At 38.7% G+C, this 121,896-nt stretch overlaps 4 protein-coding genes across 5 annotated transcripts in view; all 4 read right to left on the bottom strand.

Moving 5' to 3' along the window:
- Nucleotides 1-6,610: 6,610 nt before the first annotated feature.
- Nucleotides 6,611-7,546, bottom strand: LOC129774104 (probable cyclin-dependent serine/threonine-protein kinase DDB_G0292550). The gene has a single exon (XM_055777803.1). The coding sequence runs from the start codon at nucleotides 7,544-7,546 to the stop codon at nucleotides 6,611-6,613; it is 936 nt and encodes a 311-aa protein (XP_055633778.1).
- A 4,676-nt stretch (nucleotides 7,547-12,222) lies between these two features.
- LOC129777425 (WSCD family member AAEL009094) lies at nucleotides 12,223-104,184 on the bottom strand. 2 transcript variants are annotated; one of them, XM_055783680.1, is made up of 7 exons: nucleotides 103,808-104,184; nucleotides 91,779-91,901; nucleotides 22,979-23,599; nucleotides 22,838-22,917; nucleotides 13,531-13,702; nucleotides 13,306-13,475; nucleotides 12,223-13,243 (listed from the first exon to the last, which is right to left on the bottom strand). In XM_055783680.1, the coding sequence occupies exons 3-7, from the start codon at nucleotides 23,577-23,579 to the stop codon at nucleotides 13,088-13,090; spliced, it is 1,179 nt and encodes a 392-aa protein (XP_055639655.1). In that variant the 5' UTR covers nucleotides 23,580-23,599; nucleotides 91,779-91,901; nucleotides 103,808-104,184; the 3' UTR covers nucleotides 12,223-13,087. The 2 variants fall into 2 exon arrangements, with proteins under 2 accessions (XP_055639655.1, XP_055639656.1); XM_055783681.1 differs by lacking the exon at nucleotides 91,779-91,901.
- LOC129777424 (uncharacterized) lies at nucleotides 96,455-98,905 on the bottom strand. The gene is made up of 2 exons (XM_055783679.1): nucleotides 98,637-98,905; nucleotides 96,455-98,469 (listed from the first exon to the last, which is right to left on the bottom strand). Exon 2 carries the CDS (start codon nucleotides 98,456-98,458, stop codon nucleotides 96,902-96,904), a length of 1,557 nt encoding a protein of 518 aa, XP_055639654.1. The 5' UTR covers nucleotides 98,459-98,469; nucleotides 98,637-98,905; the 3' UTR covers nucleotides 96,455-96,901.
- Nucleotides 104,185-117,683: 13,499 nt separating the features above from the next.
- Nucleotides 117,684-121,896, bottom strand: part of LOC129778500 (uncharacterized) — a 13,327-nt gene continuing 9,114 nt past the window's right edge. The window contains exons 4-7 of the mRNA XM_055785426.1: nucleotides 121,523-121,896; nucleotides 118,686-118,854; nucleotides 118,355-118,623; nucleotides 117,684-118,287 (exon numbers count right to left, since the gene is read on the bottom strand). Of these exons, the coding sequence (XP_055641401.1) occupies nucleotides 118,112-118,287; nucleotides 118,355-118,623; nucleotides 118,686-118,854; nucleotides 121,523-121,896 (988 nt within the window). The 3' untranslated portion in view covers nucleotides 117,684-118,111. The remainder of the gene's footprint in view (nucleotides 118,288-118,354; nucleotides 118,624-118,685; nucleotides 118,855-121,522) is intronic.

The raw sequence follows: 121,896 nt of genomic DNA, 5'->3' as shown, positions 1-121,896 counted from the left end.
GAGATGTGTTGGCTCGGTTAGACCTCGATTACATGTCCCTAATATATGTTTTCCTTAAAACTATCGATCTTCGTGTGTGATTGTCCGTACACCCTTATCCTCTCCTTTTTTTTCCTTCGCGAGCGACTGTTTCCCTTCTGACTAACTATAGAATAAGCTGAAATGTATATACATAATAGATATAATAATAGATTTAAGAATTGAGTATGATGAGCGTGAGTGTGAATGCGAGTGTGAACATTGTACAATATCCTTATATCCCCTCCTTTTCCAAAAGAAACTATGTCACCCTTCTAATCTCGAGTCGACCGCGAGTAATCGGTTTCCTACTTTATTAACCCTAGATTTAAGGAAACATGTTGATATATACTAATAAAAGTATAGCTAAGAGTTCGGCTCCTTTAAACCTATGTAACTGAGCCTGTAAAAATAAATGACTTAAATAAAAAAAAAACGTTTTTATCATAGAAGAACACCCGAATGCAGTCACAGCACCTAGGTTGTGAATTCACCTAGGAAAAAATTTTGCTAGTTTTAAATTCTATCATTAAACACAACTTTTCAAAAAATAGCGGGGGACAAACGACACAGCATAGGCTGTAAATCAACCGAGAAAAAAAAACACTAATAGACCCTGAAAAAATGATCGGTTGAGGGTCTCCGATATCACGAACACCAGGACTAAAAATCACAATCTCTTGAGGAAAATTACAAAGTACATCAGACTTGGTCAATAAGTCACTGATAAACATTATAGGGAAATATCAAGAAAATGTCTGTAAAAAGATTCTCACTACGCTCACTGGGCGTCCTAACCAAGCTAGTCCCTACGTGAAAAGTTTTTCACTAACCGAAAAAAATGTACTTTCAGTGGAGACCCCCAGGTAGTGGTGGGGGACAAGTGAGCAGGATTCTGGAAAAGCAGCTGAAATGCCAGAGGCAGTGGCCACCATCAGCAACGGGCACCGCTAACAGCCAAGCCACCAATGGTTGTCACAGCCAGAGATGCCAACCTTCCTGATTTATCAGGATTTCCAGACTTTTTGATACGTTTTCTGATATCCTGACAAACTCTCAATTTTGCCTGATTTTTCCTGAATGATCCTGATTTATCCTGATTTTGTACTGTTTACTTTATTAGAATGAATATCATCCGTAATAAATATACGAAGTTTTCTTGGTTGCAAATGAGAATTGTCATAATAGCCTACATAAAAAAGCTCTCCAGTCCGCACTTGTTCAATCTTTTTTTGTTTATTATTTATATACAATAGAACTCGGATTATCCGCTGGTAAGACTACCGCGGATAACACAACAAAGGATCAAAAATGAGGTACAAACATATGTTTCAGCATGAAAACTATGTGTAATCAATACAGAAATCATTAAAATATCCATCTATAAGGTCGTGTACACCAGTGGTCAAGTAATGTAAAAGTTATGACCAAAAAAAAGAGCATGAGCCTACCAATTCCAGACAATTTCCGGGAAGGCCTATATATCTAATATGAAACTCGCTGTCGCGAATAATCCGCAGCGCAGATCATCCACTCGCGGATAATCGGGGTTTTACTATATTCCTAAGCGATTCGCTTTATCGATGATACCCTGTCGACATTTATTAACCCCTTCGCGTACGATTTAATTTTCAAAAGAGCGAACCAAATGCAAACGCTCCGATGGGTCACGCATCGAGTAATTCCTCTACTCTGCTGCGCATCTTAGCACCTTGTGATATGCAAGTGCACCACGAGAGAGACTCGATGTTGTACATTTTGGCACAGTCATCTCACATCGAGTGAGACTCGATGTTATACGTGAAGGGGTTAAAGCTTGATATTGGCCGGGAAGAAAGATACTCTGTCTGATTAGCACGCCCGAGGGGAGTTTTAATCGTTATATTTTGAATGAAAATAATTTCTTGTTGTTTTTTCAATACTTAAAACACGTAGTCCTAATTCTTATTTGCAACTTTGTCTATACATTTCCTGATATTTCCACAAAAACTCATCATCATTAGTGTAAACGTGAAGAAGGATCTTACGCCATTCAGTGGCGTCGACTTTCGGATTTGGTAAATTAATAAACACAAACGCTATTCGTACAAGCGTCGCCTCTCTACTGTATTCTGTCAACTGACATCTGTGTTCAAAGAAAAGACTCTCGGGGCTTAAATACTAGTTTACAAAAATAGGCTTAAACTCTACACAGAATATTTACAAATTATGCTGGGCGGAGCATCGCGCCAGCAGTTAGAGTGGGCTGTGATGGCCTTGGTCAGACGCGTTCTTCAGAGAGAGAGGGAAAGCACTTCTTTGTGGGTCAAAGTAAATAGGAAAAGAAAGTGCTGAAACATGTGTGCCGGATGCGCGCCACATGTTTGGTTAAATTTCTGCTGCTAGCTAAACTCGCAGCGGGGCGGAAGGAAGACAAACTCGCCGCTGCCCTTGGTGCGCGTCGAGTTATACAATCATAAATAGTAAACGAACCCTTGGGCCAGATTGCTGGCTCGGGTATCGTATCACATTTTATGTTTATATCGCCCAGCGCCCTCGGGGGTGGTTTATTGCCTTAGAGGCCTTGAATATTGATGAGTTGGGTTTAAGCGTGATCATATTACACCTTTCCCCTTTCGGAGAATGACGTAACATTGAGAAGTCATTCAAGTTAAATTAGGTGGAAAGATTCGTCTGACCTTACAATTTTAGTGTTTATTCAATGTTTGTGATATGTACATTTTTCGTGTATTCAGGTAAAAATTAAGTTTGTTTATAAAGATTATCCTTATAATATGATTATACGGATTGTCTTCGTTGGGTGTTCTATTTGCTTATAAATATATTTATTTTTAATATTTGTTTAATATATACATTTTACATTTGATAATAACTGTCGGAAGGATTAACTGCTAACTAGGTATCCCTTTCCCCTTAGGGTGGGGTTGCTCATATGGTATTATTCTGTTTTTATGTACAGTCTGGACTTTATTGGTTTGATCATCTCTTATTGTTACGTTAGGGTGTTTAATGTCAATTATTATATATGGTCCTACGTATACTTTGTCTAATTTGGATCTGTTTTCGTTTGATAGAAATACTAGATCATTAATGGCTACTTTTGATGGTCTAGCCATGGTTTTCTGTGTCTCATTTCTGGCTTTTCTTACCTTATCAATTATTTCCCTAGCGGTATTTGATGCTATTTGTAGTTTATATTTAAGTTCTTTGTAATATAAATCCATGTTGTAAATTGGTTCTACATATGTGCTTGTTGTGAGGTTTTGTGGTAATTTAGCATTCGTTCCAAAAACTAACTCGAATGGAGTGTATGAGAAATCTGTGTGTGGTGTTGTGTTGTAGCAGAATGTGTAGTAAGGCAACCATTCATCCCAGTCACTCTGTGCTTGGTTGACGAATTGCCTTACGTACTCGTTAAGACAACGATGGTTCCTTTCCAGGCTTCCTATTGATTGAGGGTGATATGGAGTGGAAAAATTTTGTTTAAGCTTCAGTAATGAAGCTATGTTTTCGAATAACTCGTTCTTATATTCAGTTCCTTGGTCTGTTTGGATGAGTTTTGGAATTCCATAGACCAGAATTAAGTTTTCTATGAAGGCTTTGGCTATGGTGGATGCTTGTTTGTCTATTGTGGGTTTAATAATGATGTATTTTGTTAAGTTGCATTGAATGGTCAGTGCGTATCGGTTTCCATTATTGGATCTGTTAAATGGTCCAATTGTGTCAATCGATACGCAGTCGAATGCTTTTTGGGGTGTTTTAATTTCGACGAAATTTTCGTTTGTTCGTATTGTGTGTTTATTTTGCTGGCATTTTATGCACTTCTTGATGTAGCTACTGATATCTTTTTTCATGCCACTCCAAGAATAGAGTCTGCTTAACTTTTTGTATAGTCTGGTGACTCCTGTATGTCCACCAGTGGGTGTATCGTGATTGTTTTTTATAATTTCGAACCTTTCGTTTTGGCTTTCTATCACACGCTTGGGTGTGTAGAGCACTATTTGCAAGTCTTTGAGCGTGTCATTACAAATCTTCTTAAAGGTTTGCACGCTGCATATTTGGAAAATTACGCTTGATAACGCTAGAGCTATCATGCTAATTTTCAAGTTTTTGGCCATATTTTCAACTTTCTTTACTAGTTTTCCCAGGGATTCTTTTGTGTTGCTTGCATTTTCAATTATTGTCGACGACTTTTCTTTGGTTCTTTTTTTATTCATTATTGCGCATTTCAAATTTTTGTTTCCGCTAGCGTTTGTTTCTTTATTCATTTCTAATGCGCGTCCGCATAGAAGTTTAGGTAGGTTTTGCCACTCTCGGGGTTCAATAGCCTCGTACGCTCTGAGCTGATCAGACTCAGTATCGTCGGGGTTTGAATTATTGTCTGTAATTTCTGTGTCGTTATTCGTTTCGTTTAGTTTTCTAGTCATTGCTCTGGTTTGTATACCCAGGACTTTTATAGTTTTAAGTGCCTCGGAATTAGTTGCTATTCGTGATAGCGCATCTGCAGTCACATTTAGCTTACCTTGAACGTATTTTACATCAAAATGGAATTCTTCAAGATCCAACCTCATTCTTGTGAGTTTTGATGAGGGATCTTTCATTGAAAATAAATATACTAACGGTCTGTGATCCGTTTTTACTGTGAATTTCCTCCCGTAGAGGTATGGTCTAAAGTACGTAATTGCCCAGTGAATTGCTGTCAATTCCTGTTCAATTGTCGATTTATTGGCTTCACCTTTTGTGAAGGCTTTGCTTGCGTATGCAATGGGTAGTTCTATACCGTCGTTTTCTTGGGCTAAGACGGCGCCGCATGCTATTTTTGAAGCATCGGTTATTAGGGTGAATTCTTGTGTGAAATCGGGGAATTTGAGAACTTTTGGTGAGATAAGTTCGTTTTTCAATTTATTGAATGCATTTTGGCATTCGGGAGACCAATCAAATTTTGCGTTTTTTCTGAGCAATTTGTTTAATGGGTACGCTATTTCTGCGAAATTTTGTATGAACCTCCGGTAATAGTTGCAAAAGGCAACAAAACGCCTCACTTCATCTGCTGATGATGGTGTGGGGTAGTTTGTTACCGCTGAAAACTTTGATTGGTCGGGCTGTATACCTGCCGCTGAAATGTTGTGACCTAGATATGTTACGTCTGGTCTGAAGAAGGAGCATTTTTTGGGATTTAATTTTAAGTTGTAGTTTTGTAATTGTTTGAAAACGTTTTCCAAGTTAATAAGGTGATGGTTTATTGAGCAGCCGACGACGATGATGTCGTCGATGTAAAGGAATGCACATTCAGGTGGGAGTCCGCTAAGTGCTATGGACATCATTCTCTGAAAGCTATTTGGTGATATATTTAGACCGAATGGTAACCTATTGAATTCGTAGTGGCCGTTAGAGGTCGAAAATGCTGTGTACTTTTTTGATTTTTCGTCAAGTTCGATTTGGTGGAAACCTGACATTAAATCTAGGGTTGTAAAATATTTGGCTCTGCCCAAATGATCGAGGATTTCGTCGATTCTTGGTAGGGGGAATTTATCTGGGGTTATCTTTTTATTTAGTTGTCGAAAGTCAACCACTAATCGCCATTTTTTATCTTGAGTATTTGATTTCTTTGGGACTAAGAGGATGGGAGAATTGTATGGTGAGGTGGAATTTTGGATTATTTTGTTATTTAGCATGTGGCTGATTTGGTTATTTATTTCTGAAATTTGTGCTTCCGGGGTTCGATAATTCTTTATGTAAACGGGTGTCTTGTCTTGAAGGTGAATGGTTTGCTTGTAGAAGTTGTTGGTTGTCAATATGTCGTCTTCTAGTGCAAAAATGTCGTTGTATTTAGTGCATAATTCTGTTAATTTCTCCTGGGCATGTTGGGGTGTATGATTCAAATTGAGTTCCTTAATCAGTTTCTCGTGTCTACCTTTTGGGTTTTCTCCTAATTCCGTTGTAATGTGATTTATGGTGTATTCTTTAAGGGGGATAGTGGTGGGGGCAAAGGTTTTTGGGATTGATGTTGGTGTGGTATTTGTGTTAATTATTGTAATGAATTGTGAGTTTGGGTTTATTATTGTGTTTGCGCAAAAAATGCCTGGTTTGATTTCTTGTGCGATCACAAGGGCATCATCGTTTAGGTTGAGTGACGGGAAGTGTTTTATAATTTGGCATCTAGGGGGAATAATGTAATTGTTTTCCCAGCTATCTTGAATCGGAATTTCAATTTTGGTGTTTTCATAGTTGAAGGTCATTAGCCATGTTTTGAGGCATAGGTTACATTCATATTTGGTGAGGAAATCCCTGCCTAAAATGCCATCTGCAATTATAGGAAACTTGTTGTTGACGATTTGAAATTGGTGTGGAATTTGGATATCGTCAAAAATGATATTTGTATTTGTGCTCGCTATGGATTCGGTCTTTCCCTCCGTAACTCCATTAATAATGCATCTATTTCCGGGGTGTATTAATTGTTTTCCGTTAATTTTTTCTTCTTTTACTATTGAGATGTCAGCGCCTGTATCAATTATTAATATACATGGTTTGCTTGACATTTGTAAGTATAGTGTAACGAACATTGAACAATTCACATCGCATTTAAAAATATTTAATGTTGGTTTCCGTAATGTTTGTTTTCCTCCAATGTCAATGCCGGTTCGGACTGGAGGGCATCCGTCGGTTGTGACTCGTTTCCCGTTAGGCGGATGTATTGCTGAGGGCGGTTAAAATTTGTATTCCGCCTATTGTTGTTGTTGTTATTTCGCTGTGGGTTTATGTTTGAGAATTGGTCTCGAACTTGGTTTTGCTGGCCAAAACGGTTATAGTTATTACGCGGTTGGTTTTGGAAATTATTTTGGTTGAAATTGTTGCGGTTGAAATTGTTTTGGTTTCTACCGCGGTTATGGAAGTCGTTTGGCCTGCGCCTGTAATTATTATAATGTGTGTCAACGTTGTTGTTGAAACGGTTGGCGTTTCTGTTGGTTTGCGAGTATGCAAATACTGATGCGCTCGCATTATTTAAGTTTTCCTCCAACGCTTTAGTCATCGCGTCGGAGTATGAATTGAAATTCCCTGCTCTTATGATGAGCGAGGTTTTTTCGTTTTTTAACCCTCCGGCTAAATGTTTGACGCCTTCTTTGTTTGCCATAGATTTGGCAACTTGGGGCGGAATTTCTTTAGCGGTGTACGCTGTTTCCAAACTGAACACCAATTTTTCTAAATCCAGGCAAAATTGTTCGATTCCACCGTTTTGTTTCAAGTTAGCCATTTTAGCTAGAACTTGTTCCGGTGGGCTGGTCGTTATTTTAGCTTTTAAAATTTTGCTTATCTCGCTCACCGATGTCGGTGTTTCAGTGAATGCATTTCTCGCCCGTCCCTCTAGTTTGGTTAGTATGACGTTAATTATGGTTGCTTTGTTTTCCGGTGTTTCAAATGTTTTCACCAAGTTTAAAGCGTCAGCGAAGGCTTTCAGTTTGTCTATGTTTCCGTCGAATTGCGGAACTATAGACGATGTAGTCTTGATTATTTCGAGTATGCTAGCCATTTTCGGTTTTCTTTGTAACCTGAGGCAAAATAGGACGGCTAGCGCAATTTCCTTGAGTGTTCTTGGTCTACCCTTTTCGATTGACGCCTTAATTGCGTTCAAAAGTTGGTCCGCCTTTTCGGTTATTTTTATGATTTCTGAGCCGTGGGTTGTGTCTAGTAACGTAGACGACAATTTTTTAATCTGTTTCACGAGCGCTTCCGCTTCCGTGAGGCGTTTGGCTAAAGTACTTTTCCTTAGTTTTCTGACCAGTTCCTGTTGTATAGTCAGGTGTATATGTTTTAGTTTTTGTATATTCAATTGGATGAGCTTTGTTACTTCGTCCATTCAAGGAGACAAGGAAAAATGGTTATCGGTAAAGAATTTATTATGCTGAGGCTGCGTTCGAACGCATGTTTTAAAATTTTCGAATTCTTTTAGACGGTGTCGACTACGGCTGCGTGAGCTTTTGCCGCTTGCATAGCATGTGCATTCATGCATGCCTTATATGCTTTGTATATTTTCGAAATTAGTAGTATGGATGTGAGGGCAAGTGTGACGCAGATAATCGCTCCTTGAGCTTCGTGCATTACACTGTGGTTCTCTAGGTGATTTAAAATTTGGATTTGAGCGTCGCCCGTGTTACTAACGGGTTTGGTATTAAATAACCCCATGTTCAACGGTACATATGTAAAACCAATTTTGTGGGTATTGTAATTGCTTTTTTTTTTTTTTTTTTTTTATTCCTACTACCTATTCCTACTGCCGCGTGGGTATTACGATAAAAAGTATTTTGTGCCTCGACTATAAATTTATTACATGATATCCGTATATAAAAGGATTAGACTAACTCGAGTCTGACTTACGCCACGTTTTCTCCGCAAGTGTCCTCTTCTCGGGGGTGGGGGGGGCGTGGGTGCCTCTGCGTCCGTCAGATCTCAGGGGTGTCCAGTTGGATCCAAATCGATGTTCATCATTTTTTTTTTTGAAATACTGCTTGGCTTGTAACTGCTATTTATTCTGTTCCACTACTTCACTGTCCGCTGTACGATTGTGGTTCCACTTATGTTTTATGCTCGTACACTGGTCATTCGTCCTTCACTTCAACGTGGTTACAACCACTTTACACTAACGGTTTTTCGTGGGGTTCAATTTCTTCGCCTTCTTGGCGATTTTCACCGAATTTTTCTTTATTCAAATTACCCGCACTCACACTGCACCCGGGACGGTTCAAAAGTTCGTTTAACTTCTTTTTTTTTTTTTTTTTTTTTTTTTTTTTTTTTTTTGTAGAGAATTTTTCAGTAATAACCAGTCGGGTCCAAGGTCCGCATTTTAGGCTGACTTCAACACGCGATCACGGAATCGGTTCACTGATCGTAGAACTTGGTTAACTGATCGTGGAGCGCGGCTATTGGTTTCTGTAACGATAGCGATAACTGGCCATTTGCCACTTTGCCATCACGCGGGCCATTTGCACTTTTTCACTAGTTCCGAAGTGACTCGGTGTCACTGGTCGCCATGTAAACGTGAAGAAGGATCTTACGCCATTCAGTGGCGTCGACTTTCGGATTTGGTAAATTAATAAACACAAACGCTATTCGTACAAGCGTCGCCTCTCTACTGTATTCTGTCAACTGACATCTGTGTTCAAAGAAAAGACTCTCGGGGCTTAAATACTAGTTTACAAAAATAGGCTTAAACTCTACACAGAATATTTACAAATTATGCTGGGCGGAGCATCGCGCCAGCAGTTAGAGTGGGCTGTGATGGCCTTGGTCAGACGCGTTCTTCAGAGAGAGAGGGAAAGCACTTCTTTGTGGGTCAAAGTAAATAGGAAAAGAAAGTGCTGAAACATGTGTGCCGGATGCGCGCCACATGTTTGGTTAAATTTCTGCTGCTAGCTAAACTCGCAGCGGGGCGGAAGGAAGACAAACTCGCCGCTGCCCTTGGTGCGCGTCGAGTTATACAATCATAAATAGTAAACGAACCCTTGGGCCAGATTGCTGGCTCGGGTATCGTATCACATTTTATGTTTATATCGCCCAGCGCCCTCGGGGGTGGTTTATTGCCTTAGAGGCCTTGAATATTGATGAGTTGGGTTTAAGCGTGATCATATTACATTAGCATAATCTCTTGAAATTTATCTCGAAGCTGAACTTGTTCGTTATTCTCGAAGCTCCAGGATAAAATGTTTGAACTGTGTGAAAGATGGCGAAAGATCGTGGAACAAAACTGTGTACATAAACTTGAATAGACATATGTGCCTATAGGAATCATGCGATTGTGTTTCCAAAAATCGGTTCAAACTTTTCGGACAACACAATATGCGCTATCCTGATTTCTCCTGATTTTTATTTTCACTTTCCCTGATTTTTTGAGATAATAGTTGGAAACCCTGGTCACAGCGGTTGAAAAGTTACAAGCGGATGTCTTTCTTCTTCTCTCCTCCTCTCCAAGTGTAGACCGATGAAAATGAGGCCAGGAAAAGCGTCTATTTTCCGCAGGTGACGCCAACAGCGAAGCCACATCTAAGGGCGATGAGATGATTAACAACACCGGAAAAATAGAATATTCTATATAGGTGGCAACTTTGGTCCATAGGCGTCCACTTGCATTGGTGTAAGCGTATCCTCGAACTTGGGAAAAAAAATGGAAATTCGCCGTCGCCACCCATCTACCGTATTCTTAAGATTTGGCCCCGTGCGACTTTTTTTTGTTTCCAAACTTGAAAAAGTCACTCGTCGGCCAGAAATTTGAGTCGAATGAGTATTTTTCAGATGGATTAAAGAAGTTGGAGCATCACTGGGTCAAGTGTATCGTGCTAAAAGGAGACTATGCTGAGAAATAAATCGCCACTTTTCCAAAATTTTTGTTTATTTAGGCTGAGTACTTGTCGAACTGCCCTCGTACAAATACTGCATTGTATGAAAAGTAGCGCAAAACCGGTTTGTGTTGAAAATATTGAATTACTGTGTGTGTGTCATTTGGCTCAAACCAAATCAAAATAAAAGATGCTCGATAGTTTGATTTTCTATCGTGCTGAAATATTCTTATCAAAATATGAACGACAAATGATCTGCTAACAAAATTTTTTTCACATGAATGAAAAAAGTCACAGGAGGGTTGTGTCCGAGAAACGACCGCATAGTTGATGTAGGATTCCGTTAGGCTATCTGTTTATTTTGGATATATTTGAAGAATTACATCGTTGAACTCTTTGATAATGATTTGGTGGCTCTGAAAAGGGCCGTTTTGTTTGGTTGTTGGCTATTGTTTGTTCACTCCACCAGTATTTACCGAGTGATGATGACAGAAGGATGGTAAACAGTCGTGGCGTATCAGATAAAAGCTACCGAAGTGGAACGATCCTAGACGATCCTAGACGAGATGCTTCATGTGTTATGTATGGATGAACTAAAGAAAAAAAAAATAACCAATGTAATATAAAATAATTACCAATACCGAATTCAATTATCAATTTTTCTCATCAGTAAAAACATGTTACTTTAATATATAGAAAACATATCTGAAATGGAAAAGGTAATTTTCTTTTATAATTTTCACTTTCTGAGTGTTTATTCAACCCAATGAGAATTTTAATTGGACTGACAACAACCAATACTATATGCATATAAGAAATCACTTTTTCTAATATTTTTTTACTTTTCCAATTTTCCTTGGGTGAAAATGAACACATTAAAGTTCCCAATTTAAATTTTATTTGCTAGAGTTAATCGTATTAATCACCTTACTTGCAATGCTCCCGACTTGCATGTATTTGCAATGCCGATTTCCCCCGGGCACCTTGGTTTTGATATCTCTGTTAGGGAACACATTTCGGTAGGAACAAGAGTACCCCCAACTTTCATGTATTTGCAATGTCGATTTCCCCCAGGTTGCTCGGTTTTGATACCTCTATTAGGGAACACATTTCGGTGGGAGCAAAAGTTCCAGCTACTTTCATGTATTTGCAATGCCGGTTTCCCCCAGGCAGCTTGGTTTTGATGTCTCTGTTAGGGACCCGCCGCATGTGTCGTCAATTTCGACCAATCAGAAGTGGGTATTTCCGTTAGGATAGGGGTTGAGATTTTTCAGTTGTTCAATTTTTCAATTTCGAGTAAGTTTCATGACATATATTATTTGATTCAATGTAAAAAATTGTTATGGAGTACCGAAACCGATTGACGCAAAAATTTCATCAATCCATCATGAAATGACTGAGCAATAAGCGTTTCAAATTGGACAATTTTCATGATGTGCTCGATTTTCGATTTCCAATTTGTACCCCAATATGTTCCCGAAAGACGTAATCCTACGTCAAAATTAAACCTTCGTGCCGTGACGCGCGATGCTCGGTGTTTTGTTCACTAGTTAGTACAATTCGGTGCTCTCTCTCTCTCTCTCTCTCTCTCTCTCTTTCTCTCTCTCACGATCTATTCATATATTCGCTCCTGGTACGATATGATAGGAGATACTTTTACACTCTAGGATTCTCTCTTGACATGATGGCATACGGGATACTGGGAAATACAGGTGAAGATTGACTCTACAGGATTCATAAATTTAATCAAACTGTTTTATTTGGTAACGAGAATCTGAGAAGTCATTTTTTCCAGAAACAATTGTCGTATTGAAAAAGGAGAACAAGGCTGACTTGCGACCATAGGAATGGATATCCGTTATTATATGTGTTTTCGGGATCATCGAATTGAAACTTTTGATAAGCAACAAACACGTTTTATTTCCTCGCTTTGATAAAAACAAAATGTAAGAATAAATAAATTCAAAAAGGACGCTGAGCGCGATGTGTGATCCGTAAAACAAAATTCCACTGTAATGTTGTGAATTTAGTGTAATGATTACACTTCATTACAATACACAGCTATTTATTGCCACTCGTGTTTGTGCTTGCTGTAGTAACAAACATCTGCTTGACGGTTATGTAAACATTTTAAAAACAATTTCACTACTTTTGTATGCTCGTGTACAGTATTTGTCGCAAAAAACTTCTACACTCCTAAGTTTGAGTAACTGTTCACATATTTTCTAAAAGTCTTACAAGTTCCACAAACTGTCTATACACTACTATATAGATATCTGGTTGATGCGGCTATCTCTGGCAATTTATTGTTTCTTGTAGTTGTTGATTTGCTGACTAGACGAGATTCTTACGACTCGTAAGACTTGCAGTCTGTTAGTTCATACGGACTAATTAATACCTACGAATTACGTGTCATAAATTACATAAATATTACTATGGATGACTTACATAATTATCGTGTTTACGCGAGTACTTCTGGGTAATATCAATCATATTTGTTTTCATGCTTTTTACTAAAAAAAAGCTAATATTTATTCATAATGTTTTGTTCGAATTTTGGAAGCATTGGAAACTCTTATCGAAAAGAAATCTAAAACAATGGGAGACTTTCGAATGTTTCGCACTAGCAAACTATGAAGCGAAGACCAAAATTAATGACTAGATCGGTTGCCGAATTTGAATTTGTTTTGTTTTGAACCTGATTTTTTATCATTCCAACCATACGGTACGACTAGCTTTGTTTAGTTGGACACGAAACGTCCAAGGGCAGCGTACACCTCGGCACGCTTCTCGTCGATCATCGCATGCATTGCGGGACTGTACGGATCAAACTGCAGGATTCGTTTCTTTCTCCTATAAATTCCTTCCTTTCTCATCAACGCACAAGCAAGCATCTCCTTAAAGTAGATGAGTTCATAGTTTGTATTATGTTGATCAAAAAACACTGTTGAAAACATACCTCATTGATGGGAAATCTAAGAAATTTCAGAATACTGCGAAGAGTTCCCTCGACGTTTTCCACCAGGTCGTCGTAGAAAACCAACTTAACTTCTCCGGTGAAATTTTTCGCCCAGGATAGATTGGTCTGTTCCCAGGCCCACAGTTTATTTTTGACGAATTGTGTCCAATCTGAAAAAAAAGACATTGAAATCTGAGGTAATCGGGCAATGCTTGGCCAATCTACATCTTCCTTTGGTACGTCGGTAACGATCTGGGGAAGCAAAGCCTACATGTCCTCCGCTTTGACGATTAAATTCAGCTAGTATAGCCTTCTCGGGATCCCTGATCAGGAGGATGGCTTTCGCAAAGGGAGCCCATGCATTTGGACCCCATTCGTGCGATTTTACCACGAGGACCTGAAACGGAGGACGGGAGATAGTTTGGTTTATTTGAATGCAAAGTATTGTAGGGATTCTCTATTCCTGAATTTGTAATTTTATAATACACTGTAATACACTTTTGACTTGTTTTTGAGTTTCCGTAGATACGTGGATAATTTGAATGGAACGCGCAAAAATAAAAAAAATACCAGTTGTGCCCAATTGCAAACATGAAATCATCGAGAAACTTTATGACCGGGCGCAAGTCCTAGTCAATGAATACTGTTGATAGAGTAGACTCATACTCTGTAAAACGAAAAGTTTCTCACAAGGAAAGGCGCCTAGTGCCAGGGTACCTTTCACAGTAGCCCTTCCTGTGTTAATGCATAACTCTAGCACGGTGGACTGGCTATTCAAAAAAAACTGAAAACATTCAAACGAGGAGCGGAAATAGCGAGCGAAAACAAAACATTCATTGTTCTAGTTGAAAAAATTAAATCAGACACCTTTCAGCTACTAGCATAATCTCAATGAGCTTTAAGACCGCAGGACATGACGCAGTGGAAGCAAATCATATTAGATTGGGAAAAACGAAATCCATTCTCCTCGGTAAATGGCTAGTGATCGATATCTCGCGCTGTACAGGGTCTTTCAGACCACGCAACAAATTTTAATAACTTCTACAAAAGTGAAACGATTTTTATTTAAAAAAAAAAGAAAATAAAGCTTATTTCAGGACATTTTTGATGTGACCACCTCCTTTTTCGATAACGTGTTTTAAACGGTGAACAAAATTCTTCATGCACAACTCTAACATTACGACTTCAATGCTGTTGAAAATCCGAGTTATTTCTTCTTTAAGGTGAAGGTGGAAGGAAGCCAGTGTAGTAGTATAGGTGAAACCATGTGTAAAAATGGGGTAATAGTGTTTGTGAGAGAAGAGCAAAACAGTTTATTTTGATGTTGGAACTTAACTATGTGGCGCTTCACTGACACGAGTCTTAGAATACATTTGAAAAAAATAACAATTTAATACTGAAGTAAAATGTATGAACGATGTGTTCCGATGAACAATTGCAAATATAAATATGTATAGAAGGTATGATGTAAAATTCTGATCATACGCGAGCGTAACATGAGCAAATTTATAACACATGCGAATTGGGGCTCTTTTGGTATTAACAAGTTCTTCCGCACAGTAACTCGATGTTGATAGTTCCTTAATATTTTCCTTCGTTGATCGTATTTTTTGTCACATATTCACGTTGGAGAGCTTTCACCATTTTTTCTTCGTTGGCCGAGGCATTTTGATTGAATGTAATACTTTTCCGTTTACTTTTTTCAACAGCAGAGGCAACCGTGGCAGTGTTCCGAGTTCTGCAATACAATTTTCTTAACCAATGTTAAAGTTGCTAGAACTTACATTACAGACTCATTAAACGTAAAAATAATAATTGTATTGATATCAACACAATTTTATTTTATTGATTTTCATGACATGAAACGCTATGACTCATGAATAACATTTTGTTGAGTGTTTTTTATAGCTGTTCCGATGATGTTGTCTGGCATTAGTGTCGAAAAAATAACGATGTTTTCACCAATACAAACAAAACCATGGCGGAAAATTGAAAAATGAAAATTTAACTTTCAGAGCACTAGCTCGAGTTTTCCGACGTTTTTCATTATACATTGCGACGGCAGATGAAAAATCAATGTCTTGTGAGTAATCGATTAGAGTTTGGTTGATCTTACTTGCTGGGAAGAGTGCGAAAACGATCATTTTCTATACACTGTTTCGCAAAATTATTGATTTTCGGGCGAGGGGTAAGGGAGGGAGAATAAAGGAACAAAGGCCATTGTGGCAGCCATTTGTGGCTTCCTTTCACCTTCACCTCAAGTTCCTCCAATATTGTGGCTTATTAACATAGTAACAATGCTTCACGTACCCCCAGAGGAAGTAATCGACGACGAGAAATGTTGAAATTCTTATCTTAAGAGAATACAGTTTCATTAAGGCTTTGGTTGCTCGAGTAATTCAATTTCACTAATTATACATGTTCTTGTAAATTGACACTAAAAACCATCCGATCAGACAGAACGAGTAGCCGAATATTATCGTTCCGAAGTGGGGAATGCAGTGTTAGCATCGACGGAGCGATTTTTTTTTTAATAAGGAGCTATTCGATTTTTTTTGCATGAGACCCTGTATAAGTACAATCGACTACGCTAAGTGGCATTATAAAGATAGGATTTGGTGTAGGCACATTATTCAAGTCACAGTTTCGCTCCAGCTAGAAGATGCTGATATCACACACCGCGGTTTTGCTCGATACAAAAAAAGAATGGAAGAATGGGGGATAGATAACGCACACAGTGGTGCAATTTTGTTCGGTGGAGGCACTGGGTTCAGGGTTGCCACAAATATAGAAAAAAAACTGGAAGATTGTTCTTAAAAAAATTGAAAGATAACTGGATCCTGTAAAACCGTTTTATTTTAAGAAGATCGGCCTTGATTTATCTAAAATTATTTTTTTACATATTCCAATGCTTGAGAAATAGAAATTGCTTCGAAGCATCGTGTAGTGATTATATGTTGTTCATAAAATAGCGAAATGAGCTATTTAGGGGCTGTCCACATACCACTTGGATACAAAAAGCACGATATTGAACTCCCCCCTCCCCCTCCGTAGACAAACGTGGTCCACGTGGACATTCTTTGAATTAAATTTTGAATTAAAAAGTACCAAGTAATTACCTCGATTGCACCCTTATTCCATTTCAAATTTGTTTCATGTTAGATGTTGTTTCTTAAGGCGCCATTCCCAATTTCGTAACGCTAAAAATCCGGATTTTAGAACCACCTTCCTCCCCCCCCCCCCTACGTAACGCAATTTCCTATTTCCTAATACCCAGTAAGTAACGCAACCTCGGCCCCCTTGTCGCGTTACGTAATTTGTGCACGACGCCTTATTAATGAAAGAAAACGAATTTGGGGAAATGAATTTTGGGAAGAACTTTCTCAGAAAGGACTGTTTCAAATGACTTTTCAATCACATGCCGTAGCTTGGCCGAATACGTTTTTTTAATTGATTGAGAACTAAGGATGACCTTCGAATTATAAACTTGTTGCAATTCGTGCGAAATTTGCTGCTAATTTTATAAATGAGTGATAGTTTTCTATTTAGTTCTATAGTTATGAAACACTGGTGTTTTCGTTTTTCGAATGTTTTGCTCGTGAACAAAACAATAAAGTTAAAATTGCCAATCTTATAAACGAAAATGGTTATTATACCTTACCCTATATACATCATTTCAAGCAAGCTCTTACATATCTCTGGATATCTCTAGTGGTTCTAACGTTATGACACGTAATGTAGTAAAATTAAAAAAAAAATTGCTCAAATTTCACTACCTCACGGAAGTGTACATCGTATGTCTGCTCTCCGTCTTCAAACCTTTTTAACTGTGCGTATGCTTCGTATGGTGGCTCTCAGTCACCATAGAAATGAACTAAAATAAAAATAATCAAGACTTGTTGAGGGACTTATTTTGAAAGTTTTTTAATATGAAAACAGCACATTAAAACACACTATTCAGTAGATACATATATAGAGTTCACAAAGAATTGAATAAAACTTGTTTATCTTTATAATATTACAAATTATGTATCACTGCTCTTTCAAGTAAAAATAATTTCGACCAGTACTACAACAATGTCAAAACTGACGCAAATGTCGATCGCCTACACCAAAAAGCTACCGGAATCTATTTTGCTGATTTTCTGGGGCGTTTGTGATTCCGATACAGCTTAATCTTGCATCATGGCAACGTGTCGACCCATTTCTCCCTTATTGTGAGTGAGTATAATTTGGTAGTTTATCAATAAGCTCTTGATCAACCTAATAAATCTTCACAAACTGCTGCATGATTCGTTCTCTGACATCAAACCGTTAGATAATTTACTTTTGAGACAATTTCATTTTAAGCATTTTCAACACCTACGAATTGTGCCATTGTGTCCACATTGAAAAGTATTTGAAAAAAATATTATGTAGCTCAAACATTTTATTGTTTGATACGCGCGAACAAAAATGATTCTTGTAAATGGGAAACAGAATTCATTGATTTTAAAAATTTAGATGTGATTTTATTTTCCTAAATATTTGTGTCACGTGTCCACGTAGACATTAACTATATCCCTACCCTCCTCACCGTGGACAAGCATGGACATTTTCATAACACCTCCAGACTTATGACCTTCTGAACTTTAGAATGATTTGGAGGACCTATAACATCTGATGTGATAAACACAAAGTCCGCGAAACACGCGGGCTCTATGAACCATTTTGGGTAAAAACTCTTGCTATGAACATTGCACTAGTCGTGGTTGAAATGGTAGATCAGCTTGTCTGAGCTCCACAATGTTTTTAAGGACCTAGAACAGTGTTGACTCAACCTTTTTTCAGAGGGGCCACAAACAAGTCATGGCATCGCGGACCGCAAAAAAAAAAAAAAATAAACGGTGGTGTCCACGCCACGACCACATTGTTGAATGTGAGCGTTTCGCAAAACAAGAAAACACCAATTCGAGGAGATTTTCCAATTTACTCTCAGGATTAACTTGCAAAGTAAATTATATTTCCATAGCTCCAAAATATGACTTTCCAAAGAACACTCAGAACTGTCTCAGAAAATCCGAACCGAATAGGGTTAGGAGTGTCCACAGCAATCGCTGCGGAACAAAATGTCTCTTTCAGTTTTCCACCGAAGAACGCGACTGAAAAATACCTTCATCACATCCGGCTTGAAATGCGCTGTACTTTGATGCCTCTTTTAAACCATGAATAATGCTCGAACTCACCTAAATTAATTGATTGTTCGTAAAAAGTTACAAAGAAGTCATTCACGATTTATCAGCCATTCTATTAGCGATCTTATGGCAGCGATAGCTAGGCTCTCCGAATAGTCTTTTTCAAGTCCGAGTGTTCAGTTTGGTTTTCTAAGTTAGTCTTTTGGAGCTAGACACAAATAAACTAAGAAAGCCTGATAGTCTGAGAAAGCTTCTTTAATTCAAAACATCATCATAATCACACCAATAAATCCGAATACGCTCCTGAGTTCTCAGAAGTTCTCTTCCAGCAAAAAGTTATAAAAATCAGTTCGCTTTTGATTGCTTATTTTATTATTTTAGAATGCATCGAAACAACTTTTTAGCCGAATGTTTCGGTGGCCCTGAGCCTTCTCATCGATGGGTTTCCGTGGCAGTTTAAGATGTGTGATTCATGATTCATTCTTGTTTTCGAGGAATATTCGCGAGATTTGTGTCCTCATTGCCAATGCACGTAGCGTAATTAGTATACATCGTGAATTTTTTTCTCGTGATAGAGATGGTATGGCCCGGGACGATTACATATGTGTTCTCCCACCACCGTTATCTATTTGATAAAAAAAATCAAGAACTCCTACTTGTGATTCAATCATACACAACCACATAACGGTTTGAAAACTAACGCGGTAAGTCCTATTCAATATTTCTCTTCTGCTTTGCTTCTGCTTGTCGTTGCAAGCTCTACACTATGCTTGCTACGCACATATTCTGAGAATGAATTCTGAAGTGAAAAATGATGCACGTCCGTTCAACACGGTAGCAAAATAGAAACTGAGGTTGGCCAGGGATAGCACAATATTTATGGTACTTTCATAGAAAACGGGCGGCATGCATCAACCGTAGACCAATTTTGACTTCTATTGACTTTCAAGCATATTTATAGATTTTTGTGATTTCACCAACATTTATAGATTTTTGTGATTTCAATAGTATGCTTTCAATGTAGTCTTTGAGTTATGAAAAAAAGTTTTTGGATCAATAATTACTCATACACTTTTTAAAGTGATTGTCATACCACTTCGTTCAGCCTACAAAAAGGTATAATCGCTCAAATTCTTGCATCCCAAACATAATGCTCTCGTTTTCGAAATTATAAACTTACACCCCAGTACAAATGCAGATATTGTATGGTGCAAAAATACAGAAGTGCTCTCCGCAAGACGGCATGGAAATTGGCGTTGTGCTTTCACCGAATGAAAGCACACCACTGTGTGCGATATTTATCTTCCATTACTCCTATGTATCGCGCAAAACAGCTGTGTCTGGTGTCAGCACTGAGAAATGCTGCTGTCTGCTAGCTGGAGCGATACGGTGACTTGAATAGTATTCGCATGGTTTGAATTATAGAGACCTTAAAATTTCATAGATTTTTCACCAATTTGAAAACCCGCTGCTAAACTCACGGCTTTGACGAAGGGGATTTGGAAAGCCTTGCTGATGTCTGGAAGCTAGCTGGATAGCCGATGAATCGTAAATGTTGTTAATCGCGACTAGTTTGTTTATAGTCAATAAATTGAAAACAACGGAGCTTAAATTGCAATATTTTCTCTATCCTCAATGTCTGTAAAACGAACTGTGTGAACTTCCTATTTGTATCTCATGAAAACGTGATCTGTTTTTTTATTTGGCATCGTTACTAAAAGACGTATTCCTACAAAAAAACAGATAATTATTTCTCAGGTTTTGATTATTGTTACACATACAATATTGTTTAAAATAGAGTAACACCAGATGGGCTAACCAGAAGACCTCGCCGGGCCGCACGTTGGTTATAGCTGACCTAGAGCATCTGTCATTTATATAAATTCAAAGACAGTGTAGCACGTTGCTGCACATTAAAAAAGTTAGCACCCCTTTAGCGGATCGATCGAACGATAAATGTCAAAACACAAAATTGGTCAAGGGATAGGAAGGGTGAGGAAGGGGTAATATATATACATTGTGAATATATTTTTACATGGATGAAATGGAGTACACATAACACATAAAAAAACTTGATAATATTTCTAAAAACTGGAAAATTTAACTGTTTGACTGGATCCAGAAAAAAAACTCGAAGAATCCAGTTTGAACTGGAACACGCTGACCGCGTCGATTTGCCGTCTGAAAGAGAGTGCATCTGTATTTTTGCACCCCATCTTTTATGCACCTGTATTGGGTGTAAGTTTTAAATTCCGAAAACGAGAACGTTACGTTTGTGGTGCAAGGATTTGAACATTAATGCTTTTTCGTCGACTGAAGGAAATATCATCGAAATCACTTCATTCGAAAGATAAAATGTGTATGAGTGATATATGCTACTTATTGACTCAATGTTTCCGTAGCTTAAAAGCTTTTATTTACGTTTCCATAGCTCAAAAAGTGCTTTGAAAGTAAACTATTGAAATCACAAAAAAATATAAATATGGGTACATAATTTAAAGTCCAAGTCCAATTTAAGATTGGTCAGTGCTTGATGTATGTCGTCGGCTGGCTGTGAAAGCACTTTAAATATTGTGGTTGCGCTGGTCTACATCAGTTTCTATTTCGCTACCGCGATGAATGGACGTGTAAAATTGTTCATCTCAAAATATGCGCGAAGTAAGTATAGTGCAGAGCTTGCACTGATGGGCAGCCCATCGATCCTTTTTAGGATCACCGAAATATTCGACTAAAGAATGATTTTAAAAAATTCTATACATTCTAAAATTATACCCGAATTAAAATACAGCCGGAAGGGAGCTGGAATTGATTGATGTATTGATGATGATGTTTTGAATTATAGAGGCTTCCTCAGACTCTCAAACGTTTTCAGTTCATTCACCTTTAGCCTTAAAAAAGGCTAATTTGGAAAACTAAACTAAACACTCGTTCTATTTGGGATCTACTGTGTAAGATCATGCAGTTTTTTCAATGAAAAAACGGTGTAATTGATTACAAATTCAGATTTTCAATTTTTTCTTTGTAAGTCTATATAGAAAAACATTTTAGAAATATTGGTTCGATTTTTGCATAACCTAAGGCGCGTATCCCTAACCTGTCCTGTCCCACAAAATTATTGCCCTTCTAACCTCGAGTAATCGGTCGTATCCTACTAAACATAGCATTAAGTAGAAATTTTGTATAAACAAATCTTGAATTAGCATCTCCGTAAAGCTTATGCGATTGAGCCTTACAAATAAATGAATTGAAAAAAAAAGTCTAATGGTGGCCGTTCACTGTTTGCCCGGAGGTCAAATATTTGATATTTTTTGACAGATAAGGTTTGATTTGATATTTGTACAAACACTATTTTGTTTGCCACCCTTCAATTTTCAACAGTAGTAAACAATATCAAACACCGAACATGGAAAAAAATCAACTGAAATATTCAAGGTAACCTAACCATGTACCGACAGGTTCGAAGAACAGACTGAAAAAATATTTTAGGCATCCAATAATTGAATATTTGCTTGTCGTGTTTTGTGTAGAAAATATTTGATCAGTACACGTTGACCAAATTTTATCTGTCAAAAAGAGTCAAATATTTGGCTTTGGTCAAACAGTGTATGAGCACCCTAAGGCGCATTAAAGTGATTTTACAAGGCAGCGGGAAACTGTGTTTTTGGAGTTAACGGGTAGTGTCAACTATATTGCCACCCATCTTTTCAATTGTTTCAATAGTTGAATTTTTATTAAAGGTAAATATGTGTAAATATGTAAATATGTAAGGATAATGTTCTCTGAAGTTGAAATCGATCCCTTGCCTAATTTCCACGGCCTTATAAATAGTTAATGAATGGGGACTTCAAATTCTGGACTGGTCAGCTTGTTTACCGGATCAAAACCCTGTCGAAAACTTAGGAGGAGTGATCGTACGAATAGTAGTTGCAGCTTACAAGCAGTATGAGAGATTTGAAGTACTTAAACCAGCAGTATCCTCTGCGTAGAACGAGATGCAAACTACAACATGGCACAGCTTGGTCGAAACCACCTCGGATAGGTTATTTGAACCGCGTGAAAACTACGACTACGAATTAGAAACTTATTGTAATTAATGTAAAATTAGCGTAGATTTTGTAAAGAAGTAAGAGTTTTTCCATCTGGTTCTACAGTTTTTTGTTTTTGAATGTTTCGCGTCTGAACACAACAATGAAGTTCAAATGGCCAGTCTTACAAACGAAGATAGTACACTGTATACTTCAATTGAACTTCTTATATCTCTGGAAAATCAGAAGAGATTCTATAGCTATGACACGCAGTGTATAACTAAGACTTCTGTCGAATACAGTCTACGAATCAAAGAGAAAATAGAAACTCACCGATGAATTGGCTATATTTTCCGCAGGAAAACCACTTTTGAGTAGGCCGTAATCTTTGTACACGCTGCCAGTATATATCCCTAAAAATGAATAACAATTACAATATTTTGCAGACTCCGTCGATCACTTGGAGAATAATACCCGTCGATTGCTGCAACAAATACCGCAGCCACGTGTTTCCACTACCAGGGAAGGATACCAGTGCTGTTAGCTCCCGATTGGAAGACTTCTGAGCCGGCGAGTGTTTATCACTTGCTACCATATCACTAACTGCTATCTTACTATTAAATTTGTTGTTACTATTAGGCCATTGCGACGAAAACGACGAATGCTCAGCTCCGGTCGCTGTTCGTTTGTTGTTGCGACTGACATCGTTGTGCCGTTGCTGCTGCTGCTGCTGCTGTTGTTGCTCGTGAACGATCCGGGACTCGTCCAGTTTGAAGTTACGAGTTTGGACCTTTTTTACAAAATGTCCAGGGAAGGTTTGTAGCAATTTGATGGGCTTCGGATCCGGCCTGGGGCTGTCCATGTAGCGCAGCTCGCTACACCATTGCAGTGGTGGTTTTTTGCCCAGCAGTCCCAGGTCCCGTGTGCGCAGGGTTTCAAACTCGCCATAACCTCTGGCGTGGTTACGCTTCTGCTGTGGATTCTGCAAACTGACGAACGATAGGAATAGTATACCGGCGATGTACACCAGGATGGTACCGGCCAACCCGAAGAGTCGCCAACCTCGTAGGGCCATAGCAGAGCATTTTATTAGAGCTGAAATGAAATTAGAAGAATTAAAATATGAATTATTAATGTTCGTCTGGAGAGTGTTCTGTTCAACCCGAAATGCACGCACTCGATATTTCTGTTCTCCATTAATCTCATAAACGTCTAGTTTATGTTACGAGCAAAACATCCTCATGCGGACAGTGAAGATTTATGCTGCTAATAAAAATGAAATTGGCTACGAGAGAAAATATAATATCGTATAATCAATAGGGGCACTCAGATCTTGATTTCCATATAGATCTTTGAGCTCCGATTTCCGACGCTCTGAGGTTGGGTATTAATCAGATGACAAACAGTTGTTATACACTCTAAGCTATTCGATACAGATTCGATTCGAATCATTCAAGCGTAGATAAGAGCTCACCATATGAAAAAGCCATAGCACAAGAGCAACAATGGTGCATTAAATCGGAAAAAATAATGTATGAGCCATTCATTAGAGTAAACCCAGTAGGTGCATCTGCTGTCGAACTGTGTTGGAATTCAATATTTAGAATTCCCAAAACCTCTAGTCAAACATTGTCGACATTGTATATCAATACTTAATAAAAGTGGTGTTCATTTCGATACTCAATCTTCATTATCTATAAGTGGAGCACAAATGAAACACTCCTCCAATTATTCGTGATTCATTATGAATAGAATAGATTAGTTGGATCTATATATTCATCAATCTAATTACTAGCCTCTCGTCCTTGGTAATCGATATCCCCCAAACTACTCGACATTACCTAAGAAACTACAACTATGAGCATAATGTGCCGTCTCAATTTACATAATAAACACTAGGAAACGCCAGAAATGTGTTCGCATAAAACGCAAACATTAACTCCAATTATACTATCGCGACCATAAATCAGTGGCACAATTCGACGGAAGCGACGATACTAAGTAATCATTCAGCATTCTGGCATGTGCTGCACCCACCCACGCATGCACGGGTGGGCAGTGTTTAACTGTTCCGTCAATTTTATTGGTCATATTTTACTGCAGAAGAAACGTTTTCTGAATCCATCCATTTGGGGGGCGGCCCACCGATCAGTTCATTGGAACGGATGGAGGGGGACATTCCGGGAGAGTGACATATTTTGAGTGCGGATAAATTCTTTCGGGCGAGATTTATTGCAACCTAAAACAGTCTGAAAGAAAATTAGGGAAATGTACTACTTCGAACTTGTTTGTATACATTTCTTCAATTACAAACAATAATTTGAAGGTTTATGAAAATTGCTGAATGTTTTCATTTTATTTTATTCTCATTATACCGTTTATAATATTAAAAACATATGGTGAGAAATGTAGATTTTTAATTAAATTGAGATATTAATTGAAGAATTTGAAATTCTGTTAGATGGTCCCACATTCGTTTGTGATTTTAAGTAGGTTCCGTTTCTATGAAATAACGTAAACGTTTGCAAGTATTTTCGCTATAAATGAGTTTCGATGATTGCATATCAATCGAATCGGAAATTTTCTCAGATTTAGGTTATGTGCTGTATTTTACGAATCTCTAGTCCGAATATGCTATAAAATGACGAAACTTGCGAGAGTTCCAGCATAAGGGCTTCGCTTCCCTTCGAGCTGTGGACGCGAGTGAATAACGCATTCGGTGTTGCCTGTGGAATTGCAAACATTGATTTATCTGGATTTATTCAAACTACAGTAGAGCCCCGGTAAATCGCGAAATTGGGTGGCAAGATATTCAAAAAATTGAACATGAAAAAATCCATACACTGCATGCTCGAATAAAAATAAAAAAGGGGATAGAGTAGGATTGGGCGATCTCGGAACGATTCTTAGAAGATCGATCTTTTCCATTCCGATTTCCGATTTTTTGGATCGATCTTTTCGATTTTTTGGATCGATAAAATCGAGAAAATCGATTTTTTTGCTTTCGATCTTTTCGATCTGTTTGTAAATTTTTTTCAGTATACATCGATTTTTTATCTCACCAAATGTCACCTAACATTTTTTTGAACATAATATCAACATTTGGAGTGCTTCTTCTACGATTTACTTCTGTTCAAATGCTGACAGAGACGGAATTAGTGGCAGCTACTGAGGGGATAAACTGTGATTTTTTGATTGCGCATAGGATCACTGAACCTGATGTTGACATCAATTACAGGCGAAAGATTGTTTTCTGGATCTGGCGCCAAAATCAAGAATCTGCTTCGACTAAATGACAGATGTTTGGCACGATTGGCTCTTATTGTCAGCTGATTTTTGGGCGGTTGTTGAATTTCTAATTATGCTTTTCAATTTATTTATTTCATAAAACGACTACCTGACAGCACAAAAAGAATGCCCTGTGGCTATGGCCTTCATGCTGAGAAACAAAACAAAATGCTTTTGATATTCAAATAAAAATATGAAATTTATATTCCCTGTTTAACGAAAAGACGACATTCATATAGAACAAGCATATTCGAAAAAAAACTTTTAATTTTTCAAAAATCGATTCGGTAAAGATCGATTCTTTAGTACCGATTTAATCAGTGGATCGATCCCTAAGCCGTTTGGAAAATCGATTCGATAAGATCGATCTTTCTATAAAGATCGCCCAATCCTAGGACAGACCACTCGAGAGGTAAAACTTTTGAAATTTCCGAAGTCCCGTGTGAAAACTGTGTGAAAGAAAAGAGTCTGCCACTAACTGAAAAATTCCGGGAAGGCCGATGGGAACTCGATCCGCAGTTAATCCGTCAGTATCTTTCAATGTGAGCATTATAGGTCCTATTGTTTTTTCCTTGTTGTTTCCGCTTGAGTTTAAATTGGTTCATTTAAGAATCAAAATTTGAATTTTTGGGGGAACTCGCGTTTGCGTATAATCGTTAATTGGTGCTTTACTGTCAAAGGTAGGCATGGAAGATCGAGACATTTATGAAAGACTAGCTGACCCGGCAAACTTCGTCCCGCCCAAAATTAATTTTTCGTTCTCATATCCACTTTTTTTTTACTAAGCGCACGTTCATGGGTCCAATCGCAGAACTGTTCATTGATTGATCTTCTAATCTACCCTTCAAAAATTATTTTTTACTTTAAAATTCCTAGTAACTCTATCAAAACTCGACATTATATTTCATTAATTTTCAGACACAATTCTCGTGCAAGACTTCTCATCCACTTACAAATAACATGTTTCTCCGTTACATGGAATAAATGTTTGTTACAGAAAATATAATAGAATGAAGACAGCCCCAAATCGGACAATTCCTTTCTCGAGTTTTGCTCTTATCAACACATTCGGCGATCCATTTTTATTTATATAGACAGAAGACGATATAGGAGTGCGTTTTATCACATTAAAATCCATTTCTACTTTTGGACGATTATCAATTTCGTTACTGCAAACATCAAATGGACTAACAACGCTTGTCAATATGTAAGTGTAGAACACATGCGAATTGGATTTTTCGAATTTTCCCATTTTCCTTCAGAGTTTTCCGAAAATTTTTCAATTGTCATGTTTGGTTGAAATATGTGCATTATTTTTATGGGACCCCCTCTCCTTTCCAAAGAAGGAAGGGGTGTCATATCATCATAAAAAACATTTCTCGTGCCTAAAAACTCTCACATCCCAAATTTGGCTCCATTTGCTTGATTTGCTTGATTAGTTCTCGAGTTATGCAGAAGTTTGTGTTTCATTTGTATGGCAGCCCCCATGCTTCAATTTGCTTGATTAGTTCTTGAGTTATGCAGAAATTTGTGTTTCATTTGTATGGGAGCCCCCTTTAGAGAGGGGCAGGAGTGTCTAACTACCATAGAAACGTTTATCGATCCCTAAAACCTCTATATGCTAAGTTTGATTCCATATGTCTGATTAGTTCTCGAGAGGGGAAAGACAATGACATAAAACATAGACATAAAAACATTTATTGCTCCCTAAAACCTCCATATGCCTAATTTGGTTTCATTTGCTTGATTAATTCTCGAGTAATGTAGAAATTTGTGTTTCATTTGTATGGCAGCTCCCCCTTAGAGAGGGGTTGGAATGTCTAACCATCGTAAAAACATTTATTGCACCCTAGAACCTCCACATGCTGTTTTCATGTTAAGTGCTAGAAAAGGTGAGAGTGCACTTTTAAATGGGTGAGAAAAAATATCTTTTATGCAGCTTTTTTCATTAAAATTAGCATTTAAGTAGTGTTCGGAATTTGAATCAAATTTCCACGCATGATTCAAATTCCGAAGACTTCATTTTTTAATGAAAATTTACTGAATTTTAATGTTAAAAATAAGTGAATAATCAAACCCTTGACATTCTTTGGTTTCTAGGCTTCATGTGAACATCATTTACAGGTATCGATACTGCTTGTAATTTATAATACTTGGCATTTGCAAAAAAAATGACTGTCAAAACCAGTGATAAAATGTATGCGTTAGTAAATTCTGTAAAAAGCAAGCATCGTGATTTTTTCAGTTTTGGCAGTTGTTTCAACTATTTTGTTTGTTGTCTTCATGTTAAGTGCTAGAAAAGGTGAGAATCTACTATAAATTGATGAAAAAAATATTTTTCATGCAGAAATTTTCATTAAAAATAGCATTTTAGTAGTGCTCGGAATTTGAATCATGTTTCGACGCACGACGCATTTGTGACAAACGGTACATGGTTTTCTTGTAAGCTGAGGTTTTCCACATCAGATATCCAAAAATCAGAGATGTAGTTTTTATCGTTTTTGAGTTATGGTTTTTCAAAGTTATTGAAAGCACGAAGACACGAGTCGAACGGATTGTTGTAACCATAATTGGTCCTGTGACGGGGAAGTGCCAAAAACGAGGAGCTCCGGAAACGACGCGGTGGAACGTAGAATGGAATTTGTTCCAGAAGTTCAGAGCAGTCAATGTAGCCTCGTAGCATGTCAAAGACGAATAAGCGCTGCATGTAAACCCGTCTGCTGGATAGGGTACCCAGGTCGATCAGCTGGCAACGGTCGGAGTATGGAGGAAGGTTAACAGGGTCATTCCATGGAAGATGACGTAGTGCAAACCGTATGAACTTCCTCTGTATGCGTTCAATGGTGATTATCTGCGATGTGTGATACGGGCACCAAACCCAACAAGCCGGCTAGCGATCACAACTCGTATAGGCCGATTGCAATGTTATCCTGTAATCGTAAATTGTTAGAGAAAATGATTCTACTTCGTTTGGACAAGTGGGTCGAAACGAACAATTTGCTGTCAAATACGCAGTTTGGCTTCCGCCGAGGTAAAGGGACAAACGATTGTCTCGCGCTGCTATCTTCTGAAATCCAAATCGCATTTGCTCGCAAAGAACAAATGGCTTCCGTTTTTCTCGATATCAAAGGGGCATTTGATTCAGTTTCCATGGAAATTCTCTCAGAGAAGCTTCATAATCGTGGACTTTCACCAATTCTGAATAATTTCCTGTACAATTTACTGTCAGAAAAGCACATGTTTTCCAATCATGGCAGCTTGAAATCTTCTCGATACAGTTTTATGGGCCTACCGCAAGGCTCCTGCCTAAGCCCCCTCTTGTACAGTTTTTACGTCAATGATATGGATGATTGTCTAGCTAGAGACTGCATGCTGAGACAACTTGCAGACGATGGAGTTATTTCCATCACGGGTACTAATCCCGTCGTTCTGCAAAAGTCGTTGCAAGATACCCTGAACAATCTGTTCACGTGGGCCCTCAAGCTGGGTATCGAATTCTCTACGGAGAAAACTGAAATGGTCGTTTTTTCTAGGAAGCACGAACCCGCACGAATTCCAGCTTCACCTATCCGGCAAAACGATCCAACACTCTATGTTTTTCAAATACCTGGGTATATATTTTGATTCTAAGTGTACCTGGGGAAGACACATTGCGTATTTGAGACAGAAATACCAGCAAAGAATCAATTTTCTCCAAACAATTACCGGAACATGGTGGGGTGCCCATCCAGGAAACCTCATTCAGTTGTACAAAACAACGATATTATCAGTGTTAGAATATGGCAGTTTTTGCTTCCGATCAGCTGCCAGGATTCATATTCTCAAGCTGGAGAGGATACAATATCGTTGCTTGCGTATAGCCATGGGGTGTTTGCATTCGACACATACGATGAGTCTCGAAGTTTTGGCAGGAGTACCCCCGCTTACTCTTCGGTTCACAGAATTATCCTACAGATTTCTCATCCGTTGCAAGATCATGAATCCATTGGTGATTGATAACTTCGAAAATCTACTACAACTGACTCCTCAGTCAAGTTTTATGTATTTATACCATGAGTACCTTACCCACGACGTGCCCCCTTTACCAGGCATCTCCAACCAAGTTTGCTTCCCTTACTTCTGCAATTCCTCTGTCATTTTTGATCTGTCCATGCGACAAAAAATCCATGGAATCCCAGATCACCTACGCTCCGATTCTATTCCGCCAATATTTTCGGCATAATATGGGAAAGTTGGATCTGATGAAAGTTGATAAACGCTCATCTTATTTCCTAACAAGAATAAGACAACTATTGAGTGTTTTGGTCGAAAAATTATTCAAGATTACCTTAGCATGGGTTCCCTCTCATTGCTCGATTCCGGGGAATGAGAAAGCGGACTCGCTAGCTAAGGTGGGCGCTTCAGAAGGCACACTTTTTGAAAGGCAAATTGCTTATAATGAATTTTTCCACATTCCTCGTCAGTATACGCTCGTAAGTTGGCAGCGCATGTGGAGTGATGATGAGTTCGGTCGTTGGTTACACACGATTATCCCTAAGGTCTCGACGAGTGCATGGTTCAAGGGATTGAATGTAGGTCGTGATTCCATCCTCCTATCCGATCGATAAACTTTTACTTAGTCGCGGCAATACATACACACACTCTTTACAGATGTACGGGCCGAAGGTTGTGCAGTCCACTGATCATTCAACAAGAGCCAAAGGTTGTACCGCTCATGACAACTCTACACGAGCTGATGATTGCGCCGGCTAGTGACCATTCTATCCTGGATTCCTCGAGTCGAGAAAGACGCACCACGCTAGATATGGGGTACATACTAGGGGGGCGTTGCTGATTAATGGTCAGCTGCATCCCAGTAGGAAGTATCCCGTGTCGGGCACACGTACAGAGCATCGAAGACTGCAACATACCAATTATGAGAACACTTGTAATACTAACCTCGAGCCAACCTCGAGTAATCGGTTACATATTACTAACATAGTTGTAAGACAAAAATTGTCAAAATATTGGACTCCCGGCCCCGTCAGGCTAACGCCACATGTGCCTTAATAAAATATATATTTTGGGAAAAAAAAAGTATTAAAATAAAAGGAGGGTGATGATTGTCCACAGGTAAAATTGGAATAATATTGGGCGATTATGAAGCAGGCCCTCCGGAAGAACCCAAAAGTTGTCAAATCGGAGGCGGACTTTAAGAGAAAATGGATTTCTGTTCAAAAAAAAAAAAAACTACAACCTGACGTTGTACAGAACCTTATGGACGGGGTAAAGAGGAAGGTGCGAGCATACGGGCTTGGGCTCGAAGTATGAATAAAAAGAAAATGCCAAAAGTTGTTTAATAGTTTTTATTTTACTGTCTAAAATTTTCAAAAGGATCGGTCTACTGGGCGAATTTCTACAGCTTTTTTTCCGTGATGCAATTTGATGTGACACACCCTTTATATTTTGTCCAATAACCTACCGTAACCAAAACATTTTAACTTTGAAAAATCATTACTCGAAAACGAAAAAAGATCACATCTTTGATTTTTCGATATTTTATGTAAAAAAAAACCTCAGCTTTCAAGAAAAAATATGAAAAATACAGCGACCTTGGTCCTAAAACTATGTTAACTATAAAAAACAAATACAATCAATAATTACGAAAATAAAATCCATTTTTTACGAGTGTAACATTTTTCCAAGAAAGACTAGCTAATCGGCTTTAATTTAATATATTGATCATATGATTCGGTAGTTCAAAAGTTATGATTTTTAAATAAAATTGCATTTTCGCTGTTCGGAATTTGAGACAAAAGTGTTCGGAATATGAGTCAGTGACAAAAATGGTGTTCGGTATTTGAGACAAATGTGATTAAATATATTTTTAGTTTTTTACCATTAATATGTATTTGTAGTTTTTTAGTGCTCCCGTTGCCGAGTGATTAGCGTCTCATCTTATCATGCCGGGGGTTCGAGTTCGATTCCCGTTCTGGCCGGGAGATTTTTCGTCAAAGAAATTTCTTCCGACTTCTGCGATCACGCGTATTCTGTAGTTTGCCACTACAGCATACATTCAAGGTGTGTTATCCGGCATAGAAATCTCAACTAAGTACTAGTAATGAAAATGACGCAAGTAATACCTTCGTTGAGACGGCAAAAGTTCCACTGGGAACGTTAGTGCCATCCAAGATGTATTTGTAGATCAATTTTCTGGTAGTCAAATGAAAAAGAAGGCTCTATTGTATCCGAAAATCAACTTAATTTCGCGAACAAGTTCCATTTTGAGTAATGAAACCCCGTTTGATGGCCATCAAAGATAAAGAGTTCGGAATTTGAGACGAAACAACGGTGCATTAAAGCTCATGATGGACCTGTGTGGAGTATTGGCCTGATTTGGGAAACCAAAACAGTGGAGAAGTACTGCAGTGGTATCGAGACAACGAGGTGGATTTCTTCAAAAAGGACATGAATTCACCTGACCGTCCCTAATTCCGTCCAATCGAGAAATATTGTGCAATTGTCAAACTGAAGTTAAGGATGAATGGAAAGGTGACTAGTGTTGCGATAGAGATGATTGAACGACGGAACAAAATGGCCGCTCAGGTTAGCCAACCGTGTCTGAAATATAATAATTGGTATTCGAAGAATTATTCGAGATTTCATCAGAACCAAATGGGAATAGTTTTTTCGCTTTTTTTTCTTCAAAGTGTAATAAAAGACCTTTATTTTGACCAAACTATTATTTCATTATCATTTTTCTTACTTTTTCTTCCAAAAATCTGTACCATCGAAAATATTCGTTGTAGAGAAAAAAATAATTTATTAGCTCAATACTCAATTATTTACCACAAATTTACACCTTTACATTTCATTCGTCATTCGTGTGTTTGATTATGCTTATACGTAGTTTTTCTGGATCTAGATTGCATACTATCATTAATTAAAAGTTTCAAGTTGCCGCACCAAGCGATACTGCGGCGTAAAAGTAATCATGTACCTTAATATAGCTATGTTCAAATGTAAGAAATTTCACCCGCGGAAAAAATCTGTACCAATCTGTACTTTTTGACGAAAACCTTTACACTGTACCGTACAGAATCTGTACCAAAAATTTCGAAAAAATCCGTACCTTTCCAGATAAATCTGTACGTGTGGCAACACTGGTTCCGAGATAGATCCGTTTATGGTCCAGATATGAAATGCTTAAGCTTTAGTTCAAGGTTAAAACTTGGCGAAAAATCTATGAATTCAGTTTCCGAGTATATATTTAATACTCATTTTGGCCGCATAACAGTTCGGTTGAATAGTTTATAAGGTAACACAGTAAAACTATTTTTGTTCGAAAGATGGTGCTTTGTGATAGTCGAGTAGATTTTTGCAAGAGGCGCCATCTAGACGTCAACCTTATCGTAATTTTTCAGCCGAACTGTTACCCGAGAACATTCCGACCAGTTTAAAATGTTAAGGCCTGTAGTCGAATCAGTGCTGAAATCAGCATGTCGACACGCATAATAAAAAAATTTATTCCGAGAAGCTATCGTCGTGTGAATTGTTCCGGGGAAGGTTATTATTGATAAAGTACGGTACGCCAGAATAAAATTCGGAAAGAAAGTTGTTTTTTTGATCGCATTTGTTCATTGATTTAGGCTCATTAGCATTTTAGTTGTAACAGAGCTGTATTTTTAATCGTATACATGTTATATGTTTGATTTTTGAATTTTGTGATTTTTCTAATAAAATTCGTAAAATTTTGGCGAGTTTTTTTTAACTCATCAATTGTTTGATGAGCCTTGCAAAGTATACAACCCGAAGCTACTCAAATTCAAGAATTTTTCTTCTCCATTTTGAAAGATCGGTTGCAGCTCGCGTAATATGACCAATTCACGTTTCTACACCCAAACTAGCGTTGGCAGAAAACATTTCATCTTCGGCTGGAGGGTCAAATGCGCAAATAATGAGCTGTTTGAAAAGCTCCTTTTATATATGTTTTGTATAGCAGACATCCCTTTCTTTTCTCTTTTTCATTTCGCAAACTGTGACAATCATTTTACCATTACACTTGTGTGGCTTAGGAGCATATGTTATAAATCGAAACTGCAAAACGAGTAATCAGCATCACTAGTTCTCATCAAAAGCGTGTTGTCCTCCTAAGTTCGAATTGTGGTCTATAAACCCTTAAATAGGCCTTTTTTGTTTTGATTTCTCAACAAAATCTGAAGTCGTCCATTTGAACTCGACATGGTTGGAGCGTTGTTGAAAATTGAGAAAGGTACTTCATGAAAGCTGAACCGTCACTCTCCATTCGATAACGGATATCTTCACTCCTAACAACAAAATTTCTCCCATCCAAAACGAGAAAACCCAAGAATGATTCTTTTACATGAACATTTCCATTTTGAAATTTCTCACTAAAAATACCACCAATCACTGAACAAAACCGAATGAACTTTGAAGTGTAAAGCCTCCATGGAATGAAAAAAGAAGCATCACGTTCATTCAAAATTTTGAAAGATTTTTTTCGAAACAATATAACTATTATGGTCGTGGGTGTCACCCCTTTGAGGGTTACACCAGGGGCGGAACACACCACTCCACCTCTCCCCCCCCTACACTACGCCGCTGCATATGAGTATGAGTATTTCTTCTGTTCTTCAATTGGTCAGTTAGACCACCGGACAGCGGAGACAGTTGATATGATCATTGTTGTGTTATTGATACTACAATAGCCTGATTGTTTTTGCAGAGCACTAAGATGGTCAATTGGGGACTCTGAGTTTTGAACTCACGATCGATCACTTAGTAAGCGAAGGCACAACCAATGTGGCTACGAAGACCCCTTAGAAAGTTCTTGATATGACAGGAATGATGTGGCCCATGGTTGCTCAGAAAGGAAAATTTAAAGTTATCGGAACCACAAAACTGCAACCGGTCGAAAGATACTGAGCAATAATCAAAAAATATTTCAAGAAGGCTGGAATAAAGGGTGTGTCACATCAAATTGCATCACGAAAAAACGCTGTAGAAATTTAATTTTTATTAATTATATCTTCAGCTTTCGCTTATAATCAGATAAGAGTGTATAGATCACGTTGGCCATGATTCACTGTCAATTTTTCGTAAATTTGGAAAAATGTCGTCGAACGAAAAAGAGCGTCGTGAATTAATCCTGTGCACTCATTTCGAGAATCCGGAGTTGTCACATCGGGACATCGGTAAGATGCTGGGAATCGTCCAATCCACGGTCAGCAGAGTACTAAAACGATACTTCGAGAACCTAACCATCGACCGGAAGGTGAAGAACGGCAAAAATGGATGCTCCGTCAGTGAAAAAGATCACAAGCGCGTAGTTAAGCAGTTTAGACGTGATCCGAGAAGTTCGGTCCGGGATGTCGCCAATAAGCTGAATTTGTCAAGTTCATTCGTCCAGCGGACCAAGCAGCGGGAGGGCCTGCGTACATACAAGGTTCAGAAGGCTCCTAACCGCGACGAAAGGCAAAACATGGTGGGGAAGACGCGAGCCCGGAAGCTGTACACCGAAATGCTGACGAAGCCGCATTGCCTGGTAATGGACGACGAAACCTACGTCAAAGCGGACTTTCGTCAGCTGCCGGGCCTGTTGTTCTTCTCCGCAGAGGACGAATTCAGCGTTCCGGAGGAGATTCGCAAGCAGAAACTATCCAAGTTTGCCAAAAAGTACATGGTGTGGCAAGCGATCTGCTCTTGCGGAAAGCGGAGCGCCCCCTTCGTGATGACCGGCACGGTAAACGGGCAGGTTTACCTTAAGGAGTGCCTACAGAAGCGCTTACTACCACTATTGAAGCAGCACGAGGGCCCGACCATCTTCTGGCCGGATCTCGCTTCGTGCCACTATTCAAAGGACGTGTTGGAGTGGTACGAAGCCAACGGGGTCACCTTCGTGCCAAAGGAAATGAACTTTGGGCGATTATGAAGCAGGCCCTCCGGAAGAACCCAAAAGTTGTCAAATCGGAGGCGGACTTCAAGAGAAAATGGATTTCTGTTCAAAAAAAACTACAACCTGACGTTGTACAGAACCTTATGGACGGGGTAAAGAGGAAGGTGCGAGCATACGGGCTTGGGCTCGAAGTATGAATAAAAAAAATGCCAAAAGTTGTTTAATAGTTTTCATTTTACTGTCTAAAATTTTCAAAAGGATCGGTCTACTGGGCGAATTTCTACAGCGTTTTTTCCGTGATGCAATTTGATGTGACACACCCTTTAGAAGCTTTTTCCATTGAAAAGTTCAAGAAAATATGATGTACATGGGCGCGAAAAGTGATGAAAGATGTGCATAACCTAATGTTCGGAAATAAACGGTTATCAATCTCTATCTATATATATATATATATATATATATATATATATATAAATGGAGTGATGTCTGTCTGTCTGTCTGATTCTTATAGACTCGGAAACTACTGAACCGATCGACATGAAAATTGGTATGTAGGGGTTTTTGGGGCCGAGGAAGGTTTTCGTGATATTTTGAGACCCCTCCCCCCTCTCTAAGGGGGGGCTGTCATACAAATGAAACACAAATTTCTGCATTACTCGAGAATTAATCAAGCAAATGAAACCAAATTTGGCATGTGGAGGTTTTAGGATGCAATAAATGTTTCTATGGTGATAAGATACTCCTTCCCCCTCTCTTAGAGGGGGCTGCCATACAAATGAAACACAATTTTTTGCATTACTCGGAAATTAATCAATCAAACGAAACCAAAGTTGGCATGTGAAAGTTTTAGGGTGCAATAAATGTTTCTATGATGGTTAGACAGTCCTTCCCCCACTCAAAGGGGGGGCTGCCATACAAATGAAACACAAATTTCTGCATTACTCGAGAATTAATCAAGCAAATGAAACCAAATTTGGCATGTGGAGGTTTTAGGATGCAATAAATGTTTCTATGGTGTTAAGATACTCCTTCCCCCTCTCTTAGAGGGGGCTGCCGTACAAATTAAACACAAATTTTTGCATTACCCGAGAATTAATCAAGCAAATTAAACCAAATTAGGCATATGGAAACTTTAGGGTGCAATGAATGTTTCTATGGTGGTTAGATACCCCTCCCCCCTCTCTTAGGGGTGGCTGCTATACAAATAAAACACAAATTTCTGCATTACTCGAGAATCAATCAAGTAAATGGGCGGGACGAAGTTTGCCGGGTTAGCTAGTCAAAAATAAATGTTCATCCGTCTTCCTTGGCTTCTAGATCCTGGAAGATGTTCGAGTGTGGATGATCCCAGCTCTTCCATGCGTCGAACAACATTTTCTTGCCGTTGAAAAAGATTTTCATTGGTTTTCAATTGGAAGATCTCTCTAAAATAACACAGTAAGAAAAACAGCTATCATTGTTCATCAAAAGGTAAGTTTTGGGGTAATGCATCTGGATGGGGAGAGAATTTGAATATGAGCATTAATGTATTTTAAAGAAACCAGAAAACACACAACTGTTCTTCAGAAACTCTGTGGCAAGAAATGATAAAAGAGAGTTTAATGCGATGTCATATTCTTAAAAGGTCTGAGCAATATAATAAATGTATTGAAATTATTTTTCCGAAAATACAAATCTGGAAAGCGAATGAAAGTTGACAGCATTGACAGATTGCGACAATATTTTCTTGTTTTGTCAGTTTTTGCCCGCAGAGCGGTCATTGTTGGCTTACGAGAAACATGCACATTCTTTCGATTTCCACCACTGGATTTACTACTGTCTCGGACATTTGTTAGGCTAGCATTTGTTTATGCAGGGATTTATTGCGCCAACAAATGTTTCGGTTAGGCCAGAATACTGAACAGTTTCCTTGGCCTTGGTGGAAGAAAAAAGAAACACTCATTATGCTTCACTGTGTATTCCGTTATGCGTGGAAGAAATAAATCAAAGTGCTTTCTCGGAATAAATACATATTTTTGCATGCATCACATCGTGTAAAAATAGCCCGACATTAAATTCAACCTGCACGTGTATCGAAAATTTATTCAAATAAATATATTTTTTCAGCAATCGTTAACACAGGCACTTGTGAGAATGTATGTTGCAACTGTGACTCGCGAAGGATACAGAAATTTATGTAATAGGTACTAAGCTTTCGGTGGACACGTTAAAAAGGAAATAACCAAGTGTACTATACGATGCCATGAGATACGTTAAGCGAAAGAATAACATTCGTATTCAACGAGGTCCTTTCGCTGAGAAGCACTCATACTTTCCTGTGGATAAAGTACCAACGGATGGGTTAGAATAAATCGGCGGTGTAAGATGGTATCTTGAACCAATCTGGGCTGTGCACTCCTCTCTCCGCGATGCCATTTTTTGTTGCCATCGACGTCAAGGAAGTGGACGCAGTTCTATGGGATCGTGTCGGAGGAAGAAAGTGATGCAATATTATGACTCCACCTGGCAGGCAGATTTGTGGAGACGAATGGTAAGTGTTCGAAGAAGCTTCAAGGCTTCTTGTTTCAAGTACTTAGTTGCGATTTCGTTTCAAAATTATACTTCTTTATTGAATTGGAAAACAAACAGTTGAATTAACTCGAGGGGAAATGATTGATGAGAGCAGTTCCAGTGCAACATACAAACAATAGCCTACCCTATGTAACAAACTGCCATCAGTACGAATGGTTATACATAATTTCTTTAGGCTCGAATAATTAATTTCACCATCTCATAGCACCGGAAATGCTTGCATACATGCTGGAGAATATTTACAAAGCTCACGCTCATTTATTATTCACACATTACAATGAGAAAATATTGCAAACAGCTCAGCAGTTAATCGACACACCCTCACCGGATGAATGAGGGGATGACGTTTGGTGTGAAGAATAAAACATACTCACATATGTTCACAACCGACAATTTTTCGCACATAACATGTTGCATAATACTCGAAGCTCCATTAGCTGGTCCATCCCGTTCACTATTCATTCCAATCTCCTGACTTGTTTGCCAGATAAGCTGCAAATGGAACTGCCACTTTTTCGATCCTTACACACCGTGGACTATTATACTGAAACAATTCTTCCGGATGAATGTGATAGTCTTTGTGGTGCCTCGGTCCATGCCATTCGGGACGGGACTGAATGAGGGTAGTTGTTTCGATCCCTTCTTTTAACCTGACAGGCAGAGACGGGGTGCGGACGGAAATTGTAAATATGTAAACATCTCTTTCGATGTTTGCATATTTGCATTTCCAATTACCACCGTCGAACGATATCGTCCCATTTTCCGACGAACGTATGTTCGGCACCAGCCGCTGCTAGGATATATCGATAATTTGTGGTATTTGATCAATCTGTACTATAACTGGTGAGTTGCGTACACGCCAAATTACATTGTATCGTCAAATTGAATTCCGGACCCGAGTTGGTTGTATCGTGGTGAATACCAGACTCATTGCGGTAAAGTGAAATAGAATGCCCCCTCGGTAAAAGCACAACTTTTTTCTTGAACTGTCATTTTAAGCAAATTAATTTGTAGAAATTTTCTCTAATGAACTTTTTTCCAGAACATGTTGTTGGTTCCCTGCCTTATTGACAGAGCGTTTCATCGCATATGTTATTTGATGTCCGTATTGCGAATTTTGAACTTCCCTGGGTTACGTATATTAGATTTTCTATTTTTATGGCTCTTTGCTTGCCGTGTTTTGGTTCGTCTTCGATAATTGAGCTTTGATTTCCACCTCATAACCATAAACCCATGATTCGTCACCTGTTATGATCCTCCGGAGCGATTTGGACAGTGACCAACAACTCCTTTGCAATGTTGTGAAATTGCTTAGGAATTTTCAATTTTACCCCACGAAATATCGCAAAAAAAAATTTCAGAGAAAACGGATCAAATGTGGGTACTATTCCACGCCTCGAACCGCACTCAGAAGCGGCTGCAGGAACATTTGCTGTTCTGGGTTAAATATATATGGTATCTTTGTTCTTAATCCAATGGATCACTCCGAGCCACGTCACAAAAGCTAAAGCTTAGTTTAGACACTACTCAAGTACCGAAAGCCACAAACAAACATTGAGCCGTACCATGAGATGAATATAACCGGACTATACTAATCTAAACTGACCAGACGCCCCGCGTTACGTGGGACTGTCCCGCATTTCAACAAAATGTCCCGCGTAAGATTACGTCCCGCGAAAAGTCCCGCATCTGGCAAAAGAAACGAAAATGTCTCGCGATATCAATATATTTCAATATTACAATTTGATCATGTTGATTTTATTAAATGGATGAATCTCAGAAAAAAACTTTTATTTGGCAGACTGTTCAAGAGAGCTTCCAATTTTTCCAAAGACTAATACGTTGAGCTGGTTTCATCGCACCGACAGTGGACTTTTTGTCTAGAGAGTGTCAAATGGAAACGACAGCAACAAAATTAGAAAATTATTTTTATAAAAGTCCCCTATTGATCCGCAGGGACCAACGCGAGTCAGACGAAAAAATCATCTTTGATCCCCGAGCTCGGTCAGGACTTAACGTGTTAAATAAGCCGGAAGAACTAGTGTATACGGAACAGGAAGAGGCAGGGTTGTTTGATGAAGTATCGTAAATGAAGCGCTTGGCGGCCTTACCATGGCCTCAACCATGGCCGACGAAAAGATGCATGTCGGCGTGTTCTTTTACATTTTCGTTGCTTTGGTGGTCGACTGTCTCTCCATTTTGGCCATTCGCCTAAAAGTTTTATATCGGTCGCGGTTGGGAGATGTTGGGAAGGTTGGCGGTCTTCGCGACAATGTTCAACTCCAGCCGATCCATCTTCCAGTGATCTTTTGGCATAATGGGCTGATCGCAGGTTCGGCATAAAGACCACACCACCTTCGCAACTTCCGGCAAGCACTTCGTACTGTATATCTCTCAGTTCACCATATGACTCGATAAAAGAGCGGCTTGGACATTCCCTTCTCGTTTGTCAGAGAATGACCTTCTTCGAGAACTTGATGCGGGTGATATATTCGTGGCCATCGCTTACCTTGGGAACGTAAAGTATCCGGTTCTCTGCCATTTGTTGGATTCTAGCATCAAGTTATGAGCACGAAAAGAAGTTTTCCACCAGTGAAAAAGAAGTTTTTCACTTCTTTCACCGGAAAGAAGTTTTTCGAGAGTTCCGATCGGGCAGTCGTCGGATGCAGATGCATTTTAGTTCGCTCCGTGTTTGTTTTTTTTTCTTCGTCGTACAACATGCTCAAACGTGTTTCGGTTTCATCCACCGTGTCAGAATTTGTCAAATGTCGGTTGATTTTTGCGAGTGTCTTCGAAAAGTGTTTGTTCAGAAAGGCTGAAAGTGTATTTTTTCCGTTTATTCGTCCAATTGCCCAATTTATCGAACCGGCTTAGACTTTTTCGCGTGTTTTCTCTCCATCTGGTTTAGTGCGAAGTGTTTGTGTGTGTGTATATGTCGTAGTGCATTTATCACCGCGGAAGAAACTGCAGGCGTTATGCCACATCGTGAGCTAAGTGCTTCTCTTAATTCTTTTTATTTTTTTCATTAATATTTGGATGCGATATAAGGTGCAAGTACATTTGGTGAGGAGGTGATTCCATAAGTGTCGCGTACAGTGGGACCTCTATTTTTGTGTTATGAATTCCCCGCCCCGTTGCAATTCTGTGTAGCCATTCACTACTCGCAATTGCATAAGATTCGTGCAGCCGCATTTTCGCCGCATGTTGGGGAGTTTTAGCTTGTTTTTCCCATTGTAATTATTTAATTCCTTTCAGTAGAATAGTGATTCTAAAAGTAGTGGAGGATTTAACAACGGCTTTCTCATGCTAGTAACGAGTGCCAGGAAGTCTTCTTCATCAGCTGTAACATGAACCAACATGTTTTTGCACTTTATTGGAACGATTGAGATTGCTATGGAGTGGTACGGAGAGGGAGCGGATTTTCAGATGTGCACCTTTTTCATTTGATTAGGTGGTGTTGGTGCGCAGTTGTTCAGCGTTTTTGCTTTTTTCACTTGTCCTCAGTGTTTGTGCAAGTTTTCTTTTTTCTATTTCTGGAGTTCATCGCTGGTATTTTTTTCTTTTCAATGTATGTTTTGTTTTCTTTCGTTTAGGGATGTTTCAATCCATCGTTGTTTATCTGATGTATTGTGCGGATAATAGGAGGCTTGATAGCGAGCGTCACTTCGCGTTGGGGACTAGATGATTTGTCTTCTTCTTCAATGGCACTAACCTTCCTAGAGGAACTTTGCCGTCTCAACGTAGTATTACTTGCGTCATTTTTATTAGTACTTAGTTGAGATTTCTATGCCAAATAACACGCCTTGAATGCATTCTGAGTGGCAAGCTCTAGAATACGCGTGATTACAGTGCAAGTCGGAGGAAATTTCTTTGACGAAAAATTCCCCCGACCAGAACGGGAATCGAACCCGAACACCCGACATGTTAGTTATGACGCTAACCACTCGGCCAAGGGAGCACACTAGATGATTTGTATGCAATGTTAAATACACTTCGTCTCGTTTTCACCGAAGGGTGGCGTTCATAGTCAGGCCCATGGTTTAATTATGTTAGAGATTTTTAATCTCAGATTTTAATAATTTGAGTCAGAAGACTCTAATTTTAGTTTTCGTTTGAAGTAAGTTAGCTAGTTGAAAGAATTTAGAATTTTATAAATTGAGTTTATCAACTCAGATTATAGGTTCTTTATTCGTTTAGTTCTCTTGGTTACCTTCTCAGGTTTCCGAAACATAACTCCCCGCCATCGTTATTAGAGTTCGATACGCGGGATGAAAAACTAAATATATTACCCGTCCTATTGTTGCCACAGAAATTCTCTCGGTTATCTTTTCAGGTTTCCCAAAGAGACGCTTCGCCGTCGCGATTGAAAAAAATACGATAAAATAACAAATTATATAGCCAGTCCAATCATATTAAGAGGTTTTCCTATTTAAGATCGAAGACGAATGAATCACTAGATTTGAAGTCTCCGTAAACAAAGGAAAAGAAGAAGAAGAATTTTTAGGATACTTAAAGATAATCTTCGCCGCGTGTTATGACTTATATGATCTCCAGAATTTTGTTTCGTCGAGTGGTCGATAGTTCGCCTATACATAATCACATCACTTACCGCAGTGAATCCTGATTTTCCTTAACCATTCCCACTAACAACTATCCCTTCCATGATAAACGCTAGGGAACCACGCTATAGAGGCGACCCTTCTGGCCTTCGGGCGCGAATATCATACTAACATTCCTTCCCTTCCCCTGGTGACTGTAAGGACGTGGCCGGCGTCGTTATTGACCATTTAAAGCTCGAATCACCGAAAATTGCACAACGAGAATGATTTGCTAGTCCCAAGTGTCATTCTGTGTGTTCTTTGTGCAATTTGGTTGGTTCAGGTCAATCACGGAGAGCAACTACGAATTGTACAGTCTACCCAAGCTCAAGCTCTTTCACCGGAAAGAAGTTTTTCACCAGTATCTCAGGCTACTCCTTCTGGGTGATTGCCTGCTGCTCAGATACGGCCGGTCTCGTCTGACGTTTCCGCATAAAAGTGTCCATTTTGGCCAGATTCTTCGGTTGCTTCGATCTCCCTGCTTAAGGAGCGGTAGGGAGAGGATGTTGTAAATACCAGATTGGCTACATCTGGCGGGCACAAAGTGCCTCAGAATGTCCAACTCCTTCGCTGTGGGGTGGAGCTGGCAGTATGAAAAAATCATCAAGTTACTTGACAGTGCTGCTGCTGCGAACCAACAGTCTTGAATCATTTTGTTGTAGCCGTAATAAACGTAAGGTTTAAGGAAAGTTTGTTCCATTGAATTATCATTGAATTATATTTTTTCTAGTTTTTTTTCATCGCCATCCGAAACATAACACTAAAATCGATGAAAAATGGATTGGAATTTTCGAGCATTCCACTTATTAATTGGAAGAAAATTGTAGAATTTGAATCGTGCTTGCCAGACTTAAATGCTCTGACTGAGTGAGTGATTTTCTCGGTTAAAAATAGAGGGCGATATATATGTACATATTTTTTCTGGAAAGCTAACGTTTTTTTACATAATATATCCGAAAACCAATCTTTTCGCATTTGTGACATTTTTCTAGCTTATTGTCATTTTCTAGCTTATTGGTTTCAATTTAATGTCGATCATCTGAAAAACCGTTTCCGTTTCCGTTTTCTTTTCCGTTTCCGTTTCAGAAATGATTGAAATTCGTGCCTCTACACTAGAATACGACCATCACGTCATTACGACCATTGGAAGCTGCAAATTTTTCTTATCCGTCAGGCAAAAGCACTTCTCATCGAGTTCATATATCGTCGAGGAATACAAATTACTTTTGAAAACAGCCAAGTCTTGTAAATAACCCGCATATAGTAGTTGATCCCGATTGAGTAGCTCAACCATTTTCCGGCCCGGTTTTGCTCGGTTTGGCGGGTCATTGTCATCAACAAAAATCACTCTTTGTTGCCTTCCTGATGTTCCTATCGTTTTTGGATTAGATCGCGATTTAATTCGATCAATTGTTTTCGGTAACGTTCACTTTTAACAGTTTCACCGGTATTCGGCGTCTTCAAACAATTTCGGTTGTTTTCCACGTTCTTCACACCAAAAATTTTTGATTTACCCATAACATAACTCGCCGTAAGCTTCCATCAACATTCTTTGCTATTAATTTGTGAAATCCGTTTTCATATTTATACATCTGGTACATCTGGGGTGGCATTTTACATTTCGAAACAAGTGATTTTTGTTCGTTTCGACCACTTTTGCCATTACAAATCTCGAAGCGAGCTCGAAACGAGCGAAATTAATAAGGCACTAGTAGAGTTTCGAGCAAAGTTTGACATTACGTAACATTGTGTTCGAGCATTTCCAACTCGAAACGAGAACAAATGTTTCGACAAGAAATGGTTGATCGTCGTATGGGAAAATGATAGTAAAACGTTGATTTTAATGCTAAACCTTACATCAAAGAAAACTTCTATTGCATTTCCTTCGGTTTTGACGCTTATTTGTACAAGTATGTGAGCATAAATACAATACTTTTAATTCAGCACTGTGGAATCACAAAGAAATACAATAAGCAACACACTTGCAGTACATTTGTTCATTTTCCGTAGGCCTTAGAATGGGTATATGAGTACCATCAATACACCGGGTATCTTGAATTTTTCGAAGAAAGAACGATGTTGTATCCAACTCGATCCATTTTTCGCAGAAGCTTCTTCATTTCATTGAAAACTTATCAATAGTAGATAAAGTATAAAGAAAACAGAGAAAAATTGAGTAAATTGCGCTGTAAAAATTGGTATAAAAAGTGATGTTCCCGAGAGTTCCCGAGTTCGAATAGTAGTTTGCCGTATACTCTAAGCCCTGACGAAAAAAATGACGTTGAGTATTGATGTACAGATGCGCACATTTTTGAATAATTTAATGAATAAAAGTGATATATTTTTGCTTTGTAACCACTGCACATCGCAATGGTGTCATTTAACACTAATAGTGTCTTCAGCAAAGTAATGTATTTTCATGTTATCTAAAACATTGTGGAACATGTTGAGCTGATATAATGTATTTTAGATATGACTTAGGTCAAAAAAACTAGTTCTAAGATAGTCTCCCCACAAAAACAGTTATATCTCTGAAGAACTGATAGATAGATATTATGTATCTTCAGCAAAGTTTCATGAAATTTATAGCTCTACAATGTTGCTGAATACATAACTCAACTATCTCGTAGGTATAAAAAGTTAGTTTTTTGAATTTTTACTGTAATTTAGTAAGAGCTTAAATGAAACCGTCAAATTACCCGAATCAACATTCTGAACCAAACTATTTAAGGTCTGCATTTGAAACTTTATTATGTTAATGTAATTCAACGAAGCTTGTGGACTGCGGATCGGATACCCCTTTTCCCATACAGCCAATTCATGAAAGCGATAACATCCAAACTATTGCTCGATCTCAATACTGAATTGTCTGGAGAATGTTCTCGGAAAAATGGTTCTTTACGCTCCTTATTGCTCAATTCGACACGTCATATTGGTGAACCAATGAATACGTTCACATACATAATACATTTCACATCATGTCGTAAACCGTTGTGATGATTCTTTGTAATTTTCGAATTAGTTGCGAACCATTCTCAAGCGGAGCCTGCCTTCAACGCTCAAATCTTCATTCTAGAAACATCGAAATGATTTTCTCTTCGATTTAACAGCAATTTTTCAATCGAAACTGTCGAAAATCCTCAAAACGCTACCCAATCTTCTAAAAATCCTGAAGTTTGGAAATTTTGTACATTGATTTAAAGATATCTTCACACAAAAAAGGTACACCTGGGCAAGTTGAAGCGATTGTTTCGAAGTTCAACTTGAAAGTTATCTTGAAAAATCACCAAATCACTGAATTGAAATCTGTTTGCTGTATATACAAGGTGTGACGATATTCACATTAGATGTTTCGAAAAATATCAATTTGGAAAATGTTTAGTTTTCATATGCATTGTTTCAACTTGTCCCGTAGAGCGGGACAAGTAGAAACGCGGAACTGTCATGAGTTTAATGTGCGGTTTTGCTTCTCGAACTATCTACAACTGATTTGTGAAACACTAAATTGAGGGAATTACATATAAAGAATTGGAAAAGGGGGTTTTAGTACACATGAGATGTGTGGGAGTAGTCTGATACTCGCGAAATGGACACTACATACTAGTAATTAATATGCGAAACAATAACATCAAGAATACTATTTAAGACGCTTTCATGTCAGAGTAGAGCCACTCAAAACGGCCACTAATGAGGTCTATAGGATCATTCAAATATTCAAATATTACGTAACGCAGAAAGGGAGGAGAGGATGGCTTGTGGAAACTTGTTTAGAAATAAATCCAAAGAAATCTAAACATTTTTGTACAAATGACCATTTGTTACATGTTATGCAGGGAAGGGTGAGTCTAAAATAGTAAACAAATTGCGTTACGTAATATTTGAACGACCCCTATTTGCAAAATTAACAAATATTGTATTGTGTTGTGCTCCCGTGGCCGGGTGGTTAGCGTCACACCTAACATGCCGGAGGTTTGGGTTCGATTCCCATTCTGGTCGGGGGAATTTTTCGTCAAATAAATTTCCTCCGACTTGCATTGTGATCACGCGTATTCTAAGGCTTGCCACTCATAATGCATTCATGACGTGTTATTCGGGATAGAAATCTCAACTAATTACTAATAAAAATGACGCAAGTAATACTACGTTGAGACGGCGAAGTTCCTCTAGGAAGGTTAGTGCCATTTAAGAAGAAGAAGAAGACTTGTATCATGGCTGTGTATTCTTTAATTATGTAGAACATACTGAGGAACGAAATATGAATGATTCTTATTTCATTATCATTCATTCATAAAGCTATCACCGACAAATGTCATCCAGCATCTGCAGCAATGTTCAAAAAATGGTCGATTTTCTGGTTTCAACTTACCCCAGGGTTGAAAAATCAAGGGGTGTGTTAAAATGCTCAGAGCTATACGGAAAAAGATTTTACAGTTTAGTTTTCAAAACCACTACATTTGATTTTTCACTATTTTATTACCTGACGTGTAATACTGGAGATATTTTTGAAAAAAATGTTTTCGGACCGATTGAGTTTGCGCGCAAAAATGTTTGTTTTGATTTCTCGAACGAGGAAGAGTAAGTAAAGCCGCGAATTAAGTTAATCCATTCCAATATTCTGGTTATGACTGTCATAATCGAAATGGATCGAAAGATAGTGTTTACTATATATATATTTTTATCACGTCAATCCATCATTCCTAGTAAAAGTTATGGTTTCCGTTTTAACTTACCCCGAATTTCAATTTGTCCCAGTGCACCTTATATCAAAGGTTCTAATGAATATGACGCGAACTCTAGCGGCAATTATCGAGAACAGTGCACTTTTTAAACGGTTTTATTAAACGGATTTTTTAGCTTGCCCTGTAATCTGTTTGTATGTTTGTATGTTTGTAACATATTTGTCTGACCCACATTAAAAGAAATTTGACCTCCTTCCTGTTGGCTGATTGATCTGAAATTTGGAAAACACGTTTATCTCTGTAGTCATTATAAAACTGTGTACTTCATGGTCTTAAAAATCCAAGATGGCGGACGCTACAAAATAGCGGATCACATATTTTCTCAAAACCTCATCAATATGGGTTTTCCAAAACCCCATCAATATGGGTATCAAACAAAAGGGCTTGACTAGTAGAATACGGTTATTTAATTAAAATGCAAATCCAAGATGGCTGCCACTACAAAATACAATATATTTTCTCAAAACTTCATTAATATGGGTATCGAATGAAAGGGCTTGACTGGTAGAATACGGTTATTTATGATAAATGTAAATCCAGAATGGCTGCCACTACAAAATGGCGGACTACATACTTTCTCAAAACCTCATTAATATGGATATCAAATGAAAGGGCTTGATTAGTAGAACACGGTTATATATGAAAAATGCGAATCCATCAAAATCCTACCAAATGGCGGACTACATATTATGTCAAAACCCCATTAATATGGATATCAAATGAAAGGGCTTGACTAGTAGAACACTGTTATCCAGATATGGGCAAAATCGAATCGAAATTCGTTCAACAACACCCATTCACAGACAAAACTCACCCTTCTATTCTCCGTTTATGCCTCACTTTATTTGAGACAGAAAACATTCACCTATCCTCTTCGCAAAGTTCATTCTCGATTAGAACGGAAAAATACTGTCTCGATTCCCCTCATCTATTCTCAGAAATTTTTGCATTCCCTCATTAGCCTCTCGGAATGATGGTGATAGAATCAAACTGGAAACTTGCTTGAGCAAGCGAGTGTCTCTGTAAAATCATTCGTTCTTCACTCAAATAGCAATCATTGAGCCTCGATCGCGGCAGTAAAATATAGGCAGATAGTTGAAATCGAGTTGTTTCCTGTGCACTATTGCAATGTCATTTTTTTTTGTTTTTAGTATGAAACGATCTAAGCCAACGCAAAAGCCCATATTAACGCAAGTTATTGATGAGCGGGAAGGTGGATTTCATCTGCACTTGAATGCTGACAAGGAAAAGAGTACAAGGGAAAATAAAATCATACATACACGCAGATTCAAACTATTTTGACTCACTTGTTATTTTGTTTCGTGCATCCTTCCAAAGGAATATTCATTCATTGAATGTTGTTTTCCATTCTTTGTTTTGTTATGTTTTCTATCAGTCCCGAATGAGTGTCGGGGAGTGTAAAATGATTCATCGTGCAATCTCACGATTGTTTGCTGCATTCTTTTCACCATGATTATTCCAAGCAGATACAAGAGTGATTTATAATCAGGTGTGGAGAAATGAATGAATGATTTTTTCCATACTTACTGTTTTCCATGAAAAATGCAAATCTATGATGGCTGCCACTATCAAATGGCGTGCTGCATATTTTCTCAAAACCCGATTTATATGGGTATCAAATGAAAGGGCTTGAATAGAAGATCACAGTAGATCACTAAAAATCCAAATCCAAGATGGCCGCAATCACAAAATAGCAAATTACTTTACTAAACGGTTTTATTAACTTGAACTGTTCGTATGTATGTTTGTATGTCTGTAAGGTTGTCCCAAATTAATATAAATTTGACCAATAGGAACTGACCTAATTTATAAAATACCTTTATCGCTGCTGTCATTTGAAAATTGCTTATCTTGAAAAATCCAATTTGGCCGCTGCTACAAAATAGCTGATTCCATATCATCTCAAGAAAAAAGGATCAAGCGAACGAACTTGACTTGGAGAACACACTATGTATTTTCTGCAATTCACTCAGTATCGGTATCAAATGAAATGTTTTAACTGATAGAATACAGTACAATGGTTTTATTGTAGAGAAATATTCTAATGAAACAGATAATGTACTAAAAACTAGAAAATAAAATAAGTAAAAAAAACATTTTTAAGTTAAACGGTTTAATTGTGATTAAACATAATAATGTACTAAAAGCTAAAAAATAATTAATCAAGTAGCAGTTAACAGTTATCACACCTATCCTTCGTTAGTCTGGGGCATTGATAAGACTAAAATAAAATCGTGGGGCACTTAGGATTTCCATTATCCATAATTAGCGACTTCATGGTCATGTCCCACGATTTTATTTTAGTCTTATCAATGCCCCAGACTAACGAAGGATAGGTGTGATAACTGCTAACTGCTCAACAAACGAAAAAAAAATATTAAAAAACAGCAGAAATCAAGATTTTTAGATGAAACTTAAATTGAGATGAACTGATTTTTGTTAACTTATGTTTAAACTTTTTAAATTCATAAGAACCAGTTGTCAATATGAATCACTCAGAACACCTGGAGCCATTTTCGGAAAACTCACCGAACTAGTGTGTACTTCCGATACAGAACTGCGTTGGTAGCTATTGAACCAAAAAAGAAAACAGTTTGAATCATTTTTTTAATTAGTCTGCCATCGAGTTGATAAGTTTTTCGAGCTCCGAAACAAACTTTTACAGCTCGTTGGGCTATATAAAAACTTTATAATGGGTATATAAACCAGCAGCAAAAAAAACGGAATTAGATTCCTATGTACTCTCGGTGGCTGTGATAACATAAAATTCCTGACTGCCATCTAATTCAAATAAGTTTTCAAACAACTAAGTGTAACTTTTGCAATGAGGATTGCAGAAAGATCTTCTTTAATGGAATCGTATGAGGGTACACATTTTAAATTATCAGTTAGCATGATACCTTTTATAGTGCCTATGGGAAGGACTCAATGACGTGAAATTCATATTAATTATCTCGTTTTGAATGGAATTCATCCAATTCAAAACAATGGGTAACGTTCTCGTTTATGTTAAGTTGATTTCGCCTTCATCCCAGAGAAAATTAAATCAAACTTCAACAACAAACATAAGGCTCGCTGCCATGCAAATATCGCTCGTAATCGAATTCGGATGTATTCAGCACAACGCACAGTTGAATGTTTTTATGGCCAGCGCCATCCGTTCCCGCCCCATGAATGTTTGAAATCTGCATGACAAAAATGTGCTTTCCAGCCACGCTCCATGAAAAAACACAGTGAAATTATCCAATCGTCCGACAAGAAATCATGGAACTAAAAATAAAACACCATTCCGATCAGACCATGATGCTCGGAACGAGTGAGAAGCTGCACTGAAAATCGTCATCAAGTCAGCCAGCCAGTCTGTTCCTCAAATGTCGTTGTTATGTCGTTCAGATAGCCCCATAGAAATTACACAGCGGGACACAGTTGGTTGACTGGTTGGAGATTGCTTCCTCCCCCCTGGAGAAAATACATTCCATCATGGGAGGGTTAAGCGGAAATTTTATATATTGATTGATATTGACGTGCTTTAAATTATTGGAAATTGTGCCTTTCTAGCAGTTTCGAACAATCTATCAAACTTTCGAAACATTCAGTAAATAGCTTTCACTCGCCGCAAATTTTTCATGATTTCAACAATCGGGCGTTCGAATCCATCCCTCGCACACAATTCACGAAAATCCTCACTTCATGCCTGTATCGATTAAGGTCTCCTGCCGCCATACCACATCGAACAGAAAGGATCGTTTGCTGCTCTCGTTTTTCCTGCTCCTAAACAAGCTCCCAGCATATATTACGATAACGACGATTTGGATGCGGCGGAACAGAACATCCATTCGGCGATAAAGGACCCCTGTGAAGGATTAACAATTGATTTTGAACGTGATTAATGGAGAACACGACGTCTTTTCGTTCCAATGCATCGTCAATTTACGAGATTACCCAGCGACCGGATGAGGTTCGGTTGTGAACGGAAAGAAGGTTACTTCATTAAACCGGAAACAGAAATCGGGAGTCGGTGTTCTATTGTTCCAAATAATATTATTTCAAATTTCATCACCCTTTCCGGTAACGCTTTGTAATGCTTTTTTCAAAACGTAAATATATGGTGATATTTGTTTGACAGAAAACAATCAATAACCCATAGCATGAATGTATGTACTTGGATCACATTCAGCTGCAATAGGATTATGTTTTTCAATTGCAGCTGATTCAAAATCCCGGCTTCTCGCATTTCATCTCAAGCTACTGCTTGCTCGCACAACTAAGATGACATTCAAACCCACCTTCGGTGCATAACACACTCGAATTGCATTTTTTATCAGTTGACATTGCTGTACAAGAAAAGCTGCAACATAAACTTTCATATTCTTTTTGCATAGGTTTGATCTGTTTTTTTATGTTCTTTACGAATTATCGAATGTTAACGTTTGCATTAAGAAATGGACTTTTTTCGAATGGGGATAGGAAAAACTAAGGTAAATAATTGAGTTTGATAAATTTCCCATGGAAGGTAATTATATTAGCTTACTTGAAAAAAATCCTACGCCCTAGCGAGCGGCTATCTTGCAGTTAACCGGAATATCCGCCATGGCGGACGAAAACATGATTGTAAGCATGTTTTTGAGTTCTTTCTTCGTTTTATTTATCAATACCTTCTCAGTTTTCGCATAATATTTGTTGGAGTAGATCTTACGCTTCAGGTTTACCCAGAAATTCTCGATAGGACGCAGCTGGGGAACGTTGGACGTGTTCGCCGACTTGGGCACCACATCGATATTCAGCCGTTCCATCTCCTCTAACGATCGCTTCGAGTAGTGGGCCGCCGCCAGATCCGGCCAGAACACCACGTCTTCGCCCTTATGGTTGTTTTTTATGAACGACACAACTTTCGGCAGTCACTTCGTACTATAAATTTCCCCGTTCACGGCCAGTCCGAAGTTAAACAAAAGCGACCTTGACATCCCCTTCTCGCTGATTGTCAGCCACAGCTGCACCTTCTTGGGGAACTTGGTGTGTGGAATAAACTTCACTTCGGAGCTCACTTCCTTCGTGGAGGAAGTAAAATACGAATTGCCCTGCCAGTCGTTGCCATCCAGGGTGAGATACGTCTCGTCGTCCATCACCACCGCCACGTCGCGATCCGCCGGGAAAATCGACTTGACCATCTCATTCAGCCGCTGCCGCTGCGTCATTGCCTGCAGCTCCGAGACCAGTGGAAGGGACTTGTATGTACATGTTCGCCAGGTACTTTTTTAATGTTTGGCCAGTTGCACCGACCTTCTGGCCAAGCGCACGCAGCGATGTAGCCACTTTTCTCTCGATCTTTGGAGCTTCTTGTCGCTCAGGGTCGTCGGCCGTCCGGAACCGGGCTTTCTTTCGATGCTCTGATTGTTGTCCAATAGTGCCAAGATGTTATAGATACCGGAACGGGCGTTTCCAGCGACCACAAAGTGTCGCACGAAATCCGTTTTCGACGCGGCGGTGTACCGTTCCTTGAACGCGCACACTTCTGAACGAAGTAGCTTCACTGTTTTCGCCATCAAGGTTAGAGTTCGACTGATAGAGCTGTCAATTTGTTTCTGCTGACTCGTGGGTTACTATGATTGATGCTGCATGGGTAGTTTCGTCAGTGCGTGCGAAAGTAAACCCATGAAAAATCAGCAATTTTTGTCCAATTTTCTTAATGCAAACGTGAATGACGAGTTTTGGTAGAAGTAAAGGGTGTGTCACATCAAATTGCATCACGGAAAAAACGCTGTAGAAATTTAATTTTTAGGAATTATATCTTCAGCTTTCGCTTATAATCAGATAAGCGTGTATAGATAACGTTGGCCATGCTTCACTGTCAATTTTTCGTAAATTTGGAAAAATGTCGTCGAACGAAAAAGAGCGTCGTGAATTAATCATGTGCACTCATTTCGAGAATCCGGAGTTGTCACATCGGGACATCGGTAAGATGCTGGGAATCGTCCAATCCACGGTCAGCAGAGTACTAAAACGATACTTCGAGAACCTAACCATCGACCGGAAGGTGAAGAACGGCAAAAATGGATGCTCCGTCAGTGAAAAAGATCACAAGCGCGTAGTTAAGCAGTTTAGACGTGATCCGAGAAGTTCGGTCCGGGATGTCGCCAATAAGCTGAATTTGTCAAGTTCATTCGTCCAGCGGACCAAGCAACGGGAGGGCCTGCGTACATACAAGGTTCAGAAGGCTCCTAACCGCGACGAAAGGCAAAACATGGTGGGGAAGACGCGAGCCCGGAAGCTGTACACCGAAATGCTGACGAAGTCGCATTGCCTGGTAATGGACGACGAAACTTACTTCAAAGCGGACTTTCGTCAGCTGCCGGGCCTGTTGTTCTTCTCCGCAGAGGACAAATTCAGCGTTCCGGAGGAGATTCGCAAGCAGAAACTATCCAAGTTTGCCAAAAAGTACATGGTGTGGCAAGCGATCTGCTCTTGCGGAAAGCGGAGCGCCCCCTTCGTGATGACCGGCACGGTAAACGGGCAGGCTTACCTTAAGGAGTGCCTACAGAAGCGCTTACTATCACTATTGAAGCAGCACGAGGGCCCGACCATCTTCTGGCCGGATCTCGCTTCGTGCCACTATTCAAAGGACGTGTTGGAGTGGTACGAAGCCAACGGGGTCACCTTCGTGCCAAAGGAAATGAACCCGCCCAACGCGCCGGAGCTTCGCCCAATAGAGAAATATTGGGCGATTATGAAGCAGGCCCTCCGGAAGAACCCAAAAGTTGTCAAATCGGAGGCGGACTTCAAGAGAAAATGGATTTCTGTTCAAAAAAAACTACAACCTGACGTTGTACAGAACCTTATGGACGGGGTAAAGAGGAAGGTGCGAGCATACGGGCTTGGGCTCGAAGTATGAATAAAAAGAAAATGCCAAAAGTTGTTTAATAGTTTTTATTTTACTGTCTAAAATTTTCAAAAGGATCGGTCTACTGGGCGAATTTCTACAGCGTTTTTTCCGTGATGCAATTTGATGTGACACACCCTTTAATAGGAATTTAAAGTAAAACGGAATTGTAAATAACCAATTAGTAAATCAATCAATGGATAGAAAATGATTTTCTGAGAAAAAACTAAAATGCAAATATTTTTTGAGACCAAAAACACAGATTTTATTATGACAACCCTGGAAAAGTTTTGTAGTCCAGTTTTACATCAATCTATATAAAAAAAATGATGTGGTATCCGTTCCTCGCGATTTAACTCGAGAACGGAGCAACGGATTTGAACAATCAGTATCAGGTTTAATGCGTCTTATTTTGCGTCAGGTTTATATGTCAAAAAAGTTATGAGAACTATTCGGCAAGATGGAAAATTGAAAAGTCATTTTTTAGAAAAAAATGTACATCTATACAGCCATTCCATGCCAAACCGCTATATTGGTTCTCAAATATTCATGAAAAGTGGTAATTTTGACCTTGTTTGCAAAACAATAGACTCGTTTTTTTTATTTTGTCATTAGTGTGACCATTTCCATTTTAGGCTGGTCCGAAAAATCGATATTTCCCTCTTTTTTTTCCCAAAAAAGACTTCTGTTTTAAATTCATTACATTCAAACTACCTAACCGATTCCGATGATCAACATATCAAATTGAAGGCAATGAACTAGTCTTCTTTAAAAAAAATATTGCACTTGCAAAAAAAATTTATTGATGGTTTTTGTTTTTTTTAAGTTTACATGGCCTCGGGACCAAGGGCGCCAAATTTTTTTATATTTTTTCTTGAGAGCTGATGTTTTTTTACATAACATATCCAAAAATCTGAGAATTTTTCAAAGAGTTTTGATTTCGTTTTAATGTGAGTTTTAGGCATTTTATGTTCTTTCTGCTCTCATTTTCGTTACGCATTTTTTTTTCTAAATGGAGGACGAACCTTCCGATGTTGATATGAGCATCGTAGATTCTCCTAGTAAGTGTTTTTCTGAAGTGCGTCCTTCAAAGAAAAACCAAACTCAATTATAGTCATTCAATTATAGTCATAGTCAATTATAGTCATTCCCCACTAACAAACATGTGAAAATTTTGGAAGTGAGATCCCCGAATTCATTAATAATTGATGGCAAAAAAAGAAATATTTCCCATCTGACTCTTTTCGAATCTTCTTTGTGGGCACTGCTCTTCCAAATTATGTGCCCATTGATAAACTTCGTCTTTCAGTTAGATTATTTACTCTCAAAATAATGTCGTGCACTAATTGCAAAGAGTTAGATTACCCTTAAGTCTTCTGTTGCAATAAAATCAAATGTTCCAAATGTGGAGTCGACCATGATGAAAGCACTTGCAACAAGGATGCTGATAAATGCATACTTTGTAGAGGTGTTCCTCACACAGTTAAGGACTGTCCAAAATACAAATCCCGTCCGATTAAACTTAAACAGTCCTAAGCGATCCTTTGCTGATATTCTCAAGGCAGCTTCACCTCAAGTAGCCGAAGTTTCAGGAAATCGTTTCTCTGTTTTATCAGAGGATGATGAATCGGATACTACTTTTGATCCAATAATCGCGAGAAGATCCAGGCAGAGAAAAATACTTCCTCCTCCAAGCCTTCTTAAAAAGAGAATTATTCTCTAACCAATCAGAAGCTTCTTCTCATTCTTCTGCTCCTCCCTACAATAACCCTCCTGGTTGGGGATCCTCTAACTATGACGATCATTTCCCTGAATTGTCAAGTCATTCCAGATTAGCTTCTCAATCGGTTCCTGAACCCCAATCATTTTCAGGAGGTATTTCCTTTCCGTCAATTGTTGGATGGATCTTTGATATTTTCGGAGTTTTAGATTCATTGAAATGTCTCATTTCTGCTTAGCTTTCCTCTATCAGTCAGGTATCTAAGCAAATGGTTTCAAAGTGGCCCCTCCTCTCCCTCATTAATTTCGATTCCTAATTTATTGGAGTCAGAGAAATATACTATTTTACAGTGGAATTGTAGAAGTCTTCTACCAAAACTTGACTCTTTCAAGCAAATGCTTCATTTTTTGAACTGTGATGTGTTCAAAAAAAGATTGTACAAATCTTTATAAAGAAAAATCGAATGCGTTCAAGGATTGGCGTAAACATTTATCCGGAGCATAAATTAAAAGCATCATCAAAGCCAAAAAGAGAGGTTATTGGCGTCATTTTGTGAATGCACTTTCACGAGAGACAACTGATGATATCGTGCCTCCGTTTAGAACGGCTAAATTTTCTCTTGCACTTCTGTCATGTAACAACTCGGCTCCGGGATCAGATAGGATTAAATTCAATTTATTGAAAAACCTACCAAAAAATCGTTTGTTAAAATTGTTCAATGTTTTTCTTGAGCAGAAATATTGTTCTCCATGAGTGGCGACAGATTAAAGTTCTAGCTATTCTGAAGCCCGGTAAACCTGCGTCTGATTATAATTCTTCTAGACCAATAGCAATGCTTTCTTGCGTTCGCAAATTATTAGACAACATGATTATATATCGCTTAAACAGCTGGATAGAACCTTACAACCTTCTCTCGCCTCCGCAGTTGGGGTTTTGTAGAGGCAGAGGAACTAATGATTGTCTTGGTCTGCTTTCATCAGAGGCTGACATCGCTTTGTGTAGAAAGCCACAAATGACATCAGTGTTCCTAGATATCAAGGTTGCGTTTGATTCAGTTTACATTGAGGTTCTTTTTCAAAAATTTCATCTTAATGGGGTTTCTCCTAAATTAAATAGTTTTCTGTTTAACCTAATGCGTGAAAAACATATGAGTTTTTCCCATGGTTTTTCGTCAGTTTTACGGATTAGCTACATGAGTCTTCTTCAAGGCTCATGTCTTAGTCCAATCGTTTACAACTTTTATGCAAATGACATTGATGTTTGTTTGTCAGGAAACTGTACTTTGAGACAATATGCAGATGATTGTGTAGTGTCGGTAATGGGTAAAAACAGTATTGATCTGTATAACCCCTTGCAGATTCCTCTTGATAATTTCGATGATTGGGCTTGTAAATTGGGTATTGAGTTTTCTATTGAAAAGTCAGAGATGGTTGTGTTTTCAAGAAAACACCATCCTGCACAACTGCAACTTAAACTTTTGGGTAGAACAATTAGGCACTCGTTGGCATTCAAGTATGCAGGAGTTGTGTTTGACTTCAGAGGCACATGGGGTAAACACATAGGCTTCTTCTTCTTCTTCAATGGCACTAACGTTCCTAGAGGAACTTCGCCGTCTCAACGTAGTATTACTTGCGTCATTTTTATTAGTACTTAGTTGAGATTTCTATGCCAAGTAACACGCCTTGAATGCATTCTGAGTGGCAAGCTCTAGAATACGCGTGATCACAGTGCCAGTCGGAGGAAATTTCTTTGACGAAAAATTCCCCCGACCAGAACGGGAATCGAACCCGAACACCCGGCATGTTAGTTGTGACGCTAACCACTCGGCCAAGGGAGCACAAACACATAGGCTACTTGAAACAAAAAAGTTAGGAAAGAATACATTTTCTCCGATCAATAACAGGGGCTTGGTGGGGAGCCCATCCTGACGATTTGATTAGGTTGTATTAAACAATCGTTTTATCTATTATGCAGTATGGAAGTTTTTGCTACATGTCCGCTGCCCGTACTACTGGAGCGAATTCAATATCGCTGTTGGCGTATTGCTCTAGGACAGGGATTTCGGTCTCCTAGGAGTCGACATGAACGAAAAATGATTTTGGGGGTCGACGAGGTCTGAAAATCGACCCCTATTGAATGTTACAAGTCCTTGTTTTAAGCTTTCAAGATACAGTTTAAGTTGTGTCACGTGATCCAACATGATTTTTAGAAGAAAGTATTATTGTTATACTTGAAAAACTTAACAAATAGATGAACGCGTATAAGATGAAAATATTGGCAAGTGCATTTGGCATTTGCGTATTTTTTGGCCCGCTCCAGTATTTGTGAGTTATTTGTATTAACATATTTACAATTAAATTAATGTTTATATGCTTTTACATCTATTTATTTGGTTGAATTTTTAAGACAAAATTATCCCAAATTAACCCGATTAACCCGCGGTTTCCAGACTTCCAGACTTTGGTAATGCATCCAGATATCCAGACCGTCCTTTGTCTAGTCCAGACTTTCTTTCTTTGACTTTATTGAGTTTGTTTGTAAAACTAGTTTGCGCTAGAAACAGTTATTCGAAACGGCATCACTAATTTCACCGAAGGGATTGGGAGCCCAGAGCACTGATAAGCATGCTGGTTTCTACAAAATATGTAGTAAACACATAAATTGTCTTGGAGGATGGACGGATTTCTTGAAGCGTACTGCGACTGAGAAGTACAAAAGGGACCGCTGTGATCACGAGTATTCTCGGAGATGGTCAACACGAGGAGCCCATTAGTCATTTGCGAAGCAATCCGTTCAGTTTAATTGCCGACGAATCGACGAATCTGTCGAGGAAATAGTCACTAGTCTTGAGGTAGCAGTGCACTGTTTGTCCGGAGCCATCAAGCCATTTTTATGCTTAATGAAAATTTTCCTACTCTGGTTTCCAGAGAAATGATTCAGCCAATTGATGAGGAATTCAGCGAGCTGCGCAATGTTGATTTTTCAGACTAGTCTCCGGATGAATGAACCAATGTAGTCATATTTTGGGGTAGAGTTCTTGCCACAACTACCCGTAGTGGTGAAATGGCATTCCCGCAATTAAGAAAATTTATGCCAAAAATTTACTAAAGGCCGAAAGTGGTTTGCTGTACATGTCTGCAACCATCAAGTTTAAGTATAATGCGTCGATATAAGATGAAAAGAAATAACGGTTAAATAATGTTTTACAGTGTTGATTGTTTGATTGTGTTGAAATATAGAGACTTGAAAATTTTGCAGTTCTAGTCCTGAGAAGGGCCTTGTGGACAAACTCAATCCGAACTCCTTCTTCGCCTGCCCTGAGAAAGACACTTCGTTGTCATTACTCGTCAGCAAACCGTGTCCGCTTCCACACACATCAAACGACGTTCTCATGAAAATGTTCAATAAAATTTGCAATTCAATATAAAAAAATCCAGACAAATCCAGACTTTCGATTTTCCAATATCCAGATTTCTGTTCAATACACTTGGAAACCCTGGCTTAACCCTTTAAGGCTGTGGAAACTTGGTAGGGAATCAATTCAAACACATTATCTTTGATAAAAAATAAACTATTGAAACAATTGAAAAAATTGGTTATAATATAGTTGCCACTATATTATGTGGTGCGCGCTGAGGATCCAAATCAGACACATTCATCACACACGCCACACAGCCGCGGCAAGTAGAAATTTATTTTTCTTTTGTTTCCCTATCATTCCTTCTACCTTCTGTGCACGATTTACACCATTGTTCAACTTTGTGTTAACCAAATCGGCAAACGTTGGCATTAGGGGTGATCATTATTTCTTATATACCGTTGAACTTTTATTGGAATTTTTTTTTTTCATTTTATCATTTTATTTAACATAAAATAAATTGAATTTAATATTCGCATCATAACCCTATAAAAAATATTTTTTTCACTTATTTATTTATTTTGATTATCATTATATTCTGTTCATATCGAACAGTTGACCGATTTTTTTGATATGGCTGAGGGCGGGAAGGATCCCCCATCGACGCTATTGAATATTTCCGATACCGATCCTCCTCCTGAAGAGCAGGAAGATGAAGCTGAAGTTGAGGAAGAAACTTCTGTATATGAAGTTGGAAGTTCCGAAGATGAGGACATTGACGAAAAACAGGATTTTCGTCCAAAAGAATACCATGAAGGCTCCAAAGGCCCATTCATTGTATACTTTAGACGAAAATCTAAACCTCTCAATGTCATTCGTATCTCGAAGGAACTTACTCAGAAGTTTTCTGCAGTTACCGAGATTACACGGATGGGGCCAGACAAACTACGAGTTGTCGTCTCAAGCAGGACCCAAGCGAACGAAATCACGCGCTGCGACCTCTTTGCGATTGAGTATCGCGTATACGTGCCCTGTTGCAACGTCGAAATAGACGGCGTAATAACCGAAAAGGGTTTGACTCGAAAAGAGATTATCGATGGTGTCGGTCGCTTCAAGAACTCTTCACTAAAAACTGTGAAGATTCTTGCATGCGATCGACTGAAATCTGTGTCACAAAAAAATGACAAAAGGGTTCTCAATCGGACAAACTCTTTTCGTGTGACTTTTGAGGGTTCCGCCCTTCCAAACTACGTTGCAATAGGTGCACTTCGTTTACCTGTTCGGTTGTTTGTACCCCGGGTAATGAAATGCAACAAATGTATGCAACTCGGTCACACGGCCGCCTATTGTTGCAATAAAAAACGTTGCGCAGATTGTGGAGAGAGCCATGATGAGAATCCTTGCGCGAAAGAGCACAAGTGTCTTCATTGCGGCGGGACTCCTCATGATATTATTCAATGCCCGGTGTACAAACAACGAGGGGAAAAAATCAAGCGTTCCTTAAAGGAACGTTCCAAGCGGACTTATGCAGAAATGCTTAAGAGTTCCGTTCCAACGACTCAGGACAATCCCTACTCCATTCTGCAGAACGACGATCCTGTTGCTGACGCTCCCAATGCAGGAAGTTCCGGTACATCGCAGGGTGCCGTCAGGAAAAGAAAAATTACTTCTTTTCCTTCACTCCCCAGAAAGACGACCGAAACTTCCCAAGTTGGAATGAAAACTCGAATTGAACGTGCTGAGAATAGACCGAAGCAAGTACCTCCTGGTTTAAGCTGTTCTTCCACGCACCAGGGGTCCTCAACACTTCCCGGAGCAGCACCCACCCGGTCTGTTCCATTTTCGCGGTCGAGGCAACAGCCACAATCTGGTTTGTTTGCGCTTTCTGACCTGGTGGACAACATTTTAAATGCTCTAAATATAAATGACCCTCTTAAAAGCATAGTATTATGTTTGCTTCCGATTGTGAGAACATTTTTGAAAGAAAAATGTGGTTTTTTAGCAGCGTTCATTTCCCTCGATGCCTGATTCAGTGCAAGAGGTCAAGGATTTGACCACTGTAATACAGTGGAATTGCAGAAGCATCATCCCTAAACTAGATCAATTTAAATTTTTAGTTCATAGTTCTAACTGTGATGTATTTTCCCTCTGTGAAACATGGCTTTCTTCAGCCGACGAGCTGAATTTCCACGATTTCAACATTATTCGCCTAGATCGAAATGACTCGTTTGGTGGCGTACTATTGGGGATCAAAAAATGTCACTCCTTCTATAGAGTCACTCTCCCATCGATGATAGGCATTGAAGTTGTCGCTTGCCAGACACAAATCAATGGCAAAGACTTCTGCATTGCCTCGATATATATTCCTCCAAGAACCATGGTCGGCCGCCATCAGTTTTTTGATATCATCGCGGCATTGCCGGAGCCGCGGCTAATCTTAGGTGACCTCAACTCCCATGGAACAGCATGGGGGTCACACTATGATGACAGCCGTGCCACGTTGATTTATGATCTGTGCGACAACTTCAACATGACAGTTTTAAATACAGGGGAAGCAACTAGGATAGCCAACCATCCTGCACGGGCAAGTATGCTAGACATATCACTTTGCTCTTCTTCATTATCCCTGGATTGCACGTGGAAGGTAATCCAAGATCCCCACGGTAGTGATCACCTGCCAATAATTTTATCGATCGCCAATGAATCAGGTTCTCGTGAGTCAGTCGATATTGCGTATGACCTCACGAAAAATATTGACTAGAGAAAATTTGCAGAAATAATATCTGAAGCACTTGTTTCAATGCATGAACTTCCTCCACTCGAAGAGTATAACTTTATATCGAGTTTGATTTACGAAAGCGCACTTCAAGCTCAAAAGAAACGTGTTCCTGCTACCACTTTCCGACGTCGTCCTCCATCACTTTGGTGGGACAAGGAATGTTCAAAGGTCTACCTTGAAAAATCATCCGCTTTCAAAAAATTCAGGAAAACTGGATTAGTGGAATGGTTTCGAAAGTACCAAGCTCTAGAAGCCAAACTAAAAGGTTTGATTAAAGCAAAAAAGCGTGGATATTGGCGGAAGTTCCTCAATGGTTTGTCAAGGGAGACAGCTATGAGCACTCTTTGGAATACGGCTAGGAGAATGCGTGGCCGGAACCATACAAATGAAAGTGAGGAATACTCTGACCGTTGGATTTTCAAATTTGCAAGAAAGGTTTGTCCCGATTCCGTTCCTGCACAAAACGTCGTACGCGACATTCCGCTCCAAGGCGATTATGAGAATTTTTCGATGGTAGAATTCTCAATTGCACTTCTCTCATGTAACAATTCAGCTCCGGGGTCGGACAAGATTAAATTCAACTTATTGAAGAATCTTCCCGACTTGGCAAAACATCGTTTGCTGAACTTGTTCAACAAGTTTCTGGAGCTGAATATAGTCCCGCATGACTGGAGACAAGTGAGAGTGATAGCCATACGAAAACCCAATAAGCCGGCTTGCGATCACAATTCGTATAGGCCGATTGCAATGTTATCCTGTATTCGTAAATTGTTAGAGAAAATGATTCTACTTCGTTTGGACAAGTGGGTTGAAACGAACAATTTGCTGTCAAATACACAGTTTGGCTTCCGCCGAGGTAAAGGGACGAACGATTGTCTCGCGCTGCTATCTTCTGAAATCCAAATCGCATTTGCTCGCAAAGAACAAATGGCTTCCGTTTTTCTCGATATCAAAGGGGCATTTGATTCAGTTTCCATGGAAATTCTCTCAGAGAAACTTCATAATCGTGGACTTTCACCAATTCTGAATAATTTCCTGTACAATTTACTCTCAGAAAAGCACATGTTTTTCAATCATGGCAGCTTGAAATCTTCTCGTTACAGTTTTATGGGCCTCCCACAAGGCTCCTGCCTAAGCCCCCTCTTGTACAGTTTTTACGTCAATGATATAGATGATTGTCTAACTAGAGATTGCACGTTGAGACAACTTGCAGACGATGGAGTTATTTCCATCACGGGTACTAATCCCGCCGTTCTGCAAAATTCCTTGCAAGATACCCTGAACAACCTGTTCACGTGGGCTCTCAAGCTGGGTATCGAATTCTCTACGGAGAAAACTGAAATGGTCCTTTTTTCTAGGAAGCACGAACCCGCCCAATTCCAGCTTCACCTATCCGGCAAAACGATCAAGCACTCGATGTTTTTCAAATACCTTGGAGTATATTTTGACTCTAAATGTACCTGGGGAATACACATTGCGTATTTGAAACAGAAATGCCAGCAAAGAATCAATTTTCTCCAAACAATAACCGGAACATGGTGGGGTGCCCATCCAGGAGACCTCATTCAGTTATATAAAACAACGATATTATCAGTGTTAGAATATGGCAGTTTTTGCTTCCGATCAGCTGCCAGGATTCATATTCTCAAGCTGGAGAGAATACAATATCGTTGCTTGCGTATAGCCATGGGGTGTTTGCATTCGACACATACGATGAGTCTCGAAGTTTTGGCAGGAGTACCCCCGCTTACTCTTCGGTTCACAGAATTATCCTACAGATTTCTCATCCGTTGCAAGATCATGAATCCATTGGTGATTGATAACTTCGAAAATCTACTCCAACTGACTCCTCAGTCAAGTTTTATGTCTCTATACCATGAGTACCTTACCCATGAAGTGCACCCTTCACCGGGCATCTCCAACCAAGTTTGCTTCCCATACTTTTGCAATTCCTCTGTCAATTTTGATCTGTCCATGCGACAAAAGATCCATGGAATCCCAGATCATCTACGCTCCGATTACATTCCGGAGATATTTTCGGCAGAATATGGGAAAGTTAGATCTGATAAAATGTTCTTTACTGACGGTTCATGCATAAACGGGTCCACTGGCTTCGGCATCTTCAATGAAAATTCCAGTGCCTCTTTCAAACTCAAAGATCCTTGTTCCGTGTATGTCGCTGAACTGGGTGCGATATATTACGCATTAGGGATCATTGAAACATTGCCCATCGACCACTATTTTATTTTTTCAGACAGTCTCAGCTCAATAGAGGCAATCCGCTCAATGAAAGTTGATAAACGCTCATCTTATTTCCTAACAAGAATAAGACATCTATTGAGTGTTTTGGTCGAAAAATTATTCAAGATTACCTTAGCATGGGTTCCCTCTCATTGCTCGATTCCGGGGAATGAGAAAGCGGACTCGTTAGCTAAGGTGGGCGCTTCAGAAGGCACACTTTTTGAAAGGCAAATTACTTATAACGAATTTTTTCACATTCCTCGTCAGGACACACTCGTTAGTTGGCAGCGCATGTGGAGTGAAGATGAGTTCGGTCGTTGGTTACACACGATTATCCCTAAGGTTTCGACGAAAGCTTGGTTTAAGGGATTGAATGTCGGTCGTGATTTCATTCGCGTGATATCTCGGCTTATGTCCAATCACTACAACCTAAACGCGCATCTCTATCGAATTGGGCTCGCAGCAAACAATCTTTGTGATTGTGGCGATGGCTACCACGACATCGAGCATATTGTCTGGTCGTGTATCCGGTTCCATGCTGCTCGCTCTCAGCTCTCTAGAGCACTGAGAGCAAAAGGCAGACAATCGGATATCCCCGTCCGGGATATCTTAGGTAGCCGTGATCCTGATCTTCTGCTTCACCTATACCTGTTCCTCAGAAACGCCGATGTCAACGTTTAATGATGTTTCCTTCTTTGTGTCCCTGTTTCGTATCCCTCCTATCCGATCTATAAACTTTTACTTAGTCGCGGCAATACATACACACACTCTTTACAGATGCACGGGCCAAAGGTTGTGCAGTCCACTGATCATTCAACAAGAGCCAAAGGTTGTACCGCTCATGACAACTCTACACGAACTGATGATTGCGCCGGCTAGTGATCATTCTATCCTGGATTCCTCGAGTCGAGAAAGACGCACCACGCTAGATATGGGGTACAGACTAGGGAGCGTTGCTGATTAATGGTCAGCTGCATCCCAATAGGAAGTAGCCCGTGTCGGGCACACGTATAGAGCATCGAAGACTGCAACATACCAATTATGAGAACACTTGTAATATTAACCTCGAGCCAACCGCGAGTAATCGGTTACATATTACTAACATAGTTGTAAGACAAAAATTGTCAAAATATTGGACTCCCGGCCCCGTCAGGCTAACGCCACATGTGCCTTAATAAAAAATATATTTTGGTAAAAAAAAAAAAAAAAAGGAATAAACATTTCACAAACATCAAAGGCATTTCATTTTGATTCTCAGAATAAAGGTCATTAAAAAATTTGAAAGCCCAGAAAACATATATTCCAGGACATTCATTTTGAACCGTCATGGAATTATTTAATTGAATAAATTAATTAAAAATTATAATTAAAAATTTAACAACTGAAATACATCCAGAACTCCGCTGACAATATTCTCGTGGAACCCAATCGTGGCATTTAGTCGAAATCTTGGTAGTAGTCCCAGTTCTTGTTTTGTAATGACCAAACTTACAAAACTGCTTCTCTTAAGTTTACGACCACTGATTTGACAACCTTAAAAAAGATCCAATGTTTATGAAATTTGTATGAAAAAGTGGGTTTTGGTGACATTAAAATCAATATCTACTAAAAACAAATTTACATTTTTTTCACGATCCAAAAGATCAGAAAAATCAAAAAGAAATATCGATTTTCGCGATTTTTTTTGAGTAGAAGGAATAGATCCGAAAAATCGGAAATCGCAGAGTAAAAGATCGATCTTTTAAATACCGATCCAAGATCGCCCAATGCTATTCACTATCACTATTTTTTTCTTCGAATGCTCTCCATATGTTGACATTATGTTAATTAAATTTGTCAGGTGGTGAGAAAATCGATGTACACTGAAAAAAAAAGAAACTCTAAGATCGAAAAAATCGAAAGGAAACGGTCGATCTCCACGATTTTTTCGGGTTCAATGAATCGATTTAAGAAATCGGATATCGAAATGGAAAAGATCGATCTTCTGAAAATCGAACCAAGATGGCCCAATCCTATTGTACACAATCGGAACTGAATGGGGTAGAGAAAATTGGGGAATTCTTTCATGTACTTTGGAGTACCAAAACCTGCGACAAAAATCAGCATTAATCGACTTTCCTAGTTGTCGACACTTGAGAAATTCTCAATGTCAGAAAATGGGTAAAATGAAAATTTTCCATTTGTTGTTTGAACTTATGTTTGTCTTCGAGTGAAAAAAAAGAAAAACGAAAAGATGCTTCGAAATTTTGGAAGAATTGGAAGAATTTTGGAGAAGAATTTTCAACTGCATTCTTAATTTCGCTCATATTTTTTTTTTAAATCAGGCTGCGGGCCGCATGAACTACGTTGGAGGGCCGCAGGTTGGCCACCACTGGCCTAAGGTTAGCATTTTTTTTTCAATGTTTGCTATCATTATCGGATTGAGTGTTTCACAATGTATCAGAATTATAATTTAAAAAAGCGCACAGAAAGAGGAAGTATGCCAGCTAGAATTTCTAGGCTCATTGTATGTGTTGACTGCATACAACCTAGAGCAGGGGTTCTCAAACTATTTTGGACAATAGACCCCTTTTCCAGAATTAAGTGAGACCTTAGACCCCTATAGCCAAATTTTTGTCTTATTTATACAAAATTCTTACTAATTCTCTAATTCATAATTCTAATTCTCTTATTCATACAAAATTCATACTAATTTAGAGACTGCGGTTGGTTAACCAGTGGCAACTATTTTTTTGACGTAGGACTACGTCTAACCGGAAGATATAGGGTGTGAAATGGAAATCTAGGCACTGAACAAGTAGGAAAAAATGCAAGATTTGGAACGCTTATAACTCGAGCATTTCTCAATAGATCGCAAAGGTTTTTGCATCAATTGATAGGAAATATATCTACGCATCTATCATAACGAATATCATTTCATTTTTCATGGGATAAATAATTGAATAATTGTGAAATATCAAGCATTGTTAAAATGGCCTATGTGCCCATTTTTGATTGGTCCATTTTGTGCTCCTCAAATCGTACCGACCAAAACGGGCAACCAGAGCAGCAGCGAAATAGAATGAAGCACGATTGGAAAGGAAAAAGAAAAAAAAGAACGAAACATTGGTCGCAGTCTCACACATGCGTAATTCTCGAGCCAGCCAGTCAGCTTAAAAATCCCCGCTTCGCTGCCGTAACGATCACTCTTTGTGTGGACACCGACTGGACAACATCGTTGCTGGACGAGCTGGACGGCGAGGGATCGAGTGGTAGCGCTGGAGTAGAGTAGAGTTTTCAAAGGGCCTTTCTCAAGGCTAGAGACGAATGAACTGCAAAAGTTTAAAGTCTCTATAATACAATACCTTCCTTCCTTCCGTAACGATCATTCTCATTCAAACCGTACACCACATCGGTTCGCATCACAACACATCAACAAACCAAAAAAGGAGGAAAAGTGAAGGGAAAGGCAAAATCCCGCTCGAACCGTGTTGATCTGGAGTTCCCCGCAAGGGTAGCTAGGCCGAGCGCGTTAGTACCAGTGCACCAGTCCACCTAGCCGGCGTTATATAGTTTCGGCCGCCGAAGTGATTGAGTTAGCTGGCAAAGCTGCTCGCGACGATAAGAAAACCCGCATTCGGAACAGAAATAGTGATCCCCAATTTTTGAAATTAATCGTTCATCCACTAATCGAATACTTTTAAGCAGTTTCTTATTCGATACGATTAATCGATCCAAATAATCGATTAATCGATTAATCGTCACACTGAGAGAAATAATTAGTTAGACTAATATTTCTCATTTGTTAGAAAGCCATCTGGAATCAAAAAAGTGTTCATTACGCCTGAAAATCAATTATTATCTTTTACGCTCCCCTAAACTCGTAAACGAAGCTCATCTCGCATCGACGGCATTGAACTTCTTTTAGTAGTTTAGGAGAGCGTCAAAGATAATTATTGATTTTCAGGATAAAACTGCAGCGGCTGTACGGTTTTTTTGCTCTGGGTTTGAATCGATTAATCGATGTAAATTATTCGTTCGCTTCGATTATTGGTTGTGCAGTATTCGTTCGATTAATAATCGATTTCTGTAGGAAGTATTCGATTAATCGATTAATCGAACGATTATCGGGGATCACTAAACAGAACACATTCGGTTCGGTGGACATCAAGACAACAGGCAGTTGCAGCGAGTGGCGAGTGGCAAACGCAATCGCAAAACGGTAGCAGAAGAAAAAAGTTTGTTCTTTATACAAACTGCTTTGGAGGCAAATCCAGAACAAGGCGGCATCGAGGGCGTTCGAAATGGTTTTTTTCAAAACCACGAGTACTAAGTTTTCTAAATTGGAACCATTCCATAAAACAAGGCGCTTTTCAGGGCCATTAAACCTTCCAAAAAAGAGTTTAGGAAATACAGTTCAATGCTTTCTAAAACATTATCCAAAATAATAATAAAACACAAATTGATTTTTTCATAATTTGTTTGCCAGGATCTGATGAGTATGTGAATTTGAAAGTTGTTCTGAGCTTATTGATAGTTGGGGACTTTCCTGATTATTCAATTTTCACCAATTCTTAAATTGTTTCCAGATTGAAAGTACAGTAATTTACAATTAGTTCGACATTTAGCTAATTGGACGGACATGTAATGCGACTTATTTAGTTGGACATTTTTGTAAACATAGAGATCCAAATTATGACCCCACATTGAAAGTCGACACTGTACCACTGTCATCGCAAATGTCTTCAATTACAGGTTAAAATCACCTCCAATGCGACACTGAGTGGTGCTTCGGCACGTCGTATTAAATATAATTTACTGTACAACATGTCACAAAGCTGGATGGGAAGAAATTTTGCAACTGTGAAAGCTGTGGCGAGTGGCAACAAATCGCTAAACAGGAAGGTTTAGCCGAACAAGATGGGGATATCGAGTGATAACAAAACAATAAACTCTTTAGATTGAAGATAATTTTGTGATCCTGAAAAGGACCCTTTTTAGACTGCATGTGAATCCAACGAGCGAACAAATCGTAAATTTAACGCTCATTCTTCGTCTCGTTGGACTCGCCCCTCTGGCTGAGTCTGCCGATTTGTCTCTATCCTGTGAGTGTGTACCGCTAGAGTATAAAACACGCGGACCCCAAAAAAAATATCTTATTTTCTTTCAAACCGTATACCCGTGTGGTTGTACGGCATCGACATCGTGGACGTAACAAAGGAGGACAAGTTAAGGGAAAGGCAAAGACTCACTCGAACCTTGCAGATCTCCAGTTCCCTGTTGGTCGCATTCACTGATTGCTCCGCAATGGGAACTATGCCGAACGGATTGGTGCCGGAGCACCAGTATACCTAACAGCGATTATAGAGTTTCGGCCGTCGGAGTGCTCGAGTTGGCTTGCAAAGCTGCTCACGACAATCAGAAAACCCGCATCAAGAACAGAGCAGCTTCGGTTCGGCGCTCATCAAGGCAACAATTAGTTTTAGTGAGTGGCAAAGTGTTTCTCCGGCACGTTGCATCAAATGTAATTTACTGAACAACATGTCACAAGCTGGATGGGAAGAAATTTTCCAACTGTGAAAGCTGTGGCGAGTGGCAAACGCAATAGCTAAACAGGAAGGTTTAACCGAACAAGATGGGAATATCGAGTGATAACAAAAACACAACACCAAAGGTTCTTTTCAGAACCATCAACATATTCATAAAGAGTAAACAGTAAACTAATCCATTTTTCAGGTAGATATGTAGGTATTCACGTAGGAGAAGAAAATAAAACAATATATTTCAAAATATATATTTAACAAAAGCTGTCCCCTTTGTATAGTCCTACGTCACTCCGGTTATGTCCCCGACATTACCCACCCGTCTTTTTTTTTATCCAAAATATATATTTTTATTAAGGCTCATATGGCGTCAACCTGACGGGGCCGGAAGTTCAATATTTCGACAATGTTTGCCTTATAACTATGTTAGTAATATGTAACCGATTACTCGCGGTTGGCTCGAGGTTAGTATTACAAGTGTTTTCGTAATTGTGATGTTGCTGTCTTCAATGATCTGTACCTGTGCCCGACACGGGATACTTCCTATTGGGATGCAGCTGACCATTAATCAGCAACGCCCCCCTAGTCTGTACCCCATATCTAGCGTGGTGCGTCTTCTCGAGGAATCCAGGATAGAATGGTCACTAGCCGGCGCAATCATCAGCTCGTGTAGAGTTGTCATGGCGGTACAACTTTTGGCTTTTGTTGAATCATCAGTGGACTGCACAACCTTTGGCCCGTGTATCTGTAAAGAGTGTGTGTATGTATTGCCGCGACTAAGTAAAAGTTTATAGATCGGATAGGAGGGATACGAAACAGGGACACAAAGAAGGAAACATCATTAAACGTTGACATCGGCGTTTCTGAGGAACAGGTATAGGTGAAGCAGAAGATCAGGATCACGGCTACCTAAGATATCCCGGACGGGGATATCCGATTGTCTGCCTTTTGCTCTCAGTGCTCTAGAGAGCTGAGAGCGAGCAGCATGGAACCGGATACACGACCAGACAATATGCTCGATGTCGTGGTAGCCATCGCCACAATCACAAAGATTGTTTGCTGCGAGCCCAATTCGATAGAGATGCGCGTTTAGGTTGTAGTGATTGGACATAAGCCGAGATATCACGCGAATGAAATCACGACCGACATTCAATCCCTTAAACCAAGCTTTCGTCGAAACCTTAGGGATAATCGTGTGTAACCAACGACCGAACTCATCTTCACTCCACATGCGCTGCCAACTAACGAGTGTGTCCTGACGAGGAATGTGAAAAAATTCGTTATAAGTAATTTGCCTTTCAAAAAGTGTGCCTTCTGAAGCGCCCACCTTAGCTAACGAGTCCGCTTTCTCATTCCCCGGAATCGAGCAATGAGAGGGAACCCATGCTAAGGTAATCTTGAATAATTTTTCGACCAAAACACTCAATAGATGTCTTATTCTTGTTAGGAAATAAGATGAGCGTTTATCAACTTTCATTGAGCGGATTGCCTCTATTGAGCTGAGACTGTCTGAAAAAATAAAATAGTGGTCGATGGGCAATGTTTCAATGATCCCTAATGCGTAATATATCGCACCCAGTTCAGCGACATACACGGAACAAGGATCTTTGAGTTTGAAAGAGGCACTGGAATTTTCATTGAAGATGCCGAAGCCAGTGGACCCGTTTATGCATGAACCGTCAGTAAAGAACATTTTATCAGATCTAACTTTCCCATATTCTGCCGAAAATATCTCCGGAATGTAATCGGAGCGTAGATGATCTGGGATTCCATGGATCTTTTGTCGCATGGACAGATCAAAATTGACAGAGGAATTGCAAAAGTATGGGAAGCAAACTTGGTTGGAGATGCCCGGTGAAGGGTGCACTTCATGGGTAAGGTACTCATGGTATAGAGACATAAAACTTGACTGAGGAGTCAGTTGGAGTAGATTTTCGAAGTTATCAATCACCAATGGATTCATGATCTTGCAACGGATGAGAAATCTGTAGGATAATTCTGTGAACCGAAGAGTAAGCGGGGGTACTCCTGCCAAAACTTCGAGACTCATCGTATGTGTCGAATGCAAACACCCCATGGCTATACGCAAGCAACGATATTGTATTCTCTCCAGCTTGAGAATATGAATCCTGGCAGCTGATCGGAAGCAAAAACTGCCATATTCTAACACTGATAATATCGTTGTTTTATATAACTGAATGAGGTCTCCTGGATGGGCACCCCACCATGTTCCGGTTATTGTTTGGAGAAAATTGATTCTTTGCTGGCATTTCTGTTTCAAATACGCAATGTGTATTCCCCAGGTACATTTAGAGTCAAAATATACTCCAAGGTATTTGAAAAACATCGAGTGCTTGATCGTTTTGCCGGATAGGTGAAGCTGGAATTGGGCGGGTTCGTGCTTCCTAGAAAAAAGGACCATTTCAGTTTTCTCCGTAGAGAATTCGATACCCAGCTTGAGAGCCCACGTGAACAGGTTGTTCAGGGTATCTTGCAAGGAATTTTGCAGAACGGCGGGATTAGTACCCGTGATGGAAATAACTCCATCGTCTGCAAGTTGTCTCAACGTGCAATCTCTAGTTAGACAATCATCTATATCATTGACGTAAAAACTGTACAAGAGGGGGCTTAGGCAGGAGCCTTGTGGGAGGCCCATAAAACTGTAACGAGAAGATTTCAAGCTGCCATGATTGAAAAACATGTGCTTTTCTGAGAGTAAATTGTACAGGAAATTATTCAGAATTGGTGAAAGTCCACGATTATGAAGTTTCTCTGAGAGAATTTCCATGGAAACTGAATCAAATGCCCCTTTGATATCGAGAAAAACGGAAGCCATTTTTTCTTTGCGAGCAAATGCGATTTGGATTTCAGAAGATAGCAGCGCGAGACAATCGTTCGTCCCTTTACCTCGGCGGAAGCCAAACTGTGTATTTGACAGCAAATTGTTCGTTTCAACCCACTTGTCCAAACGAAGTAGAATCATTTTCTCTAACAATTTACGAATACAGGATAACATTGCAATCGGCCTATACGAATTGTGATCGCAAGCCGGCTTATTGGGTTTTCGTATGGCTATCACTCTCACTTGTCTCCAGTCATGCGGGACTATATTCAGCTCCAGAAACTTGTTGAACAAGTTCAGCAAACGATGTTTTGCCAAGTCGGGAAGATTCTTCAATAAGTTGAATTTAATCTTGTCCGACCCCGGAGCTGAATTGTTACATGAGAGAAGTGCAATTGAGAATTCTACCATCGAAAAATTCTCATAATCGCCTTGGAGCGGAATGTCGCGTACGACGTTTTGTGCAGGAACGGAATCGGGACAAACCTTTCTTGCAAATTTGAAAATCCAACGGTCAGAGTATTCCTCACTTTCATTTGTATGGTTCCGGCCACGCATTCTCCTAGCCGTATTCCAAAGAGTGCTTATAGCTGTCTCCCTTGACAAACCATTGAGGAACTTCCGCCAATATCCACGCTTTTTTGCTTTAATCAAACCTTTTAGTTTGGCTTCTAGAGCTTGGTACTTTCGAAACCATTCCACTAATCCAGTTTTCCTGAATTTTTTGAAAGCGGATGATTTTTCAAGGTAGACCTTTGAACATTCCTTGTCCCACCAAAGTGATGGAGGACGACGTCGGAAAGTGGTAGCAGGAACACGTTTCTTTTGAGCTTGAAGTGCGCTTTCGTAAATCAAACTCGATATAAAGTTATACTCTTCGAGTGGAGGAAGTTCATGCATTGAAACAAGTGCTTCAGATATTATTTCTGCAAATTTTCTCTAGTCAATATTTTTCGTGAGGTCATACGCAATATCGACTGACTCACGAGAACCTGATTCATTGGCGATCGATAAAATTATTGGCAGGTGATCACTACCGTGGGGATCTTAGATTACCTTCCACGTGCAATCCAGGGATAATGAAGAAGAGCAAAGTGATATGTCTAGCATACTTGCCCGTGCAGGATGGTTGGCTATCCTAGTTGCTTCCCCTGTATTTAAAACTGTCATGTTGAAGTTGTCGCACAGATCATAAATCAACGTGGCACGGTTGTCATCGTAGAGTGACCCCCATGCTGTTCCATGGGAGTTGAAGTCACCTAAGATTAACCGCGGCTCCGGCAATGCCTCGATAATATCAAAGAACTGATGGCGGCCTACCGTAGTCCTGGGAGGAATATATATCGAAGCAATGCAGAGTTCTTTGCCATTGATTTGTATCTGGCAAGCGACAACTTCAATGCCTGTAATCGATGGAATAGTGACTCTATAGAAGGAGTGACGTTTTTTGATCCCCAATAGTACGCCACCAAACGAGTCGTTACGATCTAGGCGAATAATGTTGAAATCGTGAGAATTCAGCTCGTCGGCTGAACAAAGCCATGTTTCACAGAGAGAAAATACATCACAGTTAGAACTGTGAACTAAAAATTTAAATTGGTCTAGTTTAGGGATGATGCTTCTGCAATTCCACTGTATGACAGTGGTCAAATCCTTGACCTCTTGCGCTGAATTAGGCATCGAGGGAAATGAACGCTGCTAAAAAGCCACATTTTTCTTTCAAAAATGTTCTCACAACCGGAAGCAAACATAATACTATGCTTTTAAGAGGATCATTTATATTTAAAGCATTTAAAATGTTATCCACAAGGTCTGAAAGCGCAAGCAGGCCAGGTAGTGGCTGTTGCTTCGACCGCGAAAATGGAACAGACGTGTTCGTTGTTGTTCCGGGAAGTGCTGAGGACCCCTGGTTGGTAGCATGACCACGTAAACCGGGAGGTACTTGCTTCGTCCTATTCTCAGCACGTTCAGTTCGAGGCTTCATTCCAACTTGAGAAGTTTCGGTATTCTTTCTGGGGAGTGATGGAAAAGAAGTAATGTTTCTTTTCCTGATGGCACCCTGCGATGTACCGGAACATCCGGCATTGGGAGCGTCAGCAACAGGCTCGTCGTTCTGCAGAATGGAGTAGGGATTGTCCTGTGTCGTTGGCACGGAACTCTTAAGCATTTCTGCAAAAGTCCGCTTGGAACGTTCCTTTAAGGAACGCTTGAGTTTTTCCCCTCGTTGTTTGTACACCGGGCATTGAATAAGATCATGAGGAGTCCCGCCGCAATGAAGACACTTGTGCTCTTTCGCGCAAGGATTCTCATCATGGCTCTCTCCACAATCTGCGCAACGTTTTTTATTGCAACAATAGGCGGCCGTGTGACCGAGTTGCATACATTTGTTGCATTTCATTACCCGGGGTACAAACAATCGAACAGGTAAACGAAGTGCCCCTATTGCAACGTAATTTGGAAGGGCGGAACCCTCAAAAGTCACACGAAAAGAGTTTGTCCGATTGAGAATTCTTTTGTCATTTTTATGTGACACAGATTTCAATCGATAGCATGCAAGAATCTTCACAGTTTTTAGTGTGGAGTTCTTGAAGCGACCGACACCATCGATTATCTCTTTTCGGGTCAAACCCTTTTCGGTTATTACGCCGTCTATTTCGACGTTGCAACAGGGTACGTATACACGATACTCAATCGCAAAGAGGTCGCAGCGCGTTATTTTGTTCGCTTGGGTCCTGCTTGAGACGACAACTCGTAGTTTGTCTGGCCCCATCCGTGTAATTTCTGTAACGTCAGAAAAATGTTGAGTTAGTTCCTTCGAGATACGAATGACATTGAGAGGTTTGGATTTTCGTCTAAAGTACACAATGAATGGGCCTTTGGAGCCTTCAGGGTATTCTTTAGGACAAAAATCCTGTTTCTCGTCGATTTCCTCATCTTCGGAACTATCAACTTCGTAAACAGAATTTTCTATCTCAATTTCTGCTTCATCCTCCTGCTCTTCAGGAGGAGGTTCGGTATCAGAAATATTCAATTGCGTCAACGGGGGGTCCTTTCCGCCCTCAGCCATATTAGAAAAATCGGCCAACTGTTCGATATGAACAGAATATAATAATTATCAAAATGAATAAGTAAAAAAAAATATTATAAGGTTATGCTGCGGATAATATTTATTTATTAATTAAATATTAATTTATTTTATTTATATAAAATTCTAAAATGAAAAAAAGTTCCAATGAAATTTCAACGGTAATGTAACCAAGAAAAAATAGACACCTCTAATGCCAACGTTTGCCGATTTGGTAAACACACAGATGAACAATGGTGTAAATCGAGCACAGATGGTAGAAGGAATGATAGGAGGACAAAAGAAAAATAAACTTATACTTGCCGCTGCTGTGTGGCGTGTGTGATAAATCTGTCTGAAATGTATCCTCTGCGTCTCGGTCGCGCACCACTTTGAGCTTCGCTCTACTCGCAAGCGCAACCGATGAAAAAAAACACAGTCTGATTCGATGTGGAAAAAAACACCTTTGTTGGATCGTTTCGAAAACCTATCCGATCTACTTGCGAGTTATCGAACGAATGATCAGCCTTGTTTAAAGAAAAGACAAAGACAAAGACACTTTTATAAAACAAGTTTTTTAAATCTCCTTCACTCTCACCAAGTTTCGTTGCCCCATCAGCACTTGTTCGGTTCCCAAGCAACGATAAAGTTCAGTCTGTACGAGAATCGTATGGCAACTGTCACGTTATTTAAGTGCGGGAGAACGACAAAACAGATTTACGAGCTGCTCAAACCGTTTTCTATCAATGAACGATTCGTCTTCCGTAACGAGACTAGCAATAAAATTACTAGACTTCTTTTCCGCAGCAGTAAATGTGCTTTGTTTGCAAAACACTTCATGAGTGTATTTAGCATGGAATCAATAAATGGAATGCTTTGCGTTTCGTTTCTAATGATGAATTTTATGTTGGTACTTTTGACGTGGCTGCAGAGGACGTTGCTATTGCCACCTACAGAATGAAGCAATCTTTTTGCCCTGGGCCTGATGGCATACCTGCTGCTTTACTGAAAAAATGTTGTGAAACACTAAAATCGCCAATCGCTACAATGTTCAACATCTCTCTACGAAGGCATCAGTTTCCTGATAGTTGGAAATCATCGTTTATGTTCCGTGTGTTCAAGAAGGGAAATAAACACAGTGTGTAGAATTACCGTGGAATTACTTCCCTGTGCGCTTGCTCTAAAATATTTGAGACCATCGTTTATGATCACCTTCTGTTTCGGGTGAAAAACTACATTTCTACTTCGCAACATGGATTTTACCCTGGCCGATCAGTCTCAACAAACTTACTGGAGTTCACTTCGCTGTGTTTACGCGTTATGGATAAGGTTATCAGATCGACGCCATTTACACGGACCTTGAGGCAGCATTCGATTGTGTCAACCATGGAATTTTGATAGCCAAGCTAAATAAATTGGGTGTCTCATATAGCTTGCTTCCCTGGCTGAGCTCGTATTTGCGTAATCGAAAAATTTCCGTTAAAGTGAGCTGTTCCCAATCGAGATGGTTTCAGAATGGTTCCGGAGTTCCGCGAGGTAGCATTTTAGGACCTTTGCTTTTCTCATTGTTCGTCAACGACATTACTCGTCTGTTGCCTCATGGCACAAGGTTATGTTATGCTGATGATGTAAAAATTTATCTGCCTATTGTGACCGCCACAGATTGTTTGAGACTTCAAAAATTGATCGATTTATTCGCGGAATGGTGTAGCTTTAATTACATGTCAATCGGCATTCAAAAATGCACTGCCATTAGCTTCTCCCGCAAAAAGCAGCCAATTGTTTTCGACTATTGCATTAATAGATCATTACTCCAGCGTAGTGATAGCGTCATGGATCTTGGAGTTGTTTTATACAGTCCGATGTCGTTCAGACAACACTATATATTCATCATTAATAAGGCGTATCGTCAGCTTGGAACTATTTTTCGAATCGGCACAGAATTTGGTGATCCTGGTACATTACGAACTCTATATTTCTCTTTAGTTCGTTCCATCCTCAAGACAAGTTGCGTTGTTTGGAATCCGCATTATGACTATTGGATAATTCGTCTAGAAAGAATACAAAAATGCTTCATCCGTAAAATTTGCCGTATGCTACATTGGAGAAACCCTGATGCCTTGCCGCCTTATGAGGAACTGTGTCTGCTTGTTGGAACAGCTCCTCCCGAGCAAAGACGTAAATATATTATTGCCAAAACCGCCCACAAAATACTGCCTGGAGGCCTTGACTGCCCTGCTGTTTTGTCACGACTTCAGCTGACTGCCCTCTTCGGCCTCAACGGAATCGGAATTATTTACTGCGGGTTGATTCGCACCGCACTAATTATGGGCTTCATGAACCTATTCGTCAGATGGCGTTGGAGTATAATCGTCGTGGAAATTACTTGCCCCTTTTAGTTTATTCTGCGTTTGACTGTTAATATGTATACTTAGTATAGTGTTGTTATAACTGCTAGTAATTTTTTTTTATAAATTCGTTTATTTTTACAGGCTCAGTTACATAAGTTTAAAGGAGCCGAAATCTTAAATATATTTTTAAGACTATATATATGAACAATTTTCTTAAATCTATGGTTAGTAATGTGGGAAACCGATTACTCGCGGTGGACTCGAGATTAGAAGGGTGACATATTTTTCTCAGGAAAAGGATGGGGTATAAGGAAATTATTACAATGTTGATAATCACACACACTCAATTCTTAAATCTATTCGTACATCTATTGTGAATTTACATTTCATTCTCCTGTTTATAGCAAGCGGACCAATTACTCACAAAGGAAGAAATGGAGGGTATAAGGATATAAGGATAATCACACACGAACATCGATAGATTTAAGGGAAACATATATTTGGGACATGTAATCAAGGTCTAACCGAGCCAACACATCTCTGTGCCGGTGAGAGCTGCCTTCCTCTAGCCCAAAGGGAGTTCTCTAAATTCGATCTGGCAACAAGATACACCTCACACGACCAAACAACGTGTTCGATGTCGTGGTAACCTCGGCCACAAACGCAGATATTGCTGCCGGCCAGATTGAAACGAAAGAGTAGCGCGTCTAACGAACAGTGATAGGACATGAGTCGGGAGAAGGTGCGAATAAAGTCCCGACTCAAGTCCAGACTTTTGAACCATGGTTTGAGGCTAACCTTAGGGATAATCGAGTGAAGCCACCGGCCCAATTCACCTTTGTTCCATTTGCGTTGCCAGTTAGCGATGGTATTTTTACGGACTAAAGAGTAAAATTCATTGAAGGCGATTTGTGCTAGTCATTTTTATTGTATGCTTTTTTATATGTTATTTTCAAAAGATATTGGGTATTTCTGCCGCCTTGAGTCTTACCTAACTATTGTTCAAGGTGGCTTTTCCCAATTTACGTTTAGTTCTGTTTTCTTCATTAAGACTTATAGTCGGCTGATATGATAATAAATAAATAAAAGTTCTGGGTTTTTATCTAATTGTGTTCTCCAGTTATGAATCTTACAGGTATAAAACTGAATGCTTTCTAATTTAAAATAAAAAGTGAGTCAAAAAAGTACCAGTTGGAAACGTATATTTTAAATTTCATTATGAAAAGCAGTGAGAGAAAAATCATTGCGGCCCGCGGCTATAATGAAACTTGTAATGCGGCTCGCACCATGTCTATACCTGGCCACCACTGCCTTAGGCGCTCAATCTAAGCGAATGTCGCTATATCTTAAATTTCTGACCCTGGAAAGCCCATTTACATTATCTGGTTTCCAATTTTGTTCAATCTTTCTATCAATTTTGATCCTGGCAGTGAAAATTTGTGTGAGATGTATTTCAGATGATTTCCGCCAAATAGTTATGCCTGCAATATTCTTGTCAAGGTATAAACATATTGGTTCAATCAAAAAAATTGTGGTATGGGTTACCACGATATTGATCACATTGTCACAATTTAACACAATTTATCACAATTTAAGAGCAATACCACTTAAATTCATAATAACAAGTTATCTTTAATAGAAAATTTTCGCAAAAGGGAAATTCCTCTCAATGTTCCGATCCGCGATGTTCTGGCTACTCGTAATCTCGATGCTATTTCGATGATTTATGATTTCCTCATGTCCATACGCTTTCAAGTTTGGGTATGTGTGTATTTTTTCTTTTATTTTTAATTATCGTTTACATCTCCAATTTTTTTGTTTTTTTATCCCTTTTGTTCATTTTAGACTTATCAGCATTTTCAGATGTAACAAAGCCGAATTTTAATAATGTACATTTTTCGGCCTTAAAGTATTCCCTTCTATACCATTGCATATGGTACACATTTACACAGTAGCCATTTAGGCGTAAGAGATTTCCTTCTGTTAGACCGGACAGCGGAGACAGTTGATTGATCATTGTTGAGTTATTTATAGAACAGCAGCCCGATTTGTCTTGCAGAGCAGAGCAGTTGTATGGATGAATCGATCTTATTTCGACCGTGGATCGATCTCCATCACTGATGATTGTTGCGTGGACTTAGTCATTCTGTAACAACACAAAGATGGTCAATGAGGACCCTGAGTTCTGAACTCACGATCGATCGCTTACTAAGCGAACGCGCAACCAATGTGGCTACGGAGACCCCCTTGTTGTTTTTTTTGTTGTGGATAATTTTATTATTTACCAATAATTATCTATGGTAATTAGCTTTTTCATGTTTCTTCATCTATTTCCCACAGAACTCAAAAATACTCAGATGCACACAATCATCAATTCCATAGTTCCTAAGAGGTCGTTATCTCTATCGGAAAATTCACAAGAAGCAGCCTTAAATAATATTTTATTATGAATTGTTATATGATTGTTTATGTTGTACCATTTCGTGAATGAACGATAGTGTTTTTGTGCCTTTTTGAGAAAGAATATTTGCATAGTTCTACCACGTACGTACATACAGAAAAATAATCTGTATGAAAACTTGAGTGTTCGAAATTATTTGAATGAAAATATCAATTGTTGGTGGGACGAAGTTCGCCGGGTCAGCTAATAAATTAATACATTTGGTACTATCATCCATTAAAATATGTGCATCATTTTTAGCGATCGGCAATGTGACAGTAAAAGTCAAACCCGCTGAATTTCTTCTTTTTCATAAAGACGAAAAAGTAATTCATTACCAATGTGTTCCCATACAAGAATTATGTGAACCTCGAGTGTGCGTGTAATAAAGAGAAAATAAAATAATAAAAAATAAATAAAAATAAAATAAATGTCGAAGATTTGAATTCCGTTATCCAAAATGTAATTCTGGACAGTTACATTCGCTCAAATCAGTTAATTGTGGCCAATTCGCAAGAAGTAATCATTTATGTTACGGAGTTTCTGAATTCATTGGATTGCTCCGAAATCTCAATCAACCGAACTTGTACAATGGAACAAGAATGGCAATGAATCATCTGAAGGAAAAAAATTAAGCATTGAAGCAACGATACTCAAAGGCAAATTCAAGAGCGAGGAAGTGCTTATTCCGCGAATTTCACCGTTTCCAACCTATTTGTTGCCTTTCGAGTTCAAACTGTATCCAGCACCCGGCTCGCCTTGCATTCGCCATGACAATCAATAAATGCCAAGGCCAATCTTTGGGAGTAAGTGGGATTAGTCTCGGCTTTCCAAATACGCCCTAAATCTGGTGCTATGTTACAAAGAATTTTGAATTTACATGTTGTATGTTGTGTTAATTCAGATAGATTTATCCATCTTCTTCCGAAACCTGATTAAAAATCCGGTTTGGTGGTGCATACTCTCATGGAAGGGACCATAAATCAATCAAATTATTTTTAAGAGTTGCATTGAAAAAAGCAAACCGCATTTGATTATTCACCATGAGGCTCCATTAAATTGTCCCCATCGAAAGTGTTTTCCAGGATGGAACATCTTTATTTGTGGAGCGTTTGTCCAACAACAACGTTTCATTTCGTCATGTAGAACCATTACTATTTACAAACTACTCCACCCCAATTCCATCGCAACGATTGAGTTACGTAAATTGCATTTTCGCATTTCAATTATCAGAGTGGCGCTCCTTTGTGCAGAAACTGAACATTCTCGCCTGGATCTCAGTTTCGGCTGGTATCCATTGTGTGAATATTCGCAACTGTTCTGGGTTGCGCCATTCGAACTAAACTGAGTACTACTCGAAGCGTTCAATCGAATTGCAAAATTCAGCATATTTCCCTGTCATCGTATCTGTTACACTTCGCTCGTTTCGCCTCTTGTTTGCTGTAATACGAGAACTTCAGCCGATGCAAGGAGAATATGTGACAATTCCCATAACTACATATACTTACTCCCACACAATGTGTGGTCGTTTGACTTGTGTGTTGTCTTTCGTGGCAATGTCACAAGCCTGTTTGTACGGGCGAGTTCATCCACCCTGGCACCAAGCTGTCCAGGGAAAGCTAGCAAATTCTCACTTCACAGCAACAAAAACCTTTTTTTTGCTATCCGTGACAGGGTTCCTATCATCTCCTCATGCCCAGTGCTGAAGGCCTGCAGCTATTGGCTTCCACCACTCGTCGGTTTTCAGACATGAAACCAGTTTGTAGCATCTTATTTTGTATGTGCGATGATGGAGGAGAATCCAGACGGTGAGGATGTGTGTCTGCTATCGCTTCAGCATGGCTCTGGGGAGAATTTGATACTAAAATTTTACGAACTTCGTCGAAACACAGCTCGATTGATGTGTGTGATACTTTTGCCTTTGGGTAGAACCGTTTCGCTCAGGACAATCTGGGACGCTGGCTGGTTGTGCATCTGAGGGCTTGGTGTTGAATACATAATCGGGACAATAATGTGACGAAAATTGTGGATTCTGCATCGGTTGGCTCGAACCCATTTTTCATTGATTAACTCGCAACTGCAGTGCGGACATGGTGTATATGTTGCTCATATGCAAACTGATTAACAATGATGTATATCTTTCAGGGCTTGCAATTATGACACATTGCAAGTGTTGCTGATAACGAGAAAATCTCATTAGAGAAAAATAATTTACGATAAAAAATCAGGTGATGTTTGGATTACGGTTTATCATATCGACAAAATTATCCGATATTGTTCGGAGATTTTTCATCCACTCATGTAAAATATTAATTTTTTAATTTGACAGAATCTCCGTAAGTCATTTTTCCAAACTTAAAACGGCTTTTTGAGTGAAATTGTGTGTGAAATTATTCCACATTCTGCCAGAACAGCAGGGAGAAAACAAAACAGCAAATGGCATGCATTAGTAAAGTGCCATTCGCACGTCTAGCAAAACATTCATTCGACGATTCGAAACTGAGCCCGACGCCCGTACCTCTCAAAACCCCTCTGAATTGACTCCACACGCAGCAGTGCGAACTTGGTATATGTAAAATTCGAATGCTGGCAAAAAAATCATCATCATCAAAAATATAAACAAGACACAAGGCCTCACCACTTGCTGCCCCTATCCGTATCCCCCTGGCAAACAATTTTCCCGGACATGAACGTGAAATTCCACGTTTTGCTTCGTTCGGAATGTGACCGTTTGTTATTCACACGCTTGTTGGATAAATATGTTCGCTTTTTTTTTCTTGAAAAACGACTGATATGTTTAGCCTATTCCCAGTTCAGAATCGTTATTTAGTGTGGCATTCAAAAATCATTTTCAGCGGTCTGAAAACACAGAGATACTTCCCAGTCAATAGCAGCTCGTTTTACACACGCATGGAACGATTCACTCCGCCAGCGGATAGATTTTTCTTGTTTACCATCTGCATCTGCACCGCATTCATATTCATTTCGCCCCATTGATACTGAAATCAATCCTACTGATTGCTTCATTGAAAATCATTTCAGTTGATGCATGAGCGACACAATGCATCGCAGCTGTCGAGTGCTCTAGATTGATTTGGTGACATAATCCTCATAACAGGCACACAGTGGAATGGACCTGTTTTGAGGCGTGAAGAACTACTGTGAAGTCACGTAGAAATGTTTGCAATGTTTTAACTATGACATATGATAAGGTACGACATGAGAGAAGCAGGAGGAGCTGATTCATATATGCATTTGAATAATTCCAAATAAAATCGACAAATGACAAAACATGAGTATTTTTGATCCGAATGAATTCCGTTTGGGTTAGAGAAAATATGAGTTTTCCACAGCGATTGGGAATTTTTTGACTCAAGCGTAACTTTTGAAAAGGGCGTATCGATTTTAGTAAGAGAAATCTTTGATAAATTATATCTCAAAAACTATGAGTCGTACCGAAATAGGGTCTTAGAAAGAGTTATAGAGTATTGATGGTTGAATATGAAAAAAATGTACACTGAGAAAAAAATTAGTACTCTTTTTTTTATTTACAAAATAAAAATTCAATTTGCAATATCCAAAATACATATTTTTTAATTTTTTCATACAAAATAGAAGTCATGCAGAAAATTTAAAAAATGGGCCCAAGATGGAAAAACTATTTTTGACGAAATTTGTGGAACATCGAATTTTTAGGAATTTTCGAAACATCGAATTTTTGTATGTTAACAATCATTTTTAGCCACAAATTATGAATCCTGATGTGATTTAAAACAAAAAAGGTTATTATCAATCTCCTTCTAAATGTAGCCATTATCGAAATCTTTAAAAAAATATTTCTAATTTATTGTCTTTTTTATGGTAAATAATCCCTTTTAATATGTTTGTCGTGTTATACCGTCATGTTCATGAATTTTCTTATAATTACCAACAATTTTTTTTATTGATTGAAGTTTGTATTAAGAAAAAAAGATTTTTTAGTTTCGCTACGTTTTGTATTAACCCACATGTCCTCGAATGTTTCGTAACGTAACTCCTAAACATATGTCTTTACCATAACGATGTATTTGGAAAAGTTGTTGGAAATTATAAACAAATCCATAAAATCTCATGAACATGATGTTATAACACGACATACATATTTAAAGGACCTATTTACTATTAAAAAGACAATAAATTACAAATATTTTTTCAAATATCTCGACATTTAGAAGGAGATTGATAATAACCTTTTTTGTTTTAAATAATATCAGGATTCATAATTTGTGATTAAAAATGACTGCTAACATACCCATTTTTTTAATTTTTTGCATGACTTCTATTTTGTATGAAAAAATTTTAAAAAAATTAAAAAATATGTATTTTGGATATTGCAAATTGAATTTTTATTTTGTAAATAAAAAAAAGAGTACTAATTTTTTTTTCTCAGTGTTTTTTCATGTTCAACCATCAATACTCTATAACTCTTTCTAAGACACTATTTCGGTACGACTCATAGTTTTTGAGATATAAATTATCAAAGATTTCTCTTACTAAAATCGATAGTCCTTTCCAAAAGTTACGCTTGAGTCAAAAAATTCCCAATTGTTGTGAAAAACTCATATTTTGTCCAACCCAAACGGAATACACACTTTCATTGGAATCAAAAAAACAAGTTTTGAAAATCTGCATTTTTAGGACGATTTCATTTGGAATTGCTGATTTCAAAAGTACTGCCAAAAGAGAATGCCAACAATTGTGGAAAACATTTCTACTAGGTCGAACAAACTGATACAACTTTTATCATTATTGAGATATATTACGACACTTTCAGAACGATAGATTGAAGCCGAAATTACGAAATCGTCCAAAATCGATAACACAATTTGAGAAAGAATAACCTAAACATTGTTCGATCTATTGAGAAATAGATCTCACTATGTAGAGACTATTCTCGTTCTAAATGATTTTTTTTGCAACGGAAGCCGCGTTCCTGGATGAGATCTCTCTTGATGGTGATACATATATCGACACAATTATCAAACGTATGTGGTCTAAATTTTCCCAAACGCTTGGAATAGCATTGAATCACTACCATTTCCACTAAGAATTTGACCGCAAAAAACTTTCCCATGAGGAAATAAAGTACAAGATCGATAAAAATATATTTTTGTAATACAGTAACGTGTCGATTATATCATTGGGCGTTTTTATCACGGCTCGTTTATATCATTCTCGATTTTATGTTCCGATTAAATCCATTTGTATCACATTTTTCGAAACAAAAGAAATAATACGTAAACTTTAATTCGTCGTTGAATTATTAAACAAAAAATGGGGATTGAGAAAATGAGGATTGCAGAAAATTGAAATTCTGTTTTCGTTATAATTGATTGTAATTGTTTTTTTATGGTTTTCATGGTCTCAGGACCAAGGGCGCTATTTTTTTAAATATTTATTTCTAGAAAGCTGAGGATTTTTAACATAAAATATATCAAAATTCAAAGATGTTTTCTTTTTAGTTTTTAAGTTTAAGTTTTCAAATTTAACCGATGGTTCAAAAAATCATGTTTCACCTTTATCCCAAAAATGAAAAATTGTGTAAACTTTGAAAAACAGATACAATTAATAATCACGAAAAAAAAACATTGGCTTTAATTTGATACATCGATCATCTAAATCGGTCAAGTAGTTCAATAGTTATGAATTTTTGAGAATAGGTAAAAAGGGAAAAATTGAATATTCCGAACTATCGGTTAACTTTGAAAAACCATAACTTAAAAAAGGAAAAAAACACATCTCTGATTTTGAGATATATTTTGTAAAATATCCTCAGCTTTCTAGAAAAAATATAAAAAAAATAAAGCGCCCTTGGTCTCGAGACCATCAAAACCACCAAAAAATACAATCAATAATAACGGAAACAAAATTCAATGATGTATTTTCCCTAAAAAAGACGAGGTGACGAGAAGAACGAGAATCGGTTCATTAGTTCAAAAATTATGAATATTCGAAATAAGTCATTTTAGGAAAAAAGTGAAAAAAAGTGATTTTTCGGATCACCTCAAAACGAAAATGTTCACCCTAATGGAAAAATAAAAAAATACGGGTCTAATTGTTTGCGATAAAGAACAAATCTACCACTTTTCACGAAAATTTAAGAAACAATATATCGGTTTGGCATGGAAGACTGTATAAGAATACATAAAACATCATTTGGCTACTTAATAACTGATTCCTCAATCGAAGATTGTTATAGATTTATTCAACAAAACGAGACAAAATAGTTCTGTCCAATTTGTCAAAACAATTGCATGATCTTTTCTTAGTAATGGAACAATTAATATAAATATCACAAATCATTCCCTCTATTAAGGTTTGCATTTAAAAAAAAATGGACAAAAATTGCCGATTTTCGTGGGTTCACCTTCACACGCACTGACGAAACTACCCATGCAGCATCAATCATAGTAACCCATGAGTCAACAGAAAAAATGACAGCTCTATCAGTCGAACTCTAACCGTGATAGCGAAAACAATGAAGCTACTCCGTTCAGAAGTGTGCGAGTTCAAGGAACGGTACCCCGCCGCGTCGAAAACGGACATTGCGCGGCTCTTTGTGGACGTCGGATACGCCCGTTCCGGCATCTACAACATCTTGGCACTATTGGACAACAATCAGAGCATCGAAAGAAAGCCTGGTTCCGGACGGCCAACGACCCTGAGCGACAAGAAGCTCCAAAGAATGCTGAAGAGGATGATCGAGGTGACTACATCGCTGCGTGCGCTTGGCCGGGAGGTCGGTACAGCCGGCCAAACAGTGAAAAACATGGACATACATGTCAGAAAGCGGAAGTTCTGGCGGTGGTGATGGACGACGTTCATCCACGAAGGAAGTGAACTCCGAATTGAAGATTATTTCACACACAAAATTTCCCAAGAAGGTGCTGCTATGACTGACAATCTGCGAGATGGGGATGTCAGAGCCACTCTTCTCTAGCTCCGGACTTGCCGTGAAATTTATAGTACGAAATGTCTGCCGGAAGTTGCGTCGTTCTAGCTGGATCTGGCGGCGGCCCACTACTCGAAGCGATCGTTAGAGGAGATAGAGCGATTGAATATCGATGTGGTAACCAAGTCGGCGAACCCGCCCAACGTCCCTCAGCTGCGTCCTATCGAGAATTGCTGAGCAAACCTGAAGTGTATGATCTACTCCAACGATTTTGTCGCGAGAAGGAATTGATAAATAAAACGAAGAAAGAACTCAAAAACATGCCTACACGCATGTTTTCGTCCGCCATGGTAATGTTCCGGTTAACAGCCGGAAGACTACTCGCAAGGGCGTAGATTTTTTTTGCAAGTAAGCTATTATAATTATCTTCCATGGGGAACTTATGAAACTCAATTATCTGTCTTAGTTTTTTTATCACCATCCGAAAAAAGTCATTTTTTTCAATGCAAGCGTTATCTAGCACCATCACGACTCTACTGGGATATTATGTTGACTCTCAGCCAAAGGCCCATCTTCCTTTCTGTTCGTCAATAGCATTAACGTTCCTGAAGGAACATCGCCGCCTCAACGTAGTATAACTTGCGTCATTTTTAATTAGTACTTAGTTGAGATTTCTATGTCGGATAGCACTCCTTGAATCTATTCTGAGTGACAAATTAGAATACGGCTCTCTACATAACAATTGTGATGTTTACCATTCGGCCACGGAACCACAAATGTATTTCCCCAGTTATTGAATTGAGAATGCCATTTAATTTGAGGTAGTATTCTAGTCTAGAAACTTGAAAAAACTAATTTTTTTTCCTTCATATTTCTTTAGTTTAGGCATCCAGGAATATACCCTAGGAAAGACTTATCGAAAAACCTATCATTTACCGAGTTAGAGCCATTCTGGTGATGCGGTATCTAACCTGACAAGGCCATAACAATGAACTTCAAACGCGTTCTTCTCGAAACTAGTTTTTTCAAACTGGCGTACACGATATCTCAAGTTCTATTGACCCGAACAATGTCGAATTTATATGGATACAATCTGTACGCATCTCGCTATCGCATGAACCTCTAAAATATAATATTTTTAAATTTTTACCATTTTTCAAAAATAGGGAAACGTAAAAAAAACGTTTTAAATCGCATTTTGTTTTTCAAACGGCCACCATTTTGTCAAAAAAGATACTTTAGACTTGTCCGAGGTTCATGCGATAGCGGTATCTTTACTGATTCAGAATCTGTTCGATTTTTTGAATATCCACTTGATAACAAATCAAAAGTAATTAACATGGAGAAATATTAGGCCATCGCCAAGTGGAACCTGAAGAAGACCCATTGTTTGAAGCATTTTAACGGCGTAGGAATTGAGTGTTCCCTATTAGCCAGGATCCAGCCAGGATAGAATTGCAGCGTGTTTACTAAAAAATATTTCCAACATCTGAAACAACCATTCGTTCATTTGTTCAACATATTTGCGAGGAGCGCAATCTTCCTGACTCGTTGGAAGGCATTCTTCAGGTTCCTGGAGCAAAGAAATGGCATCAATAAGTGAGAAGAAAACTCTACGCTATTCGAAATCATTACCCTAGAACACGTGTTTCTTCAAACGTATTTCTTCGTTCCAACACGGAGTTCGTCGAGTAGCCTGTGTTTTAAAGGACTGTTGCCTCTGTTGCCTTCCCTTTCGATTCTCTCATGTTTCCAATTGCTTCACGATTAGCAGTATATTTTGACCGGACAATGTTCTGGGGTGTTCGGAGGGTTGCCGTCTCTTCCACTTCTGAGCATCTTTTCCCAAATGGCAAGTTGCTAACTCATGCCAGAATAACACAGAATATTTGTGCTTTTTTCATAAAAGACAGAAGCCGTCGGCACTCTCTTATGTAAACTCGTTCACTCGTTATGCTGGAAGTAATAAAGTTTTTGCTTTGCAAACCATATTTTTTTAGACAGCTTTTTGATCTCGAAATCAAAACCTTGCCTGCTTCGAATGCGGTTCTAAATTCAAGGCCAGGGAACTGATTGAAGTCACGTTTCGACGTTTTTTTGCTCTCGACGGAAACATCTTAACAGTACAGAAATGCTCGTGTTTGGTTACATCATTCTGAGCACAGCATTCGACTTCGGTTTGAAGTTGTCTTTACACTTTCCTCGGATCCTTCTACCCGATCAACAGTCGACTGCTTACGGATACGTTCCAGAATGCAACATACAGTCGAACGAGGAATTGCGACTTGCGACATAGAAGGATTGTCAACACCTCCGTGCAGAATTACTCACGTACTTGTTGCTTTGACTCCACACAATGCTCAAATGCAACATAACATATTTTTGGTTGGTGTTTAGGATATTGAGACAAACATAAAGCAGTCAATTTACTGTGTCTAAATTTTGCTGTGCACATACAACAGCATGGAAGATTGTCGTAGACTTAAAACCTGGCAAGATAATGGTTCCGAGTCAATAGAGTGCAATTTGGCATTCCACAATGTTTCGTTCAAAGCTTTCACCGTAAGATCTTGTTTGAGTCTTTATCGGAGATGAAGCTGAAATTGAGCTCAAGCGATTCGGGATCTTGATGTTACTCTCGATACAGCTCTCTCGTTCTGAAATCGATGCTACAAATCTACTTGTGCTAATCAGTATAAATGTTCCTGGGTATACTTTTTGCTATTCTTACTTTCTCTGATTGCTCTTCAGTTCTCGAAACTGTTCCTTCCATCTGCTGGTACGTTTCACGAATCTAGAAGTAAGCTTATGCGTTTTGAGTTCAAATAGTGCAAAATCAAATAAAAGAAGTATTTGATGTAATTTGAAACCCAAAACCTCCGAACGGCTGTATCAGCTTAAACGCGTCACGTTCGAACGATGTTTAGGGATGATACCTTTGCGACTCGCGAAAACTGACAGGTTTTCCACGATGTTGACAGTGCTATCGATTGCTAATTCCCCAACCATTTCTGGCTTAGACGCTTTGATGTAGTTTCCAATTTACAAACCGAAGTAGAATACTAGAATAATTCGAGCTTTGGTGCACCGAGGGTAGTTGTAGAGCGTCGGTGCGTCGATTGTGAAATTATCGCGAAAGAACAAAAATAGCTTCGTTTGCATAACAATAATCACATTATTGATTTTCAACATTCATACAGTGATTCATTTTCTAGAATTTATAATTATTTGAATGTATGAATTTGAGCAAAAGTAGCGTTGATTGCCGCATGATTAAATGATAATGTTCACAAATATCGAGTATGAACTTGATATTATCAAAGGACATCCGTTTGTTTCAATTGCATCGCTTGTTTTATGAATATGTCGTAAGCGAACTATATCTCAGAGCTTCATTATTTTTACAAATACAGTAGCTTTCGAAAATAGATTACAAGTTCAGAATCGGAACACAGCTGATCGGATTACATTACATATAATCGTATAAACTATTCAATAGTATTGTTCTCATAGCTATAAATCCAAATTAAAAAATCATGTATTATACGGCGAATGTAGAAACGTGGGTTTACTATCCACGATTTGAATTAATAATATGTTTCCAACATGTCCAAGCCCCTTACATTGGATTGAAACCGCAGTCGATAGACCGCAATACAGCATCCCGTTCCGGTCTAATAGTCGAATTTACGTCAACTACCGCCGAAGGAAGAAACGCATGAGGTGCACTCGCAAAACCCCCATTTTAAATCGAAAAGTCGATCGGCTCTCCGCTTCGAATGACGCATACCGGAAGAGAAGCCACTATAAACCTGATTATAGTACCTATATCCACTTGGCTGTGTGGCAATGGCAATGTCCGTCTCACACCCTCTTCAGCCACGTCCTTACGCTGACATTAAGCAATTTAAACGCAGTTAGATGCTTTGCACTTTAGGGAACACTTGCAGAATGACACCCCCGCTTCATGTACATCGAAACGTTGCTGTCTCGGTATCCTATTTCGACCCGATGTGGGGAACTCTTCCCATACTCACCATTGCATCCATCAGCTTGCAAGTACGTGTTCGGTATCCTTCTGAACTCGAGGAATGAAAGAATAAGCTTCTCACTCCATATTTTGTCACCCCAATCAGATGCATAAACGCTCCTCCGGCAAGCTGTGTAGCAAGAAGAAAATTAAACTTTCGTGAATTTTTGTATCACGCGCGCGGTTCACGGATTCTTCGTTTGGATTTGTTTTTGTCTCTGTTCGAACTGAACCAGGTTAAATGTTGGGCACCTGGAAAACGATAAACAACGCGAGGTTTCCCCATTTATTTCCACTCGTTATTCACTCGCTTGTTTTCTTTTATATTTCATAAACTTTTGCATTTTTCCATGCGCCCATCCCGGACACTTTCACCCCTTTCCACCGTAACCAATCACACAGAACTGAAAATGCCGTGCAACACACTCATTTACACACGGACACTCCGCGCCGTACCGAAGAAGCCAGCCGGATTTGCATAAGTGGCGGATGTTATATGGCTGATTTTTTTTGTAGATATAGCTGATAGATATGTCTATCAAATGATGACACGGGATGTATAGCAAATGATGGATAGAACACCGGATATTCAGGGTCAATATGAACATATTAGGTGTCGAAATGCTATCCGTTTTTTCGCGAGGTGATTTTATTCATATAGTTTTTCAATTTGAAGGATATTTTTGCTTATCAAACACTTGTTATACGGCGACCAAGCATAATATCGAAAACCAAGGTGATTTCTTTCAAAACTGCATTGAAATTTTAATTGTGACAGCTAAGAGAGTGATTCGTGACATGCGTCAGAATGAATCAGAGATCAGTTTGTATTGCCATTTCATCGTGGAAAGACGTATGCATGATCGTATTGATGTAGATGAGCGCTACATTACTGTCAGTGGATCGAGCTACCCCTATATGGAGGCATAGGATCTGGCATATGCGTAGTCTAAACAAAACGGCGTTATATGTCACACAGTACTCGAAAAAAATGGCCAATTGAGAGGCGAATTTCTTCTTCTTCTTATATGGCACTAACGTTCCTAGAGGAACTCCGCCGTCTCAACGTAGTATTACTTGCGTCATTTTCATTAGTACTTAGTTGAGATTTCTATGCCAAATAACACGCCTTGAATGCATTCTGAGTGGCAAGCTCTAGAATACGCGTGACCACAGTGCAAGTCAGAGGAAATTTCTTTGAAGAAAAATTTCCCCGACCAGAACGGGAATCGAACCCGAACCCCCGGCATGTTAGGTTTGACGCTAACCACTCGGCCACGGGAGCACTGAATGGGAGGCGAATTTGGTAAAAAATTTATCTCTCGTGTGGACCTGCAAATTGCCCGCCTAGATTGTGTGATTTGACACATTTGGACCACTTTTTGTGTAGTTACGTGTAGTTTCATGTCTATACGGAGAAACCACCAACTATTAAAGTCTCAGAAAACAATAGTACATGAGTCATTAGTATCGCACAAAATGCCGAAATGGTTGAAAAAGTGGTGCAACTTACGCATGGGCCACCTCAAGAGCAGTTAAATATTAAAAGCATGAAAATTGAATACGCTATTTTCAGTTTTTGTATTTAAAAAAAAAATAGCGGGTTTCACATTTAATGTAAAGAAAAGGAGAAAGAATTTAATTTTTTCACACGAGGGTTGAGGTAAATGATTTTGGTTTGTCCAGTCGAAAATCTGATCATGGTTTGTCCACTTTTTTGATGCTCTAATTCAGCACAACTTTGTCAAATCAGGTATTCGAATGTTTCAAAGCATATAAATAAAATTGTATTTTTCATGATTTACAGTAGTTTTATAGTATATTTTTACGGAATCACATGTTTTAAAGGATTATAAAATACACCTTCTATTTGTGTCAATGTGCCCCCTAACTTTTAATCGATCACCAGATGATTATTTGGCACGTACTCAGACCTTTTCTGGATTATAACACTTACAAATATTGTAAACATCATGCTTGCACACCATTTGTATCAGATTTACATAGCTAAACCATTTAATTAACGCAATTTGATGAACTCAATTCTGATCATGAGTTGTCCAATTCAATAATGTTGTTTTGTCCACATGATTTCTGCAGTTTGTTTATTGTGTCCTTCGCGCATAGCAGAAATAAAGTTTCTCTGTGTTGAGTGTGTTTTTTTTTTTTTTATCTTCGCTTATTTTTCGTCGGCCTATTTCCGCCACTTCCTACCTATCAGACTCAACAACTCATGAGCCGGGCCAACTTCTTTTACTTCCGCTCCGAAGGAAGACGTAACCAGAGATTTTTCGCCTCAGAAAATCCCAACGACGCCAGCTGGGATTGAACCCAGGCCGATCGGATTGTGAGGCTGTTACGCTAACCATACAACCACTGGCGCCGTCTTTTTTTGAGTGTGTTGAGGGTAACACTTTTAAAATGCCCAAGAAAAGGCAATATTCTGGAGAAAACCTAAATTATGAAAGAATTAATATGATGACAGTAAACTCAAGCAATGATAAATGCAACATCCAATTGAGAATTCGATTGTTTTCATTCAAAAATGGTGATTTCTAAAACCGGACAAACCATGATCATTTTTTGGATAAACCATGATCAGAGGTGGTCAAACCATGATCATAATTCTTCTTCGAGGAAAATCGTTAAAAAACATAAAAATTTGAATAATTTCAACACCTTATGGTAGTATTAGCAACTAGAGACTTGAGGCTTTTCAACAAACCCAAATTCGTATCGATTATATGTGATTTTCAGGAAGATAAATCGATTTGCATTTACTAGTTGCATAAAAACACTCCAAATCGGACAAATCAAGATCGTTTACCCTAGCTGAGAAGTAATGCACACATGTTTTACATAGGATAAGCGCTCCAAGATGCACTACACTCGTCTGTAGTAACTTGTCAGAAACTCCGGGAGCTTGGTTGGGAAGTTTTAACACGCTCGCCGCCCCGTCACCCATATATGGGTGACACTTTCCTCGTTCAAAATGAATAGGATTTTTGAAAGGAATTTGACAAAATAGGCATCTAAATGTAACTATAAGATATGGAGAAAAATATAATGTTTATACTATACTTTTTATTAATTTATAGTATGAATGCTTTGTACTACAGTTTTTCGCGAAGGCCATATAACATGACTTTGTGTTATTGTTGTCAATTCAGCTTCAAATTATGAGAAATATTGATAGATCATGTAAAAGTTGTCTACAAACTAAGTTTGATCTCCATTCAATAATTTATTCGCAAGTTGGGCTCCGCAAGAAACTCAGAAACGTCGCGTTGGGAAACGAATGTGTTAATGCATTCACCATAGTCCGAATCTGGCACCAAGCGAAATTGTATTGGGAAACTTCCTGAGTAAAAAGAAATTTGGTTCAAGAGAAGATTGTGAAAATCGATTACTAGAGTTTTTCGTCAATACGGATCAAGACTTCTATGACAAAGCCATTATTAAGTTATCTTCGAAATGAAAACAAATTTTACAATAAAATTGTCATATTTGACCCAAATCGGACAATCCGAAACATGTTAAATACAGTTTTGAATTTCACGAAAAAAAGAATGGATTTTTTCCCCCAATCTAATATAATTTATGAGCAGTCAAATGAAATGCACGTGCATATGAAACGGGACAGATGCAGATACAAACTGCCTTAGAGTCTACTGCCATCCACCAGTTGGTAGAGATAATTTGCCTCCCTGAATGTAAATCACGACCAGGCGTCGACTCTGTACGTACGTCTACAATGATTTAAATTATACGTTTATGCGACTTGCGAGCTGCATCTGGCATCGTTTAGATCGATTTTCCGATCGATTATACCGAATCGAGGGTTTCACATCTTATACGATTTTAGATATACACGATGCATACTTTGATCAACGTCATATATGGTTTTGATTCTATCCCACTTTATATACGACTCAGAATATGCAAGTTATACGATATAATGTTTGCTGAGTAGCTTTCTCTTAGAACGCTTGATGCCGCCAGAAACGTTGAGCCCACCCAGTGCGTCATTTCTCTAGAAGGATCGGCCTAAACAGTGCATGACTGGCATCCTGCGGCAAATTTAATTTGGCGACTTCAACGCGAAATTTTTTTAAAGAAAATGCTTTATTATAATCTAAATTTATATTATAGCCTTCAAAATAGGTCCCTTCTGAGAGAATATACTTTTTCAAATGAATAATCCAGTCATCGAAACACTTATAGCTGTATTCGGGAATTATCGCAGCGAATTCGTTTTTATGTCTGCAATGCTGTCAGAACGGGTTCCTCGAAGCGGTAATCTGAGTTTCGGAAATAGGAAAAATCACACCTATGTCTCGTCGCCAGTAATGATACGTTGGATGAACGTGGGATCAGAATTTGGTCGTTCAAGCATGTCTTCAGCAACATGATTGCGATGAAGTTTTTGAAGAAAATTTAGCTCTTTTGCCACTAGTCGTGCTACGATTTTTCTCATGGCCAAAAATTAACCAAAATATGACGAACGGTCTCATGAGAGATATTTAATTCACGGGCTAGCTCTCTCAAACTTAAATGACGATTTCCGAACATTATTCCTTTTATTTTGTTGATGTTCTATCAATTGAAGAGATGGATGGTCGTCCATGACGTGGTAAATCGTTCATCTCAACTCAGCCGCCTTTGAATGTGTTAAGGTACACTGGGGCAAGTGGAACCCCAAAAACCATTATTTCAAAAATAAAGTGTCCTATTTTTCCTGTTTTTGATTATTTTTCAAAACGAATTATACACATCACTACTGTAGCCGATTAGCTATTAATATATGGAACCGAAAAATGAATTCCTCAACTAGATTTTAAGTTTGGCCAAAAATAATCTCCAAGTCCCCAAAGTCCACTTACCCCTTGATACGGGGGTTAGTGGAAACCTGGAATTTTATGTTTACAACAAGTTAAACTCTGTTAAAAAGGTGTTTGGGAATGAATAAAACAAACTGTATTCACTTTCTTTTATTCTTTGATAATACAAAATTAATTAATCAATGCATTTAAGGAAATAAAAAAAAAATGCAATAAATATCGTTATTGCTTCGCAAGTCTTCAAAATCAGGTCAATAGATAAAAATAGCAGGTACATCGCTAACCACAGTTATGATTTCTTCGAAGCTCTCTTACGCTTTGCTTTCTGTGTCGCCTCTTTAACCGATTTGATCGTTTCCAGCTTCACAACGGCATCAGTCGATGTTATAACTTCTGCCCCAGGACAAACTTTTTTTCTCTGCGCTTTGGAAACAGGAATCTGTTTCACATGGTCAAGGAGAATCGCTTCAAAAGAATTATTTTGTGGATTATCATTTTCCATTTGGTCATTCCCTGTTGAGGAAGCAATGCAATTACAAGTTGCTGAAGCTGCATCTCTGGTGTTTGTTACTCTTGGAAGCGCCTTCTTCGATCCTTCGACGATCTCAACAGTGTTGTCATCTAACGTTTGAGCTGCTTGCTGTGATGCGATGAAACGTGCCCATGCTCTCGGTTCGTATTTGTCTTCCGGAATCACCTTATCGGAAAACGGGTATACGCCGGCCTTGCGGAACCCATTTTTAATTATTTGTGAATCAAATGATCTCCAAACTTTGGAGATAATGTTTGAAAAAGCTGATTTAGACAGCTTCGTCCCATAGTGATTCCGTTGCCACTGGATAACGCACTTGTCATAGTCTTGCTTCAATGGTTTAAACACCGCCAGGTCCATAGGCTGCAAGAGATGACTTGTGTGGGGCGGAAGTTTGAGTATCACAACATTATTCTCGATTGCTTTTTGGATGAGAGCAAGAGAAACATGTGATACATGGCCATCGTAAAGTAGGACCAATTGTCCCTCAGCGGTAGCGCTCAGAAAGGACCGTTCGAAGTAGTTGGCGAAAACATCCGTCTCCATCCAGCCGTTTTTGGTTGCAGCATAAACTATTCCAGGAAATTCATCACATTTACTAGCCATCCAGCTGTTCCATACGTTGGATCCTTTGAAAATAATAAGTGGTGGTAATTTGTCACCAGCCGCATTTCCTCCCATCAATACAGTAAAATTTTCTTTTCCTGAACCGCCCGTGACACGATGAGCAGCTCTTCCAGTTTCTCCCACAGTCTTAACCCGACTCGGATCGAGGCAGAAGCTAGTCTCATCGATGTTATATATCTGCTCTGGAGGAACGTTCGTGGTCACCTGTTTTAGGAGCTTGAAGTATTCGGTCATCACGAAAGGATCAGCTCCTCGTTTCCGTGCGACCTCAACGGCTTGGGGCTTTTTTTGCGATAGATGATGCCGGCGCTTAAAATTCCGGAAAAAATCGTCTCCCGGAACACCGCTTACAAACGGTGTTTGAAGCTTGTTAACTTTTACGTACTCTGCTATTGCCAAAATTGTCTCCTCTTTGGATAGTCCAAAGCCCCACTTATCCATTTTCTTGATACAGTCGGCGATCTGTGTTTCAACCTTCAACGGCAAAGCAGTGGGTCGGCCTCCCGTTATACTTTTAATGCCTCTCAGACCTTTCACTCGCTTGAAGAGTGTTGCATATGGGATTCGGAAGTGCTTTGCTGCCGCTTTTATCTTCATCTTGCCGTTTTTTACATCATCCATCGCATCTGTCAAGTCCTGTCCACTGTATTTAGCAGGAGAACGCTTGCGAATGTATTTGCGAACCATTCTTCCGGTGGCTGTAAAGATTAAAAACATTCAATAAGCAATGTTTACTTTCACGTATTCCACTTAACCCAATTACAAAAACATGTGGGGCAAGTGGAAACAGGCCGATTTTTATAGTAAAAAGACAATCTTTCACATTTTGTATCGGTAAACACAAAAATAAGCATTTTTCAATTACCTAGTAGTGAAATGTAACCAGTTTTCCGAACTGCCGATCGTCGAAAATTTAATTTTACTGACAGCGTAATCGACTCTGATCGCAGCTGCAGAAATGCGATTGTAAACAAAGCAATATTTGGTTGCGTCTGGTGGTTCACAACGACTAAAAAGTACGTTTAGTAGATGTTTATTGATTGTTTGGCAGATGTTGTGTGGAAACAAAGCAAAATATTTTTTGTTATTTGTTTACTTTATATTTGATCCACTTACCCCCAAATTCCACTTGCCCCAGTGTACCTTATATCATTCATACACACGTGTTTTCGACATTATTTAGTCATCAAATGTATTCTGAAATATTTTAAACGTTTCGGCACAAGAAATTTTGTTTGCAACACAAAATTTCGTACAATATATTTGACCAATAAAATTAACCAAATCAAAAAGTAAACTTTATGGCCTTATGACGCTATAAATAAACTGAATGACAGATCGCGCTTTGAATTGACATTGATAGCACTGACAGAAGTACCAACTTGAAAAATTTCAAAAAATGTTCAGCGTGAAGATTTAAAAATACTAATTAGCGGTACATATTTTACAGAATGTATTTCGTTTTCTCGTCAATGTTTTCGATAGTAATTTTTGTTATTGATTTTTCTGTGTTGAAATTACCTACCTAATTTTCGATGAGATCATTATGAAATCTTAATCTCTTTATCTTGGGGAAATATTAGTTTCCCCTACACATGCATCGACGATCCATTCTAAATTTAGTCATTCAAATCTTTATTTAAAAATAATTCAACGATTCACCATCGTTACGATTGAGAGCTTTCATCTGCGCCAATTTTGGGCGAGAGAAAATGGCAACATTCAAACAACGAAACCTCATTTGTGGGAATTTGGCTTCCCGTGTTCAGTTTGTAGAAATCTTCGGCTAAATCGCGTCGAATGATTGTTGATAGTTTCATCAGTAGTATAAACTTGATATCAATAGTGAGACTGCTGTTAGTGTTGCGAATGATTCCAACTCGATTTGTTGTTAACACAGTTCAAAAACTTTTTTTTTTTTTATATCTGTATTATAGTGATTTTCAACTCATTTGGCTGGTTCGTCACTTTTACTTCCATTTTTGGAAGAATGTCGGGAGTGAGAATTGAACTCGTGACCTTCAGCGTGAGAGGCATGGATGTTACCACTACGCCAGATCGCCTCCTCTGTTCAAAAACTCTCAGGACCAAGGCTCTACATAATCATAGTCAACTGAGGAGAGTCAGCTGACTATCTGACTGACTCTATCCGTAGTCAGTTAGTAATGACTTTTGGCTTCTTCACGCAATTTCTCCGCCAAAACGACTAAACAGTCAGTCGGGCGTTTAGTCGCTATCTCGCTCTACCGACTCGACTATATCATTTCATTCTTCACATTCCATTTGTCCTCATTGCATTTTGAAGTGCCTTCCCCCAGAACGAATTCGTTCCTCTCTTTCTCTCTCCCATGTACGTGTGCATACATGGATGTTCGAGTTCAACGTGGTTTGACATACGCTACAGGTTAGTTAGATTCTTTTGTATCGTGCACGAAAATTACTCACACGTATAAAATAGCGTGCAGTGTGTGTGCGCTATTTTGCTCGCTATTTACTAATACTAACGCGAGGACCTTTATAGCATACTTGATAAATGTCTAAGTTCGTTGGTTTGAATTCACGATGGGTAGACAATAAACCGTCCATTGATGGGGTAACTTCTTTTTTGCATCAGAAATCATGTTTTCGTTCCTCTTTATATGGACGTAAAATAAGATTGCATACGCGGGCATAAAATTAGTGTCAGGAGGAAATGGAAGTGTGCATTGAAGTCAGTTGAATAAAGAGGCAGATTTGTTAGTCGAGTCAGTTAAAATAACCACTGACTGGACTAGTTCATCAGTCATCCCCGCTAGTCAACGCTAGTCAATGCTAGTCAATTCATTTTCTATTCAAGCTTATTTTTGTTGTGGTTGACTGTCGAAGCAGTTCTAGTCGAAGCGAAGCTACGGAGAGTTGAGTCGGTTTTCATTTTTCACCTTCGAAGGCCCTGCTCAGGACCATAAAAATCAAAACTGAAATATTTGAGTGTTTTTTGACGTAGAACTACGTCTTTCATTAAGGGTGCCAAATCAGAAAACAGGTCACGTTTTTATGAAATAAAGTTAACGTTAATAACTATTTTTGCCGCGAACGGATTTTGGCGATTTACATACCAAACGAATCGGAAATTCCCTAAGATTTGTTTAATATGCTATACATAAGAATCCCCTGGTTTGTAAATGGTTAAAATTCATGAAAACTCTAAGCGTTGCCATTTTCCCATACATTTGTTCTGTCTATTTGTGTGCTTTCCCGAACAGAGCTATCAATAACGAGCAACTTAAGGACGACCAACGAAGGGGAAATCGTAGTATTTGAAGTCTCCGTGAACAAAGGAAAAGTAGAAGAATGAAGGGGAATACTTGCCTAGAGTATAAACAGTGGATCTCGCTGAGGCAAACTTTCATTCGGCATCGGACTGTTGAGTAATCCAGTTCACTTTGCTTTCGCTGCGCTTCGATCTAAGATTGGACCCCACCAGTGGTAATCCAACTTGGATATCGTCGTTTGCTTTTTCTGTTCGTTATTCGTTATTCGAATCGTGTGTTTTTCTTCCCGCGTCATAAATTGGACGCTTCGCGTAGTTTGTGATGAGCAAGAAGAAGAGGAAGGCAGGCTCGAGCCCTGCAAAAAACGAACGCAATGCCAGGGGCAATTAAATTTCGAAGCAAACGTCATCTAATGATGCACGCGATGTTGGTGCAGTGGAAAGCGCTCGCGCCTAACCGAGTCTTGGCGAGTGTGACACCGCATCGAACAACAGCGAAGTAGGCGATTTCGGCGCGTCGGTCGAAAATGTAAACGCCGTTACCCAGGCATCTACCAAAATCAAGCTCCCCCCGCTGGGGGTGAAGGCGGTCGCTCTTGACAAACTCATCAGCGAATTTCCATCGATGGGTGTTACAGCAGAGTACAAGCTGTGTGGCATAGTTCAGTCTTTTTCCAAGCAGTTAACATTGTTTCTTTTTCGTCATCATAAGGGTTTCCTTGGTTCCTTTGAGAATGTATTAAGGCATTAAACTGACGTTATGGCGAAGCAGGCGTTAAGGTTATGCTCCAAAAAAATATTTGGGGAATACCAAGCATCTTGAATGTCTTACTGAAATGTTATAAGTTATTTAGGTTCGCGTGCCAGTCGCAAAACTGCCTTCAACTAGGATTGCATTTGCGCTAATATTGATCATAATGAAACATTGCTACTGTTTTAGAGGTTGTTGATATTAACAAAAAGAGTTTATTTCGCTTGATTAGTCACCAACAAAGTAAATTTCGTTCTGGAATTTTTTATGTGATTAGGTTTCGCTTGCTAGTAGCAAAACTTCCTCCACTAAGGGTTACAGCTGCGCTTCTCTTGAGCATGAGAAAGTAATGCAACTTTTTTTGAGGCCAGTAATATTAACAGAAGCGTTTTTTTAGAATAGCGCAAAATGATGAGAAGTGTTTATATTCCTAGTAGTTTCAAGCCACCAATGTATGGCTCTGTATACATGCTATGGCAAACGCTTGTTTGGCGCTTGGTTTACGTTATACGAACGATGCCTAGAGGTGCGATTCCACTGAGGCAATCCTAAATAACATGTAGCATGATATTTGATACTTGCAAGTGTTGTCATTGTTCTTCCCATGCGGTGCCAAAAATATATTGATGTAGTTATGAGATGTGGAATAATGGTGCTGGTGCAACATGTTTATAATCGACTGTTGCGGAGTCTATGTCAATTGCGAAAACGGCCACTGGAATAGCATTCGAGGTAAATTTTCAATGCAATGACATGAAATAAATTGCGACATACGATCAGCTAGTGTATTGTTTTACGAGAACAAGAATGAATCATCAATCAATTATCGTCAACTGATTCTACAATGAAAAAACTATTTCAGAGATTATTCTACTAAGCAGTTGTTTCGAAAATTTCACAGCATTATAGAATAATATCCGGAGGTATAAACAAGCGATTTATATAAAATAACAGCGTAGTTCTACGTCAACAATGCGGTCGTGTCTTGGACACAACCTCCTATAATTTTTTTAAATTTGGACATTGCTCAATTGTGCATTTGGTATTTGGTAGTCCTGACGACGCCATGACGCCATGACGCCCGCTTTTGTGGTCGGTTTAGGGGAACATATTCCGGTCAGCAGAAATGTGGACGGGAATAGTTCATATATGAAATACGAGCTATCTCGTAGCTGACAGCCAAGTTCAGTGTGAAACTAAGTGTTGTCATGGTTAAGAACGTCTTGCATCCGAATTCAGCGTGCAGTCCGAGTAGTACCAGTAGAAAACAAATTCAATAAGCTATTCGTTTAAAAATTACTCTCATGATTGCGAACCCATTTCGGTACTTTGGGATACGTGAGAACAAAAAGGCATAGGAGTGATTAAGACACAGTGAACTTGCTTGAAAAATAGTCGTATAATAGTAAGTGATATGCTCTATAAATAATCAGGCTGAGCATTCGGGAAAAGTGCTCGTGCTATTCAAATCATAAACATTGTTTCTAAACCGTTTGAACCACTTTCTACACATGCATTATTGGAGCATGCTTTTTGTAAGCTTCGACAAGTCATCATTTGACTATCAGCTATACATTCCTTTAAAAAAATACAACAATACATCCCATAAATCACAATTTTTCGGTACAAAATTCAACACATTCAATGGCTGTACACCTAATATATTCACATCACATATTAGATTGGTTATGTGATAGCTCAACTAATCTGAATTTGATTCCATTATTAATAAGGTAAAAAAATACATAAAACTACTTTATCAGGAGTGCAGTTTCAGGCATTTATCGAACTTTTCACAAAGAGATTCTATTCTACGGACATAGTACTTCCGCCACTTTTGCGATCAACGGCAGCCACCCCTCGACAGCCGAACACACCACCAAAATCATAAATTTCGGAATCACTGACACACATTGGTTGTTTGACACGGAAAAATACACTTCCTTCCGATGGAAATTCTGATACCAACGGAAGGTATTCTCCAAATCTTGTCAGCATGTACCATTGAAGCATTACCACACGCACTCAACATTACCTTGCGGATACTACTAGTTCATCACACGCCTCACGCTCGTATTCCAGTCTGTGGGGGAAGATAGTGATGCTTTTTGGTTCCCCTTTTTTTTCACGGTAAACAGCGCAGCGTAACAATCGGTGCTCAATTTGTGTCCGTTCTCCTCGGAGTGTTGTTGATTGATCTCGTCGGACCGTGATCAAATTATCACTTTTCCATCTCACACCATGCCAGAGGAAAAGTTCTATGAAATAGCACTGGAAAATATGAGCATTTTTACACACGCGGAGAGGAAACAGATAGATGCAGAGTTTTTTTTCTTGGGATCGTTTTAAATAGTTTGACACGAATTTTACATCGCGCCGCCACCGCGCTATTTCGTGTGCTGCCACCGAGAATGAAGAGAGAACACTGAAAATAGGTGTCCCTCTTCTGTTTCGCATTTGCCAAACGGCAACCCAAGTGGAAAGTGGTTTCGGCTTTTCACTCTCCCGGTTCTCATCTCAGCTAGAAATCTACAAACACACACACACACACTGGTTTTCTCCTCTCGCCTCTCCTGCAATCATTGTGGGAGTGAGTTTTCCTCCTCTGTGGGGTGCACCCATACAGGGGAGCCAGTGGGTGGGTGCTTAGGGTTATTGTGAAAAATATAGGGCCTTATTCCAGATGACGAGGCGAGCAGACGAGCACTCGTCTAGCTTGTTTTGATATTCCAGAAGCCGAGCTCGACTAAAAACAGACGAGTAGTTCGTCTGGCTCGACGACCTTTTGGCCGCACTCGCTGATGAATCAGTCGAGTCGTCTAGTTTGTTTGATGTTCTTTTTCACCTTGTTGATTAAAGGCATCGTATTCTTCTGTTCCGCCTTTATCTTCAAAAATTGTTCACGGCTAAACTAGTATTACATAGGGCCTTATTCCAGAAGACGAGACGAGCAGACGAGCGCTCGTCTCTTTTGTTTTCATATTCCAGAAACCAAGCTCGACTAAAAACAGACGAGTAGCTCGTCTGGCTCGACGATCATTTGGCCGCGCTCGCCGATGAATCAGCCGAGTATTCTAGTTTGTTTGATGTGTTTGTCCACCTTGTTGATTGTAAGCATCGGTATTCTGCTGTTCCGCCTAGTAATGTCTAAATTTTTCATTTATTCGATTATCGATTAATCGTTGGGGCATTTTTAAATATTCGATTCATTCGAATAATTGTCTTTCAATATTCGATTAATCGAACGAATATTTAATTTTTGAAATAATCACGTATCACGATGTCGTTCTGGTCGCGTGGTCTATCGGGTTGTCGATGTTAGATGGTTGGATAAAAAATGATGGATATAGAAAATTAAATAGCCTAATTCTTAGCCTGAAAATGCATTAACCTTGAAAAAGATTCGTTCTTTCATTAATAACAATGTGACAATGACAGTGATAATTATTTGATTTATTCATATTAAATTTCAAATTATTCGATACAAAATTAATCGATTATAATTTCAGATATTCGATTTTTTGAATTAATCGAACGATTAACCGACGTCTCTAGTTCCACCTTTATCTTCAAAAATTGTTTCACGACTAAACTAGTATTGCATAAGTATTTCACAATCATATTGAACGAAAAAGAATAATTCTAAATTCAATTTTTCAGCAAGTTTGGTAAACCAATGTTTTTTTTACTGATTTATATTTTACAATAATGCGTTTCATTCGTCGTACCTATTATTTCGAAGTTTATTGCAATGAATGTGAACAAAACATGAATACTTTATTGTGCAACTGTTATGGGAAATGTTAATGTAAATACATTAAGGGGGTATTCTAGTGTAGAGACACGAATTTCAGACGTTTTTTCGAGCTCCGTAAAAATAAAACAAAGGATATTTTTACTATCCATTATATCCATATTTGTTCATCTATCTTTTAACAATAAAACAAAAATAGAGCGGAGAAAAAATATTTATCACTAGAATAGTTAAGAGCTACTGAAGTGAGAGGGTTCATAAAAAGTTGTGTCATGGCGTACACGATTCCAACCCTGGTTATCTAAAACAAAAAATCGAACAGATTCTGAATCAGTAACGATGCTGCTATCGCATGAACCTCGGACAAGTCAAAAACATATTTTTTGACAAAATGGCGGCCGTTTGAAAAACAAAATGCCGTTTAAAACGATTTTTCCTACGTTTCCCGATTTTTCAAAAATAGAAAACTTTTTCAAATATCGTTTTTTAGAAATTGTATTCATATAAATTCGACATGAATCGGTTCAGTAGATCTTGAGATATCGTGTACGCCAGTTCGAAAAAACTAGTTTCGAGAAAAACGCGTTTGAAGTGCATTGTTATGGCCGTACCAGGTTAGATACCGTATCACTAAAATGGCTCTAACTCGGTAAATAATAGAATTTTCGATAAGTCCTTCCTAGGGTATATTCTTGAAATGCCTAAACTACAGAAATATGAAGGAAAATTTCTAGATTTTTTTCAAATTTCTAGACTAGAATACTGCCTTAAGGGAAATCGTTCATTAGGTGAATTAACATTGACTTCAATAACTCCATAATAATGGATTGTCTAAGTGATAAAACCCTAAAAATGTCAATAAAACAAAAAGATAGATGTGAAACTTATTCCTCTTTACTATGATTTTAAGATTTTGACACTGAGAAAAGAGTCTCGATTGATCAATTTTAGAAATGTTTGTTATTTTTCTCAACATAAAATAAATGTCTTCACATCTGACATCACTGATCATACCGAGATAAAGTGTTAGAAGTCTTTCTAGTCTACCAAATAAAACATTTCAATGAAACTCGTGTACTAGAATGAGATATTTTGCTCGTCTTGACAGTGACCGAAGCCGAGACGAGAAGAAACGAATTACTCGTCTCGTTTTCCCATATCCTTGGATTTGGATTTCTTTTGAACTGAATCTGAAGCATGGTCGATTTAGTAATGGAACAACGACATTTGCGTGTATTTCGGAAGCAAATTGACGTACCGAAAAGCAAATTTCGCTCAACTGTAGGATTTTCATTATATTTTCAGGAAGAAAATCATCATAGGTTCGAAACAATTTTCTATATTTTCCTGAAATTTGGCTCATTAAACGGCGTCCATTGTTTTGACCATCTTATTCCTCCAAATTTTCTTATGGGTGATGTTTTTGGTCATACTAACTTCAGTTCTACCTCATAATTACGCAGTATTCTTCAATTAACCTGAACTGAGGACAATTGGGTAGATTAAAGATTTTTGAAACAATCTGGACCCTGTTCACTTCATTCCATCATAGTACATCTGTACTGAAAACATTGAATTTCTTCATCTCTGTAGTAGATTTCAGTACAGTACATGTTTGACCGCAACTGTATATAGCCTGCCACACTATGAATTTTCGTGCGAGTTCATCAGGGAAAACAAACACTTATGATCTTACTATACAACAAAAAGATTCCGGAAAAATTTATACTGCATGTCTTTCTCGTTTTTTTCATTTCTGATAGTGCTCATCTAGGGTATCCAGGCAGGATCTTCCATTAACCTCCGTTGTTCTCGACCAGGGGGCAGGTTTAGAATGATCCTGATAATTTTATTCTGAACACATTAGAACTTCAGTCTGTGCGTCCGAGCAAATCCATTCCGGACAGGAATCGCATATTCAATTGCAGGATAAATGATTTGTTTATAGATAGCCATCTGATTCACCAGGCAAAGTTCAAAATTTCTGCCAATCAACGAGTACAAAGACCGGAGCAGAATATTACATTTCGTTGTTATTTTCTCAACGTGAGACCTGAGAATCATAGGACTGTCTAGAGTCCATTGTACAGCTTCCAAGCACGAAGTCTGGCCACAGTATTCTGTTTCAGAGATCAGATCAGGTGCTTGCTTGTTTGGTAGGTATTCACATTTTTTCTCCTTTCCTCTTGCATAATAATTGCTCATGTTCGATCTACGGAATGAAAAAAATATACTGTTGTTGTTATTGATGTTGCCAACAAATAGCATACAAAAGATATATGAGTCTACGTAATGTAATTGAGATTGATTAAACGGAAAGATATGGTCCACCATAATTAAGTCGCAAGGATAAACAACGACCAACGTCGCAAGGATAAACAACGGGATGGTGCCGGTAGTTATGAACGACTTGCTGAATTTGCCGCACCTGCAGATCGCCTGCCACACTGATTACTTCTTGACAAATTAGCCGACCTTCTTCTTGCGGAACATCCCGGGAACATCCAGGCGGGCTTGCCGACGAAAAACTCTAGGCCGGGGTTCTGCTTGGAGTCTGCTATAATGTACGTCTCTTCGTCCATTACGATGCATTTAGGCTGTACAAATCACTCGTGGTATAGCTTCCTGGCGCGGGATTTGACCACCGTATTCTGTTTATCGATTCGGTTAGGTGCCTTCCTTACATTGAAAACATGAAGTTCTCGGTCACGTCCCAAATCAAAAGGTTCGGAGTGCGCTTGAATCCCTTAACTTTCTCACCTTCACGGGGTTGATTGTCTTAGCTTTTCTTCCACTACCAGCTCGCCGTTGGGTTGTCTTGGTCTCCTCTCCTCTTTACCACTCGGGACACGGTCGAATGGTCGTTGCGGTGGTGTTTCGCGATCCACCTGTGGGACTGGTCTTTATTTTTCACGACCGCGCCCATAATTGTTTGTCGAGGCACTACTTACCTGGAAGTTATCTCGGATAACGATAACTTGACAGAGATTTTGCACCTGTAAACAATACACTCTGAACTAGTTTCACTCAAAATTTCATCGATACTCATACAATAAAAAGTTATACACAGAAGAAAGTGTAGCATTTTTAGTACAATCGGTACTTATTTGAAATTACGCATCTAGTACCACGCAAAAACGACGAAGTTCCTCTAGGAACGTGTGTGCCACCTATGCAGAAGGAATTGTAAGATGAACGTATTGAATGAATTGATTGGAATAATCAAACATCACATATTTCGAGTACATGGACAACAGAAGTTTATTCTTCCGCCGCATTTCATAACATGACAGATGCAAAAAATATAAATTTAGTAAAAACACGGCTAGAATTTCAGAAATAATTGACATTCACTCGTATCTTAATTTTGCAATCTAGAGATTATTAGAAGAAAAGGTCGTTGACTGGCTGAATTGTTAGTGTTACACATATGTTATGATTGCAGTAGGTCTCGTTATGGGATATTCACTGCCCTAAATTTTCAATAATCTTCCGGAGGAAATCCCGTCTGCAGCCTTCTATGTCACGCTCTCGAACACTCTTCCTCAGTGTTTCACTGCTTTGTTCAAGGGACGGGAGACAAACATACACCGTGAATTCAAAGAGTACGCTTTCATGTTTATTTAAGTTCTAAAATATCACACACAACCTCAGGTTTGATTTCCGTTCGGGTCAGGGGATTTTGCACCGGAAAAAAATCGGCATGGTACACGCGTTCAAATTTCTTGTATATTTCTTAAAAACGCTCGTATACTATAAAAATGATTTGTTCGATCTTATAACACGAATTGTTTACTGTCGTTATGTGTGAATTGTCTTCTGCTGATGTTATCCGATCACATATTTCAGAGTTGTTATTTCCAGTTGATATCTGTAAACATTCACTTACTTCTTCATCTTCCTCAAACTCAATATATTCAATCCTTTCTAATTATCCATTCTCTATACTGATAACATGATAACACTGCGACACAATCTTTCTTCTTCGAGTTTCGGTACAACTATTCGAGTCTCAGGAGCAGGATTCATGAACAAGTTTGACTTGGAATAGTTAATAAATCCAAAATAATACATCTTTCAACGCTTCTTAGTGCCTTGTTCTGTGTTTCTGAATTTATCATGATTGACGATTCCAACTTTTCTCGGTGGATTAGTTTTATGCTTCGAATTATTCCCTGGTCCATTGGTGAAGCAATAGATACTGCATTCGGTATTTGTAGAAAAAGCTCATTTTGATCAATTATAAGAGAAAATTCAATTCCCTCAATGGTGCACAGCCGTTATCCATCATTTTAATAAAACTGTTTTAGGTTGTGTTTTTTTTGTTCGTTAAAAACTGACAAGCACTGACAGTACACTAAAAGTGATAAATCTTTGACACATCGAAGATTATTCGATCTTCCAATTATTATCAATGACAGTTTAAGAGTATCAGTAAAATAAAAACACGATATGAAATTTATTTGATTTCATCAGTAATGATTTCTGCAACACTTTTTTTCTCATAAAGAGTTAATATAACCTTTTAATATTTTGAAAATAAAACTAGATTCGTCGCGATTATCGAGATTATGTATCTAGTTGAAACTATCCATTACCCGAAAATCGGTTGAAAACTTTCTGCCGCGAACAATATTTGAAGCTTACGAATGCCGAATCTCTTATTAAAACTAAGGCACTACTATACTAGAACGACGCAAGTGCTCCAAATTTACGTACGAATTTCTTAGTGTGCAAGTGAATCATTTTTTAGTTTCTTCAAAATGTTATCTTTGATGTCCAACTTTCTGGTGCTCTGGTCACGTAAGTCTTGACATGGAAGTGGTCTCTTTCTATCAAATTCAAGTTGGATATCGTCAAAAAACTAGTCAAAGCTCACACCTTTTTTAATATACCACCGATTGGATTCACATCACGGAGTATTTTTTATTCTTCTTCTTTCTTTGTTTTTAAGAGGCTTTAAACTTTGCAGTTCATTCGCCCCTAATGATTTTTTATCTCGCTTATTTTTCGTTCTAAAGGAATAAATACAAACTTCAATTCGCAAAAGCTGTCACAAAACAGTTTCACCGGCTACCTTCAAATGGAATTTCAACAGTTGACGAAATAAAATACTATTCTACTGATTCTTACACGAATAAAACATGAGAAACGGCACAGGCTGCAAATATCATTCCATATCAATTAAAGAGAAAGTTGCTCAGAATCATCCATAATTGTTGATTCTGATTTTATGAAAATAGTACGATAGGCCTTCAAAAGAAAAGCGCAATATTCGATATAAATCCAAAAAAAAAAACTTTTTGTAAGGTACGTGAATACGGCTGATCACTGGATGCGATAGGAATACATAGAAATATTTTTTCTGCTTAATCCTCATTTTTTGTTCAATAACTCAGCGATGAATTAAAATTTGCATATTATTTCTTTTATTTCTAAAAACGTGATATTAACGAAACATTTTCAGTGATAAAATCGAGAGTGATAGAAATGAGACGTGATAAAAACGCTTAGTGATATAATCGAGACGTCACTGTGTTTAAAATCGATCGGAAAATAGAATAGAGTTGTGTATCTTTTTCACCGTTTGAGTAAAAAATCTGAAATTGTTGGTAAAACTCGTTGAAAGTATATTAGTCTTATCTTTCAAGTTTCATCGCAGCTCATAAAATACTAACAATTATGTCGAAGAAACAGGAAATCACCCTCGACAAAATGTTGTGCGCCTACAATGCTTCAAGAAGCTTGAAATCGCTAAAAATGCAAGGTGTCAGTCTATTTTGTTCAGAACACAATTAAAAGTAGGGTAACACAGGCTGATTTGGTCATATGGGGTGATTTGGACCATCCCTTTATCTCAAAAATTACGGCTCAACTTGGATTTTTTATAATGTCATTTCCTTCTATTGTTGAACCGTATGTACCTAAAGTAAACAACCTTTGGTAAAACTTCACAAGTAGAGGGAAACGGTAGCATAAACACAGCAAGCACTTTGATCGTCAAAAAATGTGAGTTTAAGGTTTTAAGGTTTTTCCCGCTTATTAAACAAACATTTCATGTATTGTGCAGTACAGTTCTGTTCGCCGACAGAAGAGGAAAAATTTGATGTAGCGAAACTGTAAGTTTGATAACAATAAATGAAATTGATTGCATTTTAATTTTTGCATGTTGTGTGGGGTGACATGGACATGTTTTTGTGGGGTGAATTGGTCCTACAAATTTGAGGTTTTTCTTTTGTCTAATTGATTCCAGATGCCGCTGAATTACAAAAATAGGATGGACAGACAACGTTGAAAGAAGGAGGAGCTTGAAAGAGCAACGTAGGCCATCGAGAACGGATTTTCTTTGACCAAGCATCAAAAGTGTTTGAAAATGCTCGACCAACAGTGAAAAGATTCATGCAGAATTCGAGATAGTGTCAATCCAATTTTTCTGGTCTGGAATCTGGCCAAGACACCTGGTATCGATCCCAAAACATTGTTACTGATTGTAACATTATCCCAAAATACTTTACATGAACATAAGTATGTTTTTTTCGATGAAACACACACTGGACCAAATCACCCCATAGACGGTCCAAATCACCCCGCATCAAATTTTAATGTCCAAAAATCATCTCTTTTATTTTATGATATATTTGGTAAATTGAAGCTTTAAATAATGATTAAACATTATTTATTGAGAGAAAACAAGTGTAGCTCAGTATACAATGTGACATTTTTTATTTAGACTGTATTGGTTTGGAAATATTAGGCGATTTGCTTAGGTGGTCCAAATTCCCCCCTTTTCCTCTACTGGACTACATGTTTATAAAGTGCAAAACGCGCCTAACCGAAATGAAAAGCAAAATGCCTGGAGACTCTACGCGTGATTGCTCACCACAACTCCCTTAGAATATTAGAATATTAGATCGGCATGTCTACATTTAACCTTTCGAAGCATATTCGAAAGAAGCACTTGCCATTTAGTATATGGGTTCAACTTTGCTTGACCTGATGCAACGTCCTGCCACTACGCTGGAAACGGAATGGACGCCAACAATGTAGATTGTGTGTCAAAAGAGATGAACCCACAAAATTCGCAGAGCTTCGTTCAATAGATAAATTTTGGGCTATCATGAGGACTGCACTGCCGTAATTTCGCAAAGTGACGCAAGCGCCAGAGGGAAGAATTTTCAGTACGAGACTTTTCGCAAAATTGCATGTATAATCAGCATTCGCGTACATTACGAAAATCTGATCTATACAAAATGTGTACAATTGATTGAAAAACATTGCCAAAGGTTGAAAAAATACAGTTTTATTTAAGCTATGTTACCAACGCCAGTTTGTAATGGAAACAGCAAATTTTAATCGCTGTTTCCACAACCAATTGGCGTTCATCCATCAAAGTATGCAAGAATCCCATCGCATCACCATCAAATTACGTCACATCATAGGAGAAATGCCGCTTGCGTTTTTAAACGGAGTCATTTTTTCAGATTTTTGTAAAACTTTGCAGTTGTTTGAAAGGATTTGGTATTCTTCATCGATCTATGACAAAAAAAAAATAAAATGTCAATTTTGGCGCTTGCGTCACTTGCGAGATTACGGCAGAGCACTTCGTAAGCATCTTGAAATTATGGTATAAGAGTTGAATTTGATAAAAAATTGGATGGATATTACTACAAACAAAAAGTCACAGGAAGGTTGTGTGCGAGACACGACCGCATGGTTGACGTAGGTTATCTGTTGCATAATTATTTTGGATATGTTGGAAAACCTACATAAGTATGCTCTTTGATAATAGTTTTATGGTCTTGAAAAGGGCCGTTTTGCTTGATTGTTGGGTATTGTTTATTTATTCCACCAGTGCCACCGAGCAGCGAAAAGAATGGTGATTGGTTGTTAAATTATGCATATCACGATAATGATAGGATATGTTGCCCTCTGTGGTCCCGGACGAGATGGCACCTGCGTTCTGTATGGATGGAATCGACTAATATCGCAACAAAATAGACAGCTCGATTGGGCGATCCGTTCAAGATCGCGAGCAAACTTTCGTAGCGATTGGTTTTAATATATGAAAATTGAAATAAATTGTTTCACCTTTGAAGCCATTTTCAACCAAACTGCTACCCGATATTATAATCCTTACACTTGTGCTGAACGTTTTGCAATGTATGATCGGTTATTGTAATGATATTTCGCGAAACTACCAAGTTAAATCATACTTTATGTAAATGAAAGTTTCAAATTTAGACTGTTTTTTTCGGGAATTCATTGTATCACTCTCTTTAGTTGCTATACAAGAATGAATTGGAATCGTATAAAATTTCCTACCTTGTTTTGAAAACCCTTTTCCAGCGCTCCATGCAGGAGAATCAACGCTGTTAGATACTCGGTAACATTTAACTCCTCCGGCATCAGTGTTAGACTGTTGTTTTAGTTCCGATACACCATTACGAGATCGACGCTTATAGTTCGTGGCCATATATTGTCACATATATTGTTCATTCTCGCTCGATACTCGTCAGCAAACGCTCCACAAACGGTTTTCAACGTTCTTCAAAATTAAATCAACGAATGCTGAAACCTTTTATACCAATTAAACCTGCAATGTAAGCGCTTAGCCGCTTGCGCTGACAATGTTATTCCGGAGCGTTCGAATCGGACGCGAAGAAGTGCACATTTACCCAGAGCACATATTGCCGCCATAGCATGTTTGGATTGTCAAAGATTTTAATGTATTGAATCAAGCGGCCCATAGACGTTCAATAATATTGCGCAATATTTTGTTTTGTGCAATATAACTATTCGTCTAGGGCAGGGGTTCTCAAATTGGTCGAAATCGACTCCTTGGAACATTGTTTGTCCAGAGGTAAAAAAATTGACACTTTTTGACAGATTCTGGTTTGAAATTTGTACAAACACTATTTTGTTTGCCACTCTTCAATTATCAACAATGGCAAACAATGTCAAACATCAAACATGAAAAAAAAACGATTCAAATATTTAAGGTAACCTAACCATGTACCACAGGTTCGAAGGACAGATCAAAAAAATATTTATGACTTCACCATGCAGCTCACTTGGCGCTTTGCTCATTGTCCATTGCTTTTCATTATGGAGTGTATTTGTTATATTTTTGCCTTATGCTCTTCGTATGCGTGTAAACATATTCCAGATGAAATTGATCAAACCAATATCTGCAGTCCCTTGTGGACTAGTAAGTGTGATGAGATTAATATAATTATTGAATTTAAACCCTTAAAATTGCTGCAACCATGCGCGACTAGTTGGCCTTAACTGGAAGCAGTGGTGCAAAAAGCACTTGACAGAAATGAGTCCGAATCGACTTTGAATTTGTGAAACATATTAATCATGTTGAGACTTTTTTGTCATACATACACAGAGTGGTTAACCCGTTAGTGCCCAGCGTATGAAATTTAATACGCAAAAATACCCGTTTTTGAAAAACTGTTTTTGATGAAAAGTGGTTAAAAGTGTTAAGCGCATTTCAAATGATACCACATGACAATTTAAGAATGTTTTTTTGTGTCAGTGTCATTTTATCTGTCATTTTTGTAATTTTGTTGTGTATTGAAGCTTGCAAAGTTCGAGTTTAATGGAGTCGCAAAAGTAAACATGAATTTATCAAAGTTTTACCTCTTAAAGGATTCTAAATTGCTCAAATCTGTGACACAACACTACTAGACGAGAGTAAAAAATGATATCTAGCAAAAAATCCGAAGAAAATTATGAAACCGCAAAAAAATCTATGTTTACTTTTGAGCGTATGAAATTTCATACGCTGTGCAACTACGGTATATTTTTTCTCAATTATATATATATATATATAATTATATATCTGCTTCCCGATAATCCGGAGGAGCTGTACAATTATCTGATTGATTTGGACGAAGACGCTTTCGAAAATCTACTGTCAACAAATGATATTAACTTTGTCATCGTGCCTAGAGATGGGCAAAACAGTTCACTTTGATGAACGGTTCAGTCACTAACCGTTCATATAAGTGAATCAGTTCTTTTGAACCGTTCTTTCGCTCTTTCGTCCAGTTATATTAAGAAAAACATAGAATGTTAGCTGAAACCCAACATCAATAGACAGCTATTAATTGATATCGTTGAATTCATATTTTTGAAATTTAGTGGGGAAAGATGAGCTGCTTCTTCTTTAAAAGTCGCAAACTGTATGTGAAAACATGGTTATCGGCCGACATTTGATGCGCACAAAATATGTGCAATTTTTCATATTTTCTGTTTGGACAACACATAGGTTCCATGTAAGAACATTTTTCATAATGCTCATTCAGAGAAAAAAATCAGCAGCGATCTTCACTCACAATCAATCGTACAAACAATTACGATAACTCGTACACGCAATAGGCCATGCAATGGATTGAAAGCAACGAAAAACCTTTTTGCTCAATTTGCCCTCACTAGAAGATTTCATGTTTACCTAATTCATGCAACGCCCCAGCTTCCCCCAGATTTTTTTTTCTGATGATCAGGAAGTATATGAATGTTTCGCGGAATTCAAAAAAATACATGAAATTGAAAATATATAGCTTCGGTTTTAAAACTACGAAAATCTAATTCAATGTTTAACCCAAAATTGAGTATGCATCAACAAAATAAACCCTGCGTTATATGCATTTTGCTCGTAAATAACAATATCGTTTTATTTTTCTTACAAGCATAATCGTTCTATTGATTCCGTCCAGCGCAAATCAGTTCAGCTGCATTCGTTCGTTCACAAACAATTTGCCCGCAAATACTTCGTTCTCAAACAGTTCACTCTCAATCAGTTCTTTCCCATACAGTTCATTCGCAAACGGTTCACTCTCAATCAGTTCACTCGCAAACCGTTCTTACGGAATCAGTTCGTTCACAAACCGTTCGCTCGCAATCAGTTCGTGGGGAGAACTACCTTTCCTTAAAAAAGAATGACCGCTCGTTCACTCTTTTCGGTGAACTTGTTCTTTCGTACCGTTCGTGAACGGTTTGCCCATCTCTAATCGTGCCCCCAAGCGGTGGAGACAGCGATGTGGATGCTGGAGATAGTGACTCGGAGGACGGCCCTTCCGGTTTTGGCAAACAAGTGAATGTCGAGAGCAACAATGAACGAGGCCAATCACAAGAATGCTCCTCGGGCAGCAACAAGAAGCGGAGAGCCAGACACTGTGAATAAATGACCTTAAATTCGGATGAGTGACATAAATTCAGCAAGGATCGAGTTCATGCAGATCAATCCTAAGCACTCGAAGTCATCGGAAGTTAGGTTTGACGGAATAAATCATTTCATTAATACGAATCCAACCGGTACCCAACGAAGGTGTGCGTATTGCAACCGATGTACGACGTACATTTGCTTAAAGTGTGATGTGGGTTTGCGCCCTTCGGAGTGCTTTTTCCAGTACCATACTCAGTGATACTAAATCCGATACACTGCCGTTCTACGCATATCTGTACTATGTTCTATGCAATCCTTATGAATCGTGGGACAATTATGCGTAGAACGGCAGTACACGAAAGTGTTAATAAACCATGAAAATGGTAGTTGAAGTTGAATTTTATTAAATAAAACAGTTTTGTTCGATATTCAAATGATTTCCATTTTTGATACTGAATCCACTCAGCGTTTGAAATTTTATACGTCAGATATCTTAACTTTCTAAGAACTCCAAACCAAAATATTGCGTCACACAAAAACAGTTTTTACTGTAATGTTCGAGTGGTGGGAAACGCCATTTTTATCTGCTCCAATGATATGATTATTTAATGATTTATTTTCTTTATTTTATGAACTCCATCTAAATACTAAACGAATCATTGAAGAAAATTCTATTTCTCATCCATTTGAATGAATAAAAAAAATCATTTTAGGTAAATCAACACCGATTTTCTTAAAATAAAACGGTTTTACAGGATCCAGTTTTTTTACGAGTAATTTTCCAGTCTTTTGAAAAATATTGTTGGCAACCCTGGTCGTGATGTTGTTTCCAGTACATATCCATATTCTTATTGATATTAAGAACTAAGAATAGTTGTTTCTCAGCTGATGTGTAGTTTACAGCCAGCATTGAACTGGTAATTGGAAAGAAATAAAATCCCGCGTATCAGAAGAAGCCTCGCACGACTAAAACAACTGTCATAAAATTGTTATTTAAAAAAGCCAAACTTTATTCACGATTTCACAGTTGGACATCCCTAGTCATATATGTATATTGTACAGAACAATAATTTTTAATTTGTCCTCAAATACTATTAGTCTAGCAAGAGTGACATCATTCCGTAGTCACCTTTTCCCTTAATAGCTATTTTATTTCACATTTTTTGCACATGAATGCATGGCCTAGTGAATTGTTTGTTTTTTTTTGTCAAAAAAGCATGAGTTCTTCCATCACTAAGTTCTCTTTAAGAAAACGTGGGACTATGATCTGTGTTTCAGCAAAGTGTATAATGATAATTGAACTTTTGTTCAAAATACGAAGATAAAAATAAAATAAATTGAACTCTCATCTTATATAAACCTAGAACAAAATATGTATGGCCAACGTTAGATGACTATGTACAATTGAATTACTCCCCGTCCGAGTCCGGATCGATCACATTTCTGATGCGATTCAACGTCTCTAAGCTTTCCGGTGGAACGACAGGCGCCTGGGAAGTTCCCGAAGTGGAAGGTGCATACGGATCGGATGGATCTTCCGACCCACAGTTCGGCGTGTGCTTGACACTCCTCCGGGTGGTCCGTCCTACAAAACAAAAATATCTCAGTTTGATGATCAATTGTAAAACTTCCAACAAACATTGGGCCATTACCTTCGCCTGAGTCGATGATGAGGCTCGTGTCGAGCACTTTCGCTTCCCGTTCCATTTGGAGCTGCTTGCGTAGCTCGCGACATTTGGCAATCGTAGGCTCCCCCTCCAAACCCTTTTCCTGCATCAGCCGCAGGATCGCGTTCGCCCGTTCCTGGTTCGATTTGCAGCCCTCCCAAAGTTTGTGAAATTTTACGTTCTTAAAGCCGGCGATTTTGAGATATTCCTTCATTGCTTGCACTGACCGATCGTTACTGGGACTTACCGATGATCTGCGCGGAAGAAAAGGGGTGAACATCATTCTGTCTGGTGGTAGTTGACAACGAAAAAATACCTGTAACTGGAGGAAGATGTACTTTTGGTAGGTCGACTACTCGAATGATACCGTCCAGTTTTGCCGGCACTGGATTGCGAAGGCCTCCACGAGGTGTTCGCTCTGTTGCGGTCGAATAGCTCGTCATCCGATGAGCTGCTGCCGAAGGCATATAGTATGTGAAGGGGCACTAGGGGAAGAATAGCGATTAGATCGCGATGGGTTTATTTAATTTTTTCCATACAATTTTTTATTGAATCTTCCGTGATGCGAAAACAACAATATTTCATTATGCATGTGGTTTTTACATAATAATGTTTGTATTATCAAATCTCATAGTTAAAATTTGACATCAATGCTCTTAGCCACTTTACTGAGGTAAACAACAAAAATGGCGAACGACAGGTCGACGAACGATATTGGCTGGAATTTATATGAGGGACTCAGAATGCAAGGGGTGTAAGTGACTTGATCGATTTCTCTTCATCAACCGTTTATTTAGTTAATAACTCAACTGCAAAAAAGTTCCAATTTAAGTTTGCTATACAATCCGATAGATGAGGTTCTGACCTATCTTCTACATTGTCAAATACTGGGGAATGTATGTGCGAATATTGAAAATTGATTCAAACTCATATTCGTACGCTGGTTGAAATCTCGATTTCGAAGGCGTTGATCAATTTCAGAATTCCATCATTAGAATCGTATCTCTTGTTCATGGCAACTACCTTTAGCTTTCTTTAGCCGTTATCTTCGAGTGTATTCGGGAGGAATATTCATCCATGTTCAGATCAAGTGGTTTTTAAAATCGTTATTTTTAGAAAGTTGATAGTTTCTAAATTTCCTACATAGATAACTTCCATAGTTTTCAACTGAGATTAAAGCCGGGAGATTGTGGAGGAGTATCAATTACTTTTGAGCAATTGTAATGTAACCATGGTCGAGGTTTTTTTAATGTAATTTTCAATTCCAAGGGAAACTGGCAGATTTTTTTCAACAACAACATCTTTCCGGATTCTTCTCGATGCTCGATGCCCGCATGTGGTTAACTCGATAACCACCAAACGAAAAGAGTTGTGCGCGTGTATGTATGTGGCGACTGCTCCGATGCATCAAACGGAACCAATTTTCGATGCTGGTACTCTCTTGGTCGCCTTCTCTTTTCCTCCTGATGGATCGATTCTTCTGCGCTCCCTCACAGTTCGAAACATACTGAATGCGTTTCTTCTTCTTCTTCTTCTTTATTGAATTGAAGAAACTTTAAACTTTTCAGTTCATTCGTCTCTAGTTTTCAAAAAGACTCTTGGGAAAATTTCCTACTCGTTCACCTCCATTGCCTTGAGAAAGCTACTCGATCCACCGCCGTCCAGCTCGCCCAGCAACGGTGTTGCCTAGTCGGTGTCCTCACGAAGAATGAATGCGTTTCACCACCATGCTTTTCGTCCTTGATTGAATCGAGAGAAGTTGTGGTTTATTATGGCAATTTGGAAGGCAAACTAGAGGCGAATGAACTCTCTGAGTTTGAAACTTTCCGCGACTGAGTAATAATCGATGGAAACTATATGATTTTCGCGATGCGAAACATTTTCCATTTTCAAATTTTATGCATCCAATATTGGATACGAAAATATTCTACTGATGAGGAAGAATAATCTTCAGAAGCTTTCCTGCTAATTGCACTTGATTGAAAAATCACAAAACAAAATGTATTTGGTCGCATTATTATATGAACAGAAAACATTAAAATAAACTCTTTCAATTTAATGTAATTTACTGTCCCAAGGGACAACTTTCCAAGTTCATGTTATAATGTGTGTGATTTGAAGTGAAGTGTGAATTTCAGTCTGAGAGAAAGTAATGCCTGCTCCCATACATACCAACATTTTGAAGGCTTATGAAAAAGGTGCTTTTATTTATTCTTTTCACTCTTCAGCACACGAAAAAGCTTTTTTTTCTGACGAAACTGAAATGTTATTTGGGTATTTTTGGATTCTAGGGTGATTTTGATATGCATATACAATGCAGTCAATGCCGGCTTTGCTTTCCATTTTTCCATCAGAAAAATCACGCTGAGATGATTTCGAAAAATCACCGTTTTAGGCGTAATACTCGACTGATTTTGGATATTTTTGAGGCAATGCATTGGTAAAACATATGGCTGGTACCCTTTTCAGTTTTTTAATGTCATGCTTCTAGAAAAAAATGCCCTAAAAACAGATTTTTCAAAAACTCAAAATGATGTATCCCTTTACATTAGGCCATAAAGGGTTCAAACTCTAGGGCGTCCAGTATTGTGCCGAAGCCCACGAAAAATCATAGATAGAACTCATAACAGAAGAAAAGTTGAATTTTTGTAGTATGTTCCGTTGAAATTAATGACAAAGAAATAAATATTTTTCTTTATACTCAAAATACGGTACAAATTGATTAAAAGGGAGACAATCGAAAAGGGTCTAAAAAACGGTACTGTCCCGTTAAAAACGGTACGTTTGGTCAGCCTACTTATGTTTAGCAGCCAAGACAAAATCATGATCCGGTAGATTAACGCAATATTCGACTGTCTGTTGTTAAGCACATTACAATACGTGCTTTATCATCCTGGCTCAGGGAACACACCTCTTTAGGGGCACGTAAATTTATTTAGGAATAAAAATTGAATTTTGTAACGTAACGATCTCGACTACTCCCTTTCCTTATGTCACATCACGCCTTAATAGAGTGTCAGAACCTAAGACATCTCAACGAACGAGCATGCCAAAGACTCGAGAGGATAAAATAAAACTGGTCTGCTCAGCTCAACAGCCAAGCAGCGAATGCAAATGGAATGGGTTAATAAAGAAAAAAAAACAAAAACATACCGTTCACATTCCCGAAGTAGATATCGTTCGGGATGTCCTGCGACTTATCGTAGAACCTATCATGCTTCCTTTTCTTTTTCCTTTTGATGAGATTTTGCAACTGCTGCTGCTGGTAGGAGGGAAGATTAAGTCGGGCGACTTGTTCCAGCTTTTGTTTCCGCTTCCGTCGTTCCTCTGCGTCGGATTCATCCGAGTATCTTCGTTTGCCAGACTTAGCGCTTCTACCGTGCTTGGAGTAGCGTTCGTTCATGATTTTCTGCCGCTGGCAACGGATCTTGGTGCTCACGGTGAACACCCGATCCGGTGTACCGAAGTAGATGTCGTTTGGAATGAATTCTTCCTCACTGGATGAAGTGGACCACGCGCCGAATGGA

The sequence above is a fragment of the Toxorhynchites rutilus genome, chromosome 3 (assembly GCF_029784135.1).
Source record: "Toxorhynchites rutilus septentrionalis strain SRP chromosome 3, ASM2978413v1, whole genome shotgun sequence".
NCBI lineage: Eukaryota > Metazoa > Arthropoda > Insecta > Diptera > Culicidae > Toxorhynchites > Toxorhynchites rutilus.
This window is presented reverse-complemented; position numbering and strand designations above follow the sequence as displayed.

What these genes read in the sequence shown, in the direction of transcription:
- LOC129774104 (XM_055777803.1), bottom strand. Translation starts at nt 7,546, where the DNA reads ATGGCTAGCATACTCGAAATAATCAAGACTACATCGTCTATAGTTCCG.
- LOC129777425 (XM_055783680.1), bottom strand. Translation starts at nt 23,579, where the DNA reads ATGGCCCTACGAGGTTGGCGACTCTTCGGGTTGGCCGGTACCATCCTG. An exon ending in AAAATATAGCCAATTCATCG is followed by an intron (nt 13,703 to 22,837) that starts GTGAGTTTCTAT and finishes CCTCCGTTTCAG; the next exon opens with GTCCTCGTGGTAAAATCGCA. An exon ending in CCGACGTACCAAAGGAAGAT is followed by an intron (nt 13,476 to 13,530) that starts GTAGATTGGCCA and finishes CTTTTTTTTCAG; the next exon opens with ATTGGACACAATTCGTCAAA.
- LOC129777424 (XM_055783679.1), bottom strand. Translation starts at nt 98,458, where the DNA reads ATGGTTCGCAAATACATTCGCAAGCGTTCTCCTGCTAAATACAGTGGA.